This window comes from Equus quagga, chromosome 15 (assembly GCF_021613505.1).
Source record: "Equus quagga isolate Etosha38 chromosome 15, UCLA_HA_Equagga_1.0, whole genome shotgun sequence".
NCBI classification, from domain to species: domain Eukaryota; kingdom Metazoa; phylum Chordata; class Mammalia; order Perissodactyla; family Equidae; genus Equus; species Equus quagga.
In genome coordinates this window covers 15,431,180-15,575,358 of record NC_060281.1, presented here as the reverse complement: position 1 = coordinate 15,575,358, position 144,179 = coordinate 15,431,180, and the positions used below count along the sequence as shown (strand labels likewise).

General features: G+C 38.9%; 1 protein-coding gene across 1 annotated transcript; it reads left to right on the top strand.

The window, feature by feature from the left end:
* Positions 1–68,508: 68,508 nt before the first annotated feature.
* On the top strand, positions 68,509–122,789 carry TFAP2D (transcription factor AP-2 delta). The gene is made up of 8 exons (XM_046638769.1): positions 68,509–68,547; positions 69,536–70,033; positions 73,561–73,621; positions 83,669–83,834; positions 84,009–84,127; positions 99,413–99,554; positions 105,230–105,343; positions 122,570–122,789. Exons 1-8 carry the CDS (start codon positions 68,509–68,511, stop codon positions 122,787–122,789), a joined length of 1,359 nt encoding a protein of 452 aa, XP_046494725.1.
* Positions 122,790–144,179: the final 21,390 nt, after the last annotated feature.

Genomic DNA, 144,179 nt, shown 5'->3' with positions numbered 1-144,179 from the left:
CCCTCAGGACGTAAGCAGCCAGATATAAATTGCCATACTTAAGACTGAGAGAAAGCACTCAGGGGGGATACGGTTGGCAAGAGAAAAGACAGAAACATATTGACATCAGAGACTTCGTACTGAAAACAGCCCAGACAGATGATGCTAGAACAAAGCTCAAAGTCTAATAGCCACATACATGCAAATAGAGCTTCCATTCAGTTATTTTATTTCCCATGCTTAAACATAAGTGGCCATTACTTCACACCCCTTAGGATGACTACTATCAAATAATAATAAGAAGAAGAAGAAGTGTTGATGAGGACGTGGAGAAATTGGAACCCTTGTGCACTCTTGATAGGATTGTAAAATGGTACAACCACTATGGAAAATAATACGGAGTTTCTTCAAATAATTAAAAGTAGAACTACTATATGATCGAGCGATCCCCCTTCTAGGTATATATCCAAAAGAAAACGGAGTCTTGAAGAGATATTTGTACACCCATTTTCATGGCAGTGCTATTCACAATTGCCAAGAGATGGAAACAACTCAAACATCCATCTATGGATGAATGGATAAACACAATGTGGTCTATACATACAATGGAATATTATTCAGCCTTAAAAAGAAGAAAATCCTGTGACAGGCTACAACGTAGATGAACCTTGAGGACATCATGATAAGTTAAATAAGCCAGAAACAAAAAGACAAATACTGTATGACTCCACTTATACAAAGTATATAAAGCAGTCAAATTCATAGAAACAGATAATAAAATGGTGGTTACCAGAGGCTGAGGGGAAAGGAGAAAGGGAAATTATTCAAAGGACATAGAGTTTTAGATTTGCAAGATGAAGAAGTTCAGGAGATCTGTTTATAACAATGTGAATATACTTAATGCTACTGAAATGTACACTTAAAATGGTTCATATGTTTAAAAAAAATGTACTCACACACATAAATGTTTGCATATGCATGTAAAATTCTTAGAATATTAGCAGGTAGACCCAGTAACTCATGGGCTAGGGTGGAGGAAAAATGGTTTTTATAATGTGCTGCTTTGTTCTTTTAAAAAATTTGCTAGTGTTTTTTTACCAAATTCACATACACTTTTCAATTTAAAAAGATAGACAAAAAATAAAGAAGTACGCTCCTCTCACCTTCCCACCATCCCTACTCTACCTGGCGGCCCTAACCCAATGTCTGATGATCAGAGTTACAAAACCCTGGTCTCCTCAATGTGGGACCAGCCTGGTGGTGCCATTCATCCTCTTGAGTGCCCTGTGAGCTCAGGCTCAAGCTAGTCTCCAGCTGAAACCACATCATTGCTTAGCTTTCTTCTCTGTTTAGCCTGCTTCCCTCATTCCAATTTTCCTGAGAGCACTCCCTCAATAAGTAACTTGCACAAATATCCTGAGCTCAGTCTGTTTCTAGGGAACCTGACCTAAGACAGCATTCTATATTTTTTCTTTATTGTGCTATCCAAGACTTTACTTGTGTTCCTGTGTCTTTGATTATGCATTCTAAGTGCATATTAGTTATACATACTCTTTGCTAAATAAAATGTTCAATAATCCATAATAGCCTATTTCACAGTAATACCAAGTAAGAGAGTTTAGCTATAAATACCTGTATAGCTACAAGACTGGAGTTTTAACTATGCAGTTTGGAATATGTTAGGGTATTAGTCGAGGTTCTCCAGAGAAGCAGAATCAAAAGGACATGTGTGTGTATATACATACAGGGACAGAGAGAGACAGAGATTTATTTTAAGGAATTGGCTCACAGAATTGTGCAGGCTTGGCAAGTCCAAAAGTCTGATGAGGTAAACCAGCAGGCTGGAGACCCAGGGAACAATTACAGTTCAAGTTCAAAGGCAGTCTGCTGGCAGAAATCCCCCTTCTTTGGAAGAGTTGAGTCTTTGTTCTGTTAAGGCCTTCAACTGGTTTGATGATGCCAACCCACCTTGTGGAGGGTAATCTGCTTTACTCAAGGTCTACTGATTTCAACATTAATCTCATCCAAAAATACTCCCACAGAAACATCCACAAAAAATGACCAAATATTTAGCCACTCTGGCCCAGCCAAGTTGACCCTTAAAATTAACCATTACAGTTAACATTAATTCTTTAACCAGCGTTGAAGTCATTAGGGAAACTACTCTCCAAGGCTAGGATTTATTATTTCTCCCCAGGCCAGGAGACAAGGGAATGTGTGGCAGTAGGTGTCACATCAGCTGGTCACAGACAGTGAGTGTGGCATTCACATCCCTTGACTGGACTACCAGCCCCAGTCGAAGATCGGGAACTGAGGGCCCTACGAGTTCGCGTTTCCCCACTTTTAAGTAGCTATTTCACCATTAAAGGAAAGAAGAGGATATAAAGTGAGTCAAATTTCCCCATCTGCCACAGTAACTCTCAACCCAGTAGCCCCACCCAGTCCCAACTCTCACACCCGCCTGGATTCTTAGTACTCCCTAAACATACTTCTTTTGTTTTTTTAATTTATAATTCATCCAGAGAGCTATTTAAATACTTCTAAGGCACTGTAGCCACTGCTCTCTTGAATAGAACAGAATATGTGATGGGGGAAACATTCCTCAAAATTGGGAAACAGGAAAAATGCAGTAAAACATAATAATTTGAGAGTGAGTGCAGGTTATACCTTAATAAAGGCAGTAATTCCATGTTGCATATAAGCTAAAGTAGATTTTTTAAATTCCTTATATTTACATTATGGGTTTGTCCTTAAGAATTAGTCAGAATGCATCATTTTGGGTAGAACATCTATGTAAGGAAATTAAGAAAGATCTCAAACATGTATGCCCATTAAACCCAGGAAATAACTCAGCTTGGGTTATTCACTGAATGGAAAATAAAATATGAGCTCTGGAATTCATTTTAATGCCATTTTTTCTTGAAATATTTTATCTTTTTGAATAAGCATGCATATTATTCTGATAATAGAAACTTCAAATTATGATATTCAGAGTTTAGCATGTAACAGTAATAATGATATGGAATGATGGCAACAAAATATGTCTTCTCTGCATAAGACAGAATAGCAGATGAACATAGAAAAAAAAAATGCAAGTTCAAAGAGCAATTTCTTCAGTGGCCAGCAAGCAGGGATTTGTGTAATCCAGCCTGGAGGAAACAGAGGTAGAGATGAGCTTCTGGGAGCCTGATCTAATGACATAGATGACCAAAGCTGAACTTAAACGAAAATAAATTACTTGATTCTTCTCCCCAGTCAAACCCAAGACTATATGTTTAGTAGCCATGTGCTTTCCAGCAGGCTTCATAACATAAAAAAAGGATTCAGTGAAACATCAAAGAACAATATAGATCCTTAAAATATCTTAGCGACAGATGCAACTAGAGTAGGCATCCAGTGCATGCATCATTTCAGTCAGAGGACAGATAGAACCGCACAACAGTGTTAAACCAGACGCAATTATGTGAGTGAATACAAACACATTTCCACTTCTTCAGATTTATCAGTTTACATTCTGGAAGCTTTCTATGATAATCCTACAGCAGAAAAGACTGAGTGTTCACCAAAAATTTCTACGCCGCTTTCCATAGTGTAGAGTAGTCACGAGAATCAGTTGCCCAGCCAGGGAGAATTTTCCTCAGATACTTTCTGTGTAAAGGGGCCATGTTATTAGTTCTTGACAATGTCATAGCGGAAATGGTGCCTGCTGCTTCCAGATGATTAAGAGTGATCAAAAGTGTTCCAGTCAGCAACACCTGCGCTGGATTGTTACGTGCACAAGAAAATAAGCTTTTATTGAAAAAATCTCTGAAACCTTGAAATGTGTTTATTACAGAGACTAGTGGTGCCCTAAGTAATATAGATTCATGTATGAACCATTCAGTAAGCGCCTGTTATATGCAAATATAGCAGAGTAGGTTTATTGAAACGTCGTCATCCTTCAAGTCCAAGTTCATATGCTGTATGTTGTAAGAAATATTTTTTAATCTAAAATTTATATAGTTATCAAGTGCTTACCACGTTCCAGACATTGTGCTAAAAGCTTTAAAAGTTTTAGATACCTTATCTCATGTGATCTTCTGTAACCGGCTCCTTTGAGCTACTGGCCCAGCTCACAAGACTTCCTCACCAAGCCACAGCCACCCAGCCACACGTTGGGCACAACAGTCATTTTGTCCTGCGTAACCCAATCCTTCTGACCACAGATGACCAAAAACCTTGATAAGACTGAAGCAATCAGGAGATCAGTAGTGATTTTCCAGTGAAAAATTTCAGAAGACCGCCCACGTTACTCTAGCCACACAGCCTCCAGGAGACACATCTGACTGAGCGAACTGAAGTGACTGCAGGGAGAAGGGAGAGAGCATGGTGCAGTGAAACAGACCTCAAGAGGGACTGTATAAGATGGTGGAGAGGTAATGTCGGAAAGACACAGTGGGGATCGATAGACACCAAGCACAACAGCTCATGAAAAAAGGTTCCGGCTCGGAAGGACTTCAGAGGATGTGGTGCCTCAGCGGGGAGTTCAATTGAAGAAAAGAAGGGGAGAGAGCCCTGCGAGCTGAGGCTGAGTATGAAGAGAGTTGGACGGGTATGGGGCGATAGTTACAGAAGGCACCGATAGTCAGATTTGAGGATTGAAGGTAAGAGAGAAGGAACAAGGAAGTTCAGGGCGTTCTGGGAATAATAGCGTGGTAACAAAAGAAGCTGAGGGTCTTACACATTTGGTGTTGACTACTAAAAATAAAGATAAGGGGTTTGGTAAATTTCGTGTCAATTATCTTTGAGAAGAGGGAAGACTAGGTTTAGTCGTAATCTTGATCGCTTATTACTTCTTACAGTTGCTAAATCTTTTCCACTTGTATTCAAACTCGACCACAGCAGACTGAGTGGTCATCAGTATTAACAATCCCTTATTGATTAGATATATATAGGATTTGACATTTTTTGATATTACAAAAGATAATTTCAGATTCTCTTTGGTTAATCACTAAATATAACAGTTTATCCTCATTAAATAAATTACACAGATCAGCTTAACTAGAGCAAGTCAGTCATCACAGTCCCAACATTATACTGTTATAATTTATGATGAAATTAATGTTACCTATTTCCTTTGTCTTGAAAATATAGCATGTGTATACCTTTATTTAAAAGCCAAAGGTAAAAATCTTAAAAGGATTTAGCAAATAGATTATTCATAATTTGATTGTTTATTTTGTCAATAAAGGAAGAAAAATTGTTCTATGTTTGAAAAAAATGTGACTGTCTTTGATGATACAAAATTTAAGCAGGTAAAAGTTAATACATTTTCATTAACTCCAGCCATGTCTTAGAAATAGGGAGGAGGGAGTGTTCTCAGCGTCTTTCAGCTACACTTGAGGATAACTGCCAGTCAGATGTATTGAACAGTTCCAGGGGCTGCTCTGCCTCAGTGAGCAAAGCTATCATAAGAAACCAGCAGAGAGTAGCATACTTTCTATGGGGCTTGGAAAACAAAGGGTAGAGCATTAAACACACACAACAAACACTCAGAGAAGAGAAACTACAAAAAAGAGCAATCAGTCTCCTTGTGAATGTGCTGTTTTTTTAAGGTGAACTTCCTCACCTATTTGAAGATCCAATTTGCCAAATTACAACATTTGAAAATTACCGTGATCTGATATCACAACAAAGGCATTGATGTGTGCCGGCACTGGTGTGTTCTCATGCCTCTGCCTTTGTCTATTGTTCTTCAAGTGGCTGCCTGATAATCTGCACTCTTTCTCTCCTCAAAGATCTCTTAAGGTCTAAAGAAATGTAATCCTTGGAGGTGCCATTGAGAGACATAAGATATGCAAGAGTGAATTTGTAACGTGCAGGAGCTTAGCACAGGCATCATTTCCACTTGGGTGAAAAAAAAGAGCATCCCTCCTTTTGTGGTCCACCTGGCAGAGCTAGATCCTTGGCTTGATCTGACAGCATGATCACAGCAAGTGAGGGGTCTAGCCACTGGAAGGGGCTCTTCCTAATTAATGCTGCAATGCCAGGCATCCTCTTAGATACAGCTTTATAACAGGATGTGGTTTTGGCAGTATTTTTTCTCAGAACAAAAACACGAGGAATATGGTGCATCTGTCTGTCCATCAACTCTCCAGGTGACGCACTGAAAGGCAGCAAGACCTGGAACTCTGTTTTAGGAAGACATCTGACACCCAAAAACACAAACGCTTCCGTAGCCTAAAGTCATATTACTTTCTGCTGTGTTTCTAGAAGAACTCAAAAACTAAACTTCCTCAGTTAGTTGAAAATAATCTCTAAAGAAAGTTCCCATCATAGTTTCTTTAATTATTGTAGAGATATCTCAGCTGTTCCCAAGGATATTGACAAGGACTCAAGAGATACTAGAAGCTCTCCTTAACTTTGTTCATATCTGGGAGAAAGGAGTTGGTTTTTGGAGGGCTATCATTGCCAGAGTCATTTTAAAACAGAAGACACTGGGGCCATGTCTAAACAAAGAAGCACCTCGAGACAAAAAGGGAAGAGTGTGTCAATCATATAAGACAGGCTGAAAGACCCACATGTGTGCTGAAGCTTGCCTCTTTCCTACTCTACGTTTCTCTACCCCAAATTCAAGCTATTCTTCCCGTACCGGCAGGCTCAGTGCCATCCAAACGTCAGGAGTCAGTGTTGGTTAGGCACCGAGAACACAAGGAGTCCGGATTCAAAGTCCTGAGTCTAGGCTAAAGCTATCATGGTTCGTATCCAGCCCCTGGTGTTCCATCTGTGACAATTTGCCCAGTTACGGTCACTTAGCCTGTGCATGGTTCCCTGTATACAACTCCACATGATACCATTGGCCATTAAATGTTCTTTCTTCAGCCATGTCATGAGCTATGATGTGTAAAAAATCACTCACATGACAGCCTGAGGCCTATAAAGTCAATGAGAGAGTTAGACTCACACTAAAAGGAAAACATATAAACATCTGTATTTATAAACTGATAAGCTTTGTTTGGCAAATTTCATCAAGGAATTTAATGGAAGCTGGATTATAGACAGGGAAGGTGACAACTAAGTTTTAAGTATAGTCATTTCAAAAAGATGATGATCAAACTGCTTTTTCATGTTTACCATGGGTACATGACTGAAAAGGGAATTAGACTAGATGTAGCAATTATTTAAAATAATGGAAAGTGAACCAGCCTAGGTGTCAGGAGGCACCCATGTCCTCGTGCATAAGCACAGCCACCTCCACATACCCGGGTTAAGATATTAAGCAAGTCATTTAATATCTCCTTTTCTCTCATTTGTATCCATATCTGTAAAACAAAGGACTCGTGCACATAATCTTCAGTTCTGAATTTATCAGAATCTGTCAATGATCATACAGGAGACCCACCCTACCATAACCTCACTATAGATTGGATATTGTCAGCTGATTAAGAGTTTGGATGTTGTATTTTATTGGCTGATACACTGTCAAAAGTACTAAAAATATCAAAGTCAAACTGGTCATGACACATAGTATACTAAGGCTAGCTGCTGCATCAGGCAAACTTATAAACAGGTGAGAAAGTTGATTTTTCATCCGAGTAAAGACCAATAGTTGCTGTGGAATGGGCATGGGAGCGGGGAAGAAGAGAAAAGTTGGGCTCCACGTAGTCATTCAGGGATGTAGGCACATGGGGTCTCTGCTGTCGTCAACATGTGGCTTCCCGGGTGGCCCTGAGCATCACCATCCAGTCAATATTTGGAGGAAAGAAGGCAAATGGATTCATCAGATGGAGTTTCCATGGCCCAGGCCTGAAAGTGTTATCTGTAACTTTTGCTATGTTCCCAAGAGGAAGAGAAATCAGATTTGGAGAGCAGCTAACCAGTCTCTGCCACACAAAGCAGCGCCCGAAAGTCATTTCAAAGCAGAGTATGAATCTACAAATTTTTTAAGCCCCAGCTCAGGTTGTTTGTTCCAGACAAATTTGCTTGATTACCACAGGCCTCAACAATTCTTCCTCCTCTAAATTTTTTATCTGTACCATGTATTTTGGCACTTTTTTATTTTGTTTTGATATGTCTTTATGAAAATATGTCTCCTTTGTTAATATCATAGACTCATGAGAACAGAGATAGTCTTAAACTTCTCTCTAGGTCTTACCTCCCACCCTCTCCATTGCCATCGAGTATAGAGCATTTAATTAAAAACCATTAAATAAAAACAACCTTAATTAATCTTGGTGATTTTTTTCTACATACTCATAAATGTAAGCTATGTGACAGTAAGGATGTGGGAGGAGCATCTGTTTTTTACCCAGTCCCATTGCCAAGAACAGTACTTGGCATGTCAAAGGCGCTCAAAATTATTTGTTGAATGAAAAACAAAAGTTCTATGATTCTATATTCTGTGATGATATGGTCCTGCTACTGTCTTTTTGTCCAAATATTTACAACAAATTCTAGTAGTTTAATAATATTAATGACTAAGACTTACATAGAAAAACTCATTTAATGCAATATTTTAGGGTATTTACTAATGTAAGTTCCTTGTCTCTATCTATCTTCTGAGCCAATGCTGGCCTTTAGGGAAACTGTGCAAATTAGAAAAGGCACCACAATCTGTACCATTCATTAATCTATGTTATCAAAGAGCATCCAGAGCAGAAACTTGCTTACAAATGTTGAATGGATGGATGGATGATAGATGGATGGATGGATGGATGGATGGATGCCTGGATGAAAAAACTATACCGTATGAGTGGGCCTGAATGATAATAATTCCATTTACTTTACTTCCTTTTATTGTCCGATTTGTTCTAATTTTTCTACAATGTTGATACGTCATTCAATGTATAAACATTTCAAAGAGAAAAAGGAAAAATATAAATAATAAATGAGAACAAAATGCATCAATCTGGATGAGTATGTTTTTAATTAGGAAAGAAAATTAAGATAATGCTTATACCTAATGTCGTTTAATTTCCAAAATACATTATTACTTTGATAGAATTTATAGTTACAAATGTTCGTTATGTACTAAACCTTTTTCTGTTTTACTTCTGCAGTTGAAGTTTGTTGAAGTTGAGCTAAATGATATTTATGATTAGCTATTAAATTTTTAAATAAGTATGGATTCATAGAAAGTTACATAAAAATTGTACAGAGAAGTCACACGTACCCTTCGCCCAGTTTCTCCCAATAGTAACATCGCACAAAACTATAGCACAATATCAAAACCAAGAGCTGACATTGGTACAATCCACAGACCTTATTTAGATCTTAGATATTTCAGATATTCAAATTTCCCGTTTTATGTGTATGTGTGTGTGTGTAGTTCTGTGCAGTTTTATCACATCTGTAACCACGACCAAATCAAAATATAGCTGAAGGATACAGCTGAAGACTATTTTAAGATTAAAATATTCCCAAAATAAAATTTGTTAATCTCTTTCCTAATGTTGTCATTAGACAGTTGGTGGAATTATAATTGTTAATTGTCAAGGTAATTTGGACAAATGAATAGGGAGTATTCTCACCATTTTTCTGCTTAAAAATATATCAGGATTTGTAGGAAAAATTCATTTTAGACATTCTCAGGGATTTCTCTATTTAAAAAGGAATCTGGTGGTGAAGACTTTTATACAATAAATAATGATCTCTTATTTATTTTATCATATTCCTTATCATTTTATAGATAAAGGTTTGCAGTTTGAAACTTCAGAATGTTTATTCATCTCTCAATGACAGATAATGCAATGTAAGTACTCTGCCACCAGGTGGTGGTCCCTTCAATATGTGCTTTGAGATTCAAATTAAAGCTAGAAATGATTTTCCACTTAATTCACTGGAGTATAACTTTTTATGCTCTTTATCTGTAGCTATTTTAATAATCAGATTTAATCTGGCATTTAAGAATCTCTATCATCAGTGTCCAGTTTCCTTCTCAGTTTCATCTCCTACACATCCCCTGTATTGGAAACATTTGCTATGTCAAATCTGGTCTGTTTACTATTTCTCACATTATATTTTTTCTCATTACATTTCTGTATCATTTTCATCTTTTTTTTTTTAACAAATGCTAGAGTATAGCACCTGGTACATTGCGGGGGCTAAATAAATATTTACTGTAAGCTTTTGCTCTTTCATTCCTTTTATCTAAAATGCTTTACCACTTCCTCTCTGTAGCTATAAAAGTCTTGCAATGAAAGCTCAATTTTGATGTCAGTTTTTCCATCATCCTCCCATCAGGAAGTGATCGCACCTCTACCATACCAGGTAGTGCTCTGTTTCTGCAGAAGGATAGCTCATATGTGCTGCCTTAAGTTGTAGCTTTTGAACATTAGTCCCCTATTTTAATATCCCATAGCCTTTAGCACAGTGTTTGGGTATTCAGCAATTGTTAATTGAATTAATATATTTCAATATCACATTTTGTAGAAAAATTCTAAAAAGGGAATCCTTATAACTATTACCTTTTTTATTGATCCTTAACTTTCCTTTATCATTTATTCTGAATTCTAAATTGAGGCCAAATTTCCTACACAGTAGCTTTAAAGTCATTGAAGTGACAAGTCTGCAAACTCTGAGTGGGCTGGAACCAATATTCTTTGAGATATCACCACTTCCCTGAGATTCTCAGCCCGACTGTTGAGGCAAATCTTCAGCCTTGTTCCAGGTTAATCAAAATGTGGAGTCTGTTCTGTCCCACTTACTACTTGAATCAATTAAAGAAACTCTTCTTTTCCACTTTGAGCTCCCTCTTTGCCCATGAGTCCCTCTTCTTGCTGTCTGACCTTACTTTTAACATCTAACACCAGAACCTCTAAGAAAATATTACACTTTTTTCCTTATTAAAAGGAAAAATTACAAGCACTAGCTATGTTTTTCTTATATTAGAATTAGTAGCTAGGTGACCTTGAGTTGTACGTCCAATAGATCTTCTTTCAGAAACATTCTAGCAGTAACTTGAGTTCCCAGCCTGTCCTAGTACAGAGTTCCCGGAGCTGTTTCCTGAAAGAGTTTATGTTCTTCCTAAAGAAGAGAACATTTTAAAATAAAACTATTTTAAAATGAGGTTTGGGGATGGAAATTTAAGGCAGTTTCATGACAGTAACATTGATCTCTTTTGGCAGTTCTGAGATTTATGTATTGGGTTTTCTCAAAGCTAGGTCACCTTTCTCTGCAACCATTTGGTCTGTTTTAAAAAGTGATTTCCTAAAGACCAAAGACTACCTTTTTCTATTTAGAGTCCAACTTTGCACTGTCAGAACTTAAAATTCTCCAGACTCCCATGGCAGAGCTGCTTTAGGTCAAAGTACAGCCAGATATTAATGCCCAGATCTACCCTCAAAATGGTCTCAGTCTCCAGAAGGGTTAACAGTACCACTTATGACAGACTCCATCACTTCCATTCACCTGCTGTGGCTACAGACCCCCATATCTAGATCTTAGATTTCGTTTTTATGACTTCTGCAAATACTCAATTGGACAAATATTTATTCAACATCTATTATATGCCACATACAGTACTAGGCTTTGAGGATGCAAAGTTAAATAAGACATGATCCCTGCCTTTGATAAGTTTACTGCATCTTGGTAATTTCTTTACTCTGTCAGGTATTTTACCCTCCCTTCTGTATTTTTCCAGATCCTTGACCCCTAGCGTAATATCATCTGAATAATTGATTTCCCAGACATTTTGAATCCTAGAATGTTCTAGACCTCACTATTGCTATGGCCCAAGAACAAAAGATTTTTCTTGTGGGCTTAATACACTGAGATCTGGTACCTACCCAACAGAGGGAGTAAAAAGACTTAGCAAACATTAGATAATAATACCTGAGATCATTCTAAGGCTACAGATTTTCCAAAATAAAAAGGACCGTGAGAAATCATCTAAGTCAGTGCTTCTCCTGCACTTTAACGTGCATAAGGATCACCTGGGCATCTTGTTAAATGCAGATTCGGATTCAGTAGGTCTGGGATGGGGCCTGAGACTGTGCATTTCTAACAAACTCTCAGCTAATGTTCATTCTACTCGTCCATGAACCACATTTTAAGGAGCCAGTCTCTAAGCTTTTTTCCCTCTTCTAAATGAAGGCAAAGCAATGTGCAGGATCTAGTCAGTATGGTCCTATAAGCAGTAAACATTATTAAATATTATTAAATGAATTCAGTCAGCAGGTACAAGAGTTAGGTTTTTAAAAAAAAAAAAAAACAAAGCAGAAACTTGGATGGGGGTACAATGGATGAGCAAAGTTCTCTTTACCTAATCAGCATAGAAAATTAAAACCAGTTAAAACAGTAGGGAAGTTTGTTAAACAAGTGAAAATAGAATTTCTATGTGATTCAGCAATTCCACTTTGGATATGTACCCAAAAGAACTGAAAGCAGAGACTCAAAGAGATGTTTGTGTATCCATGTTCACAGCAGCATGATTCACAATAGCCAAAAGATGGAAGCAATGCAAGCCTCTATTGACAGATAAATGGGTAAACAAAATGACGCATGCTATGACATGGATGAAAGTTGAGGATATTATGCTCAGCAAAATAAGACAGTCACAAAAGAACAAATACTGTTTGAGTCCACTTACATGAGGTACCTAGAATAATCAAACTCATAGAGACAGAAAGTAAAATGGTGGTTACCAGGGGCTGGGGAAAGGGGAGAATGAAGAGTTATTGTTGAATGGGTACAGAGCTTCAGTTTTGCAAGATGAAAAGAGTTCTGGAGATGGATGGTGATGATGATAGCACAGCAATATGAATGTACTTAATGCCGCTGAACTCTACACTTAAAAATGGTTAAGATGACAAATTTTGTGTTATGTGTATTTTATCACAATTAAATTTTTTAAAAACTTGAAGCAGGTTAAAAAAGATTTATACAAGGGTGTGAACTACCAATGGAATAACTTTAAGATATCTTTGGAGCTAGGTTTGTCTTATGAAGATTCAAGTTCAAACTGGCAGTGGAAAAATTTATACACTTCTCTTTGTTATTCAGACGGAAAAATCAATTAGTGGTATGACTTGTACCCAGGATTATGAATTATAGGACCAACTTCTTTGTAGCAGATGAAAGTTCTATTGTGGTAGAGATCACAAACAAGGACTGCACACATCTGTCAGTATTGTAATAAGAATTACCCTGTAGATCTGTAATCCTAAGTTTTGTGTCCTGGCCAAAATTCTCTTATCCTGTTTCCTGGGGTTGATAGCCACAACTTTCTTGGAAAGACACAATTGGTCTCAGGTGGATAAAGGTCTCTTAACTCGGAGAAGTCTTTTTCAATTAAGTACATTTATTAAGTAAATCAAAACCCTGTTAATAATGTTGTGCAAATCTCTATCTGTAGATTTGGTATTGAAACCTTTTGTAAAGTTAGATAAATATCTTTGAGATTCAGCCCTGTGACTGAGTATGCAATTGGGGATATATAATTAAATATGCAAAATATATAATTAAATAATTGATTTCAGCCTTCTGATTTCAAGTTAAAAGGTATAAAATCATTTAATTATGTTTGTAAACATTCTTGAAATTTAAGGAAATATGGTTCAATATATTTATAAATGTTAATTGTTAGGTATATCAGAGTTCAGTTTTTAGAAGGTTTTATTTGTTAGGTTAAATGTTTGAAGTATTTATAAATGAAAGTTGAATATATTGAATTTATAAATACAGTTTTAAATGTTTAAGGAAATTAAATTAATGAACTTTGAAAATGGATTATTAATGGTGTTTATTCTGTTCTAAGTTGATTGAACATTGATCAAAAGCCGCCTTGAAAATGATTGCTAAAATTCATATGAAAATACATATAAAATGCATGTGAATATAAAAAAGCTTAAGAATAACAAGATTTTGACTTTAATGCTTTAATACATTTAATATCAATTTAAAAGACAAAGGAAACATTAAAATCTTTTCTGTGCACAAAAACTGCAAAGCACCAAACATCTCACATTGGCATTCCTAAATCATCTTAGACAGACGTCGAGCCTGTTTGACAAGATCAGGGAAGTAGATTCCAAAAATTTGTTTGATGAAGTTACATAACCTTTAACCATTTCCTCATTCCACTTGTGCAGCCAGGACAAATTGAAAGCCTTGAGGCAAAACTGAGGCCCCAGTAGGCCTGCTTGAGAGAGTCCCCTGGGTCTAGAGAAGTTCTGAGAAATTAGTTGTCAATGCCAAGCTGGGTAACCAAGTATGTAGCATGGAGGAGTTGAAAGTCAGAAATCAATTATGTAAATCATAGTTGAGGAATGGGTAAAATATGAGTATATGAGCTTGCGGTGGGATAGAAGCCAGGCGGATGGACCAGAACCGTAAAAGCAGACAAGAAGCTCCTCGTGAGTGAAGGAAACATTGTTCTTGTTCTCTGCTGTGTCCACAGGCCTTCCAGGGCCTAGCATGTTTCCAAGCATAAAGCAGGTGCTCATATATCCCTTGAATGAATGAAAGAGAAGACAAGGCTTAAAAAGGATTTGGTAGACAAAAACTAATGGAGAGCGGAAAGTTAACAGAATGTCGTGTATACAAAGACTTCAATAACCAGCGGAATTAACTTCTGCCCATTAATCTGCCCTTCCATGCGATTAGCATTGAGTCAACAGGTAACTGAAAATAACATGATGATTCGGAGGGTTTGTGGGCAGAAGCTGCTTCTGATAGACAGTTAATATCTCTAAACCAAATGTAAGTCATCACTGAGGATCTCCACAGACCTTCAGCATGCCTGATTTCTGGAATAGATGGGGATTACCATTCCCAGCAACCAGGATTTCTTGAATTGTGCTCTGTACACCATAAATCCCATGGGATGGTACTAGGTGTAACTTGAGAAAAAGACATCCATAGAAGATTGCTTCTTAAGCAATTCCCAAGCCTAAGGTATTCCACCTTAGTTAACTAACTTTTTAAAACTCCCCGGATGAGCCTATATCCAAGTTTTAAAAAAAAACAGATATGAATAGATGTTACCCTCTACCCAAAAAAGGAGGCGAGGCAATTTCTCTCATCAAATAAGTTTAAGAAATGCTAGGTTAGAACCTTGCAATTAAAAAAAATAATAAAAAGGGGCCGGCCCTGTGGCCAAATGGTTAAGTTCTCGCGCTCCACTGTGGCGGCCCAGGGTGAGCCGGTTCGAATCCTGGGCGTGGACATGGCACCGCTCGTCAGGCCACGTTGAGGTGGCATCCCACATGCCCCAACTAGAAGGACCTGCAGCTAAGATATACAACTATGTACCGGGGGAGATTTGGGGAGATAAAGCAGAAATAATAATAATAATGATAATGATAATAACGATAGTGAAAGAAATACTAGGTTAAACAAAAATAAACACAGTGGTTTTTTTTCTTTGCAGGACTTCTCAGAGTCAATAATATTTTTATGTTCTTTGTGAATTGTGAAGGGAAGCATGCCATTGTTTCAAAACTTTTTGACCCTTTAGTCCAGGGTAACCTGAGGAAATAATGCTTCATGGGACCTGCTTAGTTCCTTGAAACCAAGCCCAACTCAGGTCCGAAAAACAATTAGCAAACAATTCTTCATGAAATCTAACTGCAATTTGACTCTGTGAGATGTCAATTTTTTTAATGCTTTAGTTCATTTGATTCCAATGTTGGAGATAGTCCCCCTTCAAATACAGCTAGGATAGGTTACTATGCAACTTCACCAGAAATTTTAAATGTAATGCCAATTTTTAAGAACTTTCCAATCATAAGCAAAGTTTGCAAGCTACTTTTACATTTTTCAAAGAACTTTCCTTCATTTGTTTAAGTCTCTCCAAAATCCCTGTGAACTAGTCATGGCACATGTGTCCATTTGCAGCAGAAGAGCCAGAGATGTGGCATCTGACGCACAAGTCGCATTTCAGGTCTAGTTTTTGATTTAGAGGCCCAGCTGTGTTATCTGTTTTTGAGTTGGGTTTGTCTGTTATCAGCTGTGCAAATGTTTATTCTTCTGTCTTATCAAGTATAGTATAAAAGTAATCATGATGATACAACAGAAATGCAGATTTAAAGAATTGAATTTATACGTAAAAAATTTTCACCAGCAGAACCACTAGGATAGTGGTCAACCTAGCAGATTTGATTAGAATTTTCTTCAAATGAGTTGGTATCCCATCCAGAATACACAAGGTAATATTTCTCCTACATATGTGTACTTTGTTTTCTAAATCAATTTTCTTGACTTTCATCAATCACACAGTCAATCAATTAAAACAATTCCCTTCATTGCTCTATGTCTTGAACATTGAGCTAGCCAGCTGGTTCAGCAAAAATGCCTCTCAACGTAATTTAAATGTTCTCTGAATAATTTGTCGTTATGAAGTTTGGGTGAAATGTCAAAATGGCTGATTCTTGCTCACATAGGTTGTCCAAGTCAGAACCAGAAAGCATCCTAAATTCTTGATTCCCCAGGTGACCAAATCTAAGCCCCTTACTAACCGTCTCTTTGTATAATGGCTATCACAGGAAAATTTTCATTCCTAAAGATCCCCAAAATCGAGTTGACAGTTCCATGCTTTGAGCACCTAAAGGATTCTAAGGTAATGATAGATGCTGATGTAGATTCCCCAGAATCTCAATTTCTTTTCCATGGATTATAAATGTGAAACTGTCAGTGCTTACGGGGCAGGAATCTTGTTTCATTCATCTCATGTTTCCGAAGTGTTTGGTTCCGGGTCGGGCCCAAACTATGGGTTCAAGAAAAGTTGATTATTCTTATTAACTTCTCTGCCTGGCAGAAATAAGTAAGATTCCATCAGTGTTTGACCCAATCCCCTCACGAAGCTGAGGCACCATGATAATATAGTAAACTCTGGCTCCAGGATACCTAAAATGCCTTTCCCCAAAATATTCAGAGCATCAGATTAGCTGACGACATATGGGCCAGAGATAAGAGGGCACTCATCAGGGTTTGGTGTTTTGGTTTTATAAAAACCTTGAGAAATTTTGTTTGAAGATGATATTTTCAAAAAAGTTCTTTGAATTTTTCAGAACATTTCAATCACTGCTTTTCAAGGGAAATTTTAGTAATCTTTTCCAACTGGATGGAAAGCTGTGCTATGCAAACAACAAAGATTTTTTTCTTTTGAAAGTTATTCATGTCCTGCTTCTCGGATTGCCAGGGGAATTAAATTTTTAAAAAACTTAACCAAGCAGGCGATCAGAGTTGTATTGTACTAGAGACAAGCTAAACTCTGAAGTTCAGAAGTTTTGCTTCCTGCTAAATGTGGAGCCCATGGCTTTCAAATGCATTCTTAAGTTAGCCAAATAAGTTTGCATGACCTATAGCCAAGTTTATTTTATCTTTTAATGTTTCTTTATTTATTTTTAGCAATTTTTCTTTTCTTTCGTCAGTCTCTTGTGGGTAACATAAAAGGGTTTGAATCTGCATGGGTCCCTCAGCAACAGAGCAAACCCGCATTTGGCATAAAGCTATAATCACCATTTTTTCAGAAACCTTTTTTTCACTGCATTTCCTCTTGTACATTGAGAATAATTTTCAGTAGTTACATGTGTTATCCATATTTTAAATATAAGAAAACTGAGGCTCAGTGTCAAACAGCTTAGCAGGCCAGCTGTGATTGAAATCGAGAACTGTTAAATTCCAAGTCCTAATGGCAGCCTGCATTCCAGTTGTTCTCGAACTGAAGGCGGCATAAAAACACCTGGGAGAATTGCTGCCGGCACAGATTCTCATGCACTGTTTCTGGGGATTGGGACTCAGTAGCTCTTCCTTGGGCTCAGAATCTGAATTTTTATCAAGCATCCTAGATTGTTCTGAAGCGAGTCATTTATATTCTAATTAACTGGATCCCATTCCACTTTTTTTTTTTTTGAGGAAGATTAGCCCTGAGCTAACATCTGCTGCCAATCCCCCTCTTTTTGCTGAGGAAGACTGGCCCTGAGCTAACATCCGTGCCCATCTTTCTCCACTTTATATGTGGGATGCCTACCACAGCATGGCTTGGCAAGCAGCATGTCTGCACCCGGGGTTCGAACTGGTGAACCCCGGGCCGCTGAAGCGGAACATCTGAACTTAACCGATGCGCCACCAGGCCGGCCCGCATCCCATTCTTCTTAAGACTTGACTATCCTTTTTCCTCTCTTCCGCCTCTGGAGATGAAGCAAGATTATACATATCCACAGTCTCAGCTCTACTACCAATCACCATATGGTATAAACAAGAGTAATCCACTTTTTCTGTTTGGGTCCTGGGTTCCTTAGCCTGTTAAATGGAAATAATTACATTTTCTTTACCTCAAAGGAAATGATGCGAGGATCAAATGACATAATAGATGCCACAGTGTTTATAACAGCAGAAAGTGCTGTTTAAAAACACAGAGAATTAAAGCATATATTCTAATAATAAAAAACACACAACACAAAGCTTATCTGGATGCTTTGATGTGGAGTTACCTGATCACGATATTTCAAACAATAGTTAGACATTCAGTCTACCTCCATAAGCACTTCGACCTAGTTAGGCCCCATCCAAAACCACTATGGCTTGTAGAAAATCCTTTATTAAGGCACATAGACGTGCACTTGGGCATGTGCACACACATAGACATACACACACGCATACAGTTGCCACTACTAAGTTAGTGGCAGATTTTTCACTGTCTCCACTTTAGTCCTCACCAGAAGATAAAAGATAACATCTCTTTTTAAAACAATGCAGATGGGTTAACACTCAGCACCTATGACCATCACTGACACTCCCTCCAACCCACATGGGCGTCTCTGGGCCCCAAGATGGCTCCCTTCTCAGGTATTTGGACTCCCACGACCCTCTTCAGTGGGAGAAAGTTTCTGAAACAATTGGTATGACAAAAGAGACTGACACCAAACAGTCACAGCTTGACTTCATGGCACACCACATGGAAATTTTCTAAAAATGAAGAAACTTTAGCATTTTCTTATTATTTGAGGCTGCAGTGCCATAAGCCTCCCACCTATCCTGTGTTGGCTTTGAAATGAGCAGACTGGCTGAAAAACAAGAAGCGATTTGCATGTGAAGAATAAACAAACAGAAGTCTGCTGTGTACCATGTCAAAAAAAACAGAGCTGATGTCTTTGTTTAGAAAAGGGGAGCAGCAAAGTTTAAGAGATGAGATAGCAGGTTAGTAACACACCACCTTTCCCTTTCTGCCTCCGAATACATATTTTAAATAAACCCGACTTGACCTCAATACATCATCAATAGTCTGCTCTCAGACCTCTCCGATTCAAGGCTTTTCCCCACTCCAGTATATCAGGCACAAAGCATCAATTTCCTTAAATAATGGTCTCACTATCTCCCCTGCATTGCAGTCATTAAATCACTTTATATTCTACAGCATCAGGTCTATATTCTTCTGCCTGGTATTTGTTGCCTTCTGTAAAACTTTTTCCTCTGTCAAATTTCCAATTATTCCTCAATTTGCACTTCACCTCCCCACCTCCCCATCTCCTGACCTACACACGTTCATAGACATTCACACATTTTAGTAGGGTCGGTATCTTCAATATCTCCCAGTTCAGTTATCCTCATCTCTGCCTCCTTGTTTTCACTGATATTCAAATAAGTCAAAAAAGTGTTTAGTGAGACTCTCTCCTTAAGCAACTTGCAAGGCTCAGTAGGGAAAGATTGCAAAATGTTAAGATTTAAGGAGCTGATCTCTAAACCGGTAGTAAGATATTTATTGACACACACACAGACACAAATATATGCAGAAAAGACAGCTTGTGTAATCAGTAAAATTTATTTTCTATTCTTCCTGAGTACACATTTATCCTCATGTCCCAGCCTTCCTTCAAAAAAGTGAGGCCATGTGTCTGAGTTCTGGCCAAGAGATTGGGACAAAAGTGATGTATGTCTCTTTCAGGCCTGGTTCATAAAAACTTACAATCATCTTCGCTCTTTTTCTTCCTCTGTTTCCTCCAGTTACAGAAGATCCAAAAGAATATCCAAGAAAACTCCGAGACAGTGCAATCTAATAGAAATGTAATACAGTCACATGTGAAACTTTACATTTTCTAGTAGCCACACAAAATAATTTAAAAGAAAAGGTGAAATTAATTTTAATAATGCATTTTATTTTATCTAATATGTATGAAATATTGTTATTTACACAGGTAATTAATTAAAAAATTAGTTCAATATTTTACATTCTTTTTCATCACAGTAAGTTTTCAAAATCCATGTGTATTTCACACTTCCCGTACAGCTCAGTGTACAGTGCATCACATTTCAAATGCTCAGTAGGCACATGCAGGCTAGGAATGACAATGTTGGACAGCATAGCTCTAGGGGATGGGGGAGTCCCGAGACAGAAGGAGCCAAGTCTCTGAATCACTTCATGAAAAGTCACCTTCACAATACTCTTTATGAATGATTACATGAGGAAGACCTGAACTTCTATTTTGTAAAGCTACTGGGATTTTGAGGTTGCTTATTACAACAGTTAGTCTGCCTTAGCTAATATATTCCTACTATATAAATACATATGCATAACGGTACACTTTCAGATACTTTTACCATCTGGATTAGGCTCTCTCACATGCTGCAATTAAGGAGTCAGCCAGGGTTGCAGTGATCTTGAAGTTCAACCACGGCAGGATCAGCTTCCAAGCTCATCTTAGTCTGGTCAGGCTTCTATAACAAAATACCACAGCCTGGGTGGCTTATAAAAAACAGAAATTTATATCTTACAGTTCTGGAGGCTGGAAGTCCAAGATCATGGAACCAGCATGGTCTGGTGAGGGTCCTCTTCTAGCTTGCAGACTTCTCACTGTGTCCTCACATGGTGGAAAGGGCTGGGGAGCTCTGTGGGACTTCTTTTACAAGAGCACTAATCACATTCATGACGGTCCACTCTCATGACCTAATCACATCCCAAAGGCCCCACCTACTAATACCATCACCTTTAGGGGTGAGGTTTTCAACATATGAATTTTGGGGGGACATGAAATTTGAGACCACAGCAAAGCTCACTCAGTGGTTGTTGACAGGATTCAGTTCCACGAGAGCTATTGGATTGAGGGCCTCAGTTCCATCTTGGCTGTTGACCAGGGGCCCCCTTTAGTTCCTTGCCAGGTGGCCCTTTCCTTCAGTGCAAGCATGAAGGAAGAGTCAGAGAAAAAAACTGTCAGGGAGACAGAAGTCTTTTATACTCTAATCTTAGAAGCATCATCCTATTGCTTTTTCCAGATTCTGTTCCCTAGTAATTAAGTCTAGCCCACAGTAAGGGGAGAGGATTACACAAGAACTCTGGGAGCCGTGTCATGAGCTGTCTACCGTAAGGTCTAAAGGAAGAGCTGAAAAACAGTGTCAGTTGTGTATTGCTACTGGCTGCCTTTATCACAGTGTTACATAGATGCGCTCAGGCTTGTGTAAGAGCAGAAATGGAAAAAATGAAGAGAGACCAGAATGTTGGAGATTCTCTGTCTTGAGATGAAATAGAAACTGGTTTTGAGAAACCTCAGTTAAATAGAAAACTCAGCTTTGTGGCAGTGGTGTTACATTCCCACTGAAACCTATAATTTGAGATGGTCTCTGGCTAGCTGCCATTAAGTAGAGACAGAGAAAGCCATAGGGCGAGGAGGGTGGGGAGGAAGCAAACAAATAAAACAGAATAGAGAGTTCTGTCTAGAAAATAACTTTCCATATAGGTTCTGGCACTTGAAACTGACTAGAAGCAAAGAGATCATAAGTCTACTCAGATTTTGAGGAATTGAACAGTCAAGGAAAGCCACAAGGCCAGCCAAATGAAAAAAGAAATTTGGGAACAAAACAACTCTCAGTCTCTCAAACCTGCACTAGAAGAAGACTTGTTGGGAATGCTGTGCAACCCCCGAGGAGGACCCAGTCCCCAGTATCCACCTCGGAAATAATCATAGAGGCCATGGGATAAGGACAAACCTTCCCAATCATGAAGCCAGGGACGGTGGAGAACAGTGAAGATAATTGCTCCAGAGAGTAGAATTGCCTTCTAATCAAGGGGCTCTCTCACTATCAGGATGAGGAATCTTCACAGCGCTACCTGGTAAGGTTTTGTCACTGCTACGCACCACCAATTTCTGTGTCTCCCATCCCTCACTTTTCCAAACAGGAATTTTATGGCAGTTTTTGACTCCTGCTTCACCACTGTCACTGGTACACAAAGAGCCACACGTATCTGGACATGATGGACCTGAGGACTGTAAATTACCTAGAGTCCCTGGACTTTTAACTGGAAGTAGTGACTCTATGGGGAACTAGGTTGTCTCCTTTGGAGATGGAGGGAAAGTATTATTCTATACGTCGGGAGGCAGGCTACACTTAGTAAAAAGAGGAGCATGCTCCATAATCAATTTCAAGAGTTCAGATGAGGTGATGACATTTCCTGAGCAAATATTAGTTTTACAAATTTATTTGAATTATTTGGAAAATACTGTAAATTGGAAAAAACAAAACCCCACCATGCCAATCAATATATTAAATTACCATATAAAATTTAATGACAAACAGGCTTCACACTCATGTTAGATGATTTAGTTAAAGGTCTAGTAAACAGTAAGTATTTTGAAAAATGTTGTGAGTGCTTCCATTAGGAAGGGACACTCTGCATATATTTCATTGATCAAAATAAGACATATGGCTGTACCTCACTTGAGGGATGTGTAAAAATGCAATTCTATGCTGTATCTGGAAGAAAGAGAAGCAGAAATATAGGTGAGCAATCCTAGCTTTTTGAAAATTCCTTGCAGTACAGCAAATAAAAGACTAATGTTTTTTGGGTTTAAAAAATTGGTTTTTTGGTTTTAAAAATTTGTATGGCTTTACCGAGGTAAAATTGACATACAATAAACTGTACCTATAAACAGTGTACTATATGTACATAAATATATATAGATCTGGAAACCATCCCCACAAACAAGGTAGTGAACATATCCATCATTTCCTGAAATTTCCTTAGACCCTATTGTAATCCTACTCTTTTGCTCCTCCCCAACCATTTTTCCTGTCTCCAGGCAAGCACTAATTAGCTTTATGTCACTATATATAAGTAAAACTGTGGTTTATTGCAATTCCTAAAAATTTACATAAATGAAATCATACAGTGTGTAATTTTTTTAACTGCACAATTATTTTGAGATTCATCTGTGTTGTGGTGTTAATAGTTCATTCCTTTTCAGTGCTAAGTAGTATTCCATTGTATGGATAAACCACAAATTGTTAGTGAATTTGCCTTTTGATGGACATTGAAATTGTTTCCAGTTTCTTGCTATTCTAAATAAAGCTGCTTTGACCATCAATGTGCAAGACTTTGGATGAACATACATTTTATTTCCCTTGGGGAAATACATGGGAGTAGAATAAGTGGATCACATGGCAGATGTATGTCGAATTTTTTGTGAAAGTGTCCAAATGTTTTCCAAAGTGGTTGAGTAATTTTACATTTTCACCCACAGTATATAAGAATCCCAGTTCCTCTCCGTTCTCACAATACTTGATTTAGTCAGTCCTTTAACATTTACATTCTACCATTTATTAAAAAGACTATTTTCTTCAGTGAGTTCCCTCTGCACATTTGTTGAAAATCAGTTGTCCATATATATCAGGGTCTATTTATGTGCTCTTTATTCTGTTCCAGTGATCTAATTGTCTACTTTTACACCAACACCATAGTACCTTAATTACTATAACTTTATAATATATCTTAAAATCAGATAGCGTTAGTCCTTCAAATCCATTCTTTTTCAAAGCTGTTTTGGCTATTCTAGTCTCTTTATACTTACGAATGAAATTTTATTAATTCATCAATTCATACCAAAAGAAAAGGCTGCTGCATTTTGATTGGGATTTCACTAATCTAAGATCAATTTGGGAAGCACTGATGCTTTAACAATACTGAGTCTTCCAACCCGTGAATACAATATATCGCTCCACTATTTGTCTTCTTTAATTTCTCTCAGCAAAGTTTTGTAGTTTTCAGTGTATAAGGCTTTCACATCTTGTAAGATATATCTCTAAATATTTTATATTTTTGATGATATAGTGTCATATTTTTTATTTCAAATTCCAATGGTTCATTGTTAGTATATAGAAAAATATTATTTTCTATATTGATCATTTATCCTGTAACATTGCTAAGCTAGCTGATTAGTTTAATAGCTGTTTTGTAGATTCCATTACATCATCTACATAGGCAGTCATATTATCTATGAATAAAGACAATTCTACTTTTTCATTTCCAATAGGATGACTTTTCCTTCTTTTTCTTAACTTATTACACTACTAGTATATCCAGTACAATGTTGAATAGAAGTGAAAGCTGATGTACACATACAGCTCCTGATCTTAAGGAAAAAGCACTTAGTCTCTCACAGTTAAGAACAATGTTAGCTATAGGTTGTATATAGATGACCTTATTAGGTTGCAAAAGTTCCCGTCTATTCCTACTCTGCCATTTTAACAGATGTCAGATTTTATTAAATATTGTTCTGTATCTATTGAGATAATCAAAAAGGTTTTCTCTTTTGTTGGTTAATAGGATGTATTACATCGATTCATTCTGAATGTTAAACCAACTTTGCAACACCAAGGGATGTTGGTCAAAAGTTTTCTGCTAATACCTTTGTCTAGTTTGATATCAGGGTAATGCTGACTTTATGAAATGAGTTAGGAAGTATTTCCTGCTCTTCAATTTTATAGAAAATTTTGTGTAGAATTGATATTACATATTTAATAATATTCACCAGTAAAGTCACTTGGGCCTGGAGTTTTCCTTCTGGAAAGGTTTTTAACTTCAAAATTTAATCTCTTTAATACAGATATTCAAGTTATCTATTTCTTCATGAGTATGTTTTGATAGTTTGTATATTCCAAGGAATTTGCCAATTTCGTCAAAGATGTCAAAGTTATTGACATAGAGTTGTTGACAATATTTCCTTATTGTTCTTGTAATGTCTGTATAGCCTGAATAATATCACCTTTCAGGTTTCTGATATTGATAATTTGTGTCTGTTCTGTTTTTTTCTGATCAATCTGTCTAGATGTTTCTCAATTTTACTGATCTTAAAAAACAGCTCTCACGCTCAATTATTTTCTCTATCGTGTTTCTGTACTGTATTTCATTGATTTTCAGTTTGGTTTTTTTTTTTTTTAAGATTGGCATCTGAGCTAACATGTGTTGTCTGTTGCCAATCTTCCTTTTTTTTTTTCCTTCTTCTCCCCTAAGCCCCCAGTACATGGTTGTATGTTCCAGTTGTAGGTCCTTCTGGTTGTGCTACGTGGGACGCAGCCTCAGCATGGCCTGATGAGCGGTGCCATGTCTGCACCCAGGATCCGAACCAGCAAAACCCCAGGCCACCAAAGCAGAGCATGCAAACTTAACCACTCGGCCATGGGGTGGGCCCCTCTAGTCTGTTTTTTATTATTTACTTTTTCTACTTTCTTTAGGTTTTAGTTGCTGCACTTTTTCTAGTTTCTTAAGGTAGAAATTGACCTTTCTTCATTTCTAATAAAAGTATTTAGTGCTATAAATTTCCTCTTTAAGTACTGTTTTAACAGCATTTCATAAATTTTATATTTTGCTTTCATTTTCTCTCAGTGCCAAATACTAATCTTTCTTTTGATTTCTTCTTTGAACCATGGATTATTCAGAACAAGTGTGTTATTTAATTTCCAAATATTTGTTTATATTCCAGAGATATTCTGTTATTAATTTCTAATTTAATTACATTGTCACAACATATTTTGTATAACTTGAATCCTTTTTTACTTTGGTAAATGTTTTGTGTGCATTTGAAAAGAATAAATACACTTCTACTGTTAGACTGTTCAACAAATATTGATTAGATCAAGTTGATTGATAATTTTTGAATCTTCTATAGTCATACTTATTTTCTATTCTGTCAATTGTTGAGGAGGATACGAAATCTTGACTACAACTGTGAATTTGTCTATTTTTTCTTACAGTTCTACCAGTGTTAGTAGTTCTGTTATTAGGTACATAAACATTTAAGATTGTTATGTCCTCTTGATGAAACAACCCCTTTATCATTATGAAATGGCCTCCTTTATCACTGGTAATTTTGCTCTGAAATCTACTTTCTCTAATATTAATATGGCCACTCTAGGGTGTTTTTAAAAATTTCTGTTAATATGTTATATCATCATCTAAACTTCACTTTTAAATTGGCTATGTCTTTATGTTTGAAGTGCCTTTGTTATATACAGCATATTGTTAGGTCTTGCTTGTTTTATCCAATCTGACCATCTCTGACTTTTAATTGAGGTTTTAGATCATTTACATTTAATGTTATTTTTAATATGTTTAATCTATCATCTTGCTATTTGTTTTCTAATTGTCCAATTTGTATTTCTCAACTTTTTCTCTTTTTCTACCTTCTTTTAGATTTTGTGATTTTTTTTACAATTCCATTTTATCTTTCTTCTTTCCATTTTATCAGAAGAGCAGGTTCCAAATGCTCCAAGGTCTGGCCCTTCCTTCCCAGACACAATGTCAAAACACAGAGGAGATGAACAGATATTTTTCCAAAGAAGATATACAGATGGCCAATAAACACATGAAAAGATGTTCAACATCACTAATCATCAGGGAAATGCAAATCAAAACTATGCTAAGATATCTTATGCATGTTAAAATGGCTATAATCACTAAAACTAAAAATAACAAATGTTGGAGAGGGTGTGGAGAGAAGGGAACCCTCATACATTGCTGGTGGGAATGCAAACTGGTGCAGCCACTATGGAAAACAGTATGGAGATTCCTCAAAAAACTAAAAATAAAACTATCATATGACCCAGCCAGCCAACTACTGGGTATCTACCCAAACAACTTGAAATCAACAATCCAAAGTAAGATATGCACCCTTATGTTCACAGCAGCACTATTCACAATAGTCAAGACATGGAAACAATCCAAGTGCCCATCAACTGATGATTGGATAAAGATGTGGTGTGTGTGTGCATACACACACACACACACACACACACACACACACACACAATGGAATACTACTCAGCCATAAAAAAGGCAAATTCACCCCATTTGCAATAACATGGCAAGACCTGGAGGGAATTATGCGAAGCGAAATAAGCCAGTCTGAGAAAGACAAACACCAGATGATTTCACTCATATGTGGAATACAAACATACACATGGACAAAGAAAATAGTTCAGTGGTTACCAGGGGAAGGGGGGTGAGGGGCAGGCACAGGGCATGAAGGGGAGCGCTTAAGTGGTGGCAGTCAAGAAATAATGTACAACTGAAATCTCACATCGATGTAAACTATTATGAACTCAGTAAAAAAAAACAAAATGTCCTGTCATGTTACATTTTATATTTTGAAATATGGAAGCATATTTTAAATACTCTTAAGGCATTTATTTATTAAATAAAAATTATTTATTAATTTATTATTGAATAAGTTGAGGCATTTAATTATTTAGTTATTTATTATTTATTTCTCTGCCAAGACTTCACATTAGCTTTGACTAATGTGAAAGGCTACAACTTCTTATTTTATTATTTTATAGGTTGTTTTAAATATTTACATCTTTAACTTATCACACCTTCATACTTCTTTAACTTATAATAGTCTACTTTCAGGTGAGAGAAACCACATGTGCTATAAGAACCTCAGAATATCATATTTCCATTCCTCCACTCCCAACTCTTGTGCTACTGCTGTCATACATTTCACTTTTACACCTGTTCTAACCCCATGCAGCATTGTGATTATTCTGTTTAAAGAGTCAGTTATCTTCTAAGGGATTTAAGCAAGAAGAGAAAATAGCTTGTGTCTATCCATGCTGTTAGCATTTCCGTTATTCTTCATTCCTTTGTGTAGATCCCTGTTTCCATCTGATATCATTTCCTTTCTGCCTAAAGAACTTTCTACAATCTTCCTTGTAATGAGAGTCTACTGGTGATTAATTGTTGAACTTTTATGTGTCTGGTATATTTAGATACTCTGATTAATGGCCAAGATTAATACGCTCTCAAATGTAACTTTGTAAAAGTCCCTCCCTGCTTTGTTTTGCATGCAACTTTAAGATTGACAGTTTTTGCACCACAAATAGAGCTCTTACAGATCAAATCATCATCCTCATCATCACTGCTACCATTTATTAAGCACTTGCTATTTTCCAAGAGTCACACTGAGTCCCATAACTACAGTATCTCATTTACTCCTCATAACAAGCATGAGATATTAGTATCTTCACTTTACTACAGGGGAACTGAAACTCAGGTAGATTGTCACTGCACAGGTTACAAAAGAGTGGAAAAAACTAGGTCTTTCTGAAATCAGGTACTATGCTCTTTAGTCAATATCCTACACTAACCTACACTGTCTCCTTAAACATTTTTTTATTTTGCTCGTTTAACAGGAAGCTAATTGGATCAGATTCTAGTTAACTGAGATGTCGCATATCTTAATTTTCAAACATCTGAAATAGGAACTCATTTTATGATAAATCTTATAATTGATCTTACAATTGTTGTTAGAAAGTTGGCAGTCATGATGTAGATGTCATTGCTTCTGCTTGTACATCTTGCAGTAAGATGAAGCAAGCCATTATCAAATGTGAAGAACGGGTATCTATACTTTGAATAAAAATCCTGGCAACAATAGTGGGATATTCTTTTAAGAAAACTAAATCACCAAAACTTTTGATGACACAGAGGACAGTATTGTTTGGAAAAGTATAGACATTGACAATTCTAAGTTTAAAAGTGATTCCAAATAGAATATACTCTGAGCGTCATAAAGCTTTAAGAATATCCAGGACAAATCATGTTATTTATATCTTTTCTTTATATGTATACCCAGGTGTGATAAAATATAAAATTTGTGTCTAAATAAGTATCAAAACCTGTTTTCAATAAACATTTAAGTAATAAGAAAGCATTGTATCGTATATAATTGGCATCATTTTTCTTTCTTCAGGGTACGTGAAATGAAGGGGCATCGTATGATCAAAGGCATTTTAGATACAATAAAATATGGCTTGTCACTGGACAAGACATGTCTTTTGAATTGATTTTCCAAAGTGCTAGTGGAATCAATGGTTTCTGTGCACATCACAGCTCCTGAACACCTTATGAAAGAGGGCACGTTTCTCAAGAATAAAGACTAGAATTGGACTGTGCTCTCTGGCTATAAACATAGCAAAGGAAACAGCTGAGTTAGGAGCCCCAAACTTGGCCTCATTAGTATTACATTAACCAGTGATAAAAAATCATTGCTTCTCCCATAAAAAGCTGCTCTACCATATTTGTTGTTTTTATTTTATTCTTTCTTGGTGACCTTTAAAGCAGGGAGAAAAGAGTACACCAGGCTACTTAAATAACTGATAAATTGATTCCTTTGCCGTATCAGTGACTTCCTAAAGCATGCAAACTTCCAAAACAAGAAGAAAAAAAGAATGAGCAAAGGGAAAAAAAAGACAGCTAAGTTCAATTCCCCAAATAAAATACTTAACATAGAGTGACATTAAGATAGGTTTTCCTCTTTTCCCCAACAAAAGTCGTCTCTTCATTATTGAATTGACTTCCCAATGGTATATCTCGTTATCTCTTGAGACATCAACTTCGGCAAGTTATCAGTAATATGTCAAGAGAGAGTGAGGGGTGTGAATGGGATGCCCTGGGTACCAGCAATAAAACTATGCTGTCTATAGAAAATCTTTTCTTTTCTTTTTCCAAGTTGTTTTTTTAAAAGATTAGCCCTGAGCTAACATCTGCCGCCAATCCTCCTCTTTTTGCGGAGGAAGACTGGCCCTGAGCTAACATCCGTGCCCATCGTCCTTTACTTTCTCTGTGGGACTCCTGCCACAGCATGTCTTGCCAAGCGGTGCCATGTCCACATGCAGGATCCAAACTGGCAAACCCTGGGCCACCGAAGCGGAACGTGCGAACCTAACCACGGTGCCACTGGACTGGCCCTTATAGAAAATCTTAAAGCAATGATAAAACCAACTAAAAGTTGCCCTGCTTTTCTTTATCACCATGTTCCAACAATTCTGAACAATGTCAGTAATATTTCTCCCTGCCAGAGCAGGCTCCTCCCACACACCATTTCACTTTGGTTTCCAACCGGATCATCAGCAGCAAAAAAAAAAAAATTAGGTTAATGTGAAGAAGTATGGGATAATAAAGGATGCTTGGAGCAGAAGCTTCTCAATCACTCTGGGTGCCCTACAGGGGTGTTAATTGATTCCCAGTATGCAAAAATTCAGATAGTCACAGAGCTAAAGCTTCATACAGAAGCTTTCTTTAAAGTTTTCCTTACCCACATCCAATAAAAGAATAAGAAAATTATAACATAAAGCATTTGTGTAATTAATTAAGCAAATTAAAATTGGCAATAATACCCTTCCTTCTTGTCCTTTCCTGTCATACACCACACCCTAAGGCAGAAGCAGACCTCACAGAACAGCTTACTCTGCAGCCTGGAGGACTGCGTGGCACCTGGATAATGAGGCAAAAGCTTTAATTCCAAGGGTTTTGAAGCTATACAAATCGGAGAGTAACAAAATCATTGGTCAGGAACCAAGAAAAGTGGAAAAGTGACCTTTATACATGTAATTTGTCTTCTGGCCACTGGAGTTGTGTACACAGTAGGCAATCAGTGTTGACAAACTATCTTTTATAGACTTTGTGGGCTAGTTGCATAGGGATATGTGTGGGCTTTGTTGTTTTTTTAATTTACCCCTCTGGAACCATGTGGGTAGACAGGTGTTAGGGTTAAAAATTCATATGGTATGTGATAGGATTTTGGTGAGGAAATGGAGCAGAAGGGATGGACATATTAACAGCTTGTGAGGTTTTAGAAGTGAAAAGGGAAGGGGGAGAATTATTTTGTCTATTGAAAAAAATCATTAAAATATACAGTCATGCAAATTGAGGAATCAAAAAGGTTTAGCTCTAAAGTTAGAGAAGAAATAAGAAGTCAAAGAGATTTTATAAGGGCTAAGAGACTATGTAAAATGGGAATTTTTTTCTCAAGAAATTTTTCTAACTAATTAACCCAAGGACAGATTAATTCCATCATTAATCGATAAATCAATGTGAGACAGAGAGAAAGAAGGAAACAGGCTTCTACTGTAATTCTTGTTCTTAAGAGCCCGTCTGCGTCTATTCATTTATTCAACAAGCATTTATTACACTCTTAATATTTGCAAAACAATCCTACTAGCAACTTTGGAGGATGCAAAGAGATTTTTCAAAAACCAGTGACACCCTCACTTAATTTATAAATAGGAAACAAAATAATAATAAACATAGTAAGTTTTTGCAATTCTACATATATACTTTGGGGTAGGTGTTTTACATGAGTTATTTATACTGCTAACAATAATGACACAGCAAGGCAGGTATTTTTAATTTCCATTTTACAGGAAACTGAGGCTCAGAGAGTCTCAAAGACCACATAACTGGTACATATGGAATCAATATTTGAATCCAAAACTTTTTGCGCTTTGCTATATGAATAACAGCAAAAGTACATTCAGGATCACAGTAAAAAATAATTAAAAGCTCAAAGGAAGAAGAGAAGAGCATTTACAACCCCCCAATTCTCTTTGCCTTTTTTCACATCTTTCAACATCATTGGCATCAATTTTTATTTTTGCATTTATTCAATCATTTGTCTAACAGATAGTGATTGAATACCTCCATATATCTGGTGCCACTCTAGTGTTGGGAGGCAGAGGCAAATAATGCAAAGTCCCTGCCTAGATGGAGCTTACATTTTAATGTGGAAGTCAGACGGACAATAAACAAATAAACAAGTACAACGTCAGGTAATGAAATGGGCCATGAAGAAAAATAGAGTCGGAATAGAGAAATGGGGCTATTACAGACCATTTAGAACAATCTTTGAGGAGGCACTTCTCTGGGGAAATGACAGGGGAGGTGCTGTCATATGGTGAGTCATGCAAATACCTGGAGATGGACACTCTGAGTAGAGGGAAACACTAGATTAAAGGCTCTGAGGCAGAACATACTTGGAGAGTTCAAGGGACCTCAAGGGGCCAATGTGCGTACGGCTACAGCAGAACGAGTGATGGAAAGGGTTGTGGAACATGAGGTCGAAGACAGGGACAGGTTATGTATGAGCCAGATACTGCAGATTCTTGTGAGTCGCAGGGCTCTTAAATTTTATTTAGATTGTGATGGGAAGCTATGGGAGAGTTTAGAGCATGGAAATAATATCACATAAGGCATCATTTAAAAAAGTCATCTTGGAAAACGACTCTAGAGGAAGCAAAACTGGAAGCAAGAAGACTAGTTAGGAGATTATTTCAATTCTGTTGGAAAAGTATGGCCTTTTAAATACATGGCTCTGGGACATGGGTGTCTATATGGGAAAAAAATTGAATCTTGATCTCCAATTCATATTATACACAAAACTTAGCTTGAGAAGGCTCATAAACCTAAATGTGAAAGCTAAAAATATAAACCTCCAGAAGAAAATATAAAATAACATACTTATAACCTTCAGATAGTCAAAGATGTCTTAAAAAGAACACCGAAAACACTAACCATAAAAGAAAGGGTTAGTTCGTAAATTGGACTTCGTTAAACGTAAGAACATCTGTAGGTCAAAAAGAAAAAAATTAGAGTGAAAAGTATACGTATGTGTAATCCAGAAAATATAAAGAACTGCTACACATTAATAAAGCAAAGAAAAATAATATAATCATAGAAGTGACATCCCATCATCTTTGTCATATTCTATTGGTTGCGAACAAGTCACAGTTTCCACGAACACTCAGGAGTAGTACACAGGGGCATGAATACCATCAGGCAGGTGTCACTGGGGGCCATCTTGGAGTCTGTCCATCACATATCTCGCCCCCTTCTTACAAAAGGAAACATTCTGTACACACTATTCTCCCTTTGCTTTTATTTTACCTAACTATATACTCTGTCATTTACTCCATAACAGGATATAGAAATCTCTCCCATTCCTTTGTTACAACTTCGGAGGACTCTTTTGCACCGACGTGTGATTTTTTTTTTTCAATTAGTCCCCTATAAATGGACATTTTGGTTGTTTCTAGTCTTTTGCTATGACAGATACTAGTGTGACAATGGATAGCTTTGTACATATATAATTTCTTTCCTTTTTCTTTGCCGATATATCTGTGGGATAAATTTTTAGAAGTAATTTGGTTCTTTATCTGGGAGTTAATGCACATGCAATTTGGTGTTCCCTCCAGTGATATATGAAAGTGCCTGCTTCCCTACATCCTTGCCAACAAAGTATGTTCTCAAACTTTTGGATATCATAGCTCATTGCAGTTTTAACTTTCATTTCTCTTATTAGCAACATTAAGCATCTTTTCATATATTTAGGAGCCATTTGCATTTTTATGAAATTTCTGTTTCACCCATTTTTCTGTGGAATTGTTGGCCTTCTCAGCTTTTAGAAGCTATTTTTTTTTTTTTTGGATAATTGCCTTTGTCTGTGGTATAATATACAAATATTTATGCCTTTTTATTTTGCTTAGGTGTTTGATTTTTTTTGCTAAGCAAAATATTTTTTGTATATATGTACACAAATATACCAGTGTGGCCCCTATACCTATATTTTTTTACTTTTACCTTTTTAAATGGAGTCTGTTTTTCCACTATTTCTTCTAATTGGTCATTATTTGAATATATATAGGCAATTGATTTCTGCATGGTATTTTTAAATTCTATTTTATTAAATGTTCTTATGATTTGTAGTAGTATTGTATCAATTTTGTGTGTGAGAGAGAGATTGGCCCTGAGCTAATATCTGTTGCCAATCTTCCTGTTTTTGCTTGAGTAGGATCATCACTGAGCTAACATCTGTGCCAATCTTCCTCTGTTTTGTATATGAGATGTTGCCACAGTATGGCTTGATAAGCAGCGTGTAGGTCCACACACGGGATCTGAACCTCCAAATCCCGGGCCGCCAAAGCAGAGTGTACAAACTTAACCACTACACCATCAGGCCCACCCCTTTATCAATTTTTCTTGTTTTTCCATATAAATAATGATATTGGTATGCAAAAAAAGAAAGTTTTATTTCTTCTTTTCACATTTTCATCCTTTGATTTGCTTTCTCTTATCTAATTTTACTGACTAATACTGTATTAAATAAAAGATAGCAGGGATTCTTATCTCTTTCCTGACTTCAGCAGAAAACTTTCTAGTGTTTTCCCATTAAGAAAGATGGTGGCACTCTTGGGTTAGGGTACGTATGCTTTTATAGATGAATGTGAATTTAGTTATATAATCAAGTTAAGGAAGTAACTAACAATTTGCAATTGTGTGTGTTTAATATTAATAACTTGAATTTTGTCAAATGTTTTATTCTTATCAAATGATGTGTTTATTCTCCTTAGTTCTGTTAATATGTTGAATTATATCAATGGTTTTCCTGTTGTTGAACTACCCTTTCATTCCTGAAGTCAATCCCACTTGGCCATGATGCATATTTAAGTGGTCTTGGAATCTTGTTGCTAATATCTGATTTATAAATTTGGCATTGATAAGCTATAGTTTTCTTTTTGGCACGATTTTTGTCAGGTTTTATGTCAATTTAATTTAAATTTATGTCAATTTTAATTAAAATAATTAGAAAGTTTTCTTTCTTTTATTATGCCCAGGAAGAGTACAATTAGCTGTGGGATAACCTTATCTTTACATATTTTGTAGAATTTTGTATCTTACGACTCATACTTATACCTAGACTGGAAACAAGAAATGTGGTAGAAAAATATCATAAAGTTAGATTTTGCTGGCTACTTCAGTAAGGTCTTACAAAAAGGGAGATTCTTCAGACTGATACATTCCTTGAAAAGAAAGAAGGGAACAGCAAGAATCTTTGTTATAAGAGATCTTTTTTGCCCAGAGCAAGAACTCTAAGACTGCTAAGGGTCATATTAACCATGCATTTTTTTAGAACCGCAAAAGCTCAATAGGCAGTTTCCAACCAAATGAAGTATAAGCAAAAATTAGGTGTGGGAGGGGAGGACTTGGGGGAGACTAAGTTGTGATCCAGGAAGAGCCAGAGAAATCGGCAGCCATGATCTGACAGCACTCTCCAAACCGTTTTCTGCAATGTCCTCCAGCCTGACAAAAGTAATAATTATACGCGTTATAAACACCATCCATACAGAGGAAGACAAATATTATGTGATATAACTTACATGTGGAATTTTTAAAAGCTAAATTTGTAAAAACAGAGAGTAAAATGGTGGTCATCAGGGATAGGAGCATGGAAATAGGAGAGAGGTCGTTTAAGGGTACAGACTTGAACTACCAGATAAATGGGTCCCAGAGATCTAATGCATAGTACAGTGAATATAGACAAGGATGTTGTATTATAATCATCAAACTTGCTAAGAGTCTAGATCTTAATTATTCCAACCAATTATTATTCCCACAAAAAAGAAATGATAATTCTGTAGCAGTGATAGAGGTGCTAACAATCGCTACAATGGCAATCACACTACAATAGATAAATGCACCAAATCAACATGTTGTATACCTTAAATTTGCACAATGTTATATGTGAAATATCAAATAAGTAACACCATCCATATAGAAGAAGTCTAGAGGAAGGAGCTATAACCCTGTTCTATCCTGTTGATCTAAGGAACAGGCAAAGACTAAAGCCAATGTTAGGAGGATTAGGGAAATGGGCAGAGTTCTGAAGACAGTTGCTAAGGAACAGAAACTACAAAGGGAGGCAAGGGTAAGGATTCTGATGGTAGTCTATATTCAAGGACTATGAGTAGATAAGAACACTAATGGTGGCGGATAGCTGACTGTGGGGGAAAAAAAATTCAGTAAAGTAGCAGTTGACCAGACTTTTACAGCATTTGCGTTGCCAAGAAAAAAAAAGTCCAAGTCTGTCAAACAGGGGCTTGCCATTCCTCATTCATTCTCTACTTATTGCCCCTCGCCCAACAAACCACACCTACAGAGGGTGAGAGGCTAAGATGGTGCAGCTCCCAGAAGAGAAATCCCTCTCTATCTACTTCGGCTGTGGTCATGGAAAACAATGAACAAAGTAGAGTCTTCTGTTGGGCTCACCAAGAAACCACTTCTCCTGTCAAGGCAGAGATTCCTTGTTCTTCCTGCCCAAGACAGCGTTAGAGACAGGTAAGTTTGTAATTTATTCATTGTCAAACCATGTGGAGCCACATCTGGATGCAACCTCAAGGAAAACATATCATCTGGAGTCCAGACTAGATGCGGTAGCTGAAAGTCACAATATGCGTCTCCCACTGGGGAGAAGGGAGCACATTTTTTGTTGCAACTGGGATGGTTCTTAAAATTATAAATGGGAAAAAGCACACATGTGCAACTTGGGTTTAAGAAACTAATAAGTCAAATGTGGTAGACTGGTATTTTATCTGTCTGGCAGCTCTTAATTCCTGGGAAAAAAATCCTCTTTTCTAATGGAGAATCTATTATGGATGTTCAGATAGACAAACCTCGCCTCTTCCTTAGCCTCAATTCTCGTTACTGAGGGTACAGAGGTCAGCGAAATAGACCAAGTGCCCGGCCTCTTGGAGTTCTTATTCTAGCCATTAGAGAAAGTCAATAAACAGAAAAATTAATACATGTAAAATGTCTGAAAATGATAAATGCTAAAAAAGAAAGAAGTATAAGGGGGATGGAAGTGCATTATTTAATGTCAATAAATGTTTTCAAAATAACATTTATTGAATTTTTATGCACAATATGCTCAATAATTTTGAAATACAGAGAAACTCAGATAGAAAATAACAATCACTCATGAGTAACATTTGAAATTTGCTTCTTTCCTCTTTATCAAAAAACTATTAAAGTTTCTTCTACATCTAAACTTATCTAGTCAACACTAAAAATATTTTGAAGCTGATGTAATATGGGCACCAAAATATGCCTTTTATTTCATTTATGAGATGTTGAAGAGATCTGCAAATATTCCAAAACTCACTTTTCTTTGTGTGAAACTGTCAAAGCAGAATCAACGACTTTTAAGTATTTTAAATCCATCTCTACAGACTATTTCTATTTTTTTCAGAAATATACCATTTAGGCGTAACCATTTGGCTTTAAACCATGTGCAGAGGAAACAATAGAAGGAAAGGTTTGCCACGTCATCATTTTTAAAGAACATATTTTAAGCCATATTCACAGAAATTCATGAAGCTTTAAGAAAAAAATAGATTGTATGTTATCAGCTTAGCCATACCAAATAGGAAAACTCATGCATTAAACATCTCAAAAGGAAGTAATACAGCTTTAGTTCAGTCTGTAATTTGTGAGCTATCACAGAGATTCTGGCTTGGCACCTCTCAGAAATGTTCACTGAATGTCATTGTAAAGGTTTGAGAGGACTCTCCAAGGACCAATTAAAGCAATGGAGAACTAGGGGAGAATGTGCACCAGCAGGAAAAAGCAAGAATGATGGTGTGAGATGCATGCAGTTTTTCAATTTTCTTGTTTTGTCTGTAAATAGGGAAACACAAGTCAAAAATAAATAATAATAATAAACATCTCATCCAGCTATTTGTTTATGATCATTAAGAAGAGATTTTTTGTGCTCTCCATTCTGGCCTTGTCCCCTCTAATTCCCAGCAGCCTCCATACTCAAACACCAAACTAAGTCATCGACTACATTGTCACTGCTCCTTTACCATATGTGTGTGTTTGTGTATGTGTGTACATATATATATATCTCCAGCTCATGTCCATTTCATTAACAAGTGGTATATGACTCAAAAGATTGAAATCAAAGATTCTTACATAGGTATACAAACAGAAAATTTTGTTTAAAATTCTTTATCGATTTAAACTCGTTACCAACCATTAATTTTCATTATATTATATATTATGCATGGTAATTGATGCATGTATTTTAGCTTCTAAAACAGTTCAGGGCACATAATAGACACCCAAATGTTCATTTAATTGTTTAATAGTTAACTAATTGAATAATCGGACTGGTTGGTCTATGTGACCATACCAAGTCCTTTAGGGGAAAAAAAAGTCTTTCCTCTTTTCCCTTAGGTACTGTTTACCCAAACCTAGTTGATATTTTCAAAGATTTAAGGAGAAAGTTACTGACTGATTTCATTACATACAATGCTTCCTTTTGCTTATGAGTTCCTATCAGTCTGGAATACAAATGAAGGAGAAGGCTATGAAAAGAAGGACAGAATGGAGAGGTAAAGAACCCACTTTGCCCAAGGATTTTAATTTTTTTCGCGAGTGAGGACCTTCTTCTGTATTTTTCTACATGCTATACAATGCCTGAAGATAACAAATCTTCACGAACTACATGTTATGGTAAGAAAGGCAGAAATTTAGAGAAGATTTTAATCCCCCATGGTGACTTTATCCTAAAGAATTTCCTACGTTCCTTTGTTTTTTACCTCTGAGTTGCTTTAGTTCTTTTCAAGTTTAAACTCTGAAATAAACCAGAGCAATTTCTGTTCTCAAATTCTGGAAAGGCGGAAAGTCTGTTCAAGTGGAGAAGTCCTGTCCCAGGTCTGGTTAGAACAAGCACTAATTGCCTCTAAGCCTGGGGTTGAGTGAAGCCTGGGTCTGGCTCAGGCAGTGGTGAGAGGAAGAGCCCTGCGGGGAGAGTAGCTAGGTTTGTCCTTTTGAGCAATTTGCCTTCCCTCTCTGACACCCAATTTCTACATCTGTAAAATTAAGGGATTGAATCATGTGTTTCATTTCAGCTCTAATTTTCCGTAATTCTAACAACTTCCCTGAAGCATATACTTCAGGATCATTTACAAATACCACAGATATATTTCAGACAGACATGCCAAATAGCAAAGTGAATAAACATTCCCTGAAGATCTTTTTTTTTAACTTTGCTATGACCAATTGGTATGTAAAAGACTGAGATGCACTCAGTGTAAAGTAAATCATGAATTCGCTTTGTACAACTACTATAGAAATTGTCACAGTACTTTTTTTTACTATTCGTTTATAGGTTCTTCCAGTTCAGTAGACTATGACCTCCTCTGAGGAAGGTACTGTTTCTTATTTTTGTATCCCATTTTATACCTTAGTGCATGACGTTTAGGATGAAAAAAATTAGACATTTTTAATGATTAACCTGAACAGCTTGTCTAGGCTGGTGAAAAGTATGTGGAAGAAAAGCTTGCTGACTTGATCTCACTTCCCCTGCGTGACCACCAACCTCAAGAGGGTCTCGAGTGCTGCCTGGCAATCATACTGTGTATTTCCCTGGTTTATTCAAGTGACATTCATAGATGTCTATGTCAGACTTTCTTTTCTATCCTCAATCCTCGAACACCTCCTACCTCATGCTTGCTTCAAAGGAGAACACCCACAAGCTGCCATGTGCATTCTTATCAGCACCTGTACCCATATGACGTCTTCTTGCTGCTGTTAAAGATGAACTGTTTATGTTCCCAGGGAGGTCAGCTCAGCTACTTGTACAGGAGATCCCATCTTCTCACATCAACACGAGAACGATCATTCCTTCAGTAATTTTCCTCACTCTCTGTTAAATCATCATGTTCTCCCTCTCTGCTGGATCTTTCCCATCAATGCACAAACAGGTTATTATTTCTCCCATCTTAAAAAGAAAACTCTCTCTTGATCCCACTTCTGCCGCTTACTGCTGCTCTATTTCATGTTTTGAATCCACTCCAATCAGACCCTCCACTTTTCTACCGAATCTGCTTTTGTCAAAGTTACCAATGACTTCCACCCGCTAAATTACAGTTGTTAATTCTCGGTCCTCATCCTACTTAATCTGTCAGCAGCAAGGGGCTTGGTTCAGCATTCCTTCCTCCTTGAAACACTTTTCTTATTTATCTTCCTAGACACGCACCCTGCTGGTTCTCCTCCTACCTCACTGCATTCCTTCTCAACTTCCTTTGCTGATCTCGCCTCATCTTCCCAAACTCTAAACAGCAGTAGACTCCAGGGTTCAGGCTTTGGACTTCTCTTTTCCTATCTTTGTATTGATCTGAACAAGACCTATTGGTTCTAAAATCATCAAAATACTGACAATTCCAAAATTTATACCTTGAGAGCCAACCTACCTCCTAATATCCAAGCTTGTATATTCAATTTCTTCCTTAACATCTCCATTTTGAAGTGTGATGAGCTTCTCAAACTCACTCATCCCCAAATCAAAGTCACAAACTTCATCCTCAATCTGTTCTTCTCTCAAGCTTTTCCAACATAAATAATTATAACTCAACAATTCCAGTTGTTCAAGTCAAAAACTTTGTAGTCACTCTTGATTTCTCTCTTTCTCTCACATCCCTGTAATCAAATCCTATCAGATACATCTTTAAAATATATCTAGAATCCAACCACTTTTTCTCACCTTCACCTTCACCATTCTGGCCCAAGCTAACATCATCTCTCACTTGAATTATTGCAATAGCTGACTTTTTTTGCCTGTGTTTGCCTCCAGAAAATGCTCAGCACAGCAGCCAGAATGATCTTACTATGTCAAATTAGGTCTGAATTCTGCAATCTTTTCTCATTTCATCCAAGATAAAAGCACAAGAAAAACAAAGCCTCCTCAAAATTATCAGGCCCATTGTAACTTCTCTGCCCTCCTATACTCCTCCTTGCTGTCTTCCCTCCAGGCACAATTGCCCCCTTGCTGCCCCTTGAACACTCTAAATATTCCTATTCAGGCCTTTGCACTCACTGTTCCTAAAGCATTCCTCTCCTAGGTGGCTCCCTCCCTCACTTCCTTCAGGTCTTTACTCAAAGTCAGCTCAATGAGATCTTCTCTGTCCTCCTTATCTAAATTTCAACTCCTCCCCACCAACTTCCAGCAATTTCTAACCCGCTTTTCTGCTCTATTCTGGAACATAATAAGATCTTGAAAAATATATATTTAATGAATGAACTGAAAGAAAGGGAGTAACAATAACACAAAATCTGTACTTGAGATAATTTTTTAGAAATAAAACATTTTCATATGTCTCAAACAGATTCATGAAGCGTTGCCTAAGAAAGTTCTCTAAAGCTTTCCTATAATTAATAGATAAAAGTTATTTGTAATTGGCATAAAACCTTTTGGAAACAATTGGATGCTGTCAACATATTTAAAATAGCTTGAAAAAAAGATTCTTTGAGAATGAGAAATATTAACAGATGAAAATTTCACAGAAATATTGGTTGCTCATCTTTGCCACAGACTTAAGTGCAATGCATTCTTTAAGAACACCTAGGAAAAAGAGGAAACAGTTTAAATGTAAGTTGAATCTGATCTTCGTCAACTAAGAAAAAGAAAAATAGGTAACACACAAAAACTTATAGACTCTAACTAGCACATCACAGTAGGAAAATAGCAAATGGAAGTTTCTGTCTTCTAGTACTTTATACATATCATTATTTTGTAAAGTATTTTTATAATTTACTATCCAAACCATTTGTACCAACATAATCACAGTATTTTCCTCAGCAATTTAAAATGTTTATCCCAATTTTACACCTTTCTGCAAAAAAGGAATTTGGTCACTAAGTAGAATGACACTCAAGACTTTCTGTTTTATTTGTTTTACTGTTTTTTAGAGAAGGAAATTTGCTACTTTGACTTCGTGAATTATCTTATTTAATTACTCTTGCAGATATTTAGCATTTAAAATATTGAAGGGTCTGAAAAATAAACGTCATGAACACAACAAGAGTTGGTTTAAATTTTAAACTATACTTTGGATATTAAGGAGTGAGAGGGTGGTAACCTGGTTAGTAGCTTCTCATCGTATAATGTAAGTAAACGTTAAATGAAAAGAAATGCAATCATTATTTTTTTGAGGGAAGAAGATGTTTGGCCACCTTCTGATGATTTCTTAGCCTGGAGGGAAGCTTCTGAATATAAGCTGCTAGAATGACAGTGGAGAACTGAAGTTCAGCAAAGTCTGGAGAGATTTAGGGAAACAAAGAAAGAGGATTTTTTTTAAAAAAAATGAAGAACTATGAAATTAGTTCTTAATCCAGAGGGCCAGTCCTCCTGGTTTCAAATGAGCTCTTGAACTGCAGCCAAGCTGCTCAGAACAGGGGTTGCTCATTGAAATTTTGGGGAAGCAGAAAGTCACTTGCTACTTCTGTTTGTTACAGTGATTTACCCTTCCTCCGGACATTATATTACTTTCTTTCAAAGATGTGACTGAATCTATTGTTTAGTAGACCGTTTTTCATTTACCCATCAAAGCACCCTCCCTCCTTCTTTTCAGAGTATTGTCCAGGGGTGCATACAGGAAGATGAAAGGAAGGATATAAGGTCGATGGTCACAGGCAGAAATTAGTGACACTTATAAAAATAAGTAGTAGATATCCAGTGGTTTTAACTTTCTACTCTTTGAAGATCTCCCCGGAGAGATGGGAAAGGGAGAAGAATGTCCCTTTAGTTCCTACAGAGTTTTCCTCTCTAGTTAGTTATAAACCTGAGTGACAGAGAAAAGATGATCCAAGGCCCCTGCTGCTCCTAGAAAAAGAAATCAGTAGAAGAATGTTTTTAGATAACCTTGCACAAAAAACTATCATTATGTGTGTATAACCTTTAGCACCACCAAACCAATCCCAATTAAGGTGACAAGAGTACTAAAAATCATGCTGAGAATCATCTCTCCAATCTCTGCAGTACTCCCTTCTCTGGAAAGAAGCAATATAATTTCTCCTTTCTTTCTTTCTGTTATATCCCTGTGCATTTCCACTGGTGGCTGGGATAAAGCCTTAAACTATTGTATTAGTCTCCATTCCATGACAAACTGCCATATAATGGCTGTCACGTCCCTTGTGTTTTCATATAAGGTTGTAAACCTTTCTTAGGAATATAAAATATTAAACGTAAAAATTATATTTGCCATTGAGATGGATGAAAATTGATTTTGCAGACTTATTAGTACATTCTGTTTTTGTGATAAACCAAGGAATGGGATGAAAAGAAAGTCTATCTAGAGTGGTAATATTATTACATGACTGGCCTTGAGCCCTCAGACCCCAAATCGCAAGCTTGTGAAAATTTGGCTCAAGGGAATAAACATTTATATTAGTAGTCCAGTTGACAACGAACACAAGCCAAGTATGTATATGTGCATGTGTGAGAGTATGTGTGTGTATCTTGCTACTTTTACTCATACACTCTGGAAGGCTTACTTCATCACTATGCAAACTATCCAACACATTCCCACTGGAGCAATGGGAAGTCAGATAAACTGTAATTAACAGATCCTATCATGAACCAAATCCCAGCTCAACCCAATCTATCCGTTAGATTTTTCTCTGCTTTAGATTGTATATAATTGCTTTGGATTGGTCTGAGTAAACACGAACCCCACCTGACCACTACCATGATATTTATGTCCTCTCTTGTTCCTGGCATGGCTAAAAGAAGATCATAACCAAGCAGAAACACAACATACTTTTCACTTTCACTCTACAACTCACCGCCACCACCAAACACATACTCTGGCAAGGACATGCTTAGAATCCTCTTATGGCATGGCATTTGTCAGGGGTGCTCCATCAATATTTGCATTATTAAGCCAACAAAACTTTGTTGTAGTCTGGGCATCCTTACCAGAGAGAGAAGCTCAAAATTGACTCACTGTAATTTGGTAGGAAACTTATTTTTGGCAAAGTAAAGTATCATTGGTGAAATGTGGCCTAAGCACTGCTGAATATTTCAGAAGGTCAGCTGAAGCCCCTCTGAGGAGTGCACATCCCTGAAGACAAGAAGGCCAAGGCCTCAAGTTTCAGAATGATTCTGAAGATCTTCCAGAAAGATAATGGAAACAAAAGTCTAAGTAGTACTTAACTCTGGTGCAAAACAAGGACTACTTCCTGTTTAAGAAAGAGTTTGGAGGAAGTTCAACAGAAGATAACCAGAGTAACTAGAGAGATGGGAGAACCCTAGAAGAATAAAATTTGAGAAGGTATCAAGGTTGGTAATGTATATGAAAGCTGAAGAATAATATACGAATAAAGTCAATTAGAACTTTTCACCAAATCATAAAATTTCACAACCAGGACCTAAACCATGAAATTTGAAGGAGATATGTTTAGGATAAACAAATCACCTTTGTGAGTAGCAAATTTATGATACAGATTATGTCAAGTAGTAGCATAAACTAGAAGTAGAGATGTAAACATTGAAAAGAGGTCAAAATGGTAAACCTATTGCTAGAGAAAAGAAATCTTGGTATATATGTCTGAGTTTTTAAGTAAAAGTAAATAAAGACAATGCTGCTTTCACAAAAAACTACTATTCTACATTCCTCATGGTGTGTCAGCACTGAGCACGATGGACTATTGTCTTTGTGTTTCTTTGTTATGTCCATATCAAGAGCTTGGACTTGAGTCCACTTGCCCATGTTTGAGTTCTGGATCCATCACTTGCCAGCTAAGTGATTATGGTCAAGTTACTTAACCTCTCTATGCTTTCATTTCCTTAGCTCTAAAATGGTAATAGCTTGGTCAACCTCTCGGAGTTATTGTGAAGGTTAAATAAGATGCTCTATGTAAAGCATTTAGCACAGTTCAGGATATATAGCAAGTTCTCAATTAATTTTAAGTATCATTCATAACAATGTAAAATAAGCAATTTACTCTCAAAATAATAAAGTGATAGGAGCAGTTTCTTCTTAACAATTCAATTACACCCTGAGAATTCTTTTTCTTTGTCTTGATGTATCTATCATAAAATGTTAGATCAATAACTTTACCCATTTGTATAATCAGCTGTTGCCGTGATAATGCTGCATAGCAAATAGTCACATAATCTTGGTGGCTTACATCAACAAATATATATTTTTCTTGTTCCTGGGAGTTGAAGGTTTGCCGATCTCAGGCAGACTCAGCCAGGCTTGGCTCTAGGGCTAGGACTAGGTCAGGCCTATTCTGTGGGTCTCATTCTGGGGTCAGGCTGAAGGGCCAGTAGCCACCAGCACATATTTTCATGGTAACGGATGTGCAAGAACAAAGAAGCGCAAGAGCAAAGCAAAACTGTGAAAACGTGCTTTAGATTTCTATAACATTCTGTGGGCCAAAGCAATCCACACGGCCTAAGCCAACATTACATGGGGCAGTAAAGCATACTCTACCTTCAGTAGGAGGAGAAGGGAGTGAAAATGTGTTGGGCAATGATAGTAACTATCACACCAACTGATACCAAGAGGAGAAGTTTAAAAGAAAGAAGACAGTGGGAGGAAATCTTGCCATTTGCAACAACATGAATAGACTTTGAGGGCATGATGCTAAGTGAGGTAAATCAGACAAAGACAAACACTGTGTGTTTGACACTCTACTTATATGAAGAGTCCAAAAAACCCAAACTTGTAAAAGCAGAGAGTACAATGGTGGTTACCAGGGGCCGGTGGGTGGGGAAGTGGGGAGATGTTGTTTAAGGGTACAAAGTTGCAACTAGAAGATAAGTAAGTTCTGGAGATCTAATGCACAGAGTAGTGGTTATAGTCAATAATCCTGTATTATAAACTTCAAAGTTTCTAAGAAATTAAATCTCAACTGTTCTTACCACAGGAAGGAATAATTTTGTGACATGATAAAGGAGTTGGCTACGGCTAAGATGGTAATTATATTGCAATATGTAAATGTATCAAACCAACACACACACCTTAAACTTACACAGTGCTATATATCAATTATATCTCAATTGAAAAAAAAGAGTTTGGGGGCCAGCCCAGTGGCACAGTGGTTAAGTTCGCAAGTTCTGCTTCAGTGGCCCGGGGTTCACCAGTTCGGATCCCAGGTGTGGACCTATACACCATTTGTCAAGCCATGCTGTGGTAGGCATCCCACATATAACATAGAGGGAGATGGGCATGGATGTTCAGGGCCAATCTTCCTCAGCAAAAAGAGGAGGACTGGCAGCAGATGTTAGCTCAGGGCTAATCTTCCTCAAAAAATAAATAAATAAATGAGAGTTTGGGGAAAGATTCTCATTGTAAAGAAGATAGCCATAAATCATACTTACGATCCATTTAAGATCCATTTCTCATTTTAAAATGAAGAGAGTCAAATATGACAAATACAGAGGGAAAATGCAATGGGAATATCAGGCTATTCACAAGGAGATCCAACAGACCCCAGCATCTAGAGCTTCCAAAAGCAGAGTGGGATGGTCTCAAAAGTATACATTGCACTGACAACATGAGAAAGGTTCCATTGTTACCCACTCAAGGAATGTGCTCCAGTCAACAGTGTGCTTATGTCTTTAAATTAATATTTATAAAACCAAGGCCCTGTGCTCTTCAAGTAAATTAATAGAGCCTGTAGAAGTACCGTATGGCTAATTTGTCTTGACTATAAAATACCATTCCAGAGTGTGTATATCAATAACAGCAACAACACAAAACAACAAAACATCCTTAGCCCCCCCCTCATTAAAAAATATAGGAGGGGTCGGCCTTGGGGCTGAGTGGTTAAGTTCACACACTCCGCTTTGGCGGCCCAGGGTTTCCCTGGCTCTGATCTTTGGGGCGCACAGGGCACCACTCACCAGGTCATGTTGAAGCAGCAGCCCACATAGCACAACCAGAGGCACTCACAACTGGAATATGCAACTATGTACCAGGGGGCTTTGGGGAGAAGAACGAAAAAAAAAATAGATTGGCAACAGATGTTAGAGCAAGTGCCTATCTTTAAAAAAAAAAAAAAAAAAAGGAAGGAAGTAAAGTCCTGAAGGAGTTAAAAAAATACAGAATTCCTATATCCAAAAGCAAATGCATTGCAAGGGCTCTGGCAATGACATCAGTTACTTTGTAAATGAACTGGAAGTCCTAATTCTGCGTTAGCTTAGAAATCTGATTATCCTCGAGCTTGTAAGAAATCAGCTCTAATCCTCTTTTAAATGTCATTCAACAGGTTTTCTGCTGTACACGGGATGCAAATGAATTTTCCTTATCGGATCCTTTCTAATTCATTTTCTTTCTACAGGACATTCTCAGAAATAATTTAAGGCTGGACTCTGAAAATTGTTCCAATCTTGAATAACATATGTTTGAAGCATATTGTCTCTCCAACCAGAAAATCACTCCTGAATCATTATTCAAAAGCAGAGATTCTTGTTACTCCACATAAAAATTAAACATAAAATTTTTTTGACATATTCTGTCCACGGCTAAGCTATTCTCTGTATATTTCAGTGTCAGCTCAAAATGGAATTTAAAAACCTCGGCATTGTCTACCCTGTTCAAAAGAAACCAGATTCTCTTAGTATAGCGTGATCATAGCCGAGATTGCAAAGGGTTGGGATCCACAACTCAAGTTTTGCCTTCTTCAAATAAAGAAAAATAGTCCTAGCAATTACTCCTCAAGCAGACGAAAGGGGAAATGAACATTGAAATGGAGTCCAAGTCCTGGTTTCAGTCCCAAATCTGTAGGATAACCTGGTAAAAGCTACATCCTCATAAATTATTTTGAGTTGGAAAACAAATGAAATTTTGCTGGTACATTGATAATTAGGCCCTTTAAGAGGCATAGCTGTTGAAATGTGCCTTTAAACAGTATGAAATATATATGTAATGTGTATGGTCTAAAACTGAATCTAGACAGTTGGTTGAACCTATGATTTGGAGACTTAAGATGAAATTTATAACACTTTATTAATCATGTGTGGACCGCCTAAGAAAGACTTAGGATTCCATAATTTAGATTCTCTCTTTGCTTAGATGTAACAACTCATGTAAGTGTTTATGACTTCATTTACTCTTTACCAGTATGACCTTTTTGGTCATTTTGAAAAGTTGTCTTATCATTGACAGATCAATATTATGCATAGAGCTGGGAGAACATCAGTCAGTAATTGTCATTGTCTTTTCCGCCTAAGATACAGCTTTTTTGTGTCATCTGGACTATATATATCTCCCAGGTATATAAATATAAACCTAGAATATAGATGCAAAATGGGTACATATGTGAAGTTAACATGTACGACACCCAGAGTTTTAATCCGATTCCTATATTTTAAGAATTCCTCACTTTTTAAGTCTTGGTATGAGGAAGAACCTATCTCCTGGGGGAGGGGGGACTAAAAATCTAGACACTTTCTTTTTTAGCCTCTCTTACGGCTAAGCAGGACATGTGAACTAGGATTGGCCAATCAGACATAGCTGCCTGGGGTTTGATTCCTGGAGCCAATAGAACAAAACTCAGGAGTGGTGGAGGATCCATGTTGGAGGCAGTAACAACAGTTCAGGAAAGCCTCAGTGTGCAAGAAGCAGAGGCAGTCTCTTACTCATTCAACCCTCACCAGCATGGTTCAAAGCATGATTTACATCTGAGGTTCACGCTTCTTGGCCCTTTTACCTTGTTTGTTCTCCAGACCAATTGACCCGATCTCCTGGCAATTCAATGAGCCACTCAAAATCCTTTCAAATAACTTCTATTTAAGCATAATCAGCTAAAATCAGTTTGGGTTGCTTGTGACAAGGAATCTTGACTAGTACGCCATTCTGTGAATGATGGAAACATAGAGAGCTTTGCAGGAAAGATATCGAGGTACAAAATATGCTAGCTGTTGTCTATGGCAATCTTTGAGGGAACCAAGACATACAATCTCCTAGTCAGAATTTCTTAATAAGATAGCAATAGATGGTCACTCTAAAATTAAACCAAATAAGTAGTGGATAGCTTTCCCTTGACATGCTTCTTCACCATGATAGCTCAATAGGCAAACTGGAGCCCGTCTACCTCTCCTATTCAGTAATGAGTGTAGATTTTAGGTAAAGCTAAAGACTTAAAATACATTCCTAAAATTATATTCTGTCTATCCACATATATAGGTACTGCCACAATTCCACCTCCCAAATAGACTGTAAATATCTTGTGCTAATTATGCTCAATTAGCTTCTTCTGGAAAAAAAAAGATTATGCTTTACCCTTCTGTGTCCTTCTCTATGCCCTGGTAGACCTACCCTGTAGACTGTATCATCTGGTCTACCTAGCCATTTAATTTTCCATTTGTATTCCTCAGTGGATGGCAACAATGGTACAATATCTTTGGCAGAAGTTGTGTCTCACCTTGACCTCATCTCCTGCTCAGAAACCCCTTCTATCTGACTCGGCTCTCACCAGTCTCTAACAAAACTATTTCCTTAATTTTCCCCATCAATCTTAGCAGCCGTCTCCTCCTATTACTTCTATGGTGGCCTCCCACAATTGTTGTTCCCTGAGTAACTTAATATCCTTTGTTCCTTTAACCCTGGCCACATCTCTGTAAATGCACCCTTCCTGAAACTCTCATCATTTGCACCATCTTAGCTGAATTTTCTTTTCTTCCATTACCCTGGCTGATATGGGAGTCTAAGGACAGAGGCTGGATCTTACTCATCTTCTAATCCCAGTGAGTAGCGAAGTGCCTAGCACACAAAATGTTCTCAGAATATGTTGTTGGGTCTGAACTAAGTGTAAAAGGAAAGCACCCAGACAGCTTTCACATATGGACTATAGATGTCTAGTTTTCAATAAGCTCCCCAAAATCGAAGTCACTGTAGCTTCTAGGACACTTTCCTTTTTATCTGGAACTACTGTGGTGCAGGAAAAAAAGAATGGAACTTGAAGACTGGCAGATCTGTGGAATTTTAAACTAATCATTTAATCTCTCTAGTTTTCTTTTTCTTAGTAATAAAATTGACCTTAAAAGAATGAGTTGATTATTTTGTAGGCTAAATTGTCATACAGAAGGAATAAAAAACCACAATGGCTTCAATGAGAGAGTAGATTATTTCTCTCACACGTAATAGTCCAGATTACTAAAAAGCAGCTCACGCAAGTGGGGCAGGTCTGCTCAGTGTGGTCATTCAGTAGCCCAGGTTCTTGCCATCTTGTCGCTCTTTCTCTCCTGGGATATATATCCCTCCGCTTGGTTGAAGTTGGGTGATGACCACCATAGAAATGAGTAAGCAAGTTCATGGGAAAATACATAATTCTCTTTCAAATATTGTTTTCTTTTTATGATTTTGTACTGTGGTAAAATATACATAATGTAAGAGTCAGTATCTTAACCATTTTTAAGCATACAGCTCAGTGATATTAAGTACATTTGTACTGTTGTGCAACCATCATCATCATCCCTCTCCAGAATATTTTTTTGCTCGCAAAATTGAAACTGCGTACCCAGTAAAGCACAACTCCCCATGGCCTCCTCCCTCTAGTCTCTGGTAAACACCACTCTACTCTCTGTAGCTATGAGTTCAGCTTTTTTTTTTAGATCCCACTATATAAGTGAGATCGTACAGTATCTGTCTTTCTGTGTCTGATTTATTTCACTTAGCATAATGTGCTCCAGGTTTATCCATGTCACAAATGGCAGGATTTCCTTCTTTTTGGAGACTGAATAATATTCCATTGTATTTTTACATCACATTTTTTATTTATCCATTCACCCATCAATGGACATTTAGATAGTTTCTATATCTTTGTTACTGTGAACAATGCTGCAGTGAAGATGGAACTACAGATATCTCTTTGAGACAGTCATTTTATTTCCTTTGGTTATATTCCCAGAAATAGAATTGCTAGATCATATAGTAGTTCTATTCGTACTTTTTTGAGGAACCTCCATACTGTTTTCCATAATGACTGTACCAATGGCTGCTTGTGTGTGTGTGCATGCCTGCATGTGTGTTGCTTAACAAGACTGAGGAAATGAAACACAGACAATCTCAGACTCTGGAACAAGACAGTTACGTTTGAATCCTGGCTCCTGCCCTTACTATATAGATCACCTTGGGCAAGTGACTTGACCTTTTAACTCTTAACCTCATCTATGAATTATGGACAACAGTAATGAGTAATTCATAGAATTTTGGTGATAAATTAAAAAGGCAATATATCTAAAGTAGTTATCACAGTATCTGGGACATGGCATGGGCCAAATCAATCATTATTAAGAACTACATATCTATGGGGACTGAGTAAGGCAAAGATAGGTCTGTTTGGTTCCCAAGAAAGGCAGGGTGGAGTGGGACACCAGGGTAGGCATCACCATGGTCAGCTGCTGGACTGAGTAGTTTAAAAGTAGCATTAAACCATGTGAAGACGGCCATATTCTTTTGTTCATCTTCACCCAGACCAAGGATGATGTGAAGACTTCCATATATCTGATGGAGGGTGTCAAAGGAAAAATAGAGACACAAGCATACAAAAATAGGAAGAAACAGAAGAGAAATGGCCACCTTTAAGTACTTTAGAATTTTGCCTGGATATTACAAAACTCTAGCAATCACTCATTGCTTCTTCCCCCTGTAATGTTTTTGGGATACTATAGGAATTCTTAGGCTGAACAAGAAAATAAAAAGCTCCAAAATAAGTGTTCTACCCGCAAGGTGGAAGCTTTTCCAGTTTTGGAAGTCACACAGTATCACTTCCAGAGCATTCTATAGTTAGAAAGAATCACTAAAGTCAGTCTCGATTCAAGGATAAGCAACACACATATCTACACATACACTTCTTGATTGAAAGTGTGTAAAAGATTTTGCAGACAAGTTTTAAAACTCCCATGTGATGTATTATTGTATTTTTGGACTCAGGTGCAAATTTTTTACCTATGTAGTCTGGGTCTGAACACATCACATATTTTGAGATCTAAGACTACAGCTCAAATATTATTCAAACAAAGCTATTATATAGCACATAATATATGTTTTTAAGTTATTTTTAATTATTATGGCATCCTTTATCTTGAATTCTCTTTTCAGAGTTTGTAAATATGTATCAAAACTAACAGACAGAATATATTAGCAAGAAAGCGTTTGTCATACAAAGAACTTTCTCAAAATAATTGTTAAAAATACAAATTAGATGTAAATGCTATGTATTTTTGTAGATGACAGATGATATTAAATAGTCTTGTAGAAAAGTTTCCCCAAAACCTCCCCCCTGGAATTACCAGTGCATTAGAAATCATGCACTTGTTAAAAAGCAATATCCTTGGCCTAAAAGCTCGTATAATAGATTCTATGGTTCACATATTTTAATTGTCATTATTTTAATTAGGAATTATTCATTTCAGTTTGTTCCAGATCAAGTCTAATTTCTGAGTCTGTGGTATCTGTTCGCTAGTTTATTACTTTAAAATAAACTCAATTTACTGTTTAGTGACAAGAATATTATCCTTATTTGGGAAGCCTTTAAATTGCAGACCTGGCCTGAAAACGATCAGATACAAACAAAATTCACCAAACTTGACTCTAGACTCCTGCTTTTAGTTTGATATGATATGACCCGCACTTCTGCCCTAATGTAATTCTCTTGTCCGGTTATCATCCAAGCAGTCCCGTGGGAAGCTCAGGTTTATGCTTTGAATGTGAGTGTCATTTCTTTCCTTAGAGCAAAGAAAACATGAGAGTTTCCTGGAAAGAAAAAGGCTTTATATGAAGGACAAAATGATAGTCATGTTCTAATGTAAAAGTAGGAGAAAAAATTATCTGTCAAAGAAGAGGTAGAGGTTGAAAATGTGAATAAATTATGATGATTCTGACATATTGATTTTTAATGCCACATATCAATGCCTACACTATGACCATGTTGCTTTAGAATGTCTCTCTCCACCAAGTCTCAGAAATTTCTAACCTATAGCACGGTCTGCACCACTTCATGATGTCACATTTTATTACCACATTTGCCCTTCAAAATATTTGTTTCCTACTCTTAATTAACTTTTCTTATATGTTAATGCTGTTTCCCCAACTAGGCTGCAAATTCCTCCAAGTATGAATAATTGCTTTATACACTTTTTTAATGCCTTCCTCACTATCTAATAAAGTGTTGGACATAAATATATTAGGTGCTTAATAATTAATTATTTTGGTTTGACTTTATTAAACTATGGAGAGTTTACATGTTAAATTTGAATCTAAAGAAGAGTAAAACTAGCAGTGAGTAGCAGAATCAGTCTAATTTTGTATAACTAGCCACTTCAAATTAAAACTTTGATGATAAATAAGTCCAGGCACGACCTTGATTGACTATCAAGAAAGTAACAACAGGGCCAGCCCCTACTGGTTAAGTTTGGCATACTCCACTTCAGTGGTGGGGGTTCAGTTTCCAGGCATGGACTTACACCACTCGCCTATCAGTGGCCATGCTGTGGTGGTGGCTCACATACAAGAAGAGGAAGATTGGCAGTGAATGTTAGCTCAGGGTGAATCTTCTTCAGCGAAAAAAAAAAGCAATAATAATAATTTATGCTTTGACAAACAATTAATTATTCAGCAATAATATGAGATAAAGATGATAGGAGTAAAAATAGCAAACTGTAAATTGTCAGGAAAAAATAAGTAAATGCTGACTTCAGCTTTGCTTAGTAATTAAAATTTCCATGTTATTTAAGTCTGAATAAAAGTAAACTAAAAAAGGTAACTCAAAGAAGGTAACTTTTAATTTAGATAAGAATGTCATGATAGGACTCAGAATGGAAACTTCAGGAGCTAAAGATGTTCATTAGACTCACAGAAGATCAGAGTGTGAGGAAATCTTAAAGGTGCCTGGTAGACCTGCCTAACGTAAGAGATGAGGCATCAGAGATCAAGAGAGCTTCTGAGATTTGCTATGGGTGTGAAAATTAGTGACTAAACCAGGAATAGAAAAACATCTAACTTTCTGTAAGTGTTCTTTTTACAACAATATACAAATATTCACCTATTCTGTCATGAATAACAATGCACATTGGCTCAATTGTAAGTGCTGTTATTTCTAATACCCTGAAAAATTTCTCTCCCAATGAGTGCCTGATATTGTCCATTTTTCATCTTTTTTCACCACTTGCACAATATGGGAATAGAGTATTAACTGTTAACCTTCCCAGTTGGTAGAGGAAACCTAAATGTCTATGTCATACAGTACATCATCAGTAAAGGAAAAGTCTAGATTGAAATGGACTCTTTACCAGAGTTTGAGGCTACTTTTCAACAACCGATAAAGTTTGGGCAATCAAGTGTTGATTTCATATTCAAATACCTCATTGTATTTTTAAAAACTAATTCCACCAAAATTAATGTAAATTTTATCTTTAAAAAAACTTTCATAAATACTTTAACCTGTATTCCGTGAATGTTCTGGCAAAAGAAAACAAGAATTAACCCAAATTAAGGGCTTTTCATTGATTTAGGATGTGTCCAAATATGCAATCAAAAAATAATTTCAGAAACTATACCGTGAGCAAAAATCATCAGAATACTTACACAGAGTAGATAATCAATAAATACATATTTAATGAGTAAAATCATTTTTAAAGATAGTTTTGGAGCTTTGATCCCTTTTTGCCTAGAGTCTTACTGTACAGTAAAGTTATAAAAACCACTTACAAAAATAAGTAGGAGCACCAAAAAGTAAATTATCAGGGCCAGATGTAGAGGCATAATTCAGACGATGCACGCTCCAGTAGTTCAGAGAAAGGAGAAATGCTTGGCGGGGTGTAGAGGGAGGGATGGCTCACGTAACTGGACTGGATGTTGTTGCTACAATGGAGACTCCTCAGAAGAAAATAAGAATGATTCTGCAATTAAATCCTTTGAAGAGCTGTTTCACTGTTTCCATATAGACAGCTTTTGAATGCAATATGTAGGACAGCATACCAACTGAAGTGCAAAAATTCTTTTCAAAAAACGCATTTTCCTTATTACCTTAGGATCAAATAATAAATAATAATAATAAATGCAGCTTGAGGAGGAAAAGCCACACTCCCATTTATTCTTTTTTGTGTTTTACCTTAAAAGAAGCTTTGATATTTTTATACATCAGTCAGCATCCAGCTCATTTCCGTGCTGGTGTGTTAACCTTCTCCCTCTGGACACTTGGGATATTAATATTATCCTCTGTAACAATCAGCCGAAGAAATAAAGCATTTACGCAAATACTGCAAATTAGATTAAACTGCAGTTCTGATGTAACCCTGTGACATACAGTTTCTTTCGAATTAAGCCAAATGTACAAGCATTTAATGACTAATCCTTTTAGGTATTTTAATGCCCACATGAAGATTTATTGAGGAGAAAGGGAAAGCATATGTGGTTTTCCGTTAGAGCCTGCCTGCGGGCGGAGGATTGAGCAGATTGGCTTTTTTTAATTAATATTTCAGTTCTTTGTGTTTTGGCGGGCAGGTTGCACGTGGCCCTGGTACTGAACGGACAGCTCCTTTCTCTCGGGCTGTGCGCTGGGGGCTAGCAGTCTATAAGGGCAGTGGCAGACCCTGGAGAGAGAGGGGAGAGGAGTGGGCAGAAGAGTGAGATCAAGTGCTGACTCCCCCTCTTTCTTATACCCCACACAGCCATAGGCTTCCTTCTCCAGAAATTAGCCCACTGATCTATATTGGTAAAATTAGTCATACTAGAAGCCTTCTCAGTTCAGCCACAAAAGGGGAGGAGAAAGCTTGTCAGACCCTCCTCCCTCCCCTGGGCTTACTACAAACAACTTTTCTGATGCTAAGAGAAGACCTTTGAAGATAAGAAAGGCAAGTTCGCCTGCATTTTAGGAATCCCTCCTGCAGATAGGAGGATTCTAACTAATGAAATCTCCAGGATCACATTTGTTTTTAATGTTAAGAAACCTTGTTGAATAAAGTAATACATGTGCGTGCGTGTGTGTATACACATATATATGTGTGTGTGTGTGTGTATATATATATATATATATGAATGTGTGTATATGTACAAGCATATATAGAGGGAGAAGAAAATACATGTAGATAGAGATAGAAGTAGAATGTGATCAACCAACTTAAAAATATCCATGATCTTAAAAAGTATCTTCTCTATTTAATCCAATTACATACTGTTTTCAAACAAAGTTTGAACTTTGTTTTAAAGCTCATCTCAGTATAAGAAAAAGATGTAAGGAATTATGATCTACTGGCAACCACACATTGCATTCATTTAAGTACTCTGAAACATTAAAATGTTATTATAGAAATATGAGTTGGAAAATTTAAGGATCTTTTTGACTGTATGTTCAACATGAGTGCTGATGTCCTCTGAATCTAGGTCTCTTAAATAAAATACAATAGGCATATATCATATATGCCACACATTTGTGTTAAACTAAAACCTAGAACATGCATTTCTATTTAAACTTCTCCCTTTATGGTAGATATTACTATTGTTCCTCATTTTCAGTTTTCTCCTTCTTCTGGGCATATGGGAAGATTACAGTCTCTCTCTTTCTTACAGTTAATCAGAGCCACGTGACTAGATCTGACCAATGTGTTTCTGAAACAATGACTTATTTACTTGTGCCAGATGCTCTGGACCCCTCCCAACCTCCGCTTTGTGATAATGCAGAGATAAAGATCTCACTAGATCCCTCAGCCTCCAAACAAAGGATAGCAGCCTTGGTGAAGTGTCCAAATTCACAATGGATTGTGTGTTTGAGAGAAATAAGCTTTTTTTAGGTTAAGCCACAGAGATTTGAGAACTGTTTGTTACCATAGTGCAATGGGTTCTAATGTGACTAATAAACTCTTTTAAAAGAAAAAAAACAGCAAGCTGCCCATGGTCAGAATTGTCAATGATCGACCTTTCTTGGGAGATTATAAACCAATGCTGTTCAGCAGAAGTAACATAAGCCATGTAAGCAATTTTAAGTTTTCTAGTAGTCATATTTTAAGAAGAAAAAATAAAGAAGTGAATTTACTTTTAATAATTTATTTTCAATATATCCAAAATATTATCAGTATAATCAATACAAAAAATTATGAGGTATTTTACATTATCTTTTTTATACTAGTATTTGAAAATCAGGTATGTATTTGATACTTACAGCACATCTCAATTTGGACTAGCTTTATTTCAAATTGTCGATGCCTTATAGCCAAAGACCACCAAACACACAACTACAGTTGAGGAAATTGGGTTTATAACCTGTTGTGGCAAGGGAGGACACACATCATGGGGCATCACTGAACATCCCAATAAAAGGTGTTAGAAAGAACTTATTATAGGATTTGGACTTTGATTGGGAGCCTTCAGGGATGGTCCAAGGAAGCACAGGTTCACACAGGATTGAGTGCGCTCAGAAAGAGGGAAGAATTTTATGACTGAGTATCTGAATAAACATTTTCTAGGGAGAGAAGAAGAAAGCTAACACTGTAATTGGTAAAGAAGTAGCAGTCACTCATATTAGTCAGGAGAGGAATATGTTTAGCATTTCAGGGCTTACCACAGTGTTCATGTTTTGTCTGTGTTCACACATGATTACAGAGCAGTCTTGTTTTCATCTTGATCCATCACGGTCACAGAGTGGCCCTGTCTGATGCCAATGTTCTGTGAGATGACTTGTGTCCAACAGAACACCAAGACCTGACTGTGAGTGACAGGCCAGCCTGCAGCAACACCACAGCCTAGCCGATAATACTAGTCCAAGTCCTGGATGTCAGGAGCCATTTTGGTTTTTGTTTTGTTCTGTTTTTATCTCAAAGTGCTTGTATTAGTCTGCTAGGGCTGCCATGACAAAATACCACAGACGGTGTGGCTTAAACAAAGAAATGTATTTTCTTACAGTTCTGGAGGCTGGAAGTCCCAGATCAAGGTGTTGGCAAGTTTGATTTCTCCAGAGGCCTCTCTCCTTGGTTTGCAGATCGCTGCCTTCCTGTTGTGTCCTCATATGGCCTTTCCTGGTGCCTCTTCCTCTTCTTATAAGACCATGAGTCATAATGGATTATTTATAACATCATTTAACCTTAATTACCTCCTTAAAGCCCTATCTCTAAATATGGTCACATTGGGTACTAGGGCTTCACTGTATGGATTTGGGGGGGGGACACAATTCAGTCCATAACAGTGCTCAACAGCCACATGCGGTTAGTCATTACTGCATAAGACAGCACAGTTATTGACAATCTGAAATTCATTGTGTCTATTTGCTAGAGACTCACATTGACTCGAGAGATTTCTCAGTAGAATCGAAAAGATTTTGCAAGTTTCACTGCTGGTAAAGTAGTTCTACATTTTCTTTGGTCTTTCTTTTTATTACCTCCTTCCCCTATAATGTAATGTACTGACTTCATGGTAAAGAGTTCTGTAATTAGGTGTTAAGATAGCCCAATTTTCTGCATTGGGGTAGAGTTGCATAATCAGTTAAATAAAGTGGGTGAAACAGCTCCCTACTCTTTAGATTTTATAAAGTCCAGTCAATGCATCACTTCTTAAGAGTAGATTTTCTGGTGTCATATGAATGCTAACTCTATCATTCTAAGCCCCGCAACTGGGATGCTCCCCAACCTAGTAAGAGTCATGACATAGCCTCTCTCAGGTTAGATACACCATCTTGAGCAGGAACAGGATGAACTTTTTATACTTGTTTCATAATAGACCAGTAGTCTTATTTATGGAAGTATGAGTAGGTTCCATGTTCTCGGGAAAAACACAGATTTTTGAGTGATCTTCTGTCTGCTGATTTTGAAAAAGGAGAAAAAATGTTAGAGTGAACAATTTGAAATGCCAGATTTCTTCAGAGCTTGGGTTATTTTGGCCACCATAATCTATACAACAATAGCAAACAAGTACACTGTCAAGATATATAATTTCTACATCTCAAGCATTTTGAATTTTGCTGTCAATTGTATCCGAGACACACTTGACCTTGTCAATGAAAAGTACATTAAAATGATGCCTCCCTAACATTCTGCATTACTTCTCTTCCTCCATCACCAGAGTCCAGAAAATTAATGGAAGGGCTTCCTCCTCTAAGTCAAAATTGGATGTGCCAGGGCAGAGCACCTACATGTGCTTAGTTTTGTCACCATCTAAATCTGAGCATTCAGATTGGAACACACTCCTAAAAGACTAATGCTGTTTCAACCTATTTAACTAGGAAAAGAAACCTGTTCTCTTTAACTGCTGGCACATAAATATATGAGAGGTAGATAGTGTTCAGTCACACAAAGAACCTTACACTGTATTATTTAGCAGAATGTCTGCATTCATTACAGATATTTCTAATATATGGTACATATTTAATACATCACAGTCTATACATGTTTCCAGCGTCTTGTACTAGGGAGAATTCTCAATGTTGGATTTAGTCCTAATTCCTCCAAAAAGGAGGGCTTGAGAGGTATGATTTTCACATCTGAAGATAGCAAAGAATTAACCCATACTGCCCCACTTCACTGAAATTCTTAAAATGGATATTCCATGACATGACCTACTCCCAGCCAAATTGGGAGGATACCCCTAAGGGGGAGCCACTCTAAGAATCAATAGTGTGGGCTGCCTTCTTTTCTGTGGTAATTTTTTCAGTAAAGATTCTGTATCTGCAGACAGAGAGAGAAAAGCAATGAGTGATTGAGAGCGGGAGAGAAAATTGATGGAGAGGCTTACCAAAGGGCAGGAGTGGTGATAGGCTATTTCTGGGATTACAACCTCCATCCTTTGCAGAGAACATTGAGGGACAGAGGGGATTCAGGAGGGTGCCTATGGGTTCCCTTAAGGCTTTTCATGACATTAGAATGGAGAAGAGGCCTGAGCAAAAGGTGTCCTCTTCTGAATCTAGACTTCTAGAACACAGTCCTGTAACATGGAAGTCAGCAGAAATGTCAACAATGAAGACAGAAGAACTAGAATTTAGTGTTGGAAAGGATAGTTCGTGGAAGAGAAGCAATCCTGTTTATCACTAGTAGGGTTGATACAAACCCAGTGAAGAGGCTTGGCCTACCAACAGGAAGATGATTTGCAGAAATAAGTCATAACTAATCATTTTAAAGCATGTTATCAATTAAAAAGTTGCTTTATAGGGGCTGGCCCCGTGGCTGAGTGGTTAAGTTCGCGCGCTCCGCTGCAGGCGGCCCAGTGCTTCGTTGGTTCGAATCCTGGGCGCGGACATGGCACTGCTCATCAGACCACGCTGAGGCAGCGTCCCACATGCCACAACTAGAAGAACCCACAACGAAGAATACACAACTATGTACCGGGGGGGCTTTGGGGAGAAAAAGGAAAAAATAAAATCTTTAAAAAAAAAAAAAAGTTGCTTTATATATGTTTACACCCATTTAATACAACCTGGCTGTGAAAAAGAGCAGAGTAGTTAAGTGATTTATCTGAAGTCACAAAGCCAATCAGTGGCATCATCTGTGCATTCTTCACCATCCTCCACTTGCTCAAAGAGAAATCAAAAGAGGGAAATTCAACCTAACAATTGTCTAATGCCCTTATGATGCCTATAACCAGAACTGACTTGGGAGCAAGGGGCATTACCACAGGCCACCAAAAATGGTAGGGCCAAAGTAGGACAAATTTTTTTAAATGGAATGTCCCATTGGGTAAGACGTGTAATAAAGCAAAACTGGCATGAATTTCTGGACAATATCCCTGGGCATTCTAGGCAGCAGACAGATAGTCAGAAACAAAGGAATAAGGTAAATATGGATGGACCAGGAGTTTCAAAACAAAACTATTCAAGGGTAAGTAAAAGACAGACGTGAGGTCTAAACAGCATGCACGGAGCGTGGAGATTCGGCAAGATTACATAATGAAGTCAAGAGAGTGTAAAGGCAAACGTTAGCACAGCCAAGTTGAAGAATAAAAGGGCGATTGCACCAGAGATTAAGATAAATAAAATAATAAGGCATTGTTCCAGTACATAAGGAAGAAAAGGTCAATGGAAAAATAAACGGGACCTCTGAGAGGCTGCTGGGGTAATTGACAGAAGAGGCAGACAAAGCTCTTTCAGTAAAAAAAAAAAAAAAAAAGAATTTAAAAAAGTAACTGAAGGCCTTGGTTGCCTCAAATCTCCCCAAGGCTGCTAGGAGGGAGAAGAGGCAGGGGCTGGGGGTCAGTAACCAGACAGATTCACAGGGGTGGTTAGAAGGTAGGGGATGAGATATGTACTAGGATGGCCAGGACTTGAAGTATTGCAGATGGAAAAGCGCACCCCCCACCCCCATCCCCATGTCATTGAGAAGATGCCCAGGATATTGAGGCAAAAGTGAGACAGAAACCTTGGAGATTACAAGAGAGAGAGCTAAGTCAGAGCAGAATCCAAGGAAGGCATACGGGGACCCTGGGGCAAAAGAGGGGAGAGAGAGGGAGGAACAGCAGGATGGAGAGAGAGGGAAGGAGGGAGGGGAAGAAAGAGTGAGAAGAAAAAGAGAGAAAAAATGAAACTCAAAATTCTAAAATGTTAGGCCAGGAGGAAAGACTAATTAGCCATAAAACAAAAGTCACTGGGGTGTGCAGGAGGACAGGGCTGTCCATTGCCTGGATCCTGAATGAGAGGCTTTGGGTGGAGCAGACGCAAGCATCTGAGTCGGAGCTCCAGCCCTGGCCTTGTCGCTTGCTTAGCTGTGTGAATTTGTATCTTATACTTTAGCAAAGGGTAGGATCTTATGGCCTCTGAAGTCTCTCCCAGCAGGATCTTCTTGGGTGCCATCTGTCCAAGGGCTGGGAAAGCCGACTCTAGGGAAGAGAGGATGCCCTACTAATAACATCTCTCTTCAGAGGCCTCCTTAACAACCGCTTCCTTCCATAATAATACCCAACATTTATTAAACGCTTCCCACGGTCCAGCCTGATCGAAGGGATACATACATATTAATTTACTTATGCCTCACAACAGCCGGACGAGCTAAGTGTCAGTACTATTTTTCCCATTTCACGAGTGAGGAAATTAAATAACAGGCTCAAGTAGAACTGAGATTGAAGCTCAGGCCCTGTGGTTCCAGATACAACGCCGCTCAGTAATCTTCCCTACGAGGGGATCCTCCAGGCCAGAGCTGGATCCACAAAGCCGCAGCCGCCGCGGGACAGGAGAGCGGGTGCAACAGACTGGCGGGTGCCGCTGGCCTGGCTCTGCGGACGTGCTGCAGCCTCGGAAGATCCATGCGGGGCCACTGACTCCGGGAGATGGAGTCGGAGACCAACCGGCCCGGGGTGGGGATGGGGGGCTTAGAGAGGGGGGACACCACGACGGCAACGACGCTGGCTCTGGAAGCCCTGCGCACAATCCATCACCAGGAAAGAGAGGGGTAAGGTAAGGGAGGCTGCATTTGCCGCCGCAGGAGTCCGTAAGACTTCTGCTCGAAGGCGGCAAGATGACGCCTCCCTTACTGCATAGGAAACCTGGACCGGGCCTCTACGTGGGGATTTTCCGTTAGGCTTCTAGAAAGGAATGGAGGCGTGGGACAAAAGGAGGAACTAAAAAATTTGGAAAAGTTTAGATGCAGCAGCAAAGCCCAGAAGATGGAGTAGGAAAAAACAATTCTGGATCTGAAGCTAAAATCCCTGAGTTCAAAGCCCCGTGTGACCTTGGCAATGACTTGTCCTTCTTTGAGCCTCGCTTTCCGGGCTTGCCTACCTGCGGGGTCAGGAGGCAGGATCCTGAGCACCGCCAAGTGTTTCCGTCCCCTCCTTTGCGCTCATCCCAACCTCATACTAATCGAATACATACTACACCGACCTCCTAATCCTTACCTCACGGGGTTGTCGTGAGAGTAAAATTTATGACAATGCTTGTAAAGAGCTCAGGTCCGGGCCTGACGTGTGTAAGTGCTCAATAAATGTTAGCTGTTGCTATTTGTTATTTTTCGCTCTATAAAAAGAAAGTAATAATTATGCAAGCCCTCCCTACTTGAGTTGTGGGGGGTGGGGGGGTGTTCTCAGGATCAAATGAGTCACGACTGGTAAAAGTGCCTAGGAAACCAAGGCTCCATAGGCCACCGATTGCCGACAGACGTACTCTCAAAAACCCCCAGAGCGCTACGAGGTTCTACAGCTGCAGGAAGAGAGAGAGGACTGAACGCGACCCTTTCCGAACTCACGCAGTTCTTGTTGAAAGGGGGCAGCTTCCCACGGGAGAGCAAGGCCTTAGCCGGACAGCGGGCTTCCTGCCTCAAAGAGCCCAGCCGACCGGGGGCCTCCGGGGCGCCGCGCCCTCCCGGGCTCGCCCTGCTGCCCGGTCTACCTAGCGCCCTCCGACGCCGCCGGGCGGGGAGGCAGGCACCGCGGCGCCCGGGCTGCGAGGAGAGGGTGGGCGAGTCCGCGCCCCGCCTGGGTCCAGCCCGACAGCTGTTGCAGAAGGGCGAGGAGTCTGCTCCCTCTGATGAGGGCCTCAGCTCCAAGTTTCACTGTTATCAAAGAGAAGACTTCAGACGAGAGAGTTCTTCCATTTAATTTTCGACTAATACGTTCGCAAGACTTTTTAATTGCTTGCAAACGCATCTTCTCTGTACGCTTATGGAATCCTTGTTGCCTGTCGGCTGCGAGGCTGAGACGGAATACAGATCCGCGTTAGCCTTTTGACAAACAGCCCAGAGGGCGGGGTAGGGTCGCGGAGGAGGAGGTTTAAAAAAAAAAAAGTAAGAAAAAGGAGTTTAAAAAATCAATGACGACACTTAAACTGAAATGACTGGAGAATCTGTCAGAAATGTTAATTTCCCCTAAATATCCCAAAGCTCTTTTTACAACTGGTCTGCCTTTTCTCGTTTGCAATTAGGTAACAATTTTTGCAAAGTGGTCCTCTTGTTGAAAGTGGAATGGGGATGGGGGATGGAATAGGAGAGTAGGTACAAGAGCCGTCAAATCCTAACTGGAAAGAGGAGGGGAGGGACCTTTGGAAAGACACTCTGAGGCAGCATCAGCTCAGGCTAATAGAAGAAAGAAAGGCAGGCAATTCATTCTTGACTGGGGGGAGGGGGAGTTGGTGGGGCGCTGACCTCCAGTGCCTTCACATACCCACCCTACCAAGCCTTTTCTCTTCAAATGTTCTGGTCCTCCTAACTGGGTCAAGTTTTAGATTCTTGGCTCCTGTCCAGAATTTTCCTGGTACTTGGAGCACTCTTTTCTCCCCATCCTGCCTAATGAGGAAAAATGAATGAACCAGGGATTAGGATACTGTGTGGTGGACCCAACGAGTTTGCCTTTCCACCACCTGAAGGATTTCCCCCACCCAAAGCATCAGTAACTGGCAGAGATTAGCAGAATCCCACCTGAGGACATCCTTGGACAAGAAGACCTTTATATGTCATTAAAATCCCCAGTCACTGTGAAACTTGGACCCCCCCTGGGAGAGGGCCCTGAGAGCTCCCTGTCTGGTTGGTTCTTGGAGACCCCAAGCTGAACTTGTCTTAGAAGCCTATCGAAGGTGGAGGCCCTCCGAGGGCAAGGGATTCACAAAGAGGTGGAAGGGTGCCTGAGAGAGGGTGGAATCAGACACCACTAAGATAGGGCATGGCAGTCATTGGCTTTCTTTGGATTCTCTAACTGCATGTCTGCTCTTTATGTGCATTCAAAATAAGGAGTAGAAGGAAAGAGGCTTGGGTTAGGAGAGGTACTGATATCCAGGTCTGCTAATATCCTCTTCTTTTGCTTTGTGGAAAGAACATCTGCCTACTGTACTGGATCTTCAGCTCTCCACTGTTCTCCTGTGCAAGTACCTCCCAAAGCTAGAGTCTTTGTGATCATGAAAGTTGTCTCCTGTTGTTCAAACTCATGTCTGGGTTATGGAACTGCATGTCCCGCTGGAGCAGAGCACACTAAATGTCATTCTTAGACAATATACACACATGCTTTCTTAAGGCATATGTTTAATGGATTCAGTCTCAGCTCTTCCTTCCTCTAAAGATGAAAGGGAAGAAGAAGGAAGGATGCAAGGAAGGAAAGAAGGAAAAAGAGAGGGAGGAAGGGAGATGCTCTGGTTGATTCAAGTGTGTGAATATACCCAAGGGAATATTTTTGGTTAAAGATGTCCAAATAATTACAATACTGAACTACTCCACTACACTTAGCCTTATGCAGGCAATTTTGTAGGAAAAGTCTATTCAAGCAACAGGAAAACAAATAAGACCCACTTGGAGGAGCAAAGGAAATCCTACATAGGAAAAGAAGGAGGAGGAGGGGAAAGGCATGTTTAATAAACCGAGGATAGAGATTTCTTTGCTGGTAATTGTCCACCAACCTCAAGCATGCAGTGGGTGGCAGGTCCTTTCGGCGGAGATGCTTGGGATTGAATGAAAACTGGGGTGACTTGTATAGTAGCCAGCCCAGAAGCTCAGGGAGAGACTTGTGCTTCCCGGACCACTGCTCAGCAGTAGGAAACTGTTCAGAAACTCTCTCCTCCAGCTCTGGATCCTAACCAAAACAATGACAGATATAGAGATTTCTCTGCAGATCCCTAAAGCGACTGCAGGAGAACAATCCCTCCCAGGGTGTGGAACATGGAATCAGAAGGCAGAACAGAAGCTCTGGGTGCTAAGGGAGACCCTCCCCAGCTTCTAGGGCACCGGGCTGGCGGGGTTTCTTCCGTGCTTTTATGAGCTATCTCGAGTGGGCGGGAGCCGGCCGGTCCTGGGGCTTAGGCTGGGATGCTCACTACCGGTTTCCCGAGGGAGGGAGCCCCAGGCGATTGTCACTGTGTCTCCAACTCGCCGTGGCCAGTTAATTCAATTACGCCGCCCGCTGGAGAATGCGTGGCCGATCGCTCTCCCAGAAAGGGGCAAAACAGAGAAAGGGGAATTAGCTTTGCTGAAAAGCCCAGCCTTTGGGTCAAGCAGGATGGCACTTATTAATTGGTCAAGACTATTAATTGGATGGGAAGGGGAGACGGTGGGGGGGCTGTCTGACAGAACAAATCCCGCGCGCGCGCGCACATCACACACACACAGACCCCAAGCACACCACACACCTGCCTCGATGAGTTTCTTTAGAAAAGGGGCTCGCCAAGCAACCCCAGAGCAGATGGAAGGGAGCGCTGACCAGTATGTGCATATGGCGCGGATGATTTCCCTAACTTTTCTTTCAGGGACAAACAGCTTTTTTTTTTTTCTTTTCCTTTTTTGGTTGGGATGAGGCGAGAGGGAGCAGTTGGCCAAATGGAGTTCCCCTACAGTTCAGACGCTGGTGTGGGAAACTGGGACGCTGGGGTGGGAGGATAGCTTTCCAAAGGAGGCGTGGGCCCTGGCAAAGTAGTCCCCTAAACTGAAAGAGATGCACTTTACCCTCCCCGCTTCATCTCCTTTAAAGACAAATACAAGTTTTTTCTCATTCTGCGTCATCTTTACTTTCCTCTAATTCCACGACGGGTTCAAGAAGCATAGAAAATGAACCCCTGGACGCCTTTTGCCTTGCTGTCTACAAGTCATTGGGGAAAACGGGTTTGGGATAGGGAGCGGAATGGAGAGGTACAGTTCTTGGGTGATGTCCTGAAGCATCCAGACGGATCAGACAAATAGAGGTCATTCTGTGGATGTTCTCTGCTCCAGGCCAGAGCTCATTATTGAGGGTATCCGAAGAGCGGGGGCTGCGTGTGGATCTTCTCCCGGACGGGAACAAATACGTGGACCAAACGCGCTGGGACGGCAGGCAGAGCAGGCGGCCATGACGTCCTGAGCCTCCTGGTTGTTCCCGAGGGAGAGGGTTTTGCTTAGGTCTGCTGCCTGGACCTAAGCCGGTGAAGAAGGTCCCTTCGCCTCCAATGAAGATATATCTGACAGTAGAGGAGATGGGGGAGGGGTTTGCGGCTTGTCTGAGAAGGGGTCATCCTTTTCCATCTGAACTCGGTCTTGGGAAACCAGCATCATCCACCAGGAAAAGCACGTCTAGCCATTCCCAACATAACCTGAGGGCCCCGCACGTTCTTCTGAGGGGGAGGTTTGCACCTCTGAAGGGGCAGGGGTTCCCGGTGTAAGGTCGTGGGGCAGGGCCCAGATCCCATGGACGGTTATTTATTTCATTTGTGAGTGGAATATAGAGGCCTCACTCAGTCCTGGCAAACAAAAGATTCCTCTGCAAGCATTTGGGGATTCAACCCCTCAGTGCCAACAGCACTCATCTTACCCCTCCTACTTAAAGACCAAGTGGGGCATTCTTCCTTTCCTTTTCATTGGGCTCTCAGTGTCCTGACTTCATTAAAGCAAAATATGGAATTTCAAGAAGTTGGGGTGGGGGGTGCTTGCGCACCTTGAAAAAGGAGCAAGTGCTGGCTGCTGACCCTGTGCAGGGCTGAAGCCTCACGGATCTCCATTTCAGACAGTGCATTTCAATTCTTGTCGTGTGCCTTTGTCCATTTATATAAAGCAAAGAGCGCTGAGTGACAGCCCCAGTTAGCCTGCATGAGCAGATCCTAATAAACCCTCCCAAACCCCGACCTAAAAAAAAAAGCCACATGCCTGTTTGCCTGCGGCTTATTATTAAGACACCTTCTCAGCTTAAATACTTAAAAGCTAACCAAATGAAATGGCAATTAAGACTAAATTACCCCTTCTATCTCTGAGATGAGTCTGTGGGGCCAGCCAGTTCTTATGAGATGGACACAGGTGGAGAGTGGACCTTGCAGAGCCTCAGTATTTCGGGCATATAGCCACCGCTACCCCCTTCGGGTGCCGGAACACTTGGTGCGGGAAGCTGAATTCTGAACGAAGTAAAGCTCAGATACTGTTTGAAAGTCGAGAAATCCACAGAAGAGATAGAGATAGGCGTGTGCTGCCTCCTTCCTGCCCTCTCTTTGTAAAATACAACTTTCAAGTCTTTAAGGGTTATTTTGGGGTAGTGGTGTTCAAATACCTGGTGCCACTTCTGAATGGTCTACACCCCCCCACCCCCCATTCAGCACTGTTTCCGAAAGAGAAGAAGGAAAACACAAAAGAGGGGGAAAATGAGTTGGGTTGGGGAGTGGAAGACAACGTTTTACCTAAATGTAGAATCTCGTCACACATCTTTATTCTCTTGTATTTTTCTTAAATATATTACCAATTGCACCATTTCCTTATGATGGAAACTTGAGACTGTCCATCATGGTTATTTATTTTAAAAGCTGCTGAAAGTGTAAGCTACCGCCGGGTGTTGCCTTTTAAAAAAAGGAAAAGAACCCAAATTCGATGTAAATATGGAAAGAGCATCATTGTTTCCATTTGGGCAAAAGCAGACACCCCAATCTGGGTGAAATTGATTTGGGTGCTTGTTGGAAAAAACAGCTTTCAGCATCCAGGGAGTGGAACCAATAGGAATGAACACTTACCCATGTAAAAGGAAGCTTTAATTAATATATATTTCTATCTCTAATATACACATAGCAGGAGCAAGATCTTTATCTTCACAATAAAATGTGTGCAAATGGTCTCTGCAGAGATGAATCCCCACTTCAGTCGGTATAGAAAAGCATGATAAAGGTTGGAAAAAATGGATAAAAATGTTGAAAGAACCTCCAGTTCCTTATTAGGCGAAGATACAATATTTATTCCTTGTCTCCTGGGATAAATCTCTTCTGCCTATTGTCCTCCCAGTTCTCAGTGCTGATGCTTAATTTTCAAAACTTCTATATTACCAAGGGACCTACGACATCAGCCAAAGAAATACTCAGCAAGTACAAAATCTGTTCCAGGGAGCTGCTTTTGTGCAGAGGGAAAATTTTGTTCCTACAGGTTTTTAAGTGGGTACGAGGCAAGGAGCTATCTGATCCGGGAAAAGCCATTACAATTTAGATCTCTATCTATAGAACATTTTTTTTCCTTAAAAAAAATTGGAAAATACAAGAAGTTTGGATTTTTTTCCCGATTCTTTTTTTGGAGGGGGAAATTGCATCGTAAGCTTTCGGAGAAACCCAACATGTCAACTACCTTTCCGGGACTAGTCCACGATGCCGAGGTATTATTACTTTTTTTTTTTTTTTTTTTGAGCGCGCGTGTGTGTGGCGGCGGCGGCGGTGGCGGCGGCAGTGGCGGCTTCCCCTCTCTCTAATCTATATTGGACCGTTACGTTTAATTATAATCTGGCTTTCAGGGGAAGTTAAGGAAGGAAAGGGGAGAAAGTTCGTTATGACATCTGTCGCCAAGAAGGGCAACTCTCTGCCACATTAAGAAACATTTGCCATAATGAGGGGGAAAACATAATCCTAATAATAAAGAAAGGGAGGAGGGGGCGAGGAGAAAGAGATAGAAATTGAAAAAGATACTCAGAAAGGAAAAGTAAAGAGATTGATGGGGGGGGTGGTAGGTGGACAAGGAGGGTGGGCAGCGACGCACTCCTTTTGGAATGGGCTTATTCTAGAAAAGTGAAGCAGAAAAAGGGGGGTCGGATTCCTTGCCCTTAATAGTTAACAAAATGAACAAGTTGAACGATTTACACAGACTGGATTTTTAAATATCTGGACCATGATTTTGAGCAGCTCTGGCGGAACATCTCAGCAGGGACCGCCGCGGCACCTCGGTGCTGGGATCTGGTGGCAGTGGCCAGGCGCGGGCCCGCGCTCTGTGCGTGTGGACTCTCTCCTGCTCCCCGCGGCCCCGGAGTCAGACGCAAACCTGGCTCCCAACGCCCAGCTTCTTGCGCAAGTTGGGCAGGGGCTGTGTGTGTGTGTGTGTGTGTGTGGTGTCACCCGCACCTATATAGGGTGGGGGATTTTTTTTTCCGCTCTCTCGACTGCGAGGACGAGGCCGCCCACCCCCAGTTCGCCTGCTCGAAGAGGCTTTCTGGCAAAGGCGCCGAGCCCCGGTTGCCGCTCGGCCCGAGCCCTGCGCTCTCGCTCTCCTTGGAGAACCCGAGAAAGCGCCTGGCTCCGGAAGAGCGGCGCCTTGGTTGCAAAATGACAAACCTCAAGTTTTTCTGCTCTCCCTTTTCCCCCTCTTCCTTCCAGATACGTCACGACGGATCAAACAGCTACCGTTTGATGCAGCTTGGCTGTCTGGAGTCCGTAGCCAATTCCACTGTCGCCTATTCCTCCTCCTCTCCTTTAACTTACTCCACCACCGGCACCGAGTTTGCGTCCCCCTACTTCTCCACTAACCACCAGTACACCCCGCTCCACCACCAGTCCTTCCATTACGAGTTTCAGCACAGCCACCCGGCCGTCACCCCCGACGCCTACTCTCTGAACTCGCTCCACCACTCGCAACAGTACTACCAGCAGATCCACCACGGGGAGCCCACCGACTTTATTAACCTGCACAATGCGCGGGCGCTCAAGTCGTCCTGCCTGGACGAGCAGAGGCGGGAGCTGGGCTGCCTCGATGCCTACCGCCGCCACGACCTGTCCCTCATGAGCCATGGCTCTCAGTATGGAATGCACCCAGATCAAAGACTCCTGCCAGGGCCCAGCCTGGGGCTGGCCGCCGCGGGAGCAGACGACTTGCAGGTAAATAAGCATGCAGCGAATTTGTCTGCGCCCTCCCCTCTTCGCCCTCCCCCTCCCGCTCCGTTAGTGCTCTGACTGTAAGCCGTCTCCACTCTCTCTCTCTCTCTCTCTCTCTCTCTCACACACACACACACACACACGCATACACACACATACACACACACACCACTTATGGAAAGTTATCAAAACAATTAGAGGAGGCGTGTGCCATTCTCTCCCTCTCATTGGATCAAGGCATTTCACCTGGACGCTCGGGAGTCCGGCTAGTTTCGGGCCCCCACTTTCGGTCGGTCTGCACAGACGTCTTTTGTGAATCCACATTTCTGTCCCTGAGGGGATGGGGTGGGGGAGATCAAGGAAGCTGGGGTTGAGCCAACTGGACTCAGAGTAAGACCCGATAAGTTGATGACCAATCGCACCCTCAGTCTCGGTGCTTTTCTGTATCTCCCCGCGTGTCCCAGGCGTTTGCCCCAGACTGAGCTTGTAGGAAGCTGACTATAAACTGGGGGGCTGCTTTGTTCTCTGGACATTGTTGGGACCCTGAGCTCTAAGAAAAGTTTCACCAAATATAACTAAATTGCTGTGGAAAGAATCGCAAATGGAATCCTCAAAAATTTACCCCAATGAAAGAATATGCACAATGCACTTTGCCAGTCTGTGGGGTTGATCCTAATTCTCTCCGCCTGAGGAGCGCCCAATCCCGCCGCCCAGGTGGATGATTCACAACTTTATTTTTCCTCTCCAGGCCATTAACTTTTACATAAGATGCAACTCCTTAAAAAGAAGGAAATGAAGAAGTAAAGGGAGAGAGAGAGGGAAAGAAAATAAATAGGAAGGGAGAGAGAAAGGAGAAAAGGAATGGAGAGAGGAACATGAAAGTGAGAGCTAGAGAAAGAAAGAAAGAGAGAGAGAGAAAGGCAGGCAGGAAGGAAAGATAAAAAAAGAAAGAAATTCAGATACTGTGGAGGCCAACATTCAACCAGATCTCTTTCTCCCACTTTCTTTCTTGATGCGTTTTGCATATTCTTTGCAACAATAGAATTTACAATTATGAAAACATATTGTCACAGGCACATTTCAAACAAATAAACCCACAAATGTCCAAAAAAGAACACAGAAGATGGGAATTTGTAGCTTCTTTTGGCTGAAAGTGCAGCTTTACCTGCGAATCCCTACGTTTTCAGTCCGCACAAAGCTGGCCACCCTCCCCACGGTCTCCACAACGACAGGGGAGATACTCGCGGAGCACAAGTTGGAGACGTAAGAGATCCCTCGTTGCGCACAGAAAATCTTTCCCCCTCATTTACCTCCGAGCAAGGGATTATTTTAAAATTAAAGTGAAAGCCCTTACAGTCCTAACAAAGAGCCGTAGCCGAGAGATCGGCACACAAGAAAAAAAATTTGGCTCCATAAACCTTGACTTTCTACATTTATATTCACGAAATAATTTTATACGCTCAGGGCATTTTTACATTTTTCACAAGGATCCCCTTATGTCTCAAGAGGAAAAAAAATCTGCCATTCAATGCTTAGCTCAACTAAAACCTATTTACTCCTTTTAATAGCCGCGTCTGCTGCTGATTTTTTTGTATCTGTACAAATTTTTTTTCTGTGCTAGGCACAAAGCCGGGCATTTTTCAAAAGAGGGGATTAGAACATTTGCAAGCACCAGACAAAGAGCGAATCCCGTGCAAAAGAACACCGTAGTTTATCCAATTTTCGACTTAGTGCCATTCAACTGGTCATTTATGCAATGTCATCCGACCAGACAACATGTTTTACTTATGAGGGGGAAAAGTTTGTTAAGTGAAGAGACCAAGATTTGTTTCTTCTAAGAAAATAAACATCTTAACGGTGCGCCAAAGAGTGAGAGGGAAAGAAGTTCACTTCCTTGGAGAGCTTTGAGGCTCTTGACCTTGTACATTTCAGATATTTTGAAACCTTTTTGTCAGCCCATGTCCTTTTTATATTCTTAACCTCCTTTTTCCCATTTATTACTCGTACTAAGGGAATATTCATACTGAGAGAAACACTCCAAGATACTAGAAGAAATCAAAGAGTATAGTATATGGTATATTCACAGATCCAGACATAACTATATATGTATATATCATTGTATATGATATATACATATATATGTATGAAGCAAGTTGTAAATCTGGCAAGTTATTTTCTTCCACTCCTCCTGGATGTAGTTGGCAGAATGAAAAAGAAAGAGAAAAAAAGTCATAGCTACTTTTAAAAAGAGAAATGGGGAGGGGATGTGTGGGACAAACCCGTCTCTCTCCTTTTATTTCTCCCTTTTTAAAACATTCATCAGCATATGCCTCATTTCAAATGCAACAAATGTAAATATACTTTTCCCTGCACAGAATTTTAAGTGAAAGTCCAATGGTTTGGAGGGCGGTCTAAGTCTGCCTAACAGATGCAAACAGTCTTGTGGCTTCAGTTCCATCTTTGAGTCCCCTAAAAAGATTTGCTATGGCCAACAAAGGAAACTGTCACACCTTTTCCCATCACCGCTTTAATTTATGCTCAGTCTCCAAGTTTTTTTTTTCATATTGATTTGATAATCACTTTAAGGCAGAACATTTAAAATAAGAAAGAGCGCGTGAGTAGGTTGAAAAGGGGGGTCTTGCAGGCCTGCCTCAATATGGTGAAAATGGGGAAGCGAAAGGGAGCCAGGGCTGTAAAGGTTGTTTTGTAAAGTGGGTTTTTATTATGCACCGACTCTCTCCGCATTTACTTAACTCTTCACGGGCTGTTGGGTAGGTTAACACCCTTCAAGGCCTCTTTCATGTCCAATACCTCGTTTGTTTGTAAAGGAAAATGAGCCTTTAACACATTTCGATTCAGGGGAAAAAAAAGACAGAGAGAGAGAAATTTTTATTTTTCTTAATCAAAACTCAGCAACTCTTTCCTCCTTGCTAGTTCAAATGATCCCTCAATCCATTAGGTGCCTGAAGATCTACCATGAGAGAACCTGAAGGTGTTTCCTCTATAAGACACATTTTGGGTAGCATTATAGGATGCTCCTACATCTGGGGTAGAGCAGAGCCCTCATAAGATGTCTTGAATTCTGCACTTGAAATGGCTCCTCCATCCGAGCTCCAAAGAAACCTACAGCGCCAGACCTGACACTTTTGGTGTAATTTGCTCCACGCAGAAAGTGCCATGGAAATTGTCTGTATATATCCTGTGTGCCTTGATGGGACTCAAAGGGCTTCTCATTCTCTTATGCCAAGGTGAAAGGTACTCAGGCACTTTGAAGTGCAATATTGTATGGTGCTGTAAAATGCATACCTTAAGATTTATACAACTTTTAGATTGTAGGGTTTCTGGCAATTTTCTTCCTTAAAATCATGTGTGGTGCCAAACTTGCTCCAGCTCAATGTTGCTTTTAAATGTCTACTATGGGATTATGGGGATGTGGGGCTCAGGGATGGGGCAGATTGAAAGACTTAACTCATGTTGTCGTACCTATTAACATCTATTTGAGTGATTTTATTTCGTTTTCTTTTATTAAGGGCTCCGTGGAAGCTCAGTGTGGGCTTGTTCTCAATGGCCAAGGTGGAGTGATAAGAAGAGGTAAGTAACAACATGTTAAAACTAAACATTCTTCTCTCATGTGTTACTTTGTTTTGAAGATCTGGTGGTGCTTTTAAACATCAGATCCCTTGTCTGACGACTAAGAAAATAATTACTCTTGGTCAATTACTCCTATCCCACACAGACATACCCACATTAAAAAGTTTCCCTTTCTCCACCGAGGCTTGATCACAGACTGTGCCCAAAAGACCTGTGATAGAAGAGATTTGCTGTTCATCATGGAACAGTGACAGAATCAAAGTTAGAGGCAAAAAAAAAAAAAAAGAAAGAAAGAAAGAAAGAAAAGAAAGAAAGAAATTTTTCTCACATCCCCTCCCCCATCAGCACATCCTCGAGCAGAATTTCTGGTCTCTTTTAGCCCTAAATGTGCCAGCCACAGCCTGGGTGTTTGAGGTGATGGTGTTAGCTTGAGGCTTTGAAGGAGTCTGTGAAAGGCTACATTCGTTGATGCTTCAGGGAAAGCTAATGAAACACCAATATTGTAGCTGCCCTTATTTTTTTAAGTGTCCAGAACATTTCTTTCTTTAAGGGAGGGTGGGAGGAGGAGGTGGTGTTAACTGTACCGGATAAAGCTTTCTTGTTCCCATCTGTTGAGGAAAACATCTGAATCCAGAGTTACCCATGGAACTGGAAGGTGGGGGGAAGGAAAGAGTTGAGAGCTGTTGATTTCAGCTCAGACACTGAAGGGGGCTGCATCTCAGATGTTCTATTCTGACAAAAGGTTTTGAACTACGACATTTTAAGGGCCTCAAGGCAGTGCAGATTTTGCTGGCTTCCCCACTTAACTGTATCCAGAGCCTCTGAAGCTTATTTTCCTAGCAAGCTGAGTAACCCAAGGAACACACAAGGCAAGGGGGACCAGCTGTTATCCCAACTTCATACGAATTAATAAGATATGGCCTATTCACCAGGACTAATTCCAGCTCCAGGGCCTCAGTCATCTTTAGTAACTGAACCACTAAATACTGGGTCATTTCTGATGGCACCAAATAAATGTCCTTCCATAACTTTCAAAGCTTGTTGAAAGATTCCAGTGATTTTCCCAAAAAAGAAATGCATTGATAGAAAACGGTGTATTCTTTCATGTTTAAACTACAAATTTTGCAACCCGAAGTCCAAAGTGAAACTCCATTAAAAGAAGGAAAGAAAACAGAGTGCTTTCGGAACGGACTATTGTCATAGTGGAGACTTGGAACTTCCATTAAATGTCAAATAGCTTTCCACCTCTGTTGTTTCACTCCACGGAGATTTGAAACTTTTTTTTTTTTTTTAACTACTTGTGTTGCTTTTAAAAGAGCAATATTACACTTGTCAGGCCAATAATACTCAGCCATATTGAAATGGCATGAAATAGGCCCAAGGCTAGTGAAAACTGAAATAAAGTATACATACTGTTGTGGGGAGGGGTTTCATACACAGTGAAAGAGGGGCCAGGTCAGATGCGCTGATCTGGGTCTGTTGGGGTGGTCACGCGAGAGGTGAGGCCGAGCACTCAGGGCGCACGCAGACGTCGGTGGTGCTGAAGGACAGCGCCACTAATTAGCGCCCGAAGCCGGCTCCTCCCAGAGCCCGGCTCGCGCTACTGCGGTCTTTACGTTCAGTTCCGCGCTCGCTCCAAGATCACCTTCTCAAACGCTGGAAACTGCATTAGATCGTACAATAGCTGACAGAGGGTGGGAATTATTCGAGGCCGAGGGCGGGAGCTGGAAGGGAGGCGGCTGTGTAATGAGTCGAATTTTCGGAGAGAGATTTAAGAGACACCTCCTCACCATCCTCCCAAGAAAGGCCAACGCTCTTGGGTAACTACTAGATGAGAACTGCGGTCCTATCCTATCAGAGCCACAGAAATGGTCCTCCTTAGGCAATGTTTTATTGTTCTTGTAGAATTCGGTGCCACTTCGTTTCATCTAAAAATCAGCGCCAAATCTATTGTAAACCAAATATTGATCTTTTAGGAGAATAACATGGCTCCAAAGAGAAAGGAAAGGTAATTTAGGGTTTATGTCTGTATTGTGTGACTAAACCCTACTCCTCCCCCCACCCCCCGCAAAGGAATTTAGAATTTAGCTGCTGAGTTTATTCTATTGCCACGTGTCTTAGAGAAAGGCCAATTAACTTGGTTGAGCCGGGAGCCCAGGGTGTGTGTCTGTGTGTGTCTGTTTACTCTAAAACGGTACATGTTTATGACAATTTACAAATGGGTAGCAAAAGTCTTGCATTAAAAGGTAGTGTATATCCTGCGGGAGTCGCCCAGCCGCTCATCTCAGAACTCCCCGTTTTTGAAGAAACGCTAAGGAAACCTCTTTTCTCGATTGTTACTACGGTAGTGCACAGGATTCCTAATATCAGTAGCTCATGTCACCGTTGTTCATCAAAAATCGGGAGGACATTAACTCTAGCGCTCTGCCATATCGCCATATTAGGTGCGAATGTCTGTTTCTCTTCTAATCCATGCTTTACAGTTGACTTTCCACATGAAACATCATTTCTTGAAAAGCACAACTTTTTGCCATTTTCCCTCTCCTGCTAAGCTCTTACATCTCTAATGATTTCCAGAATTTACTGTGGGAGGGAAAAAATAGATTGCACTTCCAAAGACCCCTGAATGCTCTTCTGGAAGACAGGTCACTAAGTGCCCCGAATTCAACCGGGAGAGGCTATCTTGGTTCGCAGTGGTGTGTGTGTGTGGGCGGGGGCGGGGAGGGGAGTCCCAGTTCTTTAAATTTGGCCACTGCTGTTGGCAAAGAACAAAATACCACCTCCCTGACTCACTTTGGTAAGAGGCAGTTATACTGTTTTTGCCTATAATGAAGGCCGTACGGTAGCCAAAGAAAGCGCGGAAGAGGGGCAGCGGCGAGGTAATTACCACCTAGATAAAATATTTGCCACCGCCTCCAAGGTGCAGCTCCCTGCGCGCTCACTCTCGGTTAATGGTGTGCGCGATTTTGCCCGCAGCTCCGCCACTCCAACCATCAGAACCAATAATCTTTACTTTACCCTGTGCTCGGGTATCGATAGCTTCTCTCGCCTCCGGCGTCGGCTTTGATATGTTAATATTTCTGAGTAACAAATTCTGCAGAGATCATATTAATGTTGTACGTACAGAGTGGAGCTTTGCCTTCGTTGAATATTCAGATACTGGGTTTCAAAAGGCGTCTCTTGAAGAAATGAGGCTTCTATTTACAGGAGTCGTCTGTGTTTTTAATCATTAAAAAAGAAAGGAAAACCCACTCTTCTTTTCCCCGTGAATCTTCTGAGGCTCCCTCATGGCCCCCTCCCCTTTGTCAGGCGCTGGTCCCTTTCATTTCTCGCTCTGAGAATTCAATAGTGGGAGAACGATGTCGATGACGACGACGACGATGATGATGAAGCTAATAACGAGCGGATCCGGATTGGAATCGCAGGGGTAGGGGTTCAATAGGGTAGGGGGCTGTGGCTTTCAGAAGAGGATGAAGGTGAGATGAGAAGACCCAGCTTTTCCATATTTGGGTGGAAAGTGACATTTTGGCCCTGGTCTTTTTTGTAAAATCGGGATGGCAAACTGAAAAAAAAAAAAAAGGAAGAAAGAAAAAAATGAAAAAAGTGAAGAGGGGAAGCGCCCTTGTTTCGCTTTGTGATCACTCTGCCTTGCAGCCCCAGGCTAATTTCACAAGCTTAAATACCGCCATAGCCTCTGGGCCACGCGGAGAGGGAACGGACCCGGCCACGGGCTGGCAGGAGCGCTTTCTGGATTGCCCGTGGCTACACAAAATACAAACTACTTTGAATCAAAACATTTTTGGGGAATTAATATGATCTGAACTCTGCACGTTTTAAGAGAGCTGTAGTTTGTCAGATCGCTTAAAGGTGACTGGCACGCCAAGGCGGAGGCATTTACGCTGCGGTACAAACATTGTCAGATCTGATTTAATTTAAAAAAAAAAAAAAAAAAAAAAAAAAAAACTTCCGTGAAAGGGAGCTTTAGCATCAATCGCCCAGTCTGCCAATAACAGGGTGGATGGACCTGATCGCTCTTCCTTTCTGCAGCCCTCACGGCTGCCCACAGGCTGCTTGGGCAGGTGGATGAGTTTTTCTCTGCTGCTTCAGGTTGCGAGAAGGCCCTGAGGCTTTGGAACTCGGGGTAGAGAGAGCCTTTGGCTCCTTCAGCAGCTCCTGGGAGGAGTAAGATTGGAGGCGGGTGGGAAGCCTTGTTCCTCTTCTTTTGTCAGAGCCCCAGGAACCATCTCTTCACTCGAATCGTCAAAACTCATCTCTATGGCATTGTGAAACTAGAGCCAGAAATATACCTGGAGCCTTGCCTGCCTCGTTAGTCCCCAAATACAGATGCTGCAGATTCGGAATTCAACCTCCTTTATCTGAATCAAAATTCATATACCAAAGGATCTGGAGGCATGGTTTGTTGGAAATCTTTTGCGGGGGAGGGGGAGCTGCTTTTCTTTATTGCTTTGAAAATCACCAAAAGCCAAAGCGCTCTCTGCATTGGGAAATGGGAATTAATCCACACACACACACACCATTTCACACCCACCGCCACATTAAACCAGTACGCGTCCCGGTGCAGACCTCCCTTTCTTTTGTTCTGGCTGGAATCTCCACCGGAAGGAGCGCATTCAGTCAGACCTGGTAATCCGGTTATACCTGCAATCGTATATCCTTCCCCTAAACAGCGCAATTCGCTGCTGATACGTCATCTGAGGCCTATTTGAATGCAATTAAACCCGTATCCCTTTGCTGTTTAATTACAATTACTATCTGCTGCCTTGGGGGTAGGGGATTACAAGGGAGGATTGAGATTGAGAAGGGAGAGGGTAGAGAGGAAGCGGTCGAGAATGATCCTGCCCCACCCGGATTAGACGCGTACCTCGCAGAAATGCACCCGCAGAAAAACAGGGACAGGAAACTCCTGTAATCGCTTACACATTTTTAATGTGTCAGGAAAAAAAAAAAAAAACGAGCTATCACTGGAGATGAAGAAGGGGAGAAAAAAATCCCTGCCGTTTGTATTTCTTTCATTTGAATTGTAAACATCTGTTTGGCTGTAAGGCGAACAGAACATTTATTTTGCTCTCAAGATTTGGTCTAATTGTGTCAACACCGAAGCGGCGGCGAGTGGGGCGGCACTGAGGCTTTGAGAGGCTGCGCGCTCCGGTCCCGCGCCCGGAGGCCGCCGGGAAGAATTGATCGCACTTGGAGAGCGCGCAGGGCCTCTAGCCATCGCTCGCTCTCTTCTTAGAGTAGGGGGCACCCAAATGGGGCGCGTGGCTTAGAAGCAGATTTGGGGGCGCCAGGGGAGCCTCAGTTCCTTGGAGACAACTGCGGCTGTTTCCTCTGCCCTAATTGCCTGGGATGAGAAGAGGAAAAGCGCGCCCAGGCATCGGCTTTCCCATCTGGTAGTGGCGCAAAAGGTGGATGGGGGTCTTGTCGCGCTGCCTAGCTCGCACCTCGCGACTTAGTGGTTGCTCAACACAATGGTGGGGTTTGTGGCCTTTACTCAGGATGCTGAGCATGGGTGCGTTCATTTCCCGTTGCATCTCCTCGCAAGTTGGGAAATGAGTAGAGCAGGTATGAACATCTCCATTTTTCAGACGGACAGACTAGTTACTCACCTAAGGTCGCTTGGGTCGCTAGTCGGCCAACCTCTGCTTGTAGCCCAGTGATCGTTCCGCTCCTCCAGACCTGTCTTCAGACAACCACACCAAGAAAGGGACGGTCCCAACCTGATCTGCTTATGGCTGCATGGGGTCTAACAAGGTCTGGCAGCAGGAGGATCTGCATCTATGTATTGTGCCTGGTTTTGTCCCACACATTCTAAGTCTTTGGCTGACTTTTTCCTGTCACTATGGCAAAGTTATCCCTTTTCTGATAGCCATGTCCTAGACAAGTGACCTTGAGTAGATTAGTGCCTGATTTCTTATGCTGTTACTATAGCTACCTACCTGAGTTTGCTACATCACTGGAAATAGGAAGCCCTATCTCCAAATTTCAATTTTAAAAATAGTGACCTCCCTGGAAGTATTGCTTCAGTGCACTCCGAATGGAAAAGGGATATACTCTAGAGAAGTTCTGCATGAGTGTCCTGGCTGTGGCACCAAAGTCACCCCTAACCCAAGTGCTGGATGTAGGATGGATGTTGCATAATTTCAATAAGAGCTGACATGCAACACAGGCACCACGAGGAACTTCAACTAGTAACATGGGGATGAATACTGGTTGGCTCTTTCATGACTTTCCTTCCTTGAACTCTCATCGTTGCCATCTGTATTCTGGATCCCTGTAAAGACACCCCACCTCCTCGGAATCTTCATTCCAAATACAATACTCTGGTTATGTTGACCTATTACTCTTTTCTTCCTCCCTAAAAAATAAACCACTGTGAAGAAAGATATCAGCTTCCCCATGCTGCTGTAAACTCTACAAGTTGCCAAATCTTTAGCCAGGACGAGAGAGTTCCCCAAGGCTGCAGCAATGCCAAGTATCAAAGCAACAGAAATTCCCTTTAAAGATGCTGTGACATAAAAAATAAAAGACTCTTGAGTTGATGGCTAATCCTGAATACAAAATAAATCCTCCAGGCAATTTGTGTGTGCATAAAGCATACTCTTAATATGCAGCCTGTGTACTTTACCTAATAAATGCTTATTTGAGCATAAGCCAGAAGCCCAACCTGGATGCAGGAGAGAAAGACCAGGGGCACAGGGAGTTAGCACTTGGCTAGGCAGCAGACCCAGTGATTTCCTGGGAGCAGCTGATTTTCAGCACATGGGGTTCACTTTGCCAAAAGGAGGTGGTTTTCCAATTGGAGAAAGCCTGATTTTACTCCTTTTATAAAAATTATAATCTTCTGCATCCCCCTAAATTAGGTTTCTACCCACTACAGATTAGTAAACACAGGAGAGGTCTAAAATCCTGTCCTTTCCCTCAGGAGCCAGGAAAACAACACATAACAAACACTCTTCTCTCACTCATGATAATCTTGAGATCCCTTGGGTGAGATTCCTTGTGTCCTTGTTTGTGTACTAGCTAGTGTGCAGGAGAAGGGGGTTTATGTAAGAATATAAATTTGCTTATGATTCATAGTGACGGTGGGTGGAGGCCCATTTTCAGGAGAGGGCTGTGTGAATTTTGAATATAGATGTTATGATTTCTTTTCTTAATATTCTTTCTTCAGATGACCTCACAATGACCTAAATCCTGACGTTATCAGGGTCATATGACACTAAATATGACACTAAACCCCAGATTCATCGATATATAGCTTACTTTCCTATTCATCTCAACTTTTGAGAAATCACTTGAGTTTATTTTTTAAAAGTATTTTGCGTCTATAGGTATAAAATGAGACGATCAACAAAAGTACAACAGTAGTTTTGAGCCCAGAAATCTGGAAAAACTAATATTATCATTATTATTAGTTTTAAAATTCTCTCTGAGAATGCGAGTGGGGAAGCACAAGTGAATTTGTGTTTCCAGCTCCTGAGGCAGCGTTTGCATGGTTTCCATTATGTTGGCCACAAGTTTCATGCCAAGAAAAGGATTTCAGTTTGACAATTGAGATTATGACCTCTCAGGTTTCAGACTGAAGACAAGTTTCCAGGCACTAGCGCTGGGGATTTGGCCAAGTGTACAGGACCAGTCTTCTAGCCTGGAGAGGGCTGGGTACTCTGAGGTTCTCAACGTCTTCTCTTCTGCTTTGTGAGGAGCATTTGGGGGTGATCACCAGCCTCAGAATGCTTAGGGAGAAAGACCTTTTTCCCAGCACTTTCAGGAGAAACTTGGATGACCGTAAGACAACCTGGAGGGATTCCAGAAAATACAGGTGTAGAAACACTTTAAGAGTGGGACACAGTTAGCCTGTTCTCTCCACCGAGGTCCAGGACTCCTTTGCCTTTTTGTGTGTAGGTGTGTGTGAGAGGAAGATTCACCCTGAGCTAACATCCATTGCCAATCCTCCTCTTTCTTTTGCTTGAGGAAGATTAGCCCTGAGCTAACATCTGTGCCAGTCTTCCTCTGCTTTATATGTGGGTCGCTGCCACAGTATGGCTGGATGAGTGGAGTAGGTCTGCACCTGGGATCCCAACCTGTGAACCCTGGGCTACCGAAGAAGATCATGTGGAAATTTCACCACTCAGCCACCTTGCTGGCATGTTCTCCTTGGCCTTGTTAAACATCCTCTCAGGTTCCTTAGCCACAGTGCCCAGAGAATACACCTGAGTAGGTGTGCCAAAGACTCCACTGATAGAACATTCCAACTGAACTGCTCAGTAAGGGAAGAGAAGAGCTATGTGGGAGGCCAGTGGTGAGTCCAAGACCAGTATTTCTCAAACTTTAATGCACACATGAGCCACCAGAGGGTCTTGTTAAAATGCAGATTCTGGGGCCCAGCCCTGTGGCCAAGTGGTTAAAGTTCCACGTGCTCTGCATGGGCAGCCCAAGTTCGTGGGTTTGGATTCTGGGTTCACACCTACTCCATTCACTAGCCATGCTGTGGAGGTGTCCCACATATGAAATAGGGGAAGATTGGCACAGATGTTAGCTCAGGGCTGGTCTTTCTCAAGTGGAAAAAAAAAAAAAAAGGAGGATTGGCAACAGATGTTAGCTCACGGTGACTCTTTCTCAGCAAAAAAAAAAAAAAAAAGCAGATTCTGACTCAGAAAGTCTGGGTTAGACCTGAGATTCTGCATTTTTAACAAGTTCCTATGAGATGCCAATCCTTCCAGTTGAGGACCACCATTTGAGTAAAAAGATCTTGGACAGCACTCTCCTTCCCATTTTTCTTCCTTCACCTACTTGTTTCTCTATTCCCTCATAGAACTTTACCATTTTCTGGAAATGGGTCTTAAGATCATCCATAACTGAAGAAATCAAATGTATGCTCAGAAAAGCAAGCTTTGAATTTGAACTTACCAGTGAATCTTAAAAGCTCTGCCCTCAGATTGATGGCTCAGTGCACAGGAAGGCAGCCTTGATCCTGGGGCTATGACGGCCACCATGTTAGCAGTGTGGACATTGGCTCACGATTTTTGCAGTAAGGGAGGACTGGGCAGCAGGAAACTCTCCCCACCGATGATCACCTTGGGGCTTTAAGTCTACCTCAGCTGCCTGAGGTTAGGGAATGTACTCTGTTGTTCCTGGAGGAGAGCAAAGCTCAAGGAGCTTTCTGGACCTTGGACACGGAAGGCTTCTGCTCCAGAAGCCCCAGCATGGCAAAATTGCTTTGGTGATTTTTCTATTAGCAGTTATCTTTGCCTTGTTCCCTAATAGTAATAATGGTAGTAACAATCACATGAATATTAACGGCTGCTAACATTTAATGTATTGCTGTTATTGTGTTCTAAGGTTTGTGCTGTGTTTGACTGGGTGTGCTGACCCTGAGGGTTGACATGTGGTAGAGCGATTTGACTTATCATCCATCCAAATGGGTTGGAAGTTTCTGGCAATGGGCAAATAGCTTTTAGTGGTACCTGGTGAGTTAGCGACTCTGGTGCCTATAGTTGGTAGGTGGATGAGGGAAAGGAGATGGCAGTTCTCAAACATTTTGGAAAAGAACTTTTAAAACTTTTGTTTATATAGTAAATCATGGATAAAAAAATACCCAACCATTGTGTATATGTGCACACACACACACCCCCACATACACACACACAGCCATGCGTAAATAATACCTGCCCTTTGCAGACTTAACTGGTGGAGTTTGGGGTTTTTCATTAATTGAAGTGTTTCTTGGTGTGCGTTATATCAAAATTAACACTGGTGGGCCAGCTGACACTCCAAATGATGCTAACTTTCACCAAAATCAAAATCATACCCTCAGAAACATTTTCTGTATGATATTTGAAAGACAAAATCTTGAGTATTATTTGAAAGAACATCTTCCAAGTGGCTTTCTGAGCTGATCCAGGTGACATATCTGTAAGGAACAGGGTGTCATGCATTCCCAAGTCCTGGGTCATGCCTTGATATTAACTGTCTTTCATGCAGTATCTACTCTCACTGTGACTGATATATAATATTCCTCTTCCTCTAAAGGTGGCACCTGTGTGGTCAACCCCACAGACTTGTTTTGCTCTGTCCCTGGTCGATTGTCCCTTCTCAGTTCTACTTCCAAATACAAGGTGACCATTGCTGAGGTGAAGAGGCGCCTCTCACCACCTGAATGCCTCAACGCTTCACTCCTGGGAGGCATTTTGAGAAGGTAAGACAAAGTTGTTTTCTGGCACTGTGGGTCTTCTAACTATACTGATATCACACTCCTCAGCCTCAGCTCTTATGTCTTCTGTCCAATGTCGATTTCCCCATGTGTTGAAGTCTTCTCATTTTCCTCAGAATGTGAACTTTCAAAACCTAGTTTTTATTTGTTTTTGGACAGAGCAAAATCCAAGAATGGGGGCCGCTGCCTGAGAGAGAAACTGGATAGGCTTGGCCTGAACCTGCCAGCAGGAAGACGGAAAGCAGCCAATGTCACCCTCCTCACTTCCTTAGTTGAAGGTATGACTTTTTAGCTCTGAAAGTAGTGATGGAGGGTTAGCAGTTCTTTGAAACTCCGATTTGTTAGATTATGCCGATTTGTTAGATTATGCTGTTTCATTTTTGTCTATACTATTAAGCAAGACAGTTAAGAGTTACAGGTGAATTTCCCAATTAATCATGACAATGATGATTAAATTAGACTTGATATAAGGCTTAGATAATGCATAAAACACCATTTAATTTACTAATCTGGGCAATAATAGGGAAGAAGATAACAATGGAAGACTTAGGTACTTCAACAAGTATTCCATAAATAACAGCAACAAAAAACTGGCTGTGCTATTGTCATTTTTATTATTGTTTACTTTAGAGTTCAGATAAATCTGACTTAACTCGTAATTCAGTGCAACATAATCTACAGGATAAATAATTATCTTTTATAAAGAGTTCACAGGAGTCTAGTCATGATACAGAGCCTGGGGTCACATTGTATTAATCCTCGTAGACATCTCATAAGGTATGGTGAAGTTCCACAGCTTTATGGACGGATAAGCTGAGTTACAGAAAGGTTAAGGTTATCAGTAGGGTAGGGAGAGAGGTGAGAATATATTCCCAGTAGTTATTTTTTTCCAATTTACCTTTTCCCTTTTGTTTCTTCTGTATGGACTAAACTTTGCATATTCTCATTCAATCTTCTGAGAAGAGTTATTATTGGAAACATTCTTAACTTTTTGGGGGAGCTTTTGGATGTCAATGGAGAGTTATTCCATAACCCAGAATGCTATTGTTTTAAATATGAACAAAGGGGCTTTTTTTGACTTGACTCCACACCTGCAACACTTTCCTTGTATTGGTTACTCTCTTGTCTATAAGGCACTGTAGGAGGTGAAAAGCCAGTGAAATACACAAACAAACATCTTGCTTTCTTCCAGATTATCAATACATACCATTTACTGTACAACTTTGTGAAGTAGTATGTTCTTGACATTTGTCTTGGCAAAATTGCTTTGGTGATTTTGCTATTAATAATTATCTTTCTTTGATCCCTAGTTGTAACAAAGATAACGACCACAACAGTAATATTATTGCCCATGAACATTTAATGTGTCACTGTTACTATGTTCTATGTCCTGTGCTGTTTCCCTGTGTGTGCTTATACTGAGAGTGGACATACGGGAGAGAGGGCTGATCTATCATCCATCGATTAGGGTTGGGGGGACTTGGGAAAGGCAAAGTAGAAAAAATGACTACAGGGAGACAGATTCCTGCTCAATTTAAGTAAAAATTTCATTAAAATTATGGCTATTTAACAATAGAAGAAAACCCTTGTTCAGGATATAATGGAGTGGATTCAAGAATCAGATGGATGGTAGGATTTGGTTAGTTCTCACACCCAACTCCATGGAAGAATCAACTGAGGAGGTCTATTGAAAAATTCCTGGACCCCATTCCCAAACCAATTGAAACTCAGTCTCTGGGGGTATGGCCCAGGCATCTATATTTTTTTAAAACACCCCATTATGTTTAATGAGGTTTAAGGATCATTGATCTGAATGTTCCTAGAGATCCTTCCCACTACCCAGGATGGACTGACTATGAATTCTCATGAAATTTGTAACTGGTGTGAAAAGTAAAGGTCCTAAGAAAGACCTATATCCACGATGTCTATGAATATACTGGCCAGTACAATTGAAGAGCCATAAAAGTGTATATTCATAATTCGTTTTTATTTTTATGGTAGCCAAAAGCACTGGAGTATCCTGTGTGGGAATCATTGATTGATGCTAACAGAAAGGATTGCAGGTGAAATACGTGAAATCCTAGGATGATCTCATGGTCTTGCCGTCACTCTTTCAGCATGCCTTTCCTATCACAAAAGTGCCCAACTTGTGTTCTATTCATTTGGCCTCTGCTCACAGAAGAGCCACCTTGGCCTTGGCTGATAAAACCTAAGACTTTATTCTTCCCAGAGGCATCATACTTTAATTGGATGCTTTTGAAATCCCCCACATCTTCACAATGTAGAGAAATAAATCATTTATTGTTGAATTCCAGGCACTTTGATAGAACTGAAGAAAAGAGATTTAGGGGCAGAGGGACTTTTTGCAACCCTCAACTCCCCACGTATTATGTTATGACCCTCGAACACACACATACATAAAAGTTTTGTTTCATTACCATGTGCTATGTTTTCTGATATTTTATTCTATTCTATATTTTTGCATTATTTTTAAATGCTGATTGCAAACCCACCAAATTTATTTCAAGACTCACCGTTGAGTCATGGGTCATGATCCACCATTTAAAAAGCTACAAGTTGTCTTGGGACATAAGGAAAACCTAACATTTGAAGATCAAGGACATTCCATCTAGATTAAAATAAGCTTCATTCTATACCTGGGCTGACAAGAAGAGCAGTTTCATTGTTGAAGACTCTCTTATATATTTCTATTCCCACATTTCAGTCGAGTTTGTGGTGATAGCTGATGGCTCCTTTCTAGCCAGCAAGATGCCATTTTATGCATTAGACTCACATTCCTTGGAATCCTGTAGCTGATGCTGGGTGTACACAGAATAACGGTGAGCCAACTCTGGTTTATCAACCTCTTGGAAGATTGAAGTAGTTGATGCTTCTCTTCAGCACTTTTGAGACCTTGATCCTTTCTGACATGAACCTGAATCAGTTCTTTCAGGCTTGTTTTGCTTGTACAGTTTTAGGTGGTAAATTAAAACTTCACCTCTTTACCAGTTGGTATTCTTAGACCTTGAATCGACCAGGTCTTTCAGTGACACTCTTCCCCCTCACTCAAACATTTTTGCAAGAGCCAGCAACATTTTAGATTAATTATTTTTCAGAAATCCTAAAATTAAATTGCTAGTTGTCAAAAATGGCCCATCATCTTTCTTATAAATCTATGGTCTTGTGGGAAAGAATATCATTATTTTCTTCTCTTTTGAAATTGACATCTCTCCTTTATCTCCTGTGTTTTCTACATTAACCCACGTATACATTTTAATCATCAATGCTTAGTAATTTAGCTTCTCTTAAATGTCACTTAAAACTGTTGATTGAAATTCATAAAGTAGTCTAGCCATTACTAGACTAGCTGTTTTTCAAACATTCTGATGGCCCAATACATTGCTGGCATCCAATCACACTTCCTTCCCTGTTTTGATACAATACTTGAGCACAAGATAGATAATATTGGATTGACTTTATTCCTCATAGAGCAGACTTAAAACCAAGTCTCATGAAGGTCAGTCTTCTGTGACTTTATAGCACTTATCTCTGCCCCTTCCTAGGGAAGATTTGAATACAGCCTGGCCATTGTTGCTAATTTGATAGGAATTCCACAGAAAGTGCAGCACATGAAGACTCTGCTGGCTCTCCATGCAGAGATAATTTAACCTCTGTAAAGATCCAATAATGAACAGTAAGATACCTGATGGTGGGGATTGAAATAAGCAAATGAACATATGTTTTTCAAAAACTCCTCCTGTCACTAACAAAACAGTGATTTCATCATGATATTCCTATATTTCCATGCTTACCCTGGGTTTTCAGTCATTTGGGTTTTTGTTATTTATCATCATTTTTCCCTGTATTTCTTTTATACAGACTTTCTCTACTAATAGCTCCATCCTAGCATCATTCCCAGATCAACATATGAGAGTCATTATTTTAGGGTTTTATAAGAGGGCTATTTAATGCAAGTTTATAATATATTTAAATAATTCACAACATTTCTGTTACAAATATCGTTGCACCTAGTAACAGTGGGAGGAAGAACTCAAGACTGACTGACTTCTTTTCACCTGACAAAGTTGTTGAAAGTGAACATTTTAGTAAAGTACATATTTTTTTGCTTATGTAACATAAATATTTTTGAGCTAGAATGAGATATAAATATTTGAGTCTAGAGTCCCCTGAATGTAACACTAGATCATATTAACTTTTTACCCATATGTCTTTGTTTCATGGGGTTTAAATACATAATGATGGTTTGTACAACTTCTTGTACCCCAGTTTATCATAGGCCTGAAGTTCTTTTTATTTCCCCTTGTTAATCACCTTGCTACAACTTCTCCTTTGTCCATTCTGGTATCTATTTATCAGAGACGTGTTGCTCTCTGGAAAATACAGTGTACTAGAGATGCTTAACCCAATGCACTGATCTTCCTGAGATCTTGGGCTAATCCCAGACTCTTCTAGAGTGGAAAAAATTCTGTCTCTGGAAACCATTCAAAAAATTTGGCCAATATTATCATTATAATTCAAATAGTCTTTCTATATATTTATTATTTGTTGATTGGCAACATCTGTAGCTGCCTCCCTTGTATTTTACTCCAGAACAATCTTTGCAGAGTTGGTGGGTGTAAAAACAAATATGGGGAGTCAGTTGTGTAGTCATTCCTCCCCATCACTCCCACTCCCACCCGACTTAAGGTTTTCCAAGATGGCCACAGTTGCAGAGTGCTGCTGGAGGGAAGTTTTGTTCACTTGAGTGGGATGCCTTCCTGGGACACTTGTGCTGAATTTGCAAAAGCTCACATAACATTTTTAGGCAATACCAGGAGTTCTGAAAGCATAGTTTAAGTTCTGAAAGCTTATAGCTTGTCATGACAGAAAGTCAAATTCTGTTTATATACATATATTTTTAAAACAGTTTGAGACAGAGAAGGGTGTAAATATATATCAGCAAAAGAAAGGGGACCATTTACAGATATTGTGTATGATCTCCATTCACTCTTTTCAAGTTTAAACCCTCTGTAACTGTTGCTTCCTTATTTAGTTTCAAAATAATGTATGTTCCCTACCCTGCACTCTTACCTCATGGGATCTCGTACCACTCACAAAATGTATTATCCCCTTGGCTTAGTACCAATCCCCCATCCCCAATAATATCACTTTCTAAATTTTGTCTGACTTTAAACTAGTTACTTAACCTGACTAAGCTTCATTTTCTTAATTTATAAACAAGGATCAAAATATCTGTAATAGGGCAATGCTAGCTGTTACAACAATTAATTCCCAAATTGTCAGTGGCTTAACAGAATAGAAGCTTATCTCTCACTCATCACAGTCTGATGTGGGTGTTCCTCATCGGGGGCCTGCCTTCCTCTCACAGTCTCATTCAGGGACCTAGACTCCTTCCATCTGTAGCTATGCCCTCCTCTGGGTCCTAGGAGCCCTAGTCATTCAGCTGATGATAAGGAAAGACATGATGGTGAAAGTACACAGCTTCCTGGCCAGGAATGTGAACGTTACTGCTGTTCACATTCCATAAGAACAAGTTGCATAGTTATACCTAATTCCATATAGACTAGAGAAAATATAGTCTCTAGCTGGACAGGCTTCTCAGCAACAACTCTATGGCATATAAAGAAAGGACAAATCTTTGACAGTCCAGCACCCATCTCTGCTGCAAAATCTGCCTTGTGTGTTTTTTGCAGGATTAAATAAATTCACATGGATTAAATGCCTTCACATAAATTAAACGCTTGGCACCAGGTGGCACAGAGGCACTTAATACAGATTAATATCTGTCCTCTACCTTCTTTCTTCCTAAACAAGTGTTAGTTAATAGTGGAATTTACTCAGAATCATTAAACTTTAGCCCTGGAGAAAAATGGAAAATTAAGTAGTCTAAAGGTACTAGGTCCTAGCAGTTAAGAGTGTGATTCTGACATCAAATAACCTTGTTTGAACTCACTTCTACCGCTTGCTGGCTGTGTTCTATAGGAAAAGGCACGTAACCTTTCCAAGCATCACTCTCTTTATGTATAAAGTGTTAATACTAGTATCCTCCTCATGAGGTCATTGTCAGCGTTCAGTCAGAATGTTTGTAAAGCACTTAGCGTGGTACCTAGCACAAAGTTGGTGCTCAGTACATTTTAGTTATCATTATCCTAAAATGAGAAAGCTAACGTGCAGTGAGATTAACCGTTCTCAACAGAATCATAAAAGTGGGAGCAGCGAGGATGAGAATGCAGGTCTTCTGACTTTCAATGCCACTATCTATCTTCTCCTTGGATTTGTATTTGTGACGATTATGAACAGTTGCATTGCTGAACTACTTCTGAATTTAACTAAAGTATGACTGAGGGGTAGCAAGAAGTTATCAATGCTTCAGCCTATTTTTCACTGTGGATTGCACCTCCCCTGCTGCTGGGAATCCTGGGCAAGTTTGTTCAGCTTTCTTGCATCCACTAGCACAAGTTTTTAAAGTCCTGATCAATGAATCCTCTGCTGCCGCTTACTTCCCCAAAGTTAGGATGACATAAAATCTTGGTTTGTTCCTCTTTTCTGGAATAGTTATCAATACAAAACTTTTCTTTCCACTCCAGCCAAACCAAGCAAAGGTAGGATAAAGGAAGGTTATCACTTCGTGCTATTTCCCCTTTTTCTTTAATCCTGAGCCTATATGATTGCATTTCCAGGAAAAACGGGAAAAGAACAGACTTGGCAATAAATTCTTTCCTATAGATAAAATATAGCAAGCATGGGTATATCCAGTTTTCTGGATATGGTTATCTGTGGCTTTTTACTTTAGGAAGAAATTGTTCACTGCTTGAGCCTCATCAGATTCAAACACCGAAATCCTTTTGCCAGGTATTAGTGATAATGTGCGCATAGAGCAACCTCATCATTAGTTGTTCTTCTTATGGGATTTAGGACAAAGCTGATATTCTAATTGTCTTCACCTGGTAGCACAATGGGTTTTTGTGGACATGTGGAGCTTAAGCCTAGCCTCCAGGGACTCATGACAATTGCAGGTCTGAAAGGACCGTCATCCCAAAATAACTCCTCCACTGGCCATTCCAGACATCACATTCCCTCATTGGTTTTTCCTTTGGCATAAAGGTTTCCAGGTTTCTTCTAAAACTGTACATGATATAAATAGGGTAGTAAGTTGACCTCTTGTCATAATAACTCAAACTGGTGCTCACTTCAGTCAGACAATCACCTGGAAAAGCCCAATCACTCGGGGACCCTGGTGTTCCCTTTTGCACACAAACACTCTGGCGTTGACAATGCCTCTTTGCTCTTCAGAGCTACCAGTGGAGTTGGATTCAGTAATGTAAATGCTAGTAGAGCCTATTTTAGCCATTCATTTTAAAGTCACTCTTGGAAAATGGCTTTTTTCCCAGACCAATAGGTATTGTCTAATCTGTAAATTTCTTATTCTAAGTCATGGAATAGTTTCTGAGAGACTTTGCCTTCATAACTGGTAATTAGAGGACAATTAGATATTGTTGTCGAATATCTAAGAGCAAGTGTTTATCAAACTTTTCAATATTTGGTCTCAGTGAACCAGAGATTGTATCATACAATATTATGGACAAATGGACACCATCTCAGATGACATCCTCTTAAATCATTTGCTTACTTCCTAGTATTACTCCCCTGACCTGCACCTTATGATTTCATTCATTTTTACAAGAGAAAGGTCTTTACATGTAGAGGCAGAGGAAACAGGCTACTACACATATGCCTTTGTGTCTGACTACGTGCTTGGGGTGTCCTTATTTCTGCTCCTGCTCTTGGTGACTGTGGCACCAAAAGGCAAATGTATCCAAGCCTTTTGGCTCAGTCCTGCCCTTTCCCTTTGGTCCAGCTCCTTACTCACTCATGTAAATCAGGATGCTCACCTAAAAGCATGTCTCTGAATTGCTTTCCTGGTGATTTTCTTTTCTTTTTTATCTTATTGTCTCTTTCAAACTTTATGCCTCAACCAATGTACTTTTCAAACACTCAGTTTCTACTTTTTTCCATTATTTACATTTATCAAAATTCACAGGTATGCTAATAAAATTTTAGACTGTGGTTATTCCTATTGATGTCTAACTCTTACCGAGTAGCAATGGAAGTTTTGGAATTGCCCATGTTTTAACGTACAACAAATATTTGAGCATAGAATTAAATTTTTCTAAGAATGGGATCAGAGAGTAATTTTGCTTTGAATTAGTATAATTGTAAATAGATAATTTATACAAAAGGTAAAAAATTCAAAAGTTACAAGAGTATGTAGTGAAATACCTCTTTTTCTCTTTATTCCCGTCGTTCAGTTCCTCTCCTGGAGGAAAGCAAATGTTATTGATTTCTCTATTTCCCTCCAAGGATATATGTGTGCATGCAGGTTTCCTTTTTATTTTTAAAAGAAATTCTAGTATTCTATGCACACTATTTTCATGTGGGTTTTTTTTCACACCTTATGTTAGTGGGAGTTTTTTGGTGTTTACACATTGTCCGTTCTTTGAAATGGACTCACGGTATTCTATTGTGAGAGCACGTCACAATTTATTTAACCACACCCCTACTGACTATCATATAGTTATTTTCAGTCTTTGGCTATCACAAATAGTGCTACAATGAGAAACCTCACATAATGAATTCTGCAGATATGCAAGTACGTCCATTCAATAAACTCCTAGCAACGTGTTGCAGGGTCAAAGATTTGTGTTTGTAATTTTAGCAGATTATCGGAAGATTGTTCTCCATATTGGTTGTAAATTTATAATCCCATCAGCAATGCGAATGAGAAGCATTGATATGATAGTGCTTCCCTGTACTCTAACCCAAGCAGGATGCTGTCAAGTTTTTGATCTTTGCTAATATGATTTTTTTTTTTTAAAAGCTACCTCTGTTATAGAGAAGGTTCAGTACATTCTTGGGAGAATTTTATGAGTTTTTCTGTCCATTTACTTTGTCCTTATGGAATTTTTAAAATATTTTTCTCATTGATTTGTAAGAACTCATTATATATCAGGAAAATTGGCCGAATGTCTTTGCATGAGTTGGCAAAACACCCCCACCTCTGGCTTTGGTTTGCCTGTTTGCTCTTATGAGTTTTTTGTTTTTGCTTATTTGTTCAGGTCTATTTCATACAGAACTTTTTATTATTAATATAATCATATTTCTCACATAATTTGTTTCACGGCTTTTAGTTTTTATTATAATACTTTAAAAGACATTTTTTTCTTCCAAGATTATAAAAGAATTCTCCTATATTATCTTCTAATTGCTTTGTGGGTTCTATTTTTTTGTGTTTAAATCATCGATCCACCTGGACTTTGTTTCATTGTTGGATGTATAGGATAGATCCAATTTGATTTTTTTTTCCAGATGGCCACCCAGTTGTGCCAACACCTTCTTTGATAATCCTTCTTTTCCTTACTACTGTGAAAAGCAAACTTCAACTTATACTAAATCATCCTACACGAATATACTTTTTCAATAGCCTTTGCTTCTCCAATCATAGTATCTCTACTTCTACCACCACATTTCCTTTTTTGTTTCTAGAGTTCATACCATATCAGCCAGATGAGGCAGAACTCATCATGCAAGAGCCCAGATAGAGGTCTTTACAGTTTAATGTTAACTCTGTAGTGACTGCCTTCCCTTTGTATAAGGCACACAATCCTTGTATTTGGGGAAGATATGTAGTTAATTCTTACATAATGCTTTCCCTTCATCTTAGGACAGCGTTTCTAATCCTAACCTGAGATTACTTCAGGAGCTTTCAAAAAATGATGATGTTCTGGCTCCAAAGATTAATCAATATAAGGAGAAACCCAGACTTTTTTTTTAACCAAATTCCCAGGTTATGGGAGTAGCAAGTGAGGAAAACACTGCCTTCTAGTATAGTCTATTTTATTAAATGACTCTGTGAAATAATGATATACGCTATTTTTATGGGTTTCCTATATATTTCATTCTTTCTAGCAATTCTCCTTTGCTCTAGTTTTTCACTATATTCTTTCAAAGGAGTGCCTCCCAAGACTATTGCTATGATTAACCAATAAAACTTTTGAAAATGTTCTTATTTAACAAATGTTTATTGAGTACCAATTATGAATCAGGTGCTGTGCCAAGTAGGCTATGGAATGGGGAAAAAAACTATTGCTTTAACAAAAAGTATTGGTGTTTAAAGAAATCATCATTAAACCAGGGAACTACACATTATAAGGCACATATCATAGATTGTATGATATATAGTGTTGTACAGTACTCTCCTTTCAGAATAGTTTGGGAAACCTGTAACAAATATATTAACTTTGTCCTTCTAGCTCTAGGGTTTACTGCACTTTGATATTATAAAACAATTTATTTAATGTAATATCTTATCCAGGTTTGAAAATATTCTCAAATTTGTTTTCTAATCAGTATTTCTTAGAATAATCCCAGAGATAGATTTAAATGTGCTGTTTCCCCATACATGTAGCTAAGACTGCAATCATACATAGATATGTGACTAATTTAGCACATGTGAATTGTTGCTTTTATTTAATAACATTGGGTATCGCAATACTAACTTAAATCTGAATTGTTTTTAAGGCAATATTGTTACGGTGACAGTTGGTAAGAACTATCTAGTGAATAACAATGTAGAAGTACCCTTTAGTACAAATTAGTATACCAGATATTGATTTTTAGATGTCTAAAATATATTTTTTCCCTAAAATACAATAATTTCAAAGAAGGAAAAATCTTCAATGAGCATATAAAAGGTTGAAAATCAGCTGTATTTATTTCTATTTAAAAATGCACTTAGAGGGGCTGGCCCCGTGGCCGAGTGGTTAAGTTCGCGCGCTCCGCTGCAGGCGGCCCAGTGTTTCGTTGGTTCGAATCCTGGGCGCGGACATGGCACTGCTCATCAAACCACGCTGAGGCAGCGTCCCGCATGCCACAACTAGAAGGACCCACAACGAAGAATATACAACTATGTACTGGGGGGCTTTGGGGAGAAAAAGGAAAAAATAAAATCTTTAAAAAAAAAATGCACTTAGATCTACTTCTTGTAAACAATGTGGGAACCCGGAATCTTAGTAAAATTAGCAATCAACTTTCTTCAGAGAATATTTTTTCATTAAATTCCTGTTTCTTGGCTACATCAATGATTGCCATTTAAATTTTTCCTAATATTTTCCCCTGTTTTTCACTTTTTGCTTTTGAGTGTGAAAAATGAATGCCCTGAAACCAAATTCTCTTTTTATGTTCTTCCTGTATTCTGTGATTTACTTGTGCCGGCTTTTTGAGAGAGATAGGCAATATGAGTCATCAACTCCTCTGTTGCTGTTGGAAAAATGAATATCCCTCAGTGTTTTCCACTCTTTTGGAAAGAAGGGTGGCATTGCTTGGTGTATACAGCCTAACAACACTGCACTCAAGAATACTCCTATCCAAGCGCTAACTCAACCCCCCAAAATATCCATGTAGCATACCTCTAAAATATTAATTCTTAAAGTGACATGACATGAAATGGATGTACATGCCAAGGTTCATGTGTTGCTTCAGCTGTCGGGGGAGACCGGTTTGTCAAGCGGCACAATACATTGAAATAAAGGACTAGGTTAAACCCATTCTGAAAAAAAAAGAAAAGAACTAGACCATCCTACCTCATCTCGCAGGGAAATGAGGTGACAGCAGCCATTTTTGCCGCATGGGAACAGAAGGGAAAATGTTTTCAGCCCTTCATGGATGCCTCTTTTCACCACAGCTTACTGCACCTGCTTGTTGTTCATGTGGCATTTTGTACCACCACAGAGACAGAAAAACTCTAGATCTTTATTTTCACAAATCAGTCAAATCTCCTAGAGTCTCAGCCATGTGCTTTTCTGATCCTAAAATTTCTATTTTTCTTAAATCTGTTGACTCTAAGATATATGGGGTACAGGACTTAACTATAGATTTGTCACCGTTCCTGAATATCGTGTGCATTTTAACTCATGGATCCATTTGTTTATTCATTCTTGAGTCCTCACACACAAAGCTTTTGTGGCATGATATACACATTTTAGCTACATATCAGAGTGTCTTCACTTGCCACTTCTTTTGATGTAGCATCGCTATACATCCAGTAACAATGTTACATCGCAAGCAGGAGAAAGCAGTAAACAGAACTAAGGGAAGGAAAGATCTGGCTGTCAGTGTAAATGTAAATAGCAGCTGTTCCATTCAAACTGTTTTTAAAACTACCACACGGTGAGAGCTTTGCATAAAATGGGCCAGATCCTCAAGAATCAGGTTTTAACACAAAACTTAAGAGGCATGCTGCCATCCTCCTGTTTGCTCTGCTTCACTTCTCCCACTATTGCACAAACAGTAGAGGAAAAAATATATATAATAGTCTCTGTTAAAATGTTATTTAAATATCTATTTCTGTGTGAATGTTGCAAAATGCAGATATATCAATACACATGACTTGCTATACAAAGATGACACTATGAATGTGTTATTTTGTTAGTTGCAAGATACTTGTGAGTCCTAAGGTCACATGAGTTTAGCCTCTGGTCAGGAGCTGTGGCCGTTATTTGATGGGTCAAGCTTTAAGACTTTTTACCTCAAATTTGAAGTTTCTTGAATTATCTTCCTTCTTTCATTTTTCTAGCAAAAGTGATGATCCTATAGGGCATTACAATGTCCTTTTAAAAAAATCTTTGTTCCATTTCTTCTACCAAATTTGCACACATTTTCTTTCCTAATTGGTTAGGGTGATAAATTGCTGGTAATAAGCACTTTGAAAATATTGTTTGTACATTGCCGCAATGTGATCTCCAACAACTACCCAGACTGGTCAATATAAAGACCCTTTCCATTTAGTTATGTCATCTTCCTATTTAAAATAGAGGGAAAACAATGGTGTTTTCTACCACAGATACATAAAAATCTTAACTAAAGACTGCTGCTTAAAAAGAGAGAGGGGGGAAAATCATGATCAGATCGTTCACAAAACGTTATCTGATTTAATATCTTTACTTCATTGTAATATTTTTATATTAAATTAGACTCTTCCAAGGCCTGGAACAGGACTTCTCACTTGGTGGGGATGAAAAGAGTTGTTAAAGACTCAGGGAATGGATGAAAAAATGAATGACAACATTGTATCTCTTGGTAATATAAAAATTAAATACACTTGCATAAATGCAAAAGTCTCATTTGAATGCTTGGTTAATATTTGTACATGTTGAAGCTTAAAATCAAGATTTTAACTAATATCTGCATATTAGTCATGGTGGAGCCTTTCAGTGTATAAATGTGCTTTTCTGTCAAGTATACAAGGGTAGGTATCTCACCAGTTCCAATTTACTCAGTTGGCATAAATCGTACAAATAAGCCATCATTAAACACTTCTTAGTCTTATTCCTTCTTCTTCTTAATATATATCAGGGAAAAGTTTTGAGATAAAAGCTTTTAGGAAAAAAACTATAAACAAATATTGAACTCTATTTAATTATTTACGTGCTGAAGTTTTTAGGGAGATACTGAGGTTTACAATTTACTGTGAAATGAAGCAAAATTAACATAGATTGATGGATGAGTAGAGGTAAAGAAAGTTGAATAGATATGTGATGAAACAAATTTAGTATAACATTAAGAGTGGGCATATGGTGTTTACTGTCTAAGTCTTTCGACTTTGCTATATGTTCGAAATTTTTATAATTAGAATGTTTGGAAAAAATCCTTAGGAATTTATTTACATTTTTTTCCTTAGGATTTTTAGCTGTAGGAAAGGCAAGGTATCCAAGAATAATTAAAGGGAAAATTACTTGCAGGATTCTATTTTCTCAGTTCTATACCATCCTAAAATGTTTTCCTGGTTTTGATTGTTAACAATTTTCTTTGTCAATCTTTATAAATATCTTTCCTAATTTGAAAGATTAAGATTTCTTTTTTCTAGAGAAAAAATAATATCTTTACTAAGGAAACTTTCGTTGATACTAACTAGCCTATTTTATATATTTATTTTGTATACCTATAAACTTTTCCTTCTTCTCTATAGTAATATTAATCATTTTTATTTCTTTCTGGTATTAATTCATCCACTACTCTGTTATTCTATGAGTATAAAGCAGGATCAAATCCATCACTTCTTAGACTGTTACTTTGTCCACCCACCAAGCAAGGGTCATGTGATTTGGTCATCAAGCCTATTTTCTCATTTCTTCATGGCAAAATTTGATTGACCATGTGGCTGTTGGATCACCTCTCCCTGATTACCACCTTGTCTTCTTTTTGAACTTATGTAAAACATTTTGTCTCTAATACTCATTTGATACTTGTAATACAATAGCTTGCATTATATATAATATCAACGTAATATCAATAAATGTGTACAGATTATAGATAATGCTCATACAGGTGTGATATAAATTATAAAGTGCTGCTGAGGCTTTTTTGTGTTTGTTGTTGTTGTTGCTACTGTTATTGGTATGAGTGTCATCTTCCTAGAAACAGGGACCATCTTTGGTGTCCTTTTAGACTCCCTGTTACTCCTACTGAGCCCTGAGCCTTGAACAAAGTCTGTGCTCAATGTAAATGGAGTGAAATCTTGCTTTTTTAAAGTTTTAATGGTCAAGTATAATTTGGCTTGATTGAGCTTTAAAAATACTGGCCGTTGTTTTCCAGACTGAAGTCCATTGCCAAATCTTACTTTGCCAATAAGCCATATTTACCCCATTTCTTAAAAATTTACTCAGGTTTAAGATTTTGCGAACGAATAAAAGTTATGTACAACAAAAGCATTGTTCATCGTGCTAAAAGGTCCTGAAGCCTACCATAGAGCCTAATGATGCTAGGACTACCATCATGCAATATACTCTCTTTAGCCATGTAATCTTATGAAATTGATACAATTCATTTATCTCCCTTTTCAAAGTGTTCCAACTCCTTTGAATAATTAAGACCCTTTGCTGATATTTTAATAGGTCTCATGGAAAAGATATGTGAATATTTCGGATATATTGAGAACAGGTTGTAGGGTGAGCAGCAAGAAAATGACATGCCCATGAAACATTTTCCCCAGGGCATTAACGTGTAGGACCTCAGATGTCAGTCTGGTCTAGTGGCCAGAGCCTCGAGGGGAATCAAAATTCCTAGAGAATTGTTCTGGGTTTTCCCCTCAATTTTCCACATACCCCTGCCTGATCACCTCTCCATGATTACCACCTTCTCTCTTTTTGAACTTATGTAAAACATTTTATCTCTAACATTCACTTGATACTTGTAATACAATAGCTTGCATTATATATAATATCAACGTAATGTCAATAAACATGTACAGATTATAGACAATGCTTATATAGGTGTGATATAAGTAGCTTCTGGTAAGCAGCTTCTGTTTCTCAGTTTCTCCTCATCCCACCCACCTCACCTCCAAAGTCCTTTCTCTTGGGTTGTTTAGAATGATTAGGAAAAATGGTTCATCTGACCACAACCAGGAATGAGGCTTGAGAAGAATAAGGGTATTCTTATTGAGTTTGGACATTCGTAACGAACTGACTTTTATTGTCTGCCAACAGGGGAAGCTTTACACTTGGCTCGGGATTTTGGCTACACTTGTGAAACAGAGTTTCCAGCCAAAGCAGTAGGCGAACATCTTGCCAGACAACATATGGAACAGAAAGAACAGACAGCAAGAAAAAAGATGATCCTAGCGACCAAGTAAGCAGAATGGGGAAGCCTCTATATGCCTTCATTCTCAGTTTTTCCATTTTCTTTGAATGAGGGAAACAGTCTAGAAAATATCAGTTCTCTCAAACAAGGGAGCATCACAAGATGTATTAAAGAAGGACCCTCCACAACTCCCCCCCACATACACCGTCTTGTGCCCATAGCAAGGTTTACCAACTGCCCTTGATAAGTGATGGGGCTGTCACTGACACTGATGAAAAGTCTTAGAAAATCTCCTAAGAATAAGCAGGAATTCCTAGGAGAAAAGCATATTTAGAAGATGTAAATTCCAGGCATATATGCCATTGGTTGCTGTGTAATTTGGTCTAAGCCACTCACTGTGCCTTAATAAATGAGGATAAAGATCTTAAAACACTATGAGTGTTTGGGGAATGTGACAAAAGATGAGGACCCAGATGCTTGAGAGGTAACGGGGAGACCTCTGGGACCAAAGATCGCCATCAATGCCCCCATCATTTCTTGTGTATAATTAAGCAAATAATCCCTGTAGTGCCCCACCCCCTGTGGTGATATTGTCAAAAAGAAAAGGTATAATGTATGTGAAACCTTCTGAAAATTGTAGAAAGTCCAATTAAAATGTGAATTAAAATAGTAATGGGAATGATGTAGGAAAGGGGAAGCTTGCATAAGATGACTTCAAATTCTCTCGACTTGAAAGGTCTTTGATAATTAATGGAAGGACTGCATTTATTGTGTGAAAACCCAGCAGAACTGTTAAGTGCTGCTGCATGTCATGTTCAAATTTTTAGAGAAAAATCTTTCAGGTGGTAGCTAATTCTTGCTCTCTTCTCTTTATTAAAATAAGTTATTGCTACAAGGAGACCATTAATAATCTTATCTAATTTCCTAACTCTCTATTCATATTTTAGAACTAATAGTCCCATATGGTTAAATTATCATTTAGAAATTAGTTTATTTGGGGAAAACTTTTAAAGAGAGAGTATATGGTAGATATTTTTAAAGACGTTGCTTCTTGGAAACTGATGAAAAAATGACTTTACTACATGTTAGCTAAAAAATTTAAATTGGTTCGAATTGCATGAAACCAAAACTAAATATTCATTGTACCAACTTTAATGTCACATAGGTTTGGGTTTTTTTGTTTTGTTGTGTTTTGTTTGTTTACAAATTTAAAGGTTTATGTGGGACACCTGCCACCCAACAGGCTTGCCCAAGACACTTTAGTCTCTTCTGTGTGGTTTGTGCTGCTCGTAGCTGTCACTGTTTGGGTTTAGGATATATTCATACATCGCTCTTCTGAGAGTACTAGATGATTCTCTCATCTTGCCCCAAAGAGAAGGAAAACAAAATGTGGTAGCAACAGGAGAAGGGAAATGGCAACACAAGGAGCTAAAAGGGAAAGAGAATTAAGACCAAGAGTTAGAGAAAGAAAATTATAAGGCAGGTATCAAATTTGGACTTAAAATTTGGGGAGGAACTTTGTGCTGTGCAAGCTCCTGAAAACTTGGTAGTGGAATTTTGCACTTGGGCTTTTTGCATGGTTTATCTCCTGGGGGGTCTTTGTACCTATTTTGCTTGTGTTCTTTCCTTCTTCCAAACAGTTTCTTGGCTGAGAGATGCATTCATCAGTCGTATTTCAGTTTCTCCAAAAGGAACTGACAGTACATGGAGTTAGTTGGTTTGATCCTAAATATAATCTCAGGAGAAATAGAAAGACATGTGATGGATCAAGAAAAATATACAGTGCTATAAGTTAGGTAATGTCCCCCAGGTATTCCCAAAGCATAATATCATTCTAGCTGGCAGGATCATACGGATTTCCCAATATGCATACCTATGTGATACCTCTGAGTGACACTGTTACCCCCAAATGCAAATTACTCAGGAGAAGACACCTTCATATTCTCTACCTCCAAATTACATGGTTGTGGTTTCATTGTGCATATTCTAACACTTTCACCCCCTAATTCAGAGAAATCCTTCGTCTTGTCCTCTTTCCCCCAGGAATGATTGTACAACTGTTCACCCGTACCACCCACAGCAGTGCCACCATTAACATTCCAAACTCAATTTTCCATTTTCTTGGGAGCTCCCATCAATCTGTTGAAGTGTTTGGGAGTCAATGCATTCAAATTGATGCTAAGAATTTGTTTTTACAGAAGTAAATGTTAGAAGAACTTGGGGGAAGTAAGAGAAGTACTTCCATATTTGTCAAAGTTCTGCTGAGACATCTGTTTTAGAAGAGTGGTTTCAACTACAGAGTAACATTTTCCTTTACTTTGGATCTAAGTAATATATATTATTTTAGGTGCTATTTTCAACTTTTATTTCATAAAATATTGTGAAAACATGTAATTTTCTTTAATCCCTCTGCCCATAGCTGGACATTTGCAGACCAATAAATGTCAAGCAAGAATTGAGTTCACTAATTCCTATTACCTTATTTTACATAAGATTAAATAGACCATAAACATCTAGAAATTAGGAGACAGTCTTTATAAATTCTTTGTCTTTTTGGTTATTTATATCATCTCATCTTCTTATTAGACAATATGAGAGAAGAATTAAAGAATTAGAAACTGCAGTCATAGCAAACATATACAACACAAATAGTCATCAATAGAAGTAGATAAATTAAGGGATGTGTAGGAATAGTATCCATTTTCTGCAACATATGAATGGATCCAACATGTGTTGTGAGCAGTTTCTAAGTTTACAATGGTAAAGTATTGGATATTTTCAATTAAAATGCTCAAAATTGGAATTAAGTAGCCTACATGGATATTCATTACGTTCTAGTCAGCTCACCTTTGTTCACCAGACTGTGATAATTTGTATCAAAAATATATATGAAATCCAAAATTCTTTGGATGAGAGATCCAGTTTCTGATCTGCATTGTCAGATTGGCTTATATATTGCTTTTTTACCTCTATGAATACCAGATTTCGTTGAATTTGATTATGTTGCCAAGTATACAATTGTAAGCAGACCAATAATTAAGTGTGATTAGCCTCCTAATTCCTCTTTATTTCTACTGTTTTATTGATTAACCAAATATTTTGGTGTAATTTAACAAGTATTGAGGAGGAGGGATAGAAACTAAGTTACACAAATTTTGAATTCTAAAAATGTACCAGGCAAAACGTCTATTTGATTCATGAAAAACACATTTAAGCCTCTTCATTGAATTTAGAGCTAAATATGCTTAACATTTAATCTACATTAGGGTAAAGCAGAATAGTTAACAAGTTTTGTTACCGTAACATTAATCGAAAAAAGGAGAAACATAGAACTTTACATTCAGATGTCAGCAAAAACTTCTGTTCTTAAGGACAATGATGTAAGTGATAAAGTTAGAATTTATGATTCATCGAAGATCATCTTGTGTTACGTAATTCATAATGTGACATTTTGTTTTGAACAATGAGTATTTCTTATTGTAGCGTCATAAATAAAAGTTTAAATAAGAATGAAACTAGTCATAAAAATAATAACTCTGTAACTGTCATAATGAGATGAGGATGATAATTGCCTAAGGGAAACCTACAAAATTGTCATCTGTTTTTAAATCTGGAAGCTGTCCTAAGTCAGTGAATTAAGCAGCAGAATTGAATATCAAAGGCTGAGAATTCTGAAACTTCTCCTGATACAGCTTCGTGTGTGGTGTAGTTGAATTGCTTAGCATAAGTTAAATTTGTCCACATTTTGCCTTTTCCTCATTTCTTCATCAACTTTAAGTTTATTGTAACTTGCTGTACTGTTTATACAGTAAGGAAGTTGATTTGCCAACTTATAAATCAATTTGTTCAATTATCCAAATAATTCCCATATCATAACTCAAACACTAAAGCAATGTTTCAACCTTTATTTTAATTTTTTGATGTGTCTTAATCTGATAGAAAACTAAAAGAATTTTCTCTAAACAACCTCAATATTCCTTGTAATAATGGATTGCATCGACAGCCTACCACATAGTAATCCGTATTGCTAGTGTGAAAAATGATAGCATGAGTCTGTATTTAAAATTTTAGTTCTAACTGTATTAAATAGCACAAAGCAGGACAGATAACAATGCCCACCAAATGGCAGTTGCAGGGGGATATGGAGGCTCCTGTCAGATTTAGAGCTGATAAGGGCTTATTTTTGTTTGTTTGTTTGTTTTTCCTCTCCCTAGGACCTTCCTTTACTTTCACCTGCATTCAAAATGTAAAAGGCAAATTCTATGAAATGACACAATATTTGAACACTGGCAATAAACCTGAGGCTCATTGTTAGTTTAAAAAAAAATCACAAATGATCTTTGGAAGAAATTTTAGGCACCTAATTATAAATAAGGCTCAACTGATTTTAATTCAGAGATCAACTATTTGTGCTTCAAGACATTTGTCACTTTTTAATAGTTATTTGTCAGTGACACAAATGCTTTGGAGAAGAATTAGTGGCTGGGACCATAGAGCGACACATGCTAGGAATAATTTGACCCTTTTGTTCTTGTCTTTGGCTACATTGATAATTACGGTCAGGGCTACATAATTAAATTTTGGGACTGCCCATTGTAAATCTAGACAAAAATCCTAATCACTGTCACACCATCCCTTGAATATGGAGTGGCCTCACTTGGATGATGGAGTTTTCTTCTTCTCTCTCTCTCTTTTGTTTTTTCCTGAGGAAGATTTGCCCTGAGCTAACATCTGTGCCAGTCTTCCTCTATTTTGTATGTGGGTCATTGCCACAGCATGGCAGCTGATGGGTGGTGTAGGTCTGCACCCAGGAACTGAACCCAGGCCACTGAAACAGAGTGTGCTGAACTTAACCACTAGGTCATGGAGTTGGCCCAATGATGGATTATTTTGAGCAATTTCTTGGCAGTCCTGTACTTCACTCTTCAGCTATTGCATTAATTTAGTGTTTTGTTATTTAAAAAAAGAACTATTTTCTTTATATGTTTTGCTTCTTTAGAATAGTATCATTTGGACTGTGTATCGCAAGGGCTTTACCATTATCCAACATACACAGTAATGTGGTAATTTAAACTGAAACCAATGACCAGAAATCATAATCATTTAATGTAAGAAAAGCAGCAGAAAAATGCTCTTAAGGGTACTTTTTTGAAAGAAACCATCTTACATGGAACATAATCATTTTTGTGAGGCTAGTGAGCTAAATTCTAAGTGATTGTCTACTTCAAATATTAAAATAGAAATTTAGTCTACAAGAGTCTGAATTATAATGAAATTTTGGGAAAAGAGATTTTCCAAAGTACTTGAATCATGGCTCTGAAATAAGCCTTTAACTTGGTTTAACATTGTTTACAAATATGAGATCCCGCAAAAAATCACAACTTAATTTTTTAAAAGCCAATTATTAATTGTGATCCTTTCATATAGATTTTTCCTTATCCTGAGGTTAATCTATGAATATTCACCTTAAACAGTGAACATTGGTTTTGTCAGTGCCCATGGACTGTTATTTACTTGAAAAGTTTTTCAATACTATAACGCTTGAGAGCAAAGTCGCCATTGTGAACTTCAACTGCATGTTGTGGATGGAACTTTGGAGCTTGCTTTATGAAATTTTCCAATCCATTTTTAAAAGAGAAAGCAAATCTTTGGTAAAATATTGTGGAATGAAATTAAAGCCCCATTTCAAGAGTTCAACTTCAATTTTGAATGTTTTATTTTAGGCAAATTTGTAAAGAATTCCAAGACCTCTTGAGTCAAGATCGATCACCCCTGGGATCCTCCAGACCCACTCCAATTCTAGACCCGGACATCCAGAGACACTTAACGCATTTCAGGTAAGACTGGTCTTCCAATTTGCTCAGACTCTCTCTTAAATTGTTTAACCATCCTTACTAACCCAGATATTTTTGCATTCCTATCACAGTTCCATTTAGAGATATCACTTATATATCCATATGGTGACTGAATGTTTTGAAATTCCAAGCATTTAACATCAAATTATAAAAATAAATGATGCATGAAGCATATTAGATCAGAAAATTTAATATATTTGTGCAATCACCAGGAAATTGTGAACACTATTATTTCAAATAACAGCTCTTTTGGATCAGAATTCTGAAATTTTTAAACAGTTCTTTATCTTGGTGAGATAAATTGCTAAATGGACAGATGATATGACAGACATGAATGAGATATCATAGACTGGTTTTCCAGGAGTATGTTAATAATTTCTACCCAATTAAAAATTGTAAATCGTTCTTAAGTTAGACTACACAAGCATATTTTAAAGATCCTAGAATGTATTATTGAAAGCATATTTTAACTTTCATTTTTCTGAGATGCTTTGGAAGAGAATAGAATATTTTTTCTGGTTAATTTATGCCCTAGATGCAATGTGAAAAAGAAGATGATGATTATTCAGGTGACTTCTAGTTTTAAAACTCTAGAATTCTACTGCCTTACTTGATGAGATGTGAACTGTGAAAAATAGTTTATCATCTTTTAATTATTATCATTTAGTTTAAAAACAATGCTGAGGAAAGACTATTGTACATTAAATTTTAGAATGTTTTCAGTATCTCTCAATGATTGTAATGCTGTTGAGGAGGATACTCCACTATATAAAATAATGAGTATTTCACTAGATTGGAATTTTATCTGCAACATCAGACAGTTTTAAATAGACTATTTTATTTTCTATAATTTTACAAGGCTCCTCAATAGGTAATAGATACATCTCTGAAGCCTAAATTCAGGATTTATCTTCTAAAAATGCACCAAATGTAGGGTATATTTCACAGGACTTTTTTCCTACCACTCAACTGGGTTAGTGAAGCGAGTGTAATAAAACCAGGAGAAAATACAATGCCCAGAAGTTAAGAGCTGAAGGCTTTGGAGTCAATAGAACCGTCTTCAAATCCAGCCTCTTATACATGTGAGCTGGGTTGTTTGGGGTAACGTCCACTCTTTCCAAGCCTCTATTTCCCCAGCTTTAAGTGAAATAAGAACCCCTCCACTATATGGTGGTAGTGAGCTAAAACGAGATAATGAATATAAAGTAAGCATTCAATAAATGATGCATTGTTTACTCCACCCCTGATCCAAGTTCAAAAGGTATGGATTGCTCCACTATCGTATCTGTGCAAATATTTTCCACACTTTTATTTGTGTACACACTAAAGAGATTTATAATTTTTACAGCAGTTCAATTCATAACTTAATAACTTTTATACAGTTTCAATTCTGGGTTTAAGGAAGTTTGTTAGGTTACAAATTTACTCTCAGGTGGAACTTACTGTCAAAATACAGAGAATTCAAATTTTGTGTCGTATCTCCTAGGTTATTTCCAACGACAGATGCCACAGCCTGCACTGGACAGTGAGCTTTCCTTTTTCAGGCTGAAAACAAAATAGAGCATCAATGTGTAAATTGAATATTAGTTACAGTGTGAAATAAATAGGCAAACCATTTGTTTGCTCAGCATAGGCACAATCTGCTAATTTGTTGATACTTTCGTTAGTTGCCAACATAATGCCACAGAACTCTTTAAAGGAAACTTTCACTTCTAAACTTGAGCTGAATGTCTCCTACATGAGCTTTATATGCTCTTCTCCACCTCTCTGTGCAGAGTATTGTAACAGGCCAGTCTGGTGTAACACAGGCAAGCTAGACTGGTGTTACCCAGAAAAGAGCTAAATATTCAGTAAATTGCTCCTCCCATCCTCTAAAAATGAAAGATATGTTGGTGTAAAACTCTCAAGAGTATACATGACTGCAGATTCTCAGTCACAACAATTTGAAACATATAATCATACTTTAAAATATTTTAACACTGCATGGTATATCTACTTATACAAGTGTCATCTATAAAATTTTGGTATTATTATTTATATGTTGAGTATTTTGATATCAAAAAGTCATGATGTCCTGTTTATTATGCCTTTTTAATGTTTGCCAGATTTTTCATTTATTTTGCTTTAACTAACTTCCAGATTATTTATTTAGATGAAATCTTCTGATCTCATAATGGAAGGTAGTAGGATGATAGAAATCACTTAAGCAAAATTCACTTTATAGCAAGTTTCCTAAGTTACATCTCTTTTCATTGTGGTAAAAAGCACATAACATAAAATTTACCAACTGAACCATTTCTAAACGCACAGTGCAGTAGTGTTAAGTATATTCACAGTTGTGCAACCAATCTCCAGGACGTTTTCATTTTGCAAATCTGAAACCCTAGATAACCATTAAATAATGCCCCATTTTTCCCTCTCCCCAGCCTGTGGCAACCACCATTCCACTCTCTGTCTCTATGAATTCGACTACTCTAGATACTTTATATAAGTGGAATCATACAGTATTTGTCTTTTTGTGACTCGCTTATTCTCTTAGCATAATGTTCTCCAGGTTCATCTGTGTTGTAGCATGTGTTAAATTTCCTACCTTTTAAGGCTGAATAATATTCCATTGTATGAATATACCACATTTTGCTTATCCATTCATCCAATAATGGATACTTGGGTTGCTTTATCTCTTGGCTATCGTGAATAGTGCTGCTATGAAAATGGGTGTGCAAATATCTCTTTGAGATCTCGCTTTCAATTCTTTTGTATATATATGCCCAGGAGTAGAATTACTATATTACATAGGAATTCTATTTTTAATTTTTTGAGAAACTGCCATACTGTTTTCCATGGTGGCTGCGCCATTTTACATTCCCACCAACAGTGCACAAGATTTCTAATTCCTCCACATCCTCACCAATACCTGTTATATACTGATTTGTTTTTGTTTTGATAGTAGCTATCCTAATGCGTGCAAGGTGATATCTCATCCTGATTTTCATTTTCATTTCCCTGGTGAACTGTCATGTTAAGATCTTTTCATATCTGTTGACCATTTCTATGTCATCTTTGGAAAAATCTCTATTTAAGTACTTGGCCCATTTTTAATCTAGTTATTTGCTTTTTTGTTGTTGAGTTGTAGGAGTTCTTTATATATTCTGGAGATTAACCTCTTATTAGACATATGATTTTCAAATATTTTCTCCCATTCTGTAGGTTGCCTTTTTATTCTGTTGAGTACATCCTTTGATGCACAGAACTTTTTGATGTAGTTCAATTTGCCTATTTTTACTTTTGTTGCCTATGCTTTATTTATTTATTTATTTGGTGAGGAAGTTTCACCCTGAGCTAGCTAACATCCATTGCCAATCTTCCTTTTTTTTTTTTTTTTTGCTTGAGGAAGATTAGCCCTGAGCTAACATCTGTGCCAATCTTCTACCTTGCATGTGCGATGCCTCCACAGCATGGCTGATGAGTGGAGCAGCTCCATGCTGGGATCTGAACCCACAAACCAGGACCATCGAAGGAGAACACATGGAACTTTACCCACTCAGTAACGGGGCTGGCCCCATTGTTGCCTGTTCTTTTGGCATCATATCCAGGAAATCCTTGCCAAATCCAAAGTCATGAAGCTTTTCCCCTATGTTTTCTTCTAAGAATTTGATAGTTTTAGGTCTTACATTTGGGTCTTTGATCCATTTTGAGTTAATTTTTGTATGTGTTGTAAGGTAAGTGTCCAAGTTCATTCTTCTGCCTGTCTTAAACTATAGCCTTTTAAACAAAAGATACATGGTTGACATTTCCAATTAAAACCAAAATTGAAGACTCCTGATGTAGACTGAATTTAAATGTGCATACTTTTTTTTACCATGCATTTATTAAAAGAAGCCTCAATAGAATATCTTAATAGAACAGTAAAAGTCAGCTTGTCGCCTGACTTGAGAAAGACTCCCCACTTTATAGGTATAGCCCTTAAACCTGGCTTCACAGCAAAATCTCTCTTGGAACTTTTTAAAAACCTCAAGGACGGAAGTACACTTTTAAAGATCTGATTCAATAGGATAGGTCTAGGATTGGACTCGGGACTCTGTGTTATTTGCAAAACTCTGAAGTTGGTTCTGATAGTTAGGCAGCTTTAAGAACCATAGTCCCAGGATATCCCTAGACTATTAGCTTTTTTTTCCCTTTGGAAGAAAAATAATTCTAATTCATTGTAAAGTGCCACTGAGAGTTATGTAAAGTTCTGTCTTGTACACTAACATCGTAAAAAGATTCTACATTTGTTATGGCGCTAATAATCTGGGCAAAAAGGTGTCCGCATGGAGTGTGTCTCTGTCATCAATTCCTACTGAGAGCGATAAATTGAATTTTGATAGAAGCATGAACTCAAGAGAAAAATGAGTTAGAAAGGAAGCGCATCACATCTGACTTTGAAAATAGTCAATTGGCAGAGTCTGATTTTCCAGTGTTTTTGCTGACTGCTGGCTGGAAAGAAGTGAGGACACAGCGTGATTGCAAAGGCAGAGAGCATACTCTAATTAGTAGTCTCAACGTGTGCTACTATTTTATTTAGTCAAAATCTCCTTCCCAACGCAGACCACCTGCATTACACCTCATAGGGTGGCTGATTTGGTACCCTGAGCTCTGTGGCTTACTTTCAGCAGGCTGAATACGTGCAGGTAAAGCTAGGGAATGCTCTGACCCTGTAAAGCACAGATTACTTCCAGTTTTCCTTGGCAGTTGACATATCAGGGTGCTCTGGGAAACTGTGTGCATAGCAGTGACCCCTCTCCTGATTCATGGCCTAGAAAGCTGCTTGTCTCCATCCAAATGACAGGAGGCAGGTTTGTTCATTATTTATAATTTACTGAGTACCATCAAAAGTGTGTATCGCTGTAGAGAACACAGCAGACACCACAACACCTACAGAAAAGGAAAGAGATTTGATTGAAATCTACAGAAGACCCTGAAGACGTGATTCCCAGGAATGGGGATGACAATTAGACAGAGGTGGCATGGGGCTTTGCGGACAGAACAGACTCAGCTCAGATAGAAACCCAGAGCCCTAAGTTTCTGAAATGTTAAGAATTTCTCTCTTTGAGATCTCAGGAAATCTCAACAACTTTTCCCTTCTTTGTCTCTTACAGTCTTAAGATCTCCTTGAATCTGAAGTCAAGCAAAAGCACATCTGACAATTTACGTAAGGGGAGGAAGTTAGACTATCTGTAACGCTCAGTTCAGAGAGAATGGCCTATCAGAAAATTGAGGACGTTTTCTTCCTCAGCACCCACATTAGGAGGCTGAAATTTTATTGTTTCTTGCATTTTACTGTGCTAATGGCAGGTGGTGCAAAGATGACTAAACGATTGTTCCATTCTCCATGAACTTCTAATGTAGAAGACAATTACATACAAAGACTTCTAATATATGAGAGAGATTTATAATAGAGGATTAAGCAGAGTACAATTACCTAGGGTAATTAGGAAAGGCTTTCATCTGTCTATCCACAGTACTTAGCACGTAGTTTGTGTCCAATAAATGTGTTAATAAATGTAGACTATGGTAATATCTCTATTAGGTCTTGCCTGTATTCTCCACTGCTTCATTCCCAGGGCCATGGTGTTTTAATTGGACCATGAGCTGGAGAAGCGAAATGATCAATGTGCTTAATTCTTCTATTTGACTCAAAAAGTCTACTGACATCACACCTTTTTGGAAACAGACCCTCCCATTGCTCCCATAACATGTTGGAAATAAGAAATGTATAGGCAGTCCCAGATATATGTGTGTTTGCTGGTGATTAAATTTTCTTCATTGATTCTCAGTGTTGGAAGGCCCTTACGTTTTCCACTCTCCTTCAATATTTGGATCTTCTCTCCAACATCCCTGTGAAGTTGTTACCCACTCCAGGCTTGAAAACTTTCAATGATAGACGGCTCTTTTCTTACCTAGGCATCCCTTCTATCTCTGACAACTCTATTAGAGATGGCTTCCTTCCATTGAGGCAACATCTGTCTCCCTAACATCCCATCCTTGGGGGCCTTACAGAGTCATTTTAATCCTGTTTCCCTCCCAATTTCTAAAGGCAGCTCTCGTGTCTCTCTGAGTTTTCTCTTTCTGGGCTATTCATCCCTGTTTTTGCTAGTGTTCCATGTATGACATGCATTCCAGTCAACTCAAGTGGTGTCTTCTGAGAGCTGTGTGCTTGGCAACATGCTGAAGAGAGGATGTTTGTCCTGCTTAAATGTGAACATGTTTGCTCTTCTCCAAGGAGCCTAAAATGTGAATAGTTTCAGGTTTTGGTTTTCTTTTTTCATTTTCTTGGTATGGGAAAGTGGCGAGGAAGGTATTCAGCAGTGGATGACTTTCTTAATCTTGCGCAAGTATTGTTTAATGTCGGAAGAGAAATGAAGAAATTTCAATTAAATCTCTGATCCCAAAAGAAAACGTCATGAAATAAATTGCACAACTAGGCTCAGCATTTAAGAAATAAAATGATTAAGACTCTTTCAGGATGTTCTGCCCATTAAAGGGAATGTCTCAGCCCATTTTATTTAAGAATATTGAAAATAGTGGGCCTGAATTGTGAAGAAAAAAAATCTTGTGTTCCCCAAACTTAAGCTCCTTCGTGTAAGGTTGAAATTAAATTTTAAAACTTTAACTGAAACTCCAAAACTGAGTGCCGTTCCCAGGTGCAAAGAAAAACGTACCTGTAAGTGATCGGGTCTTGTTCACTACTTAAATAAGAAAGGACAGTCTGTATTTACATAAGAGTAAAAATGAGTCTCTCTTGAAGTAAAACTTTCACTAGCAAAAATGTGGACTAAAAATAAAACAGACAACAGCTTTCATTTCCTTAGCAGACAAATGGAACCATGATGCACTTCTTGTATGAATCTACATAAAATTACTTACATTCCCTTAACCTTAAGCAGAAAATTAAAGAATTAAATCAGTTGCCAATATTTATTGTACTTCACAAGTCGCATGGCACCAAACCAAATGCTGCAGGAGAGACAGACATAAAAGCATCCGTTGTAGGTCATTGGATGGCATTTTTGTGGGTTTTTAGGTTCAGCATGTAGGAGACTAGTAATTCAAACAACAGAAAACCAGAGGCAACTGTTTCCAACAAGAAGTTACAAACATGGCCCATAATAACTACATGTGTGAGTAATTAATTTGAGGAATGCATATATTGAGGAAGAAATTTGGTCAACTTTTATTGAAATAATTTCTATCTTTGTTGAACTACGGATTGGGGGAGAGTCTGTAAGGAGACAGCACAGAATTGTGGGAAACTCTCAGGTGGGATGTTAGGTGGTCTAGCTCAGTCTCCTCTTGGCTGCCAGCTGGAAGTGTGGCTTTAGAGCAGACATTTCACTGGTCCAGCCCTTGCATGTTATCTATAAAGTTGATGCAGTTAAACTGGATGATCCCTAAGGCTCCTTCTAGACCAACAATGATTTACCCCATTCTTGATTTACTGCTCCATTTTAAATCATTATTTATGCTGTGTTTCCATATGACCTCATTTCTTTATGTTTTAGCAACTTGTTCATTTTAAAAAGTCAACAATTTAGAGGGGCCGGCCCAGTTGCACAGCAGTTAGGTTTGCATGTTCTGCTTCGCCGGCCTGGGGTTCACTGGTTCGGATCCCAGGTGCGGACCTACTCACCACTTGGCAAGCCATGCTGTGGTAGGCATCCCACATAGAAAGTAGAGGAAAATGGGCACGGATGTTAGCTCAGGGTCAGTCTTCCTCCCCAGAAGAACAGGAGGATTGGTGGTAGATGTTAGCTCAGGGCTAATCTCCCCCCCCCCCCCCCCCAAAAAAAATGTCAACAAATTAGGGTCAACAAATTAGGTTTGAGCACTCTGCTTCATCGGCCCAGGGTTTCACTGGTTCAGATCCTGGGCACGGACCTAGTACCACTCTTCAGGCTATGCTGAGGTGATATCCTACATAGCACAACTAGAAGGACCTACAATTAGAATATACAACTATGTGCTGGGGAGCTTTGGAGAGGAAGGAAACAAAAAGAAGATTGGCAACAGATGTTAGCTCAGGTGCCAATGTTTAAAAAAGTAAAAAGTCAACAACTGAATAAAATTCATCTAAAAAAGCACAAGAGTCCTAAGCTTAGCATTTCTATTGCCCTATTCTAAGTAGAAAATGTGAATTGTCTGATAGAGAGAAATATAAGGAAATGGTTCATTTATCCCTAAGAGCTTTATTCCCATATGTAAAAAACAAAGAATGTCTTTGCCATCAGAGAGTTGACTTGGATGTGATTGACTCTGGTCTCTCCTGATGGGTGTGCAATGACTGTATCCTTAGCCTCCTTTGCTAATGAGCTGGATGGAAGTAAAATGGATCACAAGGATCCATTCCCCTTTGGGACCTCAGTAAGTGGCTGAGAAAAGCAGGAACAATGTGACGTTTGGGCAATAGATGGGCAACACATCTCACAACCTGGAGGAGATTTAGGGCATCAGAAACACATTTCTCCAAAGTGAATTTCATAGAGCACTAGTCCCAAGAGATGCTCCTTGAAAGTCTCTCATGGTCAACTGTTTTTTGGATCAAGAAACTCTGACTATTACACTCCTCTTGAAGTATGCCACTGCACATTAGCATATCAAGGGCTCCCAGAACTTTTTGAATTGGACCATTTTTGAGTGGAAGGAGTGCTTACTTAGCCCCATGTTTCCAACATTTGATCACAATACTTAGCCCCATGTTTCCAAAACTTGATCACAGAAACTGTTTTCTCTCAGACTACCTATTAACATCCCATGGAGCTAAGATACTGCAGAAGTTCTTAGGGGAAATGCTGAAGAAGTTTATCATCCTCTTTTTCCTGGGAAGAATAGCAGACACAGCAGTTAAGTGCTATTTCTTGGCCATAAGGGAAAACATTCAATTCCCTAGCTGAATTTAAACTGAATAAGTACTATTTAAAAAATACTAATGCTTTGGACCCATCCCAGACCAATTAAACTAGGATCTCTGGGGTGGGACCCACGGGTCTTTTTTTAATAAGCTCCCGGGTGATTCTTATGTGCATCTAGGGTTGAGAACCACCAGCTGAAGGAACCATAGAACATTTGTGAATGCTGCCAAGGCCTTGCTAATGAATAGATTTCAAAGAAACCATGCCACCAGAGAACCATATATCTTCATTATGCACCTTAATTAAACTCCATTTTAGAAGCACTTGGGTCCATGAGACAATATAATCTATGTAGAAAATGAGCACAATCAACCAGTTTCCCTTTTCCTCTATTTCCTCAACCAGTTAGGCTACAAAGGATAGATGCCATCAGGTTCTGGGAGGATAAGTCCAGCTACTTTCCTCCGAGTGAGGTCTCTCTCCGTGGCCTGTTCTGGGGTTGTGCTGCTTCAGAGAGATGAAGTGCCTTATCCACATAGCTTTGGAAAGAAGTAAGGTTTTGCCGAGAAGCCCCACAATCCTTTGCTGCTGTTCTCCAGGGTCTGTTTTCCAGCCTCCTGACCTCACATTTGTTCTCAAGAGTGCAAGAAGACATTTTTCTGGCTGCTACCTAAAGCTGTAGTGGGAAATACAGACTGAGCCTCGGGCTACATTGGGACCTAAGCTCGAAGTAGCTGAATAATCCAGGAGGGAAGGAAAAGGCTTGTCTCTTCTTTAAATCTTGCTGCCTGCATGCCTCCTGGAGACCAAGAAGCAGAACTGAGGTTGGCGACAGTGCCATCTGTATGCAATTTGAGAAATCAAAGATATATAATAGCAAACACCCATTGGAACGATGCAACATAAAATAGGAATATTAGCCCAAACTTTTTCAACATTTACCCTGTGAAAAGAAGTGGAGGAAGAGAAGTTTGTTTGTCAAACATTTTCCAGGTGGAAAGTAGAAATTTAACAAAATGAAATTACCTTTTACTCTAATTGCCTAAATGATGATGGCACGCTACTTTTTCTTGATTTTCAATATTCTAGTTTGTAGCATCATAGTATCTACTACTTCCAGCTTTTTGTATCTCAAAAGAAAGCCAGAAAAAAATCCATCCATGGTTGGCAGACACAACTGAATGGCCCAGTCTTCAGTGGCAAATACTAATGTGGCTTTCATTTTTTTTTCAATACATATAAAATCAGTGTTTGCTTAGGGAGGTGGAAAGGATGTACTGGATCCCAGGCCCAGTTCTTGCCAAGATAGGAAGAATTCAGGGGGAGATTCCATAGACGTTTGCTTCAGGCTGTGTTTCAGAAAATTGCTGTAGTGGTTTAATCTAAATTAGTTTAGACAAAATCAATAAAAACGATAAAGCATTTCTGAAGGACAATTAGAGCAATATGGAAACAGCTTTGTGACATTTCTCTAGCACACATTTCTAGTGAAATGTAAACTATATTTACTCAGACTAAGGAAAGTCAAATAGCTCTTATTCCTCTGGTAGATGTCCATTCAGAATCCTATTTTAACTTCCATCCCAAGTAAACACTGAAGCTTTGGAGATTTTAAAGATAAATACATAAGACCTTGGCTAGAGGAAAAAAATGCACTTACCCAGGAATCACAGGTATGAGGAGAAGTTTGTGAAATTTCTAGTATACGGAAGTGTCTTGATAGCCCTCATCATTAATGTCAAGTAGTTATAAGTATAAATGCTGAGTTAAAGATGGATTGTCACATTAGCAAAACCACACAAGGAAAAAGAAGAAAGGATTATAATTTATTCTCTTTCATATTGCAGTCTCTTCTCTTCCATCCTTGATTACCATTTTCCTTACTGAGTCTCAATTTCTTCATTTTTAACCCCACTGACAGAGAATACAGTTTGAACTGTTGCGATATATTTTCTTTTAAAAAGTTAAACTCTGTATTGGTAGAACTTATTTAAGTCAAGTTCATTGGTCAAGAAGAGGTTAGGACACCACCTTGTAAAAAGGCAAAAAGTGTGGGTCCTCAGGTGGGCACGCACACACACATAAACGATCTCTCAAGAAAGCGTGGTTCTACCCTGTGGTGTCTCCCAGGTTACTGAAATGTGAACGTACCCTAATGCTTAGGGGAGATGGTTTATGTTGCAGAAAGATGCTCTAGAGAATGTTAATTGGGAGGTCTAGCAAAATAAGAGTTTTTAAAACCATGAATAAAATTAAGAAGATGACTGTTAAATGTAAGTTACATTTTCTCTAACATCAGGTACCATAAACCATCGCAGTCTCGATTTTCCCAGCGGGTGACTGCATTGCTCACAGTCAGTTGTCAGAAACTTCCTGCTCCTCGGTGTGAAATTAGTAATAGAAAAATGAAATCAATGAGCTGGAATCTAGTTAGGCAGAGAGAGAGAAAATAGTTCAAGGTAAAAATAGCTTCCAAATCTGGCTGGCTGTGTTCTAAACCTCAAATTTTGACCCTAGCTTTTTTGATTTAGACTTACTGATTCCATAAGACTTTTCCCTAAGAATTGCTCTCTCACTATACTGCAAGTGGATATGTTTTCCTTAATCTCCTCTAAATGTCACATCATTGATTTGGGCCCACCAACTAAGCCTTTTGCCGCATTAAGATATTTCAGAACTTTGGTTCTGCTACCCAATGATGTAATTTTCCTCTATTTTAATGCCAGCCATGCAGTTACAAATCCATGATGGCTTCAACCACATTGTCAATTAACATGCTGCGCGGAGTGGAATTAATGAGAGAGACTTGCAACACTCCCCTAGAGATGTCCTTCAAGGTTAACAACTGCCCTTAAGTCCACACGTTGGGTATTGTCATCCAACCAGCCGTGAATCTGCCTTACTCTGCTGTCATCTACCTCATTATTCCCCCCGAAATTATCAGATGGTATTTTGGGAGATTTTGTCGGATGCATTGCTAAAAATCCTACAGTAAATTGCATTGCTACTGCTCTGCTCTAATAACACTTTCATAAAAGGAAATACAGTTACCATATTGGGCTCCTTACTGAACCCATCCAGCACTTCAGTGAGCACTTCTATTTTTTAAGTGTTAACACTTCAGATTTGTAATAACCCATTGCATGAACAAATTACAGCAACTACAGACTTAATGATTCAATTTAGATGACTTTTGGGGAAAAAGTAAAAGCTGCAGGGATAGAAATTAGAGCACCGATTCCCAGGGGTGGGGGCTGGGGAGAGCGAACTGACTGAAAAGGAGCACAAGAAAACTTTCTGGCTAATGTTAGTTGTTACACAACTGTATGGATTTGTTGAAATTCAGTGAGCTATATACCTAAAAAGGGTAAATATTACCGTACGTAAATTCAAACCAAATAAATCTGATTTTTTTAAATATCTCAAGAAATTTGTTAAAGGACTAACTAAATGTAATTTAATAACCCAGAGTTGCTAAAATCTCTTTTTCCCCTGCTTTATTAAAGCATGTTTCTCTGTTCCATTTCACTACTTCCTCTCCCATCTTCCATGATTTTTCAAAGATTACCTGACAAACTCAGTGTCTCAGAAACACACCTGTGTTTTCTCTATCCTGAAATAGGAGTTTCTTATACATACTTTTAAAAAAGTCTCAACTCCATTAATTATACCATTGCCAATTTTAATGATTAAACTCTCCTTAAAGAAGCAAAGTATCTTAATGACCATTTAATCTTCCATGTGCTAACATAGCACTCTCTCCCCCGAGAAGCCTTGGGCCTATCCCTGCATTGTTCTTCTTCCCCATTCTTGGAATATAACTTTAAATCCTACTTACCTGGGCATAAGAGTTTCCCTGATGAAACCAAGGAACTTTGAGCCTTTTGTTAACTCAATTATTCCCTACACTGGAGTCCCACCCCTTCTCTACTGAGCTGCTGCCTCCTGGTGGTGACTAATCCTCAAATGCTGGCAGCAGACAATATCAGGGAGAGCATAGGTGCTTCATCTCAGCCCTGTTTGGTTTTGTTGTTGTTGCTGTTGGTTTGTGTTTTGTTTTTATTTTGTTTTAACACTCTTTGTATTTTTTTTTAAGATTAGGCTATAATTTTGATTACCAATTTATAGTAAGAGCCCAAATGAAAAGTTTTTAGAGATATGTACAGCATCTTATTTGTCTCTTAACTTAAACTCTGGTAGATTTCGATTATCACTTATGCTCTAGGGCTCCCACTCCTCTTCCTCGCTTCGATGACTGAGATCTTACCCTCCCCTGTCTATTTTCTTCCCATTGTCTTCTCTGAGCTCTAGTTTTACATTTTGGGGGGGGGGGACTGTTACTCCTTTCTCCTTAGAATTCTATTTAAGTCTTCTCATCACTTTGGCAAGTTTCTATGCTTTGGCAGGAGCACCCCTTTTTCAATATCTTAATCAAAGAATCAGGAAACTAATTCCTTTTTCTCAATATTGCCCAAGGAGCTTTGAAGGGTGAGTGGACTTTAGATTGGCTGAAAAGAAGAGGAAGGACAAAGGTGTGCAATAGGAATGGCCATCATAGGGTTGAGGATAAAGAAGAGAGATAAGCCTTTCAAGAATAAAGTCGAGAACACTTCATTACAAAGGGTGAAGGAAGGAGACCTGGGAAATGCAAATATATTAAGAAATCTGATACATTTGTATCCTCTGCCACTGTTCAGTAACATTTTTAAAATGTGGCATGAAGACAATACATCTAACACAATGCTAGTTGTCTCCTTCCCTCGTCTCATTGAGGATAAACTTTTAGATGAATCTGATTTTAGAAGAACTGCTGGATTTTGACTGCCTACTTCAAACCATCATGGCTACAATTTGACCTAGGTAATATTTGCTTGTGAAAGGCTCTCTGATGTTAATCTGATGAAAATATATGCAAATGCCAAGTATAACTTAAATATGAAGTCTGTGGCTGAAAAATAAGACTTTCTAAAGGCAAAAAATGATCCCCATTATCAGAGATTTTGGAGATTTGACTACAGTGTATTACCTTATAGATTACCTTAGTTTATTTCAGTCTGGGACTGAAAGTCAGCCCTATCATTTCTGTTTTTGTTTTGTTTTCCTGTAGATTCCATCTTATCGCTTTCCTCCTTTTTGTATGTCACTATGAATGAAATATGCGCCTATTTTTCCGGAGTGGTTGGGGCTAGCAGAATAGCATGATGTTCCCAGAAATTCTTTTCAATTATCCTGCGATTTCACACTTTTTTCTGTGCTATTTTAATACAATATTAGATGGCTTTAATTATTTGGTTTCATAAACTTCACTAAAAACTGCTAGAACAGAGGCTATCCTTTGCATTAAGTATCATCCTATGCAGTGTGCCACACATATTTTTTATGTGCAAGTAATGTTAAATTAAGGAAACTAGCAAAATTTGTGTAATGTTTTTCATGTTGAAAAGTAACACTTCAAGTAGTTACTTTGCTTATGTTGAATATTCCAATTTTCAATTTTAGACTTCTCTGTTCAGCTCAGTGGTCTTTCAACTTCCATAACCTCTGTCCATGATGTGGGTTTGCAAAAGAGCACCATAAGTATTAATACTGGTAAATTGAAGCTTAGAGGTAGAAAGAAACTTGCAGATGTTCTAATCAGACCATTGTCATCTTACCAGGCTAAGTAACTTGCTCAGTCACAAAGTGCCTAAGGTCAGAGCCAACGTGAAGACTTGGTACAGCTGGTTCTCAGTGCATGGCAGATGACAACGCAACCTGCTAATGGTCAGACACATATTTTAGGAGCAAGCAAGACCATCAGCCAAGAAGGGATACCAATTTAAGAATCTTTAATTATGGCAACAACTCTTTTTGACATGGAGATTTAAAGCATTTATACAAACCATTCCACTTTGTACTTGATGTTTTAAAACCTTAGTCTTAGACAAGAAAGTGAGTAAGAAAACTCATCATCTTCCAGGCCTACAAGTCTGCACATAGAATAAAGTCAGAGAAACCAAGCTAAAACTGCCAGGAGAAAGTGATTTCTCAAAGGAAAGGAGTAAAACACAGCCTCAGCCTGAGAATAACCTAAGTCCAGAGGCATTACAGAATTTCAGATTTCTCAGGCAAATTATTTAAATTCTCTTGCTGTTAGTTTCTTCATCTGTAAATTGGAAATAATAATACCTACATCTTAGTGTTATTGCCAGGATTTATGAGGTGATACAGAATAAAGCACTTAGAACAGGGCCTGGCATATGGTCAGAACTCAAATACCGCTATTAACTTTAATATTTAATCTAGTGAAACTAAATTTTGCACACTCAGCTATAGGTGAAGAGGGCAGTCACAACCAAGAGGATATGGCAGTATAGAGGAAAACAAAATTCATCTAATGGTACAAGGAGCCCTAAACAGGAATAAAGCATGAGAAATGAGGCAGTTGTACCCAAGGCCAAGCATCTAGACATTAATGGATGGCTTCACTCAGGTCTTTCTGTGGGCACAGCCACAATTAATTCTTCCACCACTCTAATCAGTTCCATTTGTTGTCCAGCCTCCCTGATAGAACCTAAAGCAGACGAATTCCCCTCTAGTCATCTCCTTGTAGAAATGGAGCTGAAGTCAGTTTTCCTGCTCAGCAAAGCAAGACGCTGCAACAAAGATATGCATACGCTTGAACTATGGTGATGTTTTATATTACAAATTTTGGCATGCATAGTTGCCCAAGTACTGACCATCCTTGTTTTCTAAATAATTGGAGACTGAAGTCTTTTTTGTTTTTAATGTATGTTAATGATGACCTAGGCATAGGGCAAGCTTTGTAAAATCTCCAGATGAAAGATGCCAGCAACTTGTCGAGTGTAATAAGGGACCTGCAGAAAATTTTACTCTCACCGTGAATATCCACAACCAACAATATCTACCATTTATTGAGAACTTACTATAGGTCTGACATCATCCTGAGCCCTTTGCATGGCTTAAGGTAAATAACAATTCCATGTGGTAGATCCTATTATTATCACCACTGAGGCATATCAGTAGGCTGCCATGGAGCCTAAATTCCTCATTTGCGTTCTTTTAAGATTTTATTATTTTTGCTCCTAAAGATTATATACCCTATGAGGGGTAACTAACTAGTTAACATATTATGGAGGATGGTACTATCTGATTCAAAAACTGCTAATGTCATGGCGACTATAACAGCCTAGGACCAAGGACTTGTAAGCAGTTAATAGCTTCATTTAGTGAATGTACAATATATGTGCCACATTGTATATACATTATAACATATGCATATGTTACGTTATGCATATGTCAAGCATGTTTTTCTATATTATTACAAGAAATGAATTATGGAGAACAACCTGGCAGAGTGTCACTTCAGAAACAATTAACCAAATGAACAATCTGGGTGGATTCTGTTCACAAGGAGAGTGAATCTATAATTATGCATTTGTTCAACTAGAGATGATATTTGTCATGGTTGGAAGGGCTACCTATGCTGAGGCTACCACAATGCTCCTTACATCTGCTCATTAGTTATGATTATTAGTTAATCAGTTAGCTAATTAACACAAAGAGTGGCTTACATAAGATAGAATTTTATTTTTCTCTCATTTAGGAGACTGGAGGTGAGTGGGTTCCTTCCATCTTGTTCTGTCCTCACCACCAAGGTGATTATCCTCATCTGCATAGCTGCAGAACTATTTTGAGAGGAAATAAAGGGCACTCAATTTCATTTTAAGCAGGTGGGAATCACATACAACAATTCCCATCATGTTCTAGTGGGGGGGGGAGGGGTGGTTAGTGCCACGTCCACACCTAGCTGCAAGGGAAGCTTGGAAATGTAGCCTCCAGCTGGATGGCCATGTACCCAGATAAAACTCCATTACTATGGAGAAAAGAAGAATGGATTTAGAGGAATAGCTGGCCATCGGGCACACTCAGCCAATTCTGATCTCTTCTTGTGTGATCTATGCCCATACAAGTATATATGCCGTTCTCAAAAACCAAATGATTCCCACACATAGAAAGTTGTATTTTCTGGTTGTTAATGAGACATAGAATCAGAATCAAGTCATGTGCTAAACACTGAGACTTGCTAATAACTAGTGCACATCAAGTCTATCAATGACAAGTCTTCTTCCAAATATGTCCTAAATTTCTTATGGTCAAAAGCAATACATTGACTCATGTTCTAACTTCCACAAGGCTTGGCACCATTTAGGAATACAATAAATGCCTGTTTAATATTCTGGATCTAATGAGAGGATTTGTTGTCCTGCCTCATGCTGTAAGTTGTTCATCTCTTTTTCCTACCACTTCTCATTTCCAGTTTGATCACTCATGGCTTTGGGACTCCAGCAATATGTGCAGCCCTAAGCACTTTCCAAACAGTCCTCAGTGAAATGCTGAACTACTTGGAAAAACACACTACCCACAAAAACGGCGGAGCAGCGGATTCTGGCCAAGGACATGCCAATTCGGAGAAAGCCCCCCTGCGGAAAACTTCAGAGGCTGCCGTGAAAGAGGGCAAAACAGAAAAGACAGACTAGCTACATCAAACAGAATCTATTTCCAGAGAGTCTTGCTGCTGATATTTTTTCTAATATATATATCATTGAGGGTGATTAATCTTCAGTGGACCAAACCTCTACCCTCCCCCAACCCTCCATAAAAAACAAAAATGGAAATGAAAAATGAAACAAAAAAGGACAAAACCAAAAAAAAAAGAAAAAAAAGGAAAACAGCAGTGTAACCGTGTGATGAAATTGTCACTTTTTAATTTTATGTTATGATAAACTCCTTTTGTGCACGTAATTTATTGTTCCGAATTATATACATCACAGTTTTTAAGCACTTCTGGACTTTGGAGAGACAGCATATGCTTTTTCACATCTAACTGATGCACTTTCTTATCCAACTATGTAGTTAGGGATCAGAAAGCATGGCCAAACTGGAATCCACCACCAGTGCTTACAGCTCCAACCTTTCTTGACTTAATTCCCTGTAACAGAAGAGTGCCTCTTTTCGTTAAATAGATCAATCTGGTAATCAATCCATCAATAAATGCTTTGGGAATGGAAAGGGCAGTCATGAATCTTTGTCCTGTGAATTGACAGAAATTCCAAAATTTTGGTCTCCCCTAGCCACTTAACTACCAGTGCCTTGGTGGTATCTAAAAATTCCAGAAAACTCTGTCCCCTCCCTGTATGACCATTCCCACCCCATCCTAAGTCCTTTTTTTTTTTTTTCCTGTTAGCTAAGAGACTTAGCATAATATTGAAGAGATGAGAGATGAACTCTTCTATCCATTCTCGTCATATCCCCAACCTAACAGTTAAGGAAACGGCGCTTTGTCGGTGGGGGCAGGATGGATACAGGAAAGGGTAGCCTTGCCATTCTTGAGCTCCTGATGGAAAGCATTGATATTGTGTTTCCTGGAAAAGCATGAGAACAGGAACAGTGATCTTTCCAGAAAGTTCTGCACCACAGAGACAGGAGAGGAGCCCAGGGAAGTGCTGGTGGCCAATGATTGTATGGTTAAAATAAGAGCCAATCTTTTTCTAACTTTGTGCTTCTTTGACCTGCCCGATAGCCATGTTCTAAACCTTTAGAGGCGCAGAAGCATTCAGGTCTGTGTTCAATAAAGAAAACAAAAACAGAATGATCAGAGAAGACTTTTGCTTTTAAGATGCTTCCTTTTTTTGTAGCTTGTTCTTATAGTTTCATTGTCCTTTAGTTAAGACACTGAAAACAAGAAGTTCCTGCCTGCAAAGGCCAGGGGCTAATTGAATGAAAGTTTGGTCCATTCAAACCTGAATGTGTCAAGAAATCTGATGTGTATGATTTGGTACCACATTGTACTAACCTCTCTACTGTTAACAATTTTCAAACTTCTAGGCAAATAAAGATGTAGGTCGTCATCTATGAAAAAAATCATTTCAATAATATGTGGACTGCTGACACTAAGTTCAGCATCAAAATATACTCCTCTCATTAACATATTTCAATTACTTTCAAAAAGTTGCTGCCATATTATAACCCATGGGAAATATTAGCATTATTTTTAATTGAGAGGAAATTGCTCAAGAGTTTTCATATAGAGATCACAAAAAGTATTTTTACCTAACAATAATTCTTAAAATTATTTGACTTTTATCTTCAATCTTATACAGAAAAGAGAGACACAATCAATGAAAATCTAAATTTCCTAGACTAAATTTAAGTAAAAGAAGACATAACTAAGGAATTCTATAACAAAGGGGTTTTATAGTTACACGGTAGAAGAGTTTAAAGTAAAGAAACATAAAAGTGATGAGTTGTGATTTCACGTGTTTATCTAGTTCCATTTTAAAAATTTTACCATTATTCATGGCTTTAATATTTTTAAATAAAATAGAATAAAGCTGAGATTCCACTGCAGTTCCAAATTTCATCACAAAGTAAATGATTCCATTTTACATGAAATTTCCCATATTGTAAAATATACACATGAAACAAAAATGATGAATATTTCAGTTTAATAAGTAGTAGGGAAGCTATATACAGATAATGTGGGCTACTAATATTTCCTTAATGAAATTTCCGCATTAACTTTTACTCCTTTTATTATAACAATACATATGTATTTAATATGGCATTTTGATATGCATATCTGCTAGGTACTTAATGTAGTTATATACTATGTCAAATGTTCACCAATAATCAGATGAAAAATTAGATCTGGCTTATGGTACCAGCTTACTTCTCCACCCATAGTTGTGACTAGTTCAGATTCTTAACACCTCAATGGGGTGTTATTATTTATTAGCCTTGGAAACAAAAGCATTACTATAACTACAGTGCATATTATTTACCAGGATTTGGGGTGTCTTAAGAGCCTTAAATGGACAACACCCATCGTTAACTTAACCAGCCATTAGGACATAAATGAATTGATAGACTGGTCATTTTTAGAGTCATTATTTATTATCATATTCTAATAGACATTGTTAACATACCAACTTTTGCCTTGTATATAATAGGTACTCAACACTTTTTAAATAAATGAGTAAATGAATGTGTGCGTGTTCTTTGTCCAAAATGGGCCAAAGGACTTTTTACTTTTGATTTTTTTTCAGCACTCAATGCTTCAATCTGCCTTGCTTCTTCCATGGTAATTTACGGATAATTCTTTTTATTTGAATAAGGAAATAGTTCCACTATATCATATTAGACACAAGTTATACGTATTTAACATAGAATAATAAGGAAAAGTATCAGAATTTCAACAAAAGTGAAGGTATAATCATTATCAGTATCATAGTTTATAGTAAAGGAAGGGAGCTCACACACAAAAAAATCTGTCTGATTTTCAGGGTTATAATAAGTAATAAAGCAATGAAAAAGTTTCTCAGATTAACTATTACTTGCCCAGAAAAATTGGCCAAACCTCTCATACTTACTTAAAATTAATAATGATGATTAATGTAAACTTCTTATACTTAAATTTATAAAGGATTGAGTCAAATTCCTGTGGAAAGGAATGTTTGTTTCAAGGCTATTTCAATGACCAATTTAAATGCCACCTCCATGGCTATTTCATTAGAGTTACCATTTGGCTTAAGTTTAGCATCTCTGGAAACTGAATAAAACTCTGAATTACTCTATATTTCCTTCTCTGGAAAGACCAGAGCACTTGAAAGATGTCTAGTCTCTTGCTCCCTTCTTTTCAGATGCTTTAAAAATAGGGATAATTCTTCCTGGATTTACAGTTCCTTTTTCCTTCCCCTTCTTTGGGGTATGTTCTCTTCAATGTCCAGGACAAAACATGACCCTTTAGCACCATGAGCATCCTGACACTAGTGTGACAGTGATAAGAATTTGACCTTTTGTCACCTGGTGCTTTTAAGGTAAATGTGTCAATAAATTATCCTTGTTAATAATGAGTAAAACAATATAATTGCATGTCCCTATATTTTCTTCCTTTTATGCCTCTTTGGAGGCATTTGAGACCGGTGCAATTTTAAAAATGTGTCAGAATCCTTTACACAATGAGCATGCCCTCTCCTTACAAAAGCCAAGTCAATCTGTGAGAGGTGCATGGCCTAGTGACTGAGAACATGCACTCTAAAACTAAATTGCCTGGGTTCAAATCATGGCTCTTTCATTTGCTACCACCATGTGACCTTGGGCAAGTTGCTGAAGCTGTCCGTGCCTCCATTTCCCCATCTCTAAGATGAGGATAATAATAGATACCTTCTCACAAAATTACTGTCAGAATCAAAGAGCCAATGTATCTAAGCTGCTAAGAGCAGCACAGGGGCATGGTCAGTGCTATGTGTGTTAGCTGTTGTCTTTAATACTTAGAGTTTGGACAAACAATTTTTTTAAACCTAGGTATCAGTTTCTCCTCAGTTTATTGAACCTTTTTCTATATGCTAGGCTCTGTCCTAGAGACTGAAGATGCAGAATGGAATAGAACAGAACACTTTTCTCACAAATTTGCCACAATCTCCCATGAAGACCCCAGCCGTTAGAATGCGGTGAGTGCCATGATGCAAACGTGCACAAGTTGCCCCAACACAAACCAGACGAGGGTCAAGGGAGCTGGCAGGAGGGTGTGAAGGTTAGAGGGGAGGATGGAAAGTCAAGAAAGAGGGTTGTGATCAGAGAAAAGGAAAGGTAGAGATCAGGGAAAAAGAGACTTAGAGACTTTATGGTTTTGGGTGAATTAAAAACATTTGGGGCAGGATACTATTTTGGAAATTAACAGATGTACCTTGTATTTCTGGTATTCCTACGTTGTCCCCTGCCCCTCCCATTTTTAAGCAGCTCATGTTTTGTCTGTATGACCTCAGGGCAGGAATGTGACCCAACGGAATGTGGGCAAGAAAAGAGTTGAACTTTTGTACAAGTTTTCAGTTTCAAAATCCTAGGCCCTAAGAAGGACTTGAAGTTTAAAAGCATATCAGAAACTTTTCTTTCCTCCCCACAGACATAGAAAAAGACACACACACACACACACACACACACACACACATACAGTGGAGACCAGAAATAGTCCCAAGTTTAGGGAAAGAAGGAGAGGATGAAAGAATTAAAGAAAGCTTAGCTATCATTGCATCTCTGAGAAGGGACCATGTCCTAGGGGTGAGTTTGGGTGCAGAGGGAGCTATGTCCTTATCCCAGAGAAAAGACCAGGGAGGAAGAACACACAGCATAATGCAGAAGCAGGAGAGCTGTCTATGTGGTGTGTGTCTAGGCAGATGATTCTCAGACAGCCTCACAGGGTTTCTCCCAAGGAGTTTCTCTCAACATGGCATGGAGAGACAAGGCTGATGTGGATGCAAGCAGAAAACAAAGCAGCAGCAATTCCTACCACCCAGAGGGATGCAGCAGCAAAAGGATATTTCATGTACATCCAGGAGCAACCCTGGTAGCTGGCAAGCATTCAACATTCTTGCAGGTTGGACACAAGTACACACAGGAGAAACCTGAGACATGTGTCAATCAAAGCCCAGACAGAAATTCAGATGTATCCATTAGAGTCCAGGCAGGAGAACAGAAATGGCTCTAGGGATTTCAAAGAGAAAGGACTTAATAAATAGAACAGGTTAAACAGGTATTAGAAGGCTGAAAGAGCAAAAATGAGGCACTGAATCATGCAAATATTAGTAATTTTAAAAAGAAAAAAAAAGGAAAAGGAAAATAAGAAAAAGGAGAACAAAAGGAAAGAGGTGAGGTTACCTGCATCTGGAAGTTTAGAGGAGGGCATAGTTGTTGCTTGAACTTCTGAGACTGCTGCTGGTGGTTCCTCTCAGGGTGGCGGGGTTGGGGGGTGGGGGAGAACATGGCTAATGCTGGGAATGCAAAAGAACCTGGAGGCTGGAGCCACAACCCTCTTCTTTTGCTTGAGGGATGCTGAGAGGAACTGGAAATATGTGAAACATCGTCTTCCCCTCCTCCTTCCATTGAATTCCCACAAATGTCTCCCATTGTCAGAAGCCAATTAGAAGCCAGCAGGCAAAGAGTTATGAGAAAGATAGTTTGCAGATCTCCAGGCCCACCATCACACAATACAGAAGAATGGGCATCTCTGCAGATGCCAACATCAATAAATGAAAATCCAGGCACATGTTCCCCAACATAGCTTGGTGCTACATAAGCCCTCCCCACCCAACTCTGAGACATAGTTACCACCCAAGAAGACCCTAAGTGGGCTGAGATCAAATTCCTGCCACGTTTAAAATGAAGGCTAAAATATAGAAATTATATCACGTTACGGAAAATAAAGTGACATTTCTCATATGTCCAAATTGGCAGACAGACATTCATACCTACTACACTTAAAAACTATATTTCAGCTACTTCCCATCTCCATCATAGAGGATTCAAAAAGACCAAGATACTTAAGAAAATTTGAAATAACTCAATAATCCCCCATAAAAGGCAGAAAAGAATAAAAATAAAAAGGAAACATGGACATGTGAGTTGTTGCCAAAGTCTAATGTAAGTTTCCAAAGCTATCCTTTCTTCAACATTGTATTTTCTTAATTTCTTTCACGTCAATGGCTATTTGGAGAAAGAGCACTAAGATGATATTTAAGTTTGTGTTTAGTCTTCCTTCCAAGTCCAGTCATGGTGTTCTTGCTGTCAATAAAGTTATCTGTGTACGTAATATTAGGATCTTTTATCTTCTCACCATATACATTCTCCCCGGACATTATCATCTTCTATCGTAATTTCAACTATCATGTCTTGTGGCGAAGACCAATAGCCATCTAACAAAATTCATTTTAACTTTGTCTTGGTTATATATCTCTACATGGAGTTGGCAAACTTTTTCTGCAAAAGGCCAGATAGTAAATATTTTAGTCTATGCAGTCCATCCGTATAATCTCTGTTGCAACTACTCAATTGTGCCTTTGTAGCATGAAAGCAGCCATGGACAATATGTAAACAAACAGGCATGACTGTTCCAATAAATGTTTATTTACAAAAACAGGAATGGGGCTGGACTAGTCCTGAGGGCTGTAGTTTGCTAACCCTTGACCTAGATTAAATTTATCACCCTTTCTGTTTGTAGCTACGTGATTAAGTTCACTCCTCAGTGGAGGAGTGGAAGTGATATTTGCTGCTTCCAGATTTTACCAGTAAGAACTAGCCATGCCCTCGCCTCCATGCCATGTCCTCTTCTACCAGCTGCATGAGGTGATGATGAAGTGCTAGGGCAAGGATTCTCAACCTTGGCACTGTTGACATTTGGGGTCAAATAATTCCTTATTGTGAGGGGCTGTCCTCTGTGTTGTAGGATATTTAGCAGATCCTTAGCTTCTTTGCACTAGATGCCAGTAGCATCTCTCCTAATTGTGACAACCAAAATTGTCTCTAAACATTGCTAAATATCTCCTGGGCGACAAAATCACTCCTAGGGAAGAACCACTGTCTTAGAGATGCCAGAAACACAAGAGAGAAAGTACCTGGATCCTGAAGAACCATACGGAAGAGAAGTGCACATTACTCTGATCTAAACTTCCATTATGTTAAACCGCTGAAACTGTGGAGGGGCAGGAGGGTCTATTGTCATATTTGTTAGCCTAGCCTAACACAAGGTGATGAGTTACAAATCCATCTCTTTATCCCAGAATATTGACCTGCACTCCAGATACTTGTAATCAAATTCTTATGGGTATCTCCTTCTGAAAAACAGCATCTTCAAACTCAACATATATCAAAATATGGATTCCTAATCATCCCCTCCCTCAATCAACTCTTATTCCTCCTGAGTTTTCTATTTCTGTTAATGATGTCTTCATACAGTTGCCCAAGACAAAAACCTGTAAGTCATCTTAAATGTTTCCCTATCTCTACCCCTTACTTCAGTTAATCACCAGGTTCTGACAAATTAATACCATAATATTATAATAAATTAATTTGTCAGAGCCTTGTGACTGGCAGTATGAAGCAGCCATTCTCTTAGTTCAGGGCACCATCAACTCATAATTGCATCATTGCAATAGCCTCCTAAGTGGTTTTCCTGCCTGCAGTCCTGCTGTTCTTTATTCCATTCTCCACCCTGTAGAGAGTCATTCTAAAAAGTAAATCTGATTTGCACATCCCAAATAAAACTTTTCATGGCTTGCTGTTGCCCTTAAAATAAAGTCAAACTCTTAGAAGATTTACAAGATCCTCCTGACCTGGCCTTCTCTTTCTCCTCCAGCCTCCTCCAGCTTTATCTTGTATCTCTGCTTCCCCCTTCACATTCCCTCCTCCTCCTCACCACATACACACTTCATGGTCCAGGTATGTTAAGCTTCTTTGAATTCCTGAAGACCTCCACAATCTAAGACTTTGCATATATAGTCCTCTTAACTTGGAACATTATGTTCTACCTAACCTCCTTCACCAAGTAAGCTCCTACTTATCTTTCAGGCACCAGCTTAAAAGTTACTGATTCAATGCAACTATATGAGTTTTCTATTGCTACATAACAAATTATCATAAACTTAGTAAGGTAAATCAGCATCCATTTACGAGTGTACATTTCTATGGGTCACAAGTCCAGCCAGGCTCAGCTGAGTCTCTGCTTAGACTCTTGGAAGGCTGAGCTCAAGACAACAGCCAGCCTGGGCTCTTATCTGGAGCCTCTAGGGAAGAATTCACTTCCAGTATTCCCAGTTTCCACAACCACAAAATGAGGACAATTATAGAATTTGCATCATTAGGTCGTTTTAAAGGTTAAATGAAATTTTCCATGTAAAACAATAACAAGAGTGCCTGAAACATAGTAAGGGCCCAAATGATGTTAGCTGTTAATATTACTGCAAATGTTGGAACAGTTAGTATTAAATATCATTAGGTTTTGAAGAGATCCATGTATCTTGCCTACCATTGTATTCCCAACAACTAGCCCAGTGCCTACTTGGCATATGGTCAAGAGGAATGAATGACGGGAAAATGAATGAAATGGAATTCAAGGACCAATCCAAGGTCTATAAAGAAAATATGTAATATTCTCTGGAAGAGATGGGACAACCATAAGTTACTGGAAGCCCCAGAAGTGTTCTCAGATTCATAGTGCCAGAGTGACAAGTGATAGGCAAAATATATCTCGTGCATTGACACAGAAAGTCATTATCACCCTCAGTCTCCAATGTATAAATCCCGTAAGCACATGTTAAAACTAAGATTTTAAATACAAGAATAATGAAAAATAAAACTGACAACTTATTGTCTCATCTACAGCAAAGCATTCTTTGTGCAAATCATTGCATCCTCAAACAGCACTGAAATGGGTATCAATGCTTATTGTTTCTAATTATCCTAATTATCTATTTGAAGCCTACTAGCACAGTCAAGATGGTATTTTTTTTCTGAAAGTAGTTGTGGGGGTATAGAAAAACTACGTTTCCTTCTGGCTTCATAAATGTCTTCTCTAATTAGTTAACTTCCTTTTTATAGTGGATCAGTTTTTGTTTTCTTAATGAATGACAGAATTCCACTGAAAGTTATCTTTTATCCTAGAGGTTATAAAGCTATTATAATGATTTTGAGACAGAAGACTGTTGTAATGGTTTTATTGAAAGGGTTTTGGAGAAGATTGCCCGGGACTTCCTTAGAACATGGAGGAAAAAGCAGTACTATGCTCAGAGCATACTGCGTATGATTTGCCCCTTTGTCCGGCTAAACTTACACTGTATATAAGCACGTATTTCATTGCCGCATGGACATATAACTCCTAGAACACACAATGGTAACTTTGAAAATCCCAGATTTCTTTGCAAATTGATCAAGCTAAAATTCTAACCATAAGCAATAAATCATATTTAATCATCAAAGATGTTCTTGAACCCAGAAATCTTTTTAATAAAATTCTCTCACAGTCTTTGCCGGAATGGAGACCAACTAAATTCATTCATTCACTCATCCACTTACTCAACAAGTATTTATTGAGAACTTAGTATATGCCAGTCACTATGCTAAACATATAATAGAAGATGCTGAATGAGTTTAGCACTAGACCACTAAATCTTAGTCAAACCTTTGTTTTCATTGTTCCTGTTTCTTTAAGGTTCATATTAATTTCAATTTCTAGATTTGAGAGCTCATGCTCATTTCCAGTGGCTATAAATAGTAATTCTCACTATGTACTAATTTTTGAGTAAGTCTTTGGTCACAGACAAGAAATGCTTTATTTGATTCATTTATTCATTTTTGCCCCTGGAGTTTTCAAAAATAAGATTTAATATAGTTTTCAGGAACTTCTACAAATAAGAAAATACTATAAATTAGAAATAACTGAGAAATAAAAAGGCAAATTAATGGTAAAGTTATAAAATAGGGCCAGAAATAGTAAAAAATAGAGTTATGAGTATTTGCTACATATAGGTGGTAACACATATAACTCTGAGCTTTCTAATAGCCATTGCAAAATGGAAAAGTTGATTGTTTACTCATTCACTGTGTTTCTGTCTAAGACTAAGTGAAACCAATTGCTCAGCAGAAACGCAACTATTTCTCACACTTAGATTAGAAAAAAAAAAGTTTTCAAAAGAATCCTTGGAAAAAGAACTATGAACAACATTCTTTCAACAGATTAGAGTTTCTCAATCTCAGCACTTTTGACATATCGGCTGTGTAATTCTCTGCTGTGGGTGCGTGTCCTGTCCATTGTAGGGCACTTGGCAGCAATTCCTGGACTCTCCACTAGATGATGGCAGCAACCCTCCCCAAGCTGTGACAACCAAAACTGTCTCCAGATATTGCTAAATGTCCCCCTGGAGGCCAAAATCCTACCATGCTATGTCCTGCTCATTAGGAACCACTGTAGTACATCCAACAAGGAGAAAGACTGTTTCTTAGACAAACGGCATTGTATCAAAACACAGTTCAGTGAAAACAAGACCCTTCTTGGTCAGAACTATAGTCCAGTTATTTAGTCCTCTACTGGCCTGACTTAGTCCAGGGTTATATTTAGGGAAACTAAATCCACAAATCAGGGCTTTAAGAAGACTGTCCCTCTCAGCTGACCTTCTGATAGACATTGGGTTGCAATGACTTCAAGATCGTCCTTCTAGGTAAATACTATTCCATGCTGCATTTTTTGATTGCACTGATGGCCCTAATTTCCCCACCTTCCTGTACCCATACCCTTTGATGGTGCCCTCCCACACCAGCTCTGGGCTTTAGCCATGCGGCTTTCTTTAGCCAATGGGAAAGTAACAATTTGATGCAACCAGAGGCTTGAAAAAGCACTTGCTTGTTCTCTGTCTCTTTCTCTTGAATTCTTCCCTTTGCCTAGAGGAGCTATCCAGGCCAGCCTTCTGGAGAAGAAACTTCGTGGAAAAGAGACGAGTTACCAGCCAACCTGCCGGGTGATCATCTGTTCATGCCAACCTGCTCAAGCCAGATGCACGAGCAAGATCAATCAAGCACAGCAAAGCTGGATCCAGATCAGCAGAATGGCCTGGGCAACTCTTAGACTTACAAGAAGTAATAAATGGTTGTTGTTTACATTCACTGAGTTTTGGGTTGACTTGTTACCCATCACTTGTAAGTGACACAGTTGTCAATTAAAATCTGCTATCCTGGAAACAGGTTGACATCCTTTTTGAAATCTGAGGGGCCAATGAAGAACTTCTCACCTTTGCTCTCAGTGAGCTGACAATGTGTCTGCTGGAAATGCTCTATGCAGTCACCAAAAGCATTGACGAGTGATCAAAGCATGGAACTGTTTCACAGTTTAATGTAACCAATGTATTTGTAAGTTTTTGGAGAATAATTTCTAATAAAATATATGCTGGTTTGAGCAAACAAATTTTTCAGCTATGACTGAAAAGACCAACACTGTCTTTCCATTCATTGAACAAATATATATTGATTTGCTCCCCTGAGCTTAGCACTGTGCTGCATATGTGGTGCTAAGCAAAATAGACAGGGTCCCTGTACCCATGGAGCCAGAGGGGGAGAGCAGCACGGGGGGCCACATACCAGATGAATTTAAAGCAGAGACTGAGGCCAAGTTGCCTGGATTGTGACCTCGGCCTGGCCATTTTCCTGTAAGGTCTCTGGCTTGTGTAAATATATACTTTAAGATTGGGTGTAACTTCAGGGAAATTACTCTCCATGCCTTGTTTTTCTTATCTGTAAAATGAAGATGATTATACTAACAGTACTACCTTGCAGGATTGTTGTGAGTTTGTGCAAAGTGCTTCCCAGAGAGCCTAGCACAGAGAAAGTCATTTTGGAGGCAGTTTTGTAAAGGGTCAGGGGTGAAGAAGGTGCTGGAGTCAGACTGCTTCCATTGGAATTTGGCCTCAAGCACTTTCCTAGCTGTGTGCCCTGGGAAAGTTCCGTGATGTCTCTAAATCCCGTGTAAGATGGGATATGTAATAGAGCGAGAATTAGAGGAGACAAACCATGCATAGTACTTAGCATATGCCTGACTCACAGTGAATGCTCATTCACTTATCTATAATGTTATTAAAATTAATTAACAAATACACCAATTGTAAGTGCTATTATGAAGACAAAATGGCAGAGATTCAATTTAGGCAAGGAAGGTAGGGCAAACCTCTCTAATGGAAGGGAGAATGACCTGAAGGATGAGTAGTAGTTAACCAGTCCAAGGAGAAAGGGAAGAGCGTTCCAGGTGGAGGAATAGCATGTGCTGAGCACCTGAGGAAGGAGAGAGTCTGGTATTTGTAGGAACTGTCAGAAGTCAGTGAGATTGCTCTGCAGTGAGCCAGGGGCAGGTGAGCCAGCACTAGCGGGTAGAGATGAGGCTGCAGAAATATTCTCAGCCATGTGGCCCCACTGAAGATCCTGTGTTTCTTCATAAGCACAATAGGGAAGCAGTGAGGGTTTTTATTCCAGAAAGTGATGAAACCAATTGGAGTTTTCAGTCCATGAGAACTCTTAATAGATCCCCAGTAGACCTCTTATCCCACTCCTTTTTTCTTCAGGCTCCCTTTTAGTTGGAAACAGGGTGAGTGATTGGGAGAGCTTGGAAATAAGTGTTTTAAAATCTTATTAGGAAAACAGATGTGTGCTGGTGGAACCACATGGACAAGGAGCATTGGGAAGATCCTGAGGGGATGCTGTAGCACTTGTCCAGCCGCAGCCCCCACCCTGACCCTCAGACACACAAGTGAGCCAGATGATCCTCATCTTCAAAACCCAGGGTCACTGAAGCCCTCAGGGAAGACACCCAACCAAAGATCATCACAAAGCCTCCTCTTTTAGTGTTCAAGGTTTCTAGTTCCCTGGAAGGAGGAATGTTGATAGTGGATCTGACAGCCAGTTGACTTGCAGGCATTAGCTACATCACATTTTATCTTCAACGTGGATTCCTTTGAAAGTGAACTTGACATTTTAGATGTATTCCACGTATCTGTGGAAATAATAGTCATGTGGTCTTGTTTGTTTTGGTCTTTTTTAATTGAGACATAATTGACACATAACATTACAGGAGTTTAAAGTCTACAACACAATGATTCAATAATTGGATATTTGGGGAAACGATTACAGTAAATCTAGTTAACATCCATCATCATACATAGTCAAGTGGTTTGAACATGTCTGTGAACTGAACTTAATTTTCCATATAGACAAGGTTCAAAATTTCCCTGCAGAGCAGTGAAAAGAACAATACTAGAGACTAAATGTGTGTTAAATAAAAACTAATCTGGGCTTAGTTAAGGAGAAATTTCATTCAAAGGGATGGTTGCAAGAAAGGAGCAGGGCCTACTGCAATAGGGAGAACCTCCAACTGTAAGGCCTGCAGGGTCTCAAAGGTCAAGCAGAAAAGGACTTCTCTTTAATATGGAGGGGAAAACAAGGCTAGAGAGAATCTGGAGGGGTGAGAGGGAGGACAGGAAAGTCTTTCCTTTTGGTCTGCCTGTTCTTGGATGGGGTGTTCTTGGAGGGGATGGCCCAGCATGAGAGTTAGTCACAGTTACAAACATTGATGACATCAGTATAAAAATGCTAAGCCTGCCTTCTTTTTAGAGAAAACCTGGAAAAGCTACTCCTATTTAAATCCTTGAGGTTGGGGCCAGCGCCGTGACCAAGTGGTTAAGTTTATGCACCCTGCTTCCGTGGCCTTTGGGTTTTGCAGGTTGAGATCCTGGGCGAGGATATGGCACCGCTCATCAAGCCATGCTGAGGCAGCATCCCACCTAGCAGACCTAGAAGGACCTACAACTAGAATATACAACTATATGCTGGGGGACTTTAGGGAGAATAAGAAGAAGGAAAAAAAGATTGGCAACAGGGGGCTGGCCCTGTGGCCGAGTGGTTAAGTTCGCGTGCTCTGCTGCAGGTGGCCCAGTGTTTCGTTGGTTCGAATCCTGGGCGCGGACATGGCACTGCTCATCGGACCACGCTGAGGTGGCATCCCACATGCCACAACTAGAAGGACCCACAACGAAGAATATACAACTATGTACCAGGGGGCTTTGGGGAGAAAAAGGAAAAAAATAAAATCTTAAAAAAAAAAAAAGATTGGCAACAGATGTTAGCTCAGGTGCCAATCTTAAAATCAATCAATCAATCCTTGAGGTCATCTAGATTTACAATTTATTTGTTTATCCAAAAAAGAGAGGACAAGGGATTTTGGGTAAAATTCATATGTGAAGTTGAATCTTTCAAGTGTGATTTTTTTTCCTAAAAAAATCCTCTTCCTACCTAAGTAAGCCATTGGTCTTGTCTCCTATTCTATTTTAAAATACTTTTATCTATGCAACCCCCCAAAACTGGATGTTTTCTATGTTTCACAAGTATATCATTTCTCATTTTTCAAGTTCATGACAATCATGGCATAAGGAACTAAATATATGTTGCATGAAAATACTGTAACATTAAATTTCAAATTAATTGTAATAATTAAATATTATCTATGTAATCACAAAGGATCCCTAATCTCACTATCTGTTAAAAGTTTGGCCAGAAAATTCTCTGTGACCATTTCTTAAGAGCTACCACCTTAACAATTTTACAAGTTAATGTTTGAGGAGTAATTTATTTCCAAGTATATTTTATCATACCTATTTCTTATCTTTTTACATAAGCACATAAATTCAACATAAACAGAAAAGTCAGGCTTAAAGTTTGCTAAAAGGTGTAACAAACGTCTAGCAGTCATAAAAGGGAGTATATAAAACCCTCAAACCTCCCAGCCTCACTGAGAACATGTCTGTAAATGGGACCAAACTGTGCAGATCTAACGCACTGAGGCCAGCTGTTCACAAAAGCTCACCTGTGCAGACCCACTAAGCATATCTCCAGACATACTATTTCTCACAGAAGAAGCAGGTGAACTTTCAGTCTTATTTGGCCATGTAATAATTTTGTGGCCCATGCTGTAAGTTGACTAAAACAAAGGCAAATCTGTTGGGAGACAGTGCTCGATGGGTCTCCTGTGTTTCTACATGTCTTGTGCAATGACTATTTTGGTCTGAACTAGCTTTTCAAGGATGTTTGTACTGTGAACAGTTGTGGGAGATAGAGATGATGTCTCCTTCTGGAGCAGAGAGTAGTCATGCTTTTGTTTACTGTCCTTTTTAAAAGATTCGTGTTCCATAAGCTTAGGTTTCCTTTCTTATAACACAATCCACTACCTGTATAGGTATCAACAAGCCCTCTTTACATTGTCTTTCGGGAATTAGAAGCTGATACCAATGCTTACACTCTGGCTTCCACTATTACCGTGAGTAATAAAGTCCTTTGTCTCTGACCTAGGAGTCTCATGTCTTCTGCCAGCTTATGTGAAACTGTGGCAGGCTTTGTTAACTTGCAAGTTAGACAAAATCTCAGACCCTCCACAGTTCTGGACAAAACCATTGTCTGAGGACTTCTCTTTAATTTACGCCTTCAAATTAACCTTGTTGTGTGGGGAAATTTAATCTATTTGTCACTGATGTATCCCTATCACCCAACACAGTGCCTGACATGAAGCATTCATTTAAACATTGATGAATAAAAGAATGAAATTAAAAGTATTCTTTGGAAAACACCTGTCTAATACAAGGTCCTTACAAAAAAAAACGTTTCTTCTATCCCAAAAGTAAGAGTTCATAAAGCAGAAAATGGTACCCAGTATCAAAGCATACCCAGAAAATATTTCTCAAAACTTTAAGCAGTTGCATTTAAATGAATGTTAGTAGGTCATCAATAAATATTAGTCAAATAAACAAAGGCTAAATAGAGGGGCAACATTATAATTCTTCATTTCATTTCTCTATTCACTATGAGCTCTATTGTGGCCCATTCTTCTTCCTACCCACTGTTTCCCCAAACTCCAGTTTCACCTCCATCATGGAGAAGGAGCTGCTGAGTGTCTCCAACACCAGGATCCCTCGAGGAGTTGTGATCTGGGGGAATGCTTGGATTTTCTTATTCCCTTTCCTTTCTGTCTCCCTAATTGGAAATTGGCACAGACCATGATAACCGCAGGGGAAGGAGGGACTAGAGTGGGCAGATCTTTGTGGATGATAGAGATGTGCACATGTGATTGAGAGGGTGTGGAAATACGGTCAAACAGGTCATGAGATCAAAGGGCGAGGGCTGAGAAAACTTTTTGCAAATCCTAACACATTCACAGGTATGGCACAAATAAATGAGGTTTGGGGGAAAAATGTACAGAGGTTGGGCTCTGGAAAAGGATCTCTGTCCTAAAAACACTTTTTAAAGTTATTTTTTAAAATGTTTCTTGGATAACTGATAAGTAACTAGTAATTATAGGGCACACATTTATCTGACTACTGAATAGTTTAGTACCTATAAGGCATAGATTTACTTTGCAAAATAAACTAGTAGCCATAGGGGCAGATTTATAGTTCTACAACCCATTTCACAAGGAAATACAATATGATTAAATATCATTTAAATATAGAAGATAATTAATGAAGATACTTGAAAATGACAGGATTATGTGGTGATGAATGCTTTGAGTCCTGTACCAATTACCAATTCCCTGAAGAAGAAAAAAGTTACAATGAGAAATCATTTTTTATTCTTATTTCTAACAGGAATTAATGTAACCCCCACTTTTCCTCTAAATTTGTTTTCACCAAAAACTCACATTACTCTGTCTTCAAACACGTCTGAACACAGTACTTCCTTTCAAAATATCAGCAGTAGCTCCCAAGGCTTTTATAAGCCAGAGAGCGTATTCTACTGCCCTCTGCTGGAAGATGGAACGAGTTATCGCCCATCAATTAGATTGCAAGAGCAAGAGGAGAAAGTGGCTGCTCTCTCTATAATTCATTCAACAACTATTTATTTATCACCTGCCAGCTAATATAGATGATAGATAGATAAATAGATAATAGAGAGATAGAGAGGATATTATTCAGAGACAAAACTGAGTATCTACATTCAGCAACTACGTTAGGTCTATTTACAGAACTAAGTTAAACTTTTACAAACCTGCAAAATAAAACTAGGATAACACTTTAAAAATGATAAGCATTTGACAAGTAGAGGACGTGGAAGGAGATGACCCTAAGCAACGTGCAGATAATTGATAAACTGAAGCTTGTCGGGGAGGCAAAAGATCTAGGTTAGAACACAAGAAAATTGGTGTCAAATAAATAAACAAAGAATAAATGGATGGGTAAAGAAGACCTTGTCCCAACATTCTAATTCTTTCTTACATTTCTCTATTTACTTATGAGCCCTACTGGACCGTGAAGTCCAGGAGAGCACTTGATACACTAGGTAGTAAACAACTGCATTGCTTTGTGCCTCAGTTCACCCACCTTTAAAGTTTTTACTCCAACAATACAAGCACACCGAGGGTGACAAATAAACAGTGTGTGTTTGTGTGGGTGAACCTTCTTAAAATATGCATGTTATACTTAATTTCATATTTTTGGGGAACCATGGATTTAATTCTGTTTCCAGAAGGTTTATGTGAAATACAATGGCTTAAAATTTTAATTGGTCCTAGTTTGGGAACATGTTGGATCCTCCCTTGCCAGGTGCTTTCAAGTCTGAATGATGCATCTTGACTCACAGAGTTGAGTCTGGGCTCGAACACTGGAATAATGCTATTCCAGTCATTGGGCAAGGAAGTAGCATGGGTTTCAGATTCAAACAACTTGAGTTTGAATCTCACCTCTAACAAAATATGCAATAACTGTTCAAGCAAACACTTGCATAATATGTACCATTTGTCACAGCCCCATGAGGGAGGTACCATCATAATCCTCATTTTACCAACGAGGAAACTAAGGAACAGAAAGTGTCAGGTAACTTTCGGTCACTTAAGTCACAGAGGTAGTAAGCGGTGGTGTCTCTTCCCTGAATCATATTATCTTCATTTATAGAATCATAGTAAAGAAACACAGCTTGCTGGATATGGGGGAGGTTTGGTAAACATACCTAAAAAGCATGAAGCACAGATCTTGGTACCTAGTAGTTGCTGAATAAAATTGTGGGTAGTATCTTGTCCCTTAATGACTTTGTGCGTATGGACTACCTGTCATTTATCCAGTATTTTTTTTTTAAGATTGGCACCTGAGCTAACAACTGTTGCCAATCTTCTTTTTTTTTTCTGCTTTTTCTCCCCAAATCCCCCCAGTACATAGCTGTGTATTTTAGTTGTGGATCCCTCTAGTTGTGGCATGTGGGACGCTGGCTCAGCATGGCCTGACGAGTGGTGCCATGTCCGCACCCAGGATCCAAATCAACGAAACCCTGGGCCATCGAAGCAGAGCCTAAGAACTTAACCACTCAGCCACGGGGCCAGCCTCATTTATCCAACTTTTAGCAGCAATGAATCACTCAGTAAGGCCACTACAAAGTCTTCTCCAGAATTCAGTGCTAGAAGAACCAAAAGACCACCTTTCCCAGACCCTTCATTTTAGAGGTGAGAATAACAATGCCTAGAGAACTTAAAATGTTTGTCCCAAGAAGTGCCGAAACTGGACCCCAGAACTCCTCACTGTCAGATTGGTTTGTCATTTCCATTGCTCTGTATTCTCTCCTCAAATGGCTTGTTGTCTGACGAGCCCCACCACCCTAATGTTTTATGTGGAATTCTAGACTGCTTTTTTTGTGAGCTCAGATCTTAAACCTAATCAAGTCACATGTCAGGTGAAAAAGCACAAGGAAAATAATTACAGAACACCTCCCCTATTAGATTACTAGACCTCATGGCATCTAACAAGTAAAGGTTTCCCCTTTCCTTCCTTGATTCAGACATCCTTTCTTTCTCCTTTGTCAAAATAACAACTCTGAATTTCCATACGGTCACATTTATTCTAAAGGAAGTTTCACACTCAAGCACACACACACACCATTCCCTACAAAACTTCATAGGACTACATGAATCTGAATTTTCTGGAATCTTTATTAAAAGGAAAATCCCTAGGTCCTGTGCCTGATTTACCGAATCAATATTTTTAGGGGTGGAGCCTGAGAATTTGTATTAACTTTGCACTCCCCATTAAAGCGCTTTAAAGTTTGAAAACTACCATTTTAGAGCAGAGAGCTAAGGTCAAACACAGAGGGCAGCAAAGTACACCTCTGGAGCTGCATTCCCAGGACTGGGGAGTCTGTTTTGATTCCCTGGGTTTTTCCTCTACTCCTCCAACCCCTCCCCACCCACCCCTCACCATAGTGACTCTCTCTTTTTTGCCTTTTCTCATCTTGGTAAAAATGGGATCTGTGTAAGCTAGAAGATGCTTATGCATTTCAGATGAGTATTGATGAAAGTGTATAAGTACGTGCTAAGAATTGTTGGGTTTAATCACGTTTCTTAATTGATTGCAGCATATTTAGATTCAATATCATAGTTCCTTTCCGACACCAGCCAAATCTCCATGAAAATCACTAGGCAGTCTGGGGTGAGTTAATCACATGGACTAAAGTCATCTTAGGACTTTGTAGGGTTACTGGGTTCTAAGGACTCTTCTCCAGCCAGCCTGCCGAGAAAATGGCCCAGCGGAGAAAAAGCAGCACAGAAAGGCACACCTACCCACCTCAAATAGCTCAGGCGCTGCCAGAGAATCCAGGATAAAGGAGAGATGGGTGGTGGGGGTGGGCAGGCAGGAGATGGAAAGGCTAATTGAAAGGGTGGAGGAGGCCCATGAGAATGTGACCAGCTGGGAGAAAATGGAGTCCCCGTGGAGCATTGGAAGAGAGAACAATACCCTTCTTTCATAGGTACCATGGCTCCCCAGTTCTTCCTTTCCTCTCACCTATACATGACCAAGTGGGTTACACACAGCCATAAGATGGTTTACCTTTCCCCTACCTGAGATTGTGTACACAACCAGAGTGACTATGAAGGTGCAATTTTCCCACCCCCAGCCCTCACATCTTCACTAATGGGGCAACCCCATGATTTACCTAGGTCTGGACAAGCCCACCCTATTTGAACACGTTATTTATTTTAAGAATCTATATGTCCCAAATGCATAGAACAAGTGGAAATCAATTTATTCTCATGAGCCATTATTTGGAAGCCATGAAAGTTCCAGAGACCACAGTGGAGATGTATTAGAGTTGTCACTTTTGACTCATAGAGCACTCAGGCAAGGCAGGTGTCCTTCCTGCAGTTTCTGTAGTTTTTAGGAGAGATGTCTTTTGTTTCTTTGCAGCATGTCTTCAACTCTGATTACTCCGTTAACCATTCCATGATGTCTCCTCCTGTACAGAATGTTGACACTCCTTGGTTGCCTCAACCATTTGATGTGGCTTCTCCAAAGGATCAAAATATTATTCTTCAGATCTTTCCTCATGTGTCTGCTGCTCCAACATGCATAAGCAAATAACAAATGGGAAGGCATCTTTACCACACCTTACTTGTGAGACACAAAATTATATGGTTCCTTCAAAAACCCTCTGGTGAAATAGGCTTTTATGACTCTAAGTTGGGAAATTTGAGGGGATTTCCATTTAACTTCAGGTTAGTTTCCATGGTACTCATCAGGACATTCCTGCTGCATGTGATGTCTCTATTTTGTGTGTGTGTGTGAGGAAGATTGGCCCTGAGCTAACATCTGTCGCCAATCTTCCTCTTTTTGCTTGAGGAAGATTGTCATTGAGCTAACATCTGTGCCAGTCTTCCTCTATGTTATGTGGAATGCCATCACAGTGTGGCTTCATGAGTGAGGCTAGGTCCACATCTAGGATCCAAACCTGCAAACCCCAGGCTGCTGAAGCAGAGTGTACGAACTTAACCACTGTACCACCTGGCTGGCCCCTCTATTTTTAAAGAAACACACTTAATTCCTACCCCTGTAAATATTTCCATCTAGGAATCCCACCATCTATCAATAATGAAGATTTATTAATATAGGTGTAAAGTTTGAAGACAGTTGATAGGCAAAAGAATCTGGTTCCCTTTCCCCCATTATCACTTGGCCACACTTCAAGCAAAACTGTCATGTGAATATACATATTTATATAGCAATAAAGTCACATTTATAGAGAATTCTTCACTTCTCAAAATAAATGATCAGTTTCCTTTTTTATAATCTCTTTTAAAGTTTTAAAAATGTGCTTTATTTCACAAATGTGAAAAATAATTTTACTAACCAGTTGAACGATGGTTCATTTTATCAGCTAATGAAGAACATGAAAGAAAGAGGTGCTTCATATATATTTATGCATATTTTTCTTTGTTGTAAATGTCACTTCTATTTTTATTTGCTTCCCACAGTCAAATAGACTAAACTTCTTCTGGCCCCTTCCTGAAGACATGGGAAAATCAGCTTATACATTTGTGGTCCTTTTTTAATAAAGAGCCAAATTATTGTCTAGGATCAAAAGCCCACATTCTGTTTATTAATAAATGTTTATTGAGGTTGTACTGTGTTCCAGACACTCTACCAGGCACTGGGGATATGTCAACAAATAAAACAAACTAATGTCCTGCCCTCACGGAGCCTACATTCTAACTTGTGTTCCCTGATGGACGAGGAAGATCTAGGAAACAAGAAGATTTGGGT

Excerpts from the sequence above, each read along its gene's own strand:
- TFAP2D (XM_046638769.1), top strand. The coding sequence starts at position 68,509 with ATGTCAACTACCTTTCCGGGACTAGTCCACGATGCCGAG. Across the intron at positions 68,548-69,535 it reads GACTAGTCCACGATGCCGAG|ATACGTCACGACGGATCAAA; the intron begins GTATTATTACTT and ends TCTTCCTTCCAG. Across the intron at positions 73,622-83,668 it reads AGGTGGAGTGATAAGAAGAG|GTGGCACCTGTGTGGTCAAC; the intron begins GTAAGTAACAAC and ends CTTCCTCTAAAG.